At 40.0% G+C, this 144,179-nt stretch overlaps 5 protein-coding genes across 11 annotated transcripts in view; 3 read left to right on the top strand and 2 right to left on the bottom strand.

Annotated features, from left to right (window-relative positions):
• Positions 1-11,193, top strand: part of LOC137260099 (aldo-keto reductase family 1 member B1-like) — a 15,373-nt gene extending 4,180 nt beyond the window's left edge. For both annotated transcript variants that reach the window (XM_067797793.1, XM_067797794.1), the window contains exons 5-11: positions 213-263; positions 666-788; positions 1,028-1,134; positions 2,207-2,288; positions 4,757-4,840; positions 5,036-5,124; positions 9,307-11,193. In XM_067797793.1, coding sequence (XP_067653894.1) covers positions 213-263; positions 666-788; positions 1,028-1,134; positions 2,207-2,288; positions 4,757-4,840; positions 5,036-5,124; positions 9,307-9,343 — 573 coding nt within the window. In that variant the 3' untranslated portion in view covers positions 9,344-11,193. The remainder of the gene's footprint in view (positions 1-212; positions 264-665; positions 789-1,027; positions 1,135-2,206; positions 2,289-4,756; positions 4,841-5,035; positions 5,125-9,306) is intronic.
• Positions 11,194-32,918: 21,725 nt separating this feature from the next.
• LOC137259238 (talin rod domain-containing protein 1-like) lies at positions 32,919-43,252 on the bottom strand. The gene is made up of 2 exons (XM_067796868.1): positions 41,875-43,252; positions 32,919-33,870 (listed from the first exon to the last, which is right to left on the bottom strand). The coding sequence occupies exons 1-2, from the start codon at positions 42,770-42,772 to the stop codon at positions 33,647-33,649; spliced, it is 1,122 nt and encodes a 373-aa protein (XP_067652969.1). The 5' UTR covers positions 42,773-43,252; the 3' UTR covers positions 32,919-33,646.
• Positions 43,253-46,654: 3,402 nt separating this feature from the next.
• LOC137259236 (GA-binding protein subunit beta-1-like) lies at positions 46,655-71,432 on the top strand. Of its 4 annotated transcripts, none has more exons than XM_067796865.1 (12): positions 46,655-46,784; positions 51,771-51,946; positions 52,368-52,565; positions 53,236-53,334; positions 54,124-54,198; positions 54,475-54,568; positions 58,043-58,132; positions 59,714-59,830; positions 62,738-62,859; positions 64,843-64,978; positions 67,614-67,756; positions 68,928-71,432. In XM_067796865.1, the coding sequence occupies exons 2-12, from the start codon at positions 51,839-51,841 to the stop codon at positions 69,096-69,098; spliced, it is 1,353 nt and encodes a 450-aa protein (XP_067652966.1). In that variant the 5' UTR covers positions 46,655-46,784; positions 51,771-51,838; the 3' UTR covers positions 69,099-71,432. The 4 variants fall into 4 exon arrangements, with proteins under 4 accessions (XP_067652966.1, XP_067652964.1, XP_067652967.1 ...); XM_067796863.1 differs by having other exon boundaries at positions 46,658-46,784; positions 54,475-54,628; XM_067796866.1 differs by having other exon boundaries at positions 46,670-46,784; positions 58,046-58,132.
• A 1,188-nt stretch (positions 71,433-72,620) lies between these two features.
• LOC137259921 (uncharacterized) lies at positions 72,621-114,204 on the bottom strand. Of its 3 annotated transcripts, XR_010954718.1 has the most exons (9): positions 114,146-114,204; positions 105,221-105,393; positions 104,406-104,568; positions 103,506-103,594; positions 102,809-103,043; positions 100,497-100,772; positions 87,060-87,155; positions 76,179-82,117; positions 72,621-76,118 (listed from the first exon to the last, which is right to left on the bottom strand). XR_010954718.1 is itself a non-coding variant. In XM_067797565.1 (8 exons), exons 1-8 carry the CDS (start codon positions 114,192-114,194, stop codon positions 81,966-81,968), a joined length of 1,233 nt encoding a protein of 410 aa, XP_067653666.1. In that variant the 5' UTR covers positions 114,195-114,204; the 3' UTR covers positions 72,621-81,965. The 3 variants fall into 3 exon arrangements, 2 of the variants coding, with proteins under 2 accessions (XP_067653666.1, XP_067653667.1); XM_067797565.1 differs by having other exon boundaries at positions 72,621-82,117; XM_067797566.1 differs by lacking the exon at positions 114,146-114,204 and adding an exon at positions 113,700-113,732 and having other exon boundaries at positions 72,621-82,117.
• A 2,391-nt stretch (positions 114,205-116,595) lies between these two features.
• Positions 116,596-141,962, top strand: LOC137259821 (uncharacterized). Its single transcript, XM_067797439.1, has 9 exons — positions 116,596-116,792; positions 120,325-120,427; positions 121,232-121,395; positions 122,273-122,384; positions 127,632-127,750; positions 133,015-133,053; positions 135,567-135,675; positions 136,872-136,990; positions 139,332-141,962. The coding sequence occupies exons 1-9, from the start codon at positions 116,756-116,758 to the stop codon at positions 139,409-139,411; spliced, it is 882 nt and encodes a 293-aa protein (XP_067653540.1). The 5' UTR covers positions 116,596-116,755; the 3' UTR covers positions 139,412-141,962.
• The last annotated feature ends 2,217 nt before the right edge of the window (positions 141,963-144,179 follow it).

The following is a 144,179-nucleotide window of genomic DNA, read 5'->3' as shown; positions in this document are numbered from 1 at the left end:
TAAGAGGAGTTAGTTACTTTGTTTCCTGCATAACGCTGTATCAAAGGCACATACTATATGGTGTTAAGAGTGTGTGTACATTGCCCATATGTCTTAGCAAACTACATCTAGAATGTCTCTAGTCTCTCCCCAAAGAGTATACATTATACTCAATAACTGATATTATTTATTATTTTAAATTACATTATCTGTTCATGTCTGTGTTTCCCCAGGACGTGGAGGTGACAACGCCGAATATGATAGACTATCTAGACACGTGGAGAGTAAGTAGCTTCCAGTATAACTCCCCTATGCATTATCCCATCAGGTGACACGTACATTGATTGCAAAGTTACAGGCTGAGAAAAAAAATGAACATAGTAAATACAATAAATAGAATCAATGAGCGACATTTCATCCAACCGTCACTGATGATGAAAGTATAAGTATAATTTTGGAACCTGTTCTGTAGTTTTAACTATATATTGGCCTTGCAAAGACTTCTTTGATATGATGTAAAAAAGCACAATGAAAAGGAAGAGGTTTCATTGTTGCAGATATTGAGATAATTGCATTGGATGTTGAGCGAGAACGAAACAGCTTTAGAAAAAAATGTCGAGTAAAATAATGAATTCTGTTATGAACATTCATGTTAAAGGATTTCATAACACTCTCCTCCCCAACAGGCCATGGAGAAGCTGGTGGACAAAGGTCTTGTCAGGTCTATCGGCGTCTCCAATTTCAATAAAGAACAGGTGGAGAGGATTCTCAAAATGGACGGCCTCAAGTACAAGCCAGCGAATAACCAAGTAGATATCATTTGTAAAACATGAACACATAGTATATCTTTTCATGCATTTAATATATATGAATATGACCAAATGGAATCTCTTTTAATGTTTTTAATATACCCCGATCTCGTGTGGTTCACCAAAATGCTAATCACCTGAGACGGCATCACATCAGGATTTCACCCAAGGCACATGGTACTATGAGTAGAATGCTGTTTAAAGCATCGTGACAAATCCACTTGACTTGTGTGTTTTAGGTGGAGATGACTCCATATTTGGCCCAGGAAGACCTTCTCCAGTTCTCCCTCAAAACCGGCATTTCAATTACTGGCTACGGATCCTTCGGGGCCCCGTGGCATAACTAGTAAGTTGAGTTAGAGTTACCTGCCTTTGACTAAACAACCACACGAGACCACTAAGACTTGCTGTAGATCTCTCATACTAAAAAAGATATAGTGTTCTATGTCAGTGTCACAAAACCCTTCCGGCGAACGTCGGAAACACATCTGTTACGAGAGTGTATTTTCCATGGTTTGACTTGTTATTAATAATTATTACTGTAGTTGCAATTGGGTCACAATATTAGTGTTCTATTATGGGTCATATTTCCTACGGAAAATTCTTTAAGCGGTACGCCTCTAAGGCAGTACTTTAGAGTTACCTCCCTAAGACTCGTTCTAGATCTCTCTATGGTGTTGGCGATGGCCGTAAGTGCTCGAACTTTCGGGAAATGACTGAAAGTATATATGAATGCTAGTTGTGTTGGAGACAGACACATTCACACATAACTGGGGCATACACAATCATCAATGGCTGCCAACGCTTCAGCTTCCTAGCCTCTGTCAGACTCTTTGCTGTGTTACATTCTGCATAACTGTTTCTCTCTCGCATTATGACTTTGGTGAGTTTACTATATATTTTGTGACCCATTGCCTTAGATTTTGTCCTATTTGTATTGTACTGGAAATCGACATTGTGAAGTTGACTTGTGACTTTGTATGATTTGCCCTCTTGCTTAAGAATACAACATCTGAATGTTTTAGACCTGTCTTTGGTCTGTTTTCATGGTTCACATGGGATTTCTTACACCTTTTGTCACAGCAAATTCGTAACCGTAACACACCAGGGAACACCTTTAGAAAACAGCACCACAACTTCTTGTCAGGACATTAGGGTTACCCTAACCTAACCTAACCTACCCTAAGCTAAGCTAACAAAATTACGTAAAAGAGTATTATGACGTATTTTTATAGTTTGTGGTGTTGTATGATGGGGAGGTCCCATTCATAGGTACAATATATTTTGCCGGGCACATTAATTTGCGAACAGGTAAAGAAATGTGGATTTCAGACGATACCACGATTATATTACGATTATTTGCTACACCTAGCCCTCACGGGAGTCCCATAGATGTGTCTTATGTTTATGTATTTCAGCATACCCAAGGATGCTCCAAAGATCCTAGAAGACCCGACCATTGTGGAAATCGGAAAGAAATACAACAAGTCTTCAGCTCAGGTATACTGTTATATAAACAATGTGTAAAGAGTCACATATTCTTAAATTTTAATTATATCATTGCTTGGAACTAACTGATAACTCTGATAGTCTAACTCAGTGACATGCATGTACACTACACGTAAAAAAAACAAAACAAAAAAACCCCTATAAAACAAAAACAAAACAAAAACAACAACAGAAAAGAAAAAAGAAAACACGTTACCCTCCTTCCGTAATGACGGAGGTACCTATCTTCAGATGGCGCTGTGATGCATGGGTGTCCACTTCTAGAAGTGTCTATGGTGACCCCAGTCTCTCTTAGGCGCTGAGTAAGTCTTGCAACTGTGATGCGGTGGTAACACCATTGTATGCCGACCCTGTCTGTATCCTCCAAATGGCACTTTCTCTCTTTCAGGTGTTAATCGTGGCATATTTCCCGTACTTGTATATCATATCATGTATTCTAGTCTCTCTTTATACCCCATACAATCATTCTATACATGAGATGGGTGCAAATACTGCTTGAATATTGTTGTAAGTTAACCGAAAATGGGAAAAATGTTGCCAAGCAAGCAAAATTGTTAAGGAAAATTCTAATGTTCCTAAACACTATTTCACAATAGGAAAGACACGTTTTACTTCTTTTCATTGATGCAAATCAGCAGAAAATGTTTTTAAAAGATTGAAATCATAGGAATGATTGCTTAACAATTTTACACTCTCGTATTGGGGACTGATATTGCTAAGTGTAAACAACAAAAGGAAAAATGTTTATTTGTAAGCAAAAATGTTAAAAAAAATATAATCTTAGATGTTCCTAAACACTTTTCACAACATCAAAGACACGTTTTAACTGTTTTACCTGTGCAAAGCAACAGAAAATGTTAGAAATGACGGAAATCATGGAATTCTTCAGCAGGTGTCCATTGTAGTTGAGCAATAGTGACTTTAAATGGTTTATCTTTGTCTCAAAGCAGAATTGTATGCCAGCGTTTCTTTTGGACATCTGATTCACTGTTATTGATTCATTCCAGCATGGTCGAAAATAGGACAGTGTAACACTTCTGAAAACGAAGCATTGCACATAAAAAGGAATACAGCTGAGATTGCTCTTCGTGACGTCCATAAAGCTGTGTTCAGCTTTCTTATAAACTAATGCCTTCTGACATATACTAGTATTTGAAAGTTTTTAAGTAATTCATAAAGTTAGGACGGTAACGTTTGTTTTGGGCGTTCGGTATATGTCATGGATTGAAGTATGGCAGACACAAAAGACAGGTGTTTCATGTATGCATGCTTTAAAAGAAAGAATTTGTATCGATTAGCCTGAGACTGCAGGTGATAATAGTACAATGGCATATATATTTAAGAAGTAGAGATCCTATCCCTGTATAGTTTAATAAAGTACTGCTTTGTTCTTACGTATTATGGTTAAAGCCCAAACAATGATATGTTCCTCTAATTGGATATTTTTTAAAGATGTGATACTTGTCCAAACAGATAATATTTAGATTACAATGCAATACTGACCCTAGCTCATATGTTACTGAAGATGTGATGTCTGTCCAAACAGATATGTACCTTTGAAGATCCGGGTTAGAACTGATCTCCAGCAGCCCATGCGTGTCGTAAAAGGCGACTAACGGGATCAAGTGGCCAGGCGCGATAACTTGGCAGATTTATCGATTCCCAGTTGTGGAGATGCCCATGTTGTTGATCACTGGATTGTATGGTCCAGAATCGATTATTTACACACCGCGGCCATAAAGCTGAGTGCGTTGTAAACTAAAGTCACTCAGCCAAACAGATATGCTATTTACGATATGATATCTCTATAAAAGATATGTTGTTTACCATATACGACATATGTTATTGTTCATAATGTCCTCTTGATGCTTATCTTTCTAACTATGTATATAGTGTAATAAAGTACTGTTTAGCCCTTAAATATTATGATATATTTCTTCTAATCGGATATTTTGTAAAGATGCGATAAGGATAACATGTTGATCACAATGTAATATTGGTCGTAGCTTATATGCTATTTTTAATATGATATTTGTCAAACGTTACATGCACCCGTCAAGAGACGGGTTACAACTAGTCTTCTGCAGCCCATGCTTGTCATAACAGGCGACTAACGGGATCAAGTGGCCAGGCTCGATGACTTGGTTGACACGTCATCGGTCCCCACTTGTATGGATTGATGCTAATGCTGTTGATGATTGGATTGTCTGGTCCAGACTCGATTATTTACAGACTGCCGCCATAAAGCAGGAATATTGCTGAGTGCGGCATGAAACGAAACTCACTTGCTCACTTTCTGAAACAGATACGTTTTTTACGATATGATACTGGTCTTTAAAGACATGATGTTTACCATATACGACTGTTCCTTGACATATGGTACTATTCACAATGTACTCTTGATGCTTATCTTATATCATTGTTATTTCCTTTAACGCAAACTTTCTCGTGTGCATCAGGTGATCCTCAGATGGGGCATACAGAGAGGTTTTGCTTTGGTTCCCATGAGTAAGAACCCATCTCATTTGGCCCAGAACATGGATGTGAGTGTTTATTCTTTGTACCTATGTAACAATTCAACGAGGAGCATGTGGTTTTGTGTTCTGTGTCTGAGATTCAAATCAGATTCACTGAAATTCCAGCGAAATATAACAGTGAAGATCCAGGATCCGGAAGTCTCCCTCAAATGAACTCACGCTTTCCACGTTGGTTTAACGTATCAATTGTACTTGTTTCAGATATTTGATTTCAAGCTCAGTGAGGAGGACATGAAGGCAATGCTAGCTCTTGACAGAGGCTACAGAATCAACTCCCTACTCTTGAGCGCGTAAGCACGATTATAAAACTAGATTATGTTCGAATGAGGATTGTCTCGATAGAATCCAACGCGATGCTTCTGTCTGGCGTTACATCATTACCCCAACGAAATCATTCTTTCAGATCTGTTACTGAGCTCTATGCGCGACCACATGGGCCGATACATCCGGTACCCACTGTAAACAGCTGGTTGGAGGCAGGGCAATGTCATTGAAGTGCCTTGCCCAGGGACACAACATAGTATTACACCCAGGCCACAAATTCGTGGTGTGTCCCCCGATATTCGAACACGGGCATTTGACATTAGAGGCCAGTATGCGAACCACTACATCACTTTCCTTTGTGATATTTCTAGAATATCGCTAAATATCAGCATCATTTGGTTTGCTTTGACGCTACTTGAAACAATATGTTACGATGTTTTGGGTTATGGTGCATAAATGTCTTGGTGATGCAACTCTACTCTCAATCACTCGTTACTCGTGAAACTCACCGAATATTGCTAATGATCTGCATGATTTGATTTGGAGTGATGCTACATGAAACAATGTTACCGTGTACCCTCAAAGGAGGTTGAAGTATTGTAAAATTATTGTCCTGAGAGGGTACGCAAGTCCAAAAATATTCACAGTAAATTTAAGTCTACCAGTTTTTTAATCGTAGTATTCTTGTTGTTTTAATTTCGGCTAGCATTTTGTACAATCGCCAGCGGCTGAAGGGATGATGTAAATCCAACTAGGGTCCATGCAAGTAGCAAAAGCACTGTATGTCCCCATTGTCCTTAGTATGGTGATCTACCTTCAGTTGCTGGCGATATAATGTGCCATTAATTAATATGTAGCTTTGAAACTTATCGCTCTCATCACGATATGGCTGAAATATTGCCGATGTGACGTGAATCTCTCCGCTTGCCCATGGGAATATTGCTAAGGATCTGCATGATTTCATTTGGAGTGATGTTACGTGAAACAATGTTGCCGTGTTTCCAAGACATTTTGGAATGGGTCATTGACATATTTGATTTATATTCACAATTTTCTCGACTTAAATCAGAAGTTGCGGGGATAGGAAGTTGCGAAAATAGTAATGATATATTATAAAGTCAGATCACACCTAAACCTGAGTTGGAACCCAGAAAGTTTTAGGATTTGGTGTATAATCTTTTCGGTCCATGTTAACAAAATGATTAAACTGAGAAAGTAAGATTTATGAAATTGAAGAAATAATTAAACGATGGATGAAAAGAACCATACCTCCAATGGGAAAAGTTGCTATTATGAAGCCATTGCTTATTTCCAAACTAAATGTCCTGTTTCTTATTCTGCCCAACCCATCCGACGAGTTTCTTAAAAAGTTTTAATATGGTTTTCTTGGGGATAACAAACCGGATGAAATTAAAAGAACAGTTATTTGAAATGCAGTTGCTGAGGGAGGATTGTGAATATTTGATCAATGTGCCTATGTTGATACATTGAAAGTAACATGAATTAGGAAATAACTTCATTTCGATTATTAAAGAAAGTGCAAAAACCTGTTGATAGACAATATTCCACAATATTTGAACCCCTCATTATTTGGTGGAAAATTACTCTGCAGGCATTTGCCAAATATATGAAAATATACCAAATCGTTTTACAGGAAATATTTAGTGAATGATGACACTTGAACAAAGTTGTCATAAATTTTACAGGATAAAATTTCAAGAGTTTCATGGAATTGTTAAGGCCATTAGTAAATACCTCACATCAGCTGGTATTGAAAATAGCTCAAATGTGATACTTAATAGTTTTACAAACATAATTATACAAAATTTAATTTCATGTAAAAGAAGGATGAACCAACTATTATTTCAAAAATGAAAGAGAAGAAATATTGACAACTATTGAAAAATAGGAAGTGAGACTTTCATAAATATAAACTGGACTAATATCTTCATAAAACCCTTTAAAACCAGTCATGATGCTAAATTAAGATGGGAGCAATTCCCGCAGTCAGTATATACTTGATTAAAATGCATACAGTCGAGAGTTATCTGTGCATATTTTGTGGTTCAAAGCCTGAACCCATACATCTTTTTTGGAATGTAAAAAACATGTCCCGAGGGACTGAGCAAAACTGTTCACAAACCAGTATTATAAACCTTCAGGTTGATGTGATAATTATTGGTTGCCCTCCCACCCTTCGGATGGATGAAACTCTTGATCTAATTCTGCTACTGAAATTATATGACTTGCTTACTTGTAGGCATGTATGCATGGGTATGAAAGTCTGAATGAATGATGTTTATTTATTTTTTCAATGAACTACTTAATTATTTAGGTTATTTTCAATTGTCTGTTTTTTTACTCCTTTTCTATCTTTCTTTTTTCTTTTCGGTTTTTTAAAATTTATTTTTGTTTAATTGTTTCAATTTATTTTAAGTTTTCATCTAATGTAGAATAACTATCCGATGGGAAAAGGAACCCTCCGTATCATGTCTACGGGAATAAAAATAATATGTAACGGTGTATCGGGTTAGGATTAATACACATATTCATGGTGCTAGTCTCAGATGCTCGCTATTTTGGTGAAACCCTACGCATGTCCAAGGGACGCAAATCTGACGGGGCATTTCCGGCACTTCAGAGGACATCTCTAACAGATCCTCTTAAAACAGTTAAATTCACCATACTCATAATATATATATGTATATACAGTATGGTTCAAAATTATTGAGAATAGCTAAAGCATTTCATATTATTAAACGAGAACAAATCAGATAAAATTGAATGTATTGTGAAAGTGAACTGACCTTTTCATGTTGTGTAGGTAACAATTTAATATTTTATCAAGTCTCCTTGAGCTTCACGGCACAGTCTAAGACGGGTAGGCATACTTCCTATCAGAGAGGTTAGTGTCTCGTGAGTTATGCTGTCCAAGTATCGGACCACTTCTCTCTTCATGTCTTCAATTTTTGTCAACCCCTTTTGATTCACACATTCCTTCATCATCCTCCAAATGTTCTCAATGGGATTTAAGTCAGGACTATATGCAGGAAATGGTAATGCAGTCACATTTTTCTCCTGAAACCACTGCTTGGCATGTTTTGCGGTGTGTTTAGGATCATTATCTTGCTGCAAAATCCAGTCATTTCCATAAAACACGTGCACTTGGAAGGAGAAAATTATCTATTATGTTAGTGTAGTGTTGACTTGTCAGATTTCCCTCAAACACACACAGCGGGGTCGTTCCTAATAAGGATATCCCTCCCCATACATGAAACTTTGGGCTGTATTTAGGTCGTCGATACAACGGTGCTGACGCAGACTTTGTCCATATTTTCACATTATTGGGATATACCCATATTGAGCTTTCATCAGTAAAAATCACATTTTCCCAGTCAAAGTTTTCATGTGCCAAACACCACTCAACACGCCTGTCTTTATGTTCTTGTTTCATGAGAGGAGAATGAATTCCAGTCTTTTTCTCCCATCCAAGATCAATCAAATTTCTTCTAACTGTAGATTTTGATACAACTGTTGATCCCCTTTCTATCATTTCATACCTGATGTTGGAGATGCTTGCCCTTTGCTTTTTAGACGCTAAAATTCCCAGCCGGACGCGATCTGAGAAGTCCAATTTTCTGGGTCTCCCTGTTCCTTTCTGATGCCCAAAATCCTTTCCCTCTTTAAAATTCTTCCTAATCCTATACACAGTAGAAAGAGGAGTTCCTGTTCTCTCTGCCAATGTATTTACATCATCAATTCCTTGATTACACAACTCAAAAATCAACCTTCTTTTATCTTCAGCAGACATTGTTGACAGTGCTGAGGAAAATGACGTCTGCTACAAATTCAGGGGAGGTAACTCTAATTGTACTATACTCAGTAGGCCAAGATGAGTTACCTCCCTTATACCATTACTTAGTTTTAAGTATCAGTGAATCAGCTGAGGTGTTAGGATAGCTCAAAGTAAGAAGAAAAATTCTCAATAATTATGAACCAGACTATATATGTGTGTGTGTGTGTGTGTGTGTGTGTGTGTGTGTGTGTGTGTGTGTGTGTGTGTGTGTGTGTGTGTGTGTGTGTGTGTGTGTGTGTGTGAAAGCAATCGTTTGCAAAATGGGTATATCATGGTGGAATCATGACATAATCCGACGTTGAACGTTGCACATACTTCCGTCCAAAGAACCGTCATTGTTCCTATGTTTCAGATTTAAAGATCATCCCTTCTATCCCTTCGAGAAGTGAACTTGAACAGCACTGATCAAACAGCCAGACAATCACAGTATTGCCTGCAACAGTTCTTCCTGATATCCGTGTGATCGTCATCAGTGTAGAATTGACACGTGTTGAGCATAATAATAGTTGTGTCGAACTCGACCATGCCATTATGTTACATAATTAGAACGAATAATGAATGTAAGGCACGAACAGATTTATGTAATAATGTAGCGATTTGTGTGCCCTTTAATGCTTGGATTTGACGTATAAACATTCTAAGATACAATTAGGCAAAATGGTTCCATGTCCTTTCGGGCTCAAATCTATTATCTATCATCACAACTACCTACATTGTAGTCATATTGAACATCAGCCTATAAACTCAAATATCGTTCATTTATGTATTTTACTTGTGCTAAATGTTGTGTATTACTTGCTTGATAACTGTGTTAGTGTTTACAGAGACACATCGCTGCATCTATTGCAAGTATCCATTTCATTTTTTTCGCCCAAGATCCAACCCTGTTATTATTGACAGTGCTTGTGTCATCCACATTCGTCGCGTCCTACTCATCTACATCTGACGCAAGAGAAATTTGTTTTGTGTTGCAGGGTAAGCTGAGGCCCCAAAGCAAATTTTATTTTTATGTTGACTTATGACCATGATAAAGACTTTGATCACTGTGCATTTCAGTTATATTGTGTAGACGTTGATATATTGATTTTAACATATTCAGCACGGATTACTATTTCAAGTTCGTTTGTCGTTCATCGGATATTCTTTCGCTACTGTCCAAAACAGGAAATCAGGCAAACTTATAACACTGGATATTAAAATGTATTTTAAATACAGGAAAAACAGCTTTGGATTATTTCAAAGAATATATTGGGTCGTAACTTCATCACTGCACAGACAACGACATCTTGTTGGGGTTCTAGTATACTCCCTTTGTTGAAAATAAGTTTACAATCAAAGTTCACACAGTGTTAAGTAAAACATGAAGAATTACAGGGTGATTTTGAGCAATATTGCAGCTGTATGACAGGGGTCAGTTATTCATCGCGCTTGACCCAGATGATCCGGTGATCAGCAAAGACCTACACAACTAAATATCTAAATACACGCACCCGCGTATGTATGGATGAATGTAAAAGGCTTGCCTGCTCCAGGGTATCGCGTCTGCCCAGCTGGTTCGTGGCTGGATTTCAGTTTAACCTCAAGGAAATCTGACGAAGTCTTACCGACTTTATCACAGCCATTTCAACTAAAAGAATTTTAACTCTGTCTATAAGTAAAAACAATATTACTGATTAAATAATTGTTTAAGTTTTTCAACGGCAAAAATGAATACTAGTAAATGTTTTATAACTGAAATAATTGCTAACGAAAATCAACTGATTCTGACAGTGAACGTGGGTAAAAAGGTGAGATTAGTATTGCCTGCAACCAAGACATTTAAAACTCACGAAGATATAGATCGTTCAAGAGTTCAACAACCCATACATATTCACTTAAGGCACTAGAAACGTCTCTGTGGCATCATCAGCTCGTCAAGCAAAGTTGCCTGTGACAAACCATCTACAGGAATTTCTACAGAAGACGGAATCCAACAAACGATACTACGTCACTGGCACTTATCTAGGAATCTGTATCAGAGGTGATGATTTCCGGTGTTCGTGAAAAGAAACCACATGCCAAGTCAAGTCTCCATTGCACTCAAAAGAAACACTTCAGAAAAAAATCACATTGCTGACCTACCCAGCTCGCCAAATGAGCGAAACATTATGTGATATTTGTGGTATCGCAATATTTACGACCGCTGTTGTTTGTGAAAAAAAAAGAAGTGAAAATTGTAGAAATAAATCACATTTGTTAATACGTCGGCTTCCGCTTGACAAAATTCATCCACCCTTCAATAAAAAAAGAACTTTGAGGAAGTAATTAACACACGACAGAACGTGAAAAAGTGACATAATCCAGCATGTGTGTGCAGACGCTCGTAGTTCGGACAATCAAACTTCCTTTCCAACTGTCTGTTCTGACAATTTCTGAGTGGTCGGGTAATGCCTATCAATGTAAGAGCTCACAAAATATCATCTATTGCGATCTGGTGTACGTGGTGACTCCGTGTCGGAGAGTGGGATATTTAGTTTGACTGGGTTTGGGACTTATTGGTGTCACATTTAGGTGAATTGCAGATCGGTGTAACTGAGGAAGTAAGGTATAACATGTACAGCCGAGAATTATCTGCAACAGTGGGCACGTCCTGCGATGAGGTGCTATTCCAATGTACAAATTGAATACACTTGACAGCTGACATTTTTTATGGCCATTCAGTATTTAATTCGAACACTTGGCATTATGTGTGAATTAGGAGATAAGCATCATGTGTTGGCCAATTTCCGAGTGTTATTGAGTATTTGAAGCACGGGAATGCATTTGGAACCGACGGCGTTAGCCGGAGGTTTCAAATGAAAAATTGATTTGAATGACGTCACCACTGTTGATGACACAACAAAACAATTGTTTACGTGTCAATACGCAGTGAATAGTCTTGCGGTTTCCTGGAATCTAATACCATTTGATCATGTTTTTCAACCAACCACAGTCACTTTAACAATTTTATGCACTTTAATATCTAAGTTTGATTCTAGCGGACTCGTGCTAGTCTCAAGCACACGCAATCTTTCTTGCATATTTTGTTTCTTGAAGTTTGAGATGAATTTATTGACGATTTGGCATTTGTGTGTGTGTGTGTGTGTGTGTGTGTGGGGGGGGGGGGGGGGGGGGGGTACCAAGACAAAGAGTGAATCTAAATGAGGCTCGCGAAGCTGACATAACAAAACGAATTTGCTAGCTGTTGACAAATAACATGTAGAAAACAAAGAAACAGTTGCACTTGTATTATTTTCGTAACTTTGTATCATCTGTGTACCGGTGTACATCCTTGCATCGTCCCGTTTAGCGATGTTACGTAGGAAGATGTGACAAGTAACCACTGTGGGAAGAGAATGATGATATAAGGGCATTTCATAGAGCAGGGCTCCTTACCTCAAAGCGTAACTAATGTGTAACTAATGCGGTAAGCCTGCAGTGAAGATGGATCTGTCAAACACAAATGTATTGCCTCGTACTATTAAGTCAGCTCAGAACGATAGACACCAGAAATCAAAGTAGTTTTCTCCTCCGCAAGAGTTTAACAGTAACAGTTGTCTTGCTTCTCCCACAATCGTACTTTGAAACGATATCTGAATCTGGTAACATTTCCTTAACAAATGTTCGGCGAGGTCAGCAGCAGCAGTTGACAAAATATGGTCAATTAAATACTGAGGAAACAGTACTTCAGCTTTCGTTACACTGGTTACAAGATCGTTATGGTCAGGTTTGAGAATGTTGATAATGACTTATTTGATTGCAAATATTTAATCCAAATAGTTTCTGATCCACACGTGTCTTCTTACAGTTGTTATGGCCAATGGGTGAAATCGAGAAGTCCGTATGGCAGAGACTACAGAATGCATACATAGTCGATTAAGCATCCAGAGTCGACTCTGTAGTCTTTCTTGAGTTTTTGTGCAACAAGAAGTTTGATCTGATTTACTGCTACTAGTTTCGGTGACATCGGAACGATTTCGTTGTCAGCAAAATGGCGCAACTCCCAGTCCATAACCATGGTTTATGATATTTGCGTAACAACACAATGTAACGAGCCCAGGTGTCAAACCGGTGTCAGACCAAGTAAGGTCACTTTCTATTTCAAGCGAGAAAGCGAACGACCAATCAAATTCTTCCTTTCATCCACTACCTTGTACTTTAACACTATGCCTTTGAATGCACAGTTTTCATTGGATATTTAGATTTAGTAACCCCGTGTAAAGGGAATTCGCCTCCGATGAAATTCAGTTAATTTAGAAAATACAAAAACCATTGCAAAACCGTAATTACCGACTATGTGTGCGTAATAGCGTAATTGTACCTGCAAAATCGTAATAATTACGATAAAATTGAAATGGTTTGCATCTCTCTTGCTGTCACACACCTGCAATATTGCTGAGTTGCGTTAAACAACAAAGATATCTGAAGTGATCAATGACAGGTGACCAGTGACCAGGGCCACTCGCGGGTTAGTTAAAGTGGTGTTAATCAGCACTGATTGTTACGTTGAATCACTTATGTGTTTCGTGATATGTTACTCAGGCAGGCTCTGATCGCTGGCATGCTTGCTACTAGAGGGAGGCTTGCTTATTAATAAAAACGTAATTCTAAGTCGGAATACGGATTCCTCTATAATTAAATATAACAGGACTACGTAGTACTTGAGAAGACTTTGAAAACATGGTTTAGCAACATTTTTGAGAACCTGGTCAGTTTGAACAAAGGGTCCTGTCCGCTCTGGAAACTTTAACATTGGTTTATGATATATATATAAATATTCGGAATGCTCATATACCATGCAGTACAAAGAAATAAGATTTAGTTATGACTGAAGATATCAGGTCATGGTTGTTTACATGACCAGGATAGGCTTGACCGTTGGAGATGTTTCTTGAAGGAACTCTTTTCTCAAGGTTCAACGTTCCTCTATAAGAGTACCAGAGAGCGAGATGAGTCCTCGTCTACCACAGGTGTTTCTAATTTCCTTGCCAGGTTCAAACTTGATTAACTGTTTTAAACCACTGTATTACATACCAGCATATATTGTAAACATATAAATTAGAATATTTGAAATACAGACATTATTAATGACACCTTCGATCTCGTGTGTCCATTTATCTATCTGTCTTTCTATCTATCCATATATCTATCTATATCTCTCTCTCCCCTCTAATTCTCTCTCTCTCTCTTTATATATATATATATATATATATATATATATATATATATATATATATATATATATATATATACACACGAACGCACGCATACACACACACACACACTATTATTCATCTTGGATTTAAGAAAAATATTACTCCCTTCTCTAATGGGAGGATGATCCGTCTGATTACAATACAGCCGGGATTATTGTTGACTTAGCATGCCTGAAAAATTTCTGTGTTATCAAGAATGTCAAGGTCACCGTGATCTTTTGTAAAGGGCGCAAGTTTGTCGTCAGTCACAAATGTGTGAGTTCTGTCCTGGACCTGTCATCGATTGAGTGGACGCCTGACAAACTGGTTGTTGGCTTCGGTAACTATATTTTACGCTGGTCTGTGCAATTGATATTGTTATGTTATGTGAACGGTGGACACACATCTACTGCATGAAGGCCCGGTAGTGTTAGAGGATGATGCGATACACGTGAGCGCCATCTTGGTGTATTTGTACATCAGTGCTATATGTTGTTTGTTACACCTCATCAAGGCACAGGTGACTCCACCCGGGCCGATTATCCACGTGTCAAAAGTACTTGTGTTGTTTGTGTTTCATATTTCATATTGTTTCATATTTCATATTGTTTCATATTTCATATTGTTTCATATTTCATATTGTTTCATATTTTCTCCTCACTTAAGGAACGCCTAAACACCTAGTACGATCACTTCTTCATAGTGATTCATATAAACATGCTCTGCCATCCTATCAAATGGTGACAATCACTGGATTGTCTGGTTCAGATCCATCATTCAGTTTTAATACTGCTGAAATAAATATCTTCTCATGACATAGTCACATGTGTACAGTCGACTCGGCTTTGGCAATGATTTCTTCTGTATGTGGAAAGTGGTTTGTCGATTATATTCTCTTAAATGCAAATGCAAATCCGCACAATTTTCACGTTTAAATTGCAATTAAAACTACTGTTGTCAACAATGAAGATTTTGGCTAGCATTTTGTACACTCGCCAGCAGCTGAAGGGATGGTGTAAATCAAACTAGGGTCCATGCAAGCTACCTAAGGTACTGTAAGTCCTCATGGTCCCTAGTGTGGTGAACTACCTTCAGTTGGTGGCAATCTATAGCCTTTTTATATTGTATTGTCCGAATATTAATATTAGTTTTAACTTTCCAAGCTAGTTTTAATTCAAATTGTGATATTCTAGTTGTGTTACTGTCCTTCGTCGACAGGTTTTTATGGTAAACATATATTTCATTTCAGCATTAAATGTTCTCGTCACGAGATGTGGCTGAGATATTGCCGATGTGACGTTAAATATTAACTCACTCACAGTTATGAGGTCATTTCGGCGTGGTCGAAAATAGGACAATTTAACTCTTCTGAAAACGATGCATTTCACATAAAAATGAATGTAATTGAGATTTGTTTCCGTGACATCCAGAAAGCTGTGTTTTTCAGCTTTCTTGCAAACTGATGCCTCTGAATTGTTTTCTTGAAAAGATGGAGAGTGACGTTTCGTTTAGCGTTCAGTGTATGTCGTGGGTTGTAGTTATTAACGGACATGTGTTTCATATATGAATGCCTTCGGAGGAAGAATCTCAAACCAGTTGGTATCAATTAGCCTGCGACTGCAGGTGATAGTGGAGCAATGATGTATAGATGCAAGAATTAGAGTTCTCTCTACCCCTATGTATAGTGTAATAAAGTACTGTTTAGCCCTTAAATATTATGATATATCTCTTCTAATCGGATATTTTGTAAAGATGCGATAAAGATATCATGTTGATCACAATGTAATATTGGTCGTAGCTTATATGTTATTTACAATATGATATCTGTCAAAAGTTACATGCACCCATAAAGAGACGGGTTACAATATGATATCTGTCAAAAGTTACATGCACCCGTCAAGAGACGGGTTACAATATGACATCTGTCAAACGTTACATGCACCCGTCAAGAGACGGGTCACAATATGATATCTGTCAAAAGTTACATGCACCCGTCCAGAGACGGGTCACAATATGATATCTGTCAAAAGTTTCATGCACCCGTCAAGAGACGGGCAACAATATGATATCTGTCAAAAGTTACATGCACCCGTCAAGAGACGGGTTACAACTAGTCTTCTGCAGCCCATGCTTGTCATAACAGGCGACTAACGGGATCAAGTGGCCAACCAAGTCATCGGTCCCCACTTGTATCGATTGATGCTAATGCTGTTGATGACTGGATTGTCTGGTCCAGACTCGATTATTTACAGACTGCCGCCATAAAGCAGGAATATTGCTGAGTGCGGCATAAAACGAAACTCACTTGCTCACTTTCTGAAACAGATACGTTTTTTTACGATATGATACTGGTCTTTAAAGACATGATGTTTACCATATACGACTGTTCCTTGACATATGGTACTATTCACAATGTACTCTTGATGCTCACAGTTATTTCCTTTAACCCCAAATTTTCACGTGTGCATCAGGTGATCCTCAGATGGGGCATACAGAGAGGGTTGGTTTTGATTCCCAAGAGTACGAATCCTTCTCGTTTGGCCCAAAACGTGGATGTGAGTGTTTGTTCTATGTCACTATGTAACAATTCAACGAGGAGCATGTGGTTTTGTGTTTTATGCCTGTCATGGCCCTGGTGTTTGCACGAAAACACAAGACAGACAACTAAAGTGGTTTCTTTCCGACACTGAAAAATGAGAATTCAGATATTGAAATTCCAGCGAAATGTGATAGTCCCTTCAGCATCCATGCTTGCCACAAAGGGCAACTATGCTTGTCGTAAGAGGCGACTAATGGGATCGGTTGGTCAGGCTCGCTGACTTGGTTGACACATGTCATCGGTTCCCCATTACGCAGATCGATGTTCATGCAGTTGATCACTTTGTCCTAAAACTAAATATACACATTCTAGCGAAATGTGTCCCTCAGTGCATTTGAAATGAACACACTCTTTCCACGTCGGTTTAACGTATCAACCGTACTTGTTTCAGATATTTGATTTCAAGCTCAATGAGGAGGATATGATAGCAATGCTAGCTCTTGACAGAGGCTACAGATGCGACGTTCTACACTTCAACACGTAAGCACGATTAAATATTAACTCACTCACTGTTATGAGGTATTTCGGCATGGTCGAAAATAGGACAATTTAACTCTTCTGAAAACGATGCATTTCACATAAAAATGAATGTATTGGAGAGTTTTTTCCATGATATCCAGAAGCTGTGTTTTTCAGCTTTCTTGCAAACTAATGCCTCTGAAAATTTTTCTTGATAAGATGGAGAGTGACGTTTGGTTTGGCGTTCAGCGTATGCTCGTATGAGGATTTTCTTAATAATAATAGCAATAACAATATTCTGTCCCTTTTGACAGCAAGATTTAGGCACGATTCAGGAAAAGCATGATAAATATGCGGACCTTGCCTTTGAAATGTCTCGCTTGCATCCCAAGTACACAGTCGTCAGGCTCCCCATTGTCCTCGGTGCCCTTGGTTTGGTACCTCCTGATCTCTTGGCGCAGATGAGGAGAGTGCCCAGGTTCTCCATCGGGAGTTCAGCCCTTCTGACAATCTGGGTAATGCAGAAGGCTGCAGTGTTGGGGAGCCTCCATATTCTCCGGAAAGTTCCTGTTTGGTTCGACTTGGCAGTGTTTCCTGGGAGAAGTCCCATTCGCTGTCTGGGCTGCGTGTAGAGGGGGCGAGAGCCCTGAGCTGATTATGAGCTTTACAAGCCAGACTGTGCCAGGATCACCCGAACCCTCTCTGCTGCAATTTAATCTTAATCTGTAAAACATAATTCTCTTTTGACAACAGCGTGGTTAGCAAGTTTCGCCTTTGAAATGTCTCAAGCAATCGTTTCAAAAACGGGCATATGATAGTCGTATCATGATACAATCCGACTTGAACGTTGCACATACTTTCGTCCTAAGAGTCATCATTTTAAACCGACAATAAGCCAATATGAGCTTTTGATAGTTCTATCATAGGTCGCCTTGAACGACGCATTATCAAGTCCATTCATGGCACCATTCCCGTGTTTCAGATGCAAAGACCACCCCTTCTATCCCTTTTAGAAGTGAAACTGCACAGCACAGATCAAACAGCCAGACAGTCGACGATGATCAGAGTATTGCCAGCAACAGTTGTTCCTGATATTTGTGTGATGATCGTTAATGTGGAACAAATATCCTGCATATAATAGTCGAAACCCACCGTGTCATTATGCCATTGCATGATTAAAACGAATAATGGATGCAAGGCACGTACAGACTCGTGTAATAATGTAGGAATTTGTGTATGCTTAAAGGCTTGGTTTTGCAAAAGTAAAACAGTCTAAGATGCAATTGGACAAACTTGGAAAATGGTTCCATGTCGTTCTCGCTTCATACCTGTTGTCTGCCATCACAACGTTAAGCAATGTAATCACGCTTTACATCAACCTCCAAATATCGTTCATTTATGCATTTTCCTTGTGGTTAATGTTGCGTATTGCTTGCTTGATAAATGCGGTAGGGTCAACAGGGAAACATCGTCGCCTATATTACAAGGAGATGTCATTTCATAAAACATCTGGGTTTTTTTGTCCAAAATCTGTTCCTGTTATTATTGACAGTGCTTGTGTCATCCCATATTCGTCGCGTCTTACTCATCTACATCGGACGCTAGAGAAATTTGTTCTGTGATGCATATATTCAAAGCTAATTATATCTTGTAGGCATGTATGCATGGGTATGAAAGTCTGAATGAATGATGTTTATTCATTTTTTCAATGAACTACTTAATTATTTAGGTTATTTTCAATTTTCAAGTTGGTTTTTTCTTTCTCCCTTTCTTTCTTTTTTCGTTTCGTTATTTTTTTTAATTATTTAAATTTATTTTAAGTTTTCATCTCCTGTAGAATGACTATTCAAAGGAACACTCCGTATCATGTCTACGGGAATAAAAATAATATGTAACGGTGTATCGGGTAAGGATTAATACAGATATTCATAGTGCTAGTTTCAGATGCTCGCTATTTTGGTGAAACCCCCCGTTTGCCCAAGGGACGCAAATCTGACGGGGCATTTCCGGCACTTCAGAGGACATCTCTAACAGATCCTCTTAATAAAACAGTTAAATTCACCATACTCATAATATATGTGAAAGCATTCGTTTGAGAATCATATCATGGTGGAATCATGACATAATCCGACTTGAACGTTGCACATACTTTCTTCCAAAGAACCGTCATTGTTCCTATGTTTCAGATTTAAAGATCATCCCTTCTATCCCTTCGAGAAGTGAACTTGAACAGCACTGATCAAACAGCCAGACAATCACAGTATTGCCTGCAACAGTTCTTCCTGATATCCGAGTGATCGTCATCAGTGTAGAATTGACATGTGTTGAGCATAATAGTAGTTGTGTGGAAATCGACCATGCCATTATGTTACACAATCAGAACGAATAATGAATGTAAGGCACGAACAGATTTATGTAATAATGTAGCGATTTGTGTGTCCTTTAATGCTTGGATTTGACGTATAAACATTCTAAGATACAATTAAGCAAAATGGTTCCATGTCCTTTCGGGCTCAAATCTATTATCTATCATCACAACTACCTACATTGTAGTCATATTGAACATCAGCCTATAAACTCTGAACCCTATATCGTTCATTTATGTATTTTACTTGTGCTAAATGTTGTGTATTGCTTGCTTGATAACTGTGTTAGTGTTTACAGAGACACATCGCCGCATCTATTGCAAGTAGCCATTTCATGTTTTTTCGCCTAAGATCCAACCCTGTTGTTATTGACAGAATGCTTGTGTCATCCACATTCGTCGCGTCCTACTCATCTACATCTGAAGCTAGAGAATTTTGTTTTGTGTTGCAGGGTAAGCTGAGGCCCCAAAGCTAATTTTATTTTTATGTTGACTTATGGCCATGATACAGACTTCGATCACTGTGCATTTCAGTTATGTTGTGTAGACGTTGATATATTGATTTTTAACATATTCAACATTACTATTTCAAGTTCGTTTGTTGTTCATCGGATAATGTTTCGCTACTGTCCTAAACAGGAGGCCAGGCAAACTTAAAACATTGGATATTAATATGTATTTTATATATTGGGGAAATAGCTCTGAATTATTTTAAAGAATGTGTTGGGTCATAACGTCTTCAGAAGGACATGTTGGGTCATAACGTCTTAAGAAGGATATGTTCGGTCATAACGTCTTTAGAAGGATATGTTCGGTCATAACGTCTTTAGAAGGATATGTTCGGTCATAACGTCTTTAGAAGGATATGTTCGGTCATAACGTCATCAGAAGGTTATGCAATGCACAACTGACAAGGCAATAGTGAGCTGAGTTTGCGGCCATCAAAAATTAAGGGAGGGGAGGACCAGCTCAAACTCAGGGCGTTTCTTACAATCCTGATCGTGGGCTTCCTTTCACTAGCACTAGCAGTCGAAATACCATACTGCTTGCACACACGCACGGACTCTCTCTCTCTCTCTCTCACACACACACACACACATACACACACACACACACACACACGCCAACACACACACTCACAACACAGGTTAGATCCCATACTGCCTACAGTTCCGAACTGCCACCCAAAGTATAGTAGGCAGAGTGGGAAATGATTTTTATTTGCCCTGTAGAATGATGTAACAGCCTAGTTATCAATGAAGAAGGGGTGCGTCGTGTACGACATGTACGATGATATTGTTTTATTTTGTTTTGGCAAGCAGGTAACACGTTCATGCTGTTATCACCAGAGCAGGATTAGCTCAATTCCATTCAATAATCAAACTGTGTAGAACAACGAGGAGAGTTGTAAATGCCTCTTACGGAAGTTATGTTGTCACATGCTTTGTCTGTCTTTGTCAGATTTTGTCTTAAACATGGTAAGGACTAACGTGTCGAGAAGATCTCACCTTCTCCGTTAATTAAACTCCTAATAAATTACAAAGGGATAAACTGCATCCATCAGAAAATGGCAAATGTCCAGCACTTTGAATTCATCACCTCTCAAGCAGGAGGACAGCAAGTTTTTTATGATGGGTGCCCATATCACCTCAACGTCAGACGACTGACCACAACACATTGGATGTGTGTACATTCTGTATGCCACTGTTCTACAAGTGGAGACTTCGTGAAATCAACAACACCACACAACCATGTTCTAATGGAATCGGAAGATGAGGTTCCACTCCTTATCAGACTCCGCCAGCGCGTACAGGAGTACGTCACATCCATTCGGCAGCTGTACGACGAAGAGTTGTCCAAGGCTGATCATCCAGCATCTGAAGGACCCTTTTCGAATGTAAAGTCCTCCCTCTACCCCCTGCCAAACCTACCTAAGCCTCTGGCTGAAGTTCACTTCGAAGGACCATGGACTCTGATAAATGATAGAGGGTTATTCCTGCGCACCGATGATGGTGACAACAACGAAATACTGACTTTTGCATCAGAGAACATGCTAAGCATGCTCCACCGTGCTGACAAGTCGTATATGGATGGAACTCTCTGTGTTGCACCAGTCGTATGGGACCAGTTGTACGTCATCCACTGTATAGTGAGTGGGGATATGCATCCATGTGTGCATGCACTGTTGCCAAATCGTACGCGGGCTGCCTATGTCAGACTATTCACATTGTTCAATGATGTTGTTATGGACAAAGTAGGGGCACAACTTGTGTAAATCCAGACAGACTTCGACGTGTCAACCATCATGGCAGTATGGAAACATTGGAGTGCGAGCTAATAACCACCTCCAGGGGTGGCACCTGAAGCAGAAAAACCTTACTTCCAAAGTCCACCAAAACATTTACCTCTTTGTCTCCAACATGAAGAAATCAAAGCCATAGACACCCCCGAATCTGTCGACTTCCTGTACATACATACCGCTCACGACGTAGTCTCCAGACTCGATGCCTGCCATCTGCGATTCTAAGGGTAAACCGAGATTCATCGATAAAGAACGACTCGATTCCAGTCTCTCTGGGTCCATCTGAGGTGACGTTGGGCCCACAACAGACGTTGACATTGATGAAAAGGCGTCAGTATTGAAGAGAATGGAGACTGGCAGCCCGCAACTGATTTCGAATGGTCTGTGAGGACAGTCGACCTCTAAACATCTCATCACTGGTTCATGTAGCCGGCAGAAATCGTAGGACGTAGGTGACGTAGGACGATTGACGGTCCTCTGCTCGTGACACACGTGGACGACCCGACCTTTGGCGATCAGAAGTGGTGCCAGTTTGTTGTAGACGACATCGGATGTCATACACAGAACAACGGCTGCGACCCGTGAAGGTCCCGGGGTAGAATAGGCCTTCAGCAACCCATGCTTGCCATAAAAGGTGACTATGCTTGTCGTAAGAGGCGACTAACGGGATCGGGTGGTCAGACTAGCTGACTTGGTTGACACATGTCATCGGTTCCCAATTGCAAAGATCGATGCTCATGTTGTTGATCACTGGATTGTCTGGTCCAGACTCGATTATTTACAGACCGTCGCCATATAGCTGGAATATTGCTAAGTGCGACGTAAAACTAAACTCACTCACTCACTCACTACAACGGCTGCATACCATTGCTCTTGCGACGTTAATAACTGATCTTCCCGCTTGCAACACGCCAACGGCACGTTCATTTTGCACATTTGACCATCGTAGCATTTAAAGTACCGTTAGATCTGTGGTTTATAAGTGTGTTTTTTCTCAGTTCTTGAGGCCAATGCAAACACGTGCAAATGAAGAAAAACTTCGATGCGAAGATCACATGTGCAAACCCTGATTTGTTACTAACGTCATTTCCACGACGAATGGATGGTTTTGAGTGGGTTTTGCTAACGTTTTTCTTTAGTCGAAAGATGGGGATCCCATTTCGGATACATAGATGTATCATCAGAGAAACATTATTAATTATTTTTTAAAATAACATTTTGTGAAGTTTCCTTTTTGACGCAGTATAGTACACGAAACAGACCTCGCAAACACAGGTGTGGAAGCAATTTGACCGCATGGTGAGTCCGGAACTGACAGTAGAGGACATGACAGCGTATATGGCGAATTACATTGGTTAAATTGGGCTCTTGAACCGTATATTACAAAGACCTCACCCGTTGTTACGGCTACGATGAATTAACCAAGCTAACCTATGACGTCATGCATTCAATGAATAGTCGTGAGCTTTAAGCATATTTATGATCACATGACTTGGATTAGCCAATCAGCGTCGGTTCTGGGTGGATCTGTCGAAAGGGGGATTTGTGGACGCCGATAGTACTACTACAGTCATTCCATGAGGAGACAATGAGTTGGGGGCGGTGCTCATAATATGTTTTAAGGCCCGAACGTCAAACAGGTGTGAAGTCTTTAATTTGGCTCACCTTGGAATATGCTTCATTTTGTTGACAGGGGAGGTACTTAATTTGATGATTAATTAGTTCAATAATTACTTTTCAATCCCTCTCACATGATCTCATAGGTGGCTTGCTAGGTGAGTTGATGGAAAAACCCATACTTTTCAGTTCACTACTAAAATATTTGTTTCTGTGAATGTCATGTTATGCTGGAACTGATAAGATAAATCATATGATCGGCCGTATTTTGTCATCAACTAATGAGCTATATCATGTTATGTAAGGTGATCAGAAGTGATGTAGTCTGTTTACAGTAAAACCATACTGAAGAATTTCACTTTAAAAAAAAATCAAAGTGAAATTGAGATTGCAAATCCACATGATTTTACCCTGCCTTCAGGTAGGATAAACTATAGATCAGGTGAGCTAAACCCTGAATCAAGTGAGCTAACTGTAGATCAGGTGAGCTGTATCTTAAATCAGGTGAGCTAACTGTAGATCGGGTGAGCTAAACCTTGAATCAGGTGAGCCAACTATAGACCAGTCGAACATAAAAAGGACATAATTTCTACTGCATTAAAGCTGTTTTATCATGCATTGAGAGCAGGGACAGATCACAAGCAGGCAAAAAATAATTGCACAACAAAATCACTCTAAATAGTTTTAAACAGATACAAGTCAAGAACACCATATGTATACATCATATATATTGCTGTCAATACATCCTGGAAACATATTTTGACATTTTTTTAACTTACAGTGTATCAGTATATCCAAACCATTCACAAATATATAACATCACTAATTCACAAGTACACCTTGTTATACACAATGCATAAAGGTAGAAACAGAAAACAAGGAAAGTTGGTTTCACAGTCAGCTCTCACTTCGGGCGGATTAAAAATATCAAGGGGGTCTGTTTCATGACATTTGAACATGATGCTTTAACAAGTAGACTACCCCTACCCAACCCCCTGCCCAAGTGATCAATAGTATGAGCACATATCTACACGATATAGTGTGTCTACCAAGTCATCGAGTTTCAGTTTTGGACAAACCTGGTGAATCAGTCGTCCATATCAATCCTGAAGGTTTAGTCACGCCAAAGGGACTAAACTTGAACTACACAGTGAACTGAAGAAAACGTGCACCACAATTCATGCAGTTCAAAAGGACTTATAGTATAAGATGATTTTTAGATCAATTCCAGGCAGGTTTAGGTGATGTTAGGGGTGGTTTGAGTAGCCTAATGGTTAAAGCGTCTGCTCATGCCAAAGACCTGGCACACCAAGCCGTGATAGTTCTGTAACTGTGTAAAATAACTTACTCACATCACAGCCACATTAACGTGAGTTTACTTTTACGCCACACTCAGTAATATTCCAGCTATATGGCCGCGGTCTGTAAATAATCGAGTGTGAACCAGACAATCCATTGATCAGCAGCATGAGCATTGATCTACACAAATTGGGAGCCGATGACATGCGTCAACCAAGTCAGCAAGTCTGACCACCCGATCCTGTTAGTCGCCACTTACGACAAGCACAGTCGCCTTTTAAGGCAAGTGTAGGTTGCTGAAGGCCTATTCTACCCCGGGACCTTCACGGGTTGCCATATTAACCTTGTTTTGACAGGCTTAAAATTGTATGGCATACATGTCTCCTTCTGCAGCCTTGTTGGTGAGAACTGACTGTATATAACACATAGGAAAAGAGATTTGGCACCTTGTATGAACAGACTAGAACAGTAAAATGGCAAAGAAATAAGGCAAACAAACAAGGACCAAACCACTAGAAATTACTGGTGACAAAAGCACCCAAACAAGGTTCAGCATTCTTGTCATAGATCACTCAACAATAGTCAGAGCATACTTATTGAAGATCAACTTTGATCCTCTGCAAATGCTGAGTGGTCTATGTAGGCATGAAAAGTGATTCAGAAAGTTCAAGTTGACAAGAATGAGTAAGTGACTATAGAATTGTCTGAAAAGGCGTCCTGCAAAAACGTCAAACTGACATGGGGTCGAGTGTCATCATCATCACAACTGTCTCTCCTTTTAAGAACAAATGTGACTTTCTTTCAAACCCCAAGCATGTTCTGCCCATACCAGCAAAGACTGTAAAGCAAACATGATCTGTTTCCATGGTAACAGTCACCTTTGAAAGCAGATCCTGCAGTATGATTCTATGAAGAGCAGGTGTTTAGCAAGGACTAGATATCATTGATGAACAATTTCTTTACAATTAGGAATGATGATGAGGTCTTGACCACATATTCCGTTCATTCAGATAAATGATCCCTGATATTTAATTTTTATCTTTGGGTTCCCGTAACAGATTTCAAATGAAGTCATGAAACCTGATCATCTGATCCATGGCCTTTTCCAAGGGCATGACCTGCCGGAGACTATTCAAAACTGGAAGGCTGGTTGGTTGTTTGTCTTTATATCAGCAATATTCCAACTATATTCCAGCATTCTCTACATAATGGACATCAATGTACAAATATGGGATACCATGACATGACCATCCGGTGATCAACAGCATGAACATCAATCTGTGCAATTGGGAACCAGTGACATGTGTCAACTATGACAGCGAGTCTGACCACCTGATCCAGTTAGTCGCCTCTCACAAGAAACATGGGTTGCTGAAGACAATTCTAACTCCGATTTTCACCTGTCTCCAAGCAAAAACCAAACTCACTCACTCTAACTTGAAAAGGGAATGACATAAATTAGCCCTATTTTGCAGGGGGACATGACAACAGACACTTCTCGACTAAACAAAACTCAAACAAAATGTCTGGCATGTTTGATAAAGGGATACCACATGTTTTACACTTTACAAGTTCAGCTGAGTATTCATTGCCTAAAAATTTAACATGGAAATGAAAGTATTCGTAACTCTGTAAAAATGACCAGTCACACACGTCATCACTCTAAAACTCCATGACATCAAGTTTCCGTGACAACTTAATGCACCTCAAAAAATGACAATCAAATCATATTTTTTTATGATAAAGTTTGATCACATTTTGCTATTTCGCAAAGAATAATGTGATTTTATGTCTAAAAGTTAGAATTGAGAAAAAATCAGATCCTTATAAACTATACTCCTGTGCAGTGGCAAGCAGGAAACATTCAAATCCCCTTTTACAACATTTTGCTGCCAGTCTGCACCATACCCTTGCATTCAATAACAAAGGGCACACAATATATATCTTGACTATCATTAAGGGAGTCTGAAGGCAATCATGAGTGTATTGCTTTGATGAACCACACCAAAATGTTGGGTAAATAATACTGAGAATATGGTTGACATATACATGTAACACTCTGAGGCTCCACTTGCCAGGCTTGAACGACGCACGATTCCTGTGCATATGACACAACTTTGCAAGAGACTCTGAAGTCTTTATGAATTAAGATATTTCTTCTAATTCATATTATTCACTGTACGTTACAGTGAATAAATCACAAGCATGATTATTTGTTCAAGTATACTTTGTTATGACTGAACTGTTCAGTGAAAAATATACTATTTATTAACTAACATATAAATGACAGTACAACACAAAACAATAAAATCTTTGCTTTTTGATACACACACATTTATAAATATTACACTAAAATTTTCATGACTCCCAAAAATAATACTGTGATTAACCATGACTCTCGTCTCTCAAAGTCTCTGTAAAACCATGAGTTGCTTTTGTGTTCCAAAAAAGATTGTGAGTCATGGCAATAAATTATAAAACAAAACAACCCAAAATGCAACTTTGGGGACTTTGGCATTTCCAGTCTAAGTGAACTTAGTCTCAGTGTTATTCATTACACTCCACCACTGAGTCTAACAAACCCTAGTAGTAGGTCGCGTCAGGTAACCTTTGAGCGACCTATGACCGCTAATGAGACGGTTAAACAGATTTAACCAATCAAACAAGGGCTAGTATTTAGGAATCAGACGGACTTACAAAATATTCAGCATGTGCATCACCCGGAAGCACGTGTATGCTAAATAGCATTCAGAATCGTTCAGGTACCAGTCTTTTCGAGACATAAAGTTCAAAAGGTATCTGCGAATGTCCACTTTCGTGATTTGGTAAGCTGTGGTCAATTGGTCAATCTCAAAAATTACCTGACACGTCCTCTCATAAGGTTTTGTTAGACTCAGTAGTGGGGTGTAACGATAAGTACTGAGGCTAAGTTTACTCAGACTGTTGGCATGTCATACTTCTAGGAATAATGTCATGAAGCACGATCCTGAAAATATAACACATTTACATAATTCTTTCAATTTCAATTCAGTGCAGCCAGGTAGAGTACAAAGTAAATGTTCAGGCACGGGTAAATTGCTCCTGCAAGACCAAATGTACATGATATCACCAACTGGGATGGATAACCAAGTTACCAAGGACGGGTGGGTATTGAGCTGGACCTGGATACCCGTCTCAATACCCAGACCCATTAAGATCATGTGACAAATAGATGTTATTCTCTTGTGGTAAAAGATTGTATTGTCTTTGAAGATTTAGGCAAAAATTTTAAGTCTCTCTTTAATAATATACATGTTTAAGATCTTGAAAAACTCAAAATTTTATCCTATGAGCTAAAGATTATATTGTCGTTTCTTGCAAATTTGATCTCAGGTATTGAAATAATGGGTGTCCAGGTAAGGTTGGGTAATAGGGGTAGGGAACTTGGGTTGAACGTTTGGACCCATCCCAGTCCTAAAGCTATCTTCCTGACAACTTCCTGATGTCTTGGTATGGCAAAGAACAAATATACACTTTTCTTGACAATTATATAACAGCAATCAAGATACCACCAACAATCAAGATAAGAATTCACTGAAGAAACAACATGTATAAACAGAACATGTTAAAATGTAAATAGATCAATATCATAAGAAATACAAGTATAGCAGATACACCTAGTTCTCATTCTTGAGATGCTCTTTTTAACATAAAATCCTATATGTCAGCTTTTTTCGTGAAAGCAACTCTTACTTTAAGAAACATACAAAAACATAGGACAATTCAGAATACCTGATTTCACGGATCTGACTGTTCCCATTCTACAAAGACCAGCAGGGTCCCCTTAAAGCAAGGGAGGTAATAATGCATCAAAGGGAGATAATTCAAGCTTGACTCAAAGGGGAATGGTCAGAGTGACAAAAGGCAAGCTCAACTGATATGAAGACTAAAAACAGAAGTATGGAGTCTATATATTATTCAATTATTGACAAGGATCACTCTACCTTCCTACGATACAAAACACAGATCCTAAATGAAGAATGCATTGATACAAAATCACAAAATTCTCCATTTGAAAAGTTGTAGCCTATTAAACTAAAATGTTGTTACACTGAATAACTGATGATGATGCTTAGAATTAATGAAAGATATTTTAGTCAGTACACTGAATCATCTGAGATTTTCTTTTTCAAACCAAATTCTCCAGACGAATAAGCAAGAATAGATCTTACTTCTCTCACTGAAAACTTGAAACAATTTGTAAGGAGACAGTGAAATTGCAAACCTGCATGAAAACTTTGTAACTTTATATTTGTGATAACAATTTCTCAGTAGAGTACAGATCGTAGTACCCTTGTTGGGTTGAGTGCTTTTCCCTGAGGGTCAGGCACCTACTTGTCAAGACACAAAGTCAGCTTGTCTACCCGACGCAGCCACCACAGCTTTCACTATAATGGAAGTAGGATAACTGGCAGTCTGGACAACGGACTTTCTGTATTCCTCTGATAAGTGTAAAAAGTGTTGAACTGATGTTAGGTGACAATCTGTGAACTTGAAATGATAAATAAAAAGTCTCCTAATTTGTTGAATATATTTCCTGGGTCAGCTCACATGATAAATAACTGTCTGTGGAATACCGACACCTGAAAAAAGCATATCTTATCCAAATCTGGCTCCCACAGTAGATATCACTTGTGTGAGACCAAAATGTATCTACAGGCACTACGTACATTGAACTGTTAATAGCCCCACAATGGGTGCACTGCAAACAACCAATCGCTTGCAAGCGATGTACTGCAATTCTTCTGACAACGGAGTGCTAACTTTCAGCTGTAGGAGGTTACTTCATTCTCAAACCAAAATGGCTGCTTAGGAAAATTTGAATTGGATGTCTGAACAAAAATTGTCAGCTGGGAAATGGTGAAGACAGGTTGCATGCCAGCATCCTCAGTTTGTTCCAGAGGTTCCATGTAGTCATCAACAATCAAATTCATCACTCGCCACCAAGACTCCTTTTTTACCTTTTTCAGTAGGTCAAGGAGAGCAAACAGTAATTATCCCGCCATTCTGACAAAAGCAAGAAATGCTTTGAGCTGTTGCAAGCCCAGGATAAGTGATTCATTTGCTTACTCTAAGCGATTCTTCACTAACAACGCACCCAATGCTGTTACATCCTTATGAATACAGTTGACAATGCTATGATGTCACAAAGCTGATGACATCAAAATATTATGACCTCACTTGGATCACTGCTCAAGAAAGCTAATGTCAGTTTTGTGTAAGAGAAATTCATTCTTTTGCTGATAACTGATGAAGAATGATTTGGGATGATAATTAATCTCAACCTCATGTCTTCTGATATCAAACATATTATCACTCATTGATCACCTTCAAACTATCCTCAGCATGCCTCGGATATCTGTAACTCTAATCAACTCCTGTGGTTATATTTGGTATTATAAGAGCAGAGGTTCGTAGGAAGATATGACAAGTAACCTCTGTGGGAAGAGAATGACTTAGGCAATGAATTACATGTTGATATTTCACTAGATACTCTGATCATCACGAGTGAGAATATCAGAGTCAAAACGGAGCTGTCCATCCCCATGCAAAGAAACAAAGCTGGCTAAATACAATGATTGCTGGAAACATCATCAACGGGGAAAGTTATTGATGATTATCAATATGAAAATTGTGACAGACAACAGGCCATAAAGTGAACCAGATCTGGCATGCTCAACTTGCATCACCCAAGACAAAGTCTGATCACCTGGTATAGTTAATGTCAACTTAAAAGCTCTATTTTCATTTTAAGTCAGGTTCTTCATGATAGGAATTTAATATCACTTCATTAATTGATTACCATGCACTCAACTTCATGCTCAGCTCCCTCGGTGTATACAACCCAATCTGCCTGCAAGGCACCACAAGGTTGACGGGTGGGCGGGGATCCTTACATTGTACTTTCTTCTAAATACAAATTATCAATACTCTTCCCTAGCCATAAATTTTGAAAAAAAGCTGCCAAATTCAAATATTCATTTTGCACCCTCAAAATCATGGCAATGAATGGTATAATTAGCATTTTAAAGTCTTCTCATTGTTAGCATAAGAGATTTGGAAAACACATCTGGTCAGTCATTGAGAACTTTTGAGTATATTTATCGGCATCACGGTGAGGTAACAGCTCACAGATACTGAGCTGTGTATAGACAATGGTATTGTAACAACATTCCAGCATCAGCAACAACACTGCTGCCTAACCAACAACACTCCTTCCAAACAAACCTACCTCAAAAATCAACATTCCTGCCTCACCAACAACATACCTGGGTCAACAACAACACATCTGCCTTAGCATTAAACATCCCTGCCTTAGCAAACAAAGTACATGTCGCAGCAATATGACTACTGCCTCAACTAAAACACACCTGACTTACCAAACTTACCTCATGAACAACACTCACAACAACATCTCTGTCAGAAACAACATCCTTGCTTGGGCAACAACAGTCCTGCCTTAGTAACAACACACCTGCACAATAACCAACAGAAACAAAGACTAGTTTTCAAGCACATACAGGATGTAAAGATGGCAATATTTCATCTCTATCACTGCAATCTTAACATGGACAGGGCAAAATAAATATATTTGCCCAAGACCCAACAATGGATTAGACAAACCTGATGGAAGAAGGTCAGGGGTAATTTCATGGAAAAAGATCATTAATATGTAGCAGAAAAACACAAGATTCTGATGACAGGGAAAGAGATGCAAAGGGAGGTAACTCTTATTGGCAACCTGACAGAGGGACCAACTCTCTTCTGTTTTATGAGCTTGAAGAAAGGTGGTGCCATGTTGTATCAAGATAATCATCCTCTAGCAGACCAAACTGAATGATAGTTTCCAATCTACACTTGCATGGGTGAAATAGTATTGAATCGTTTGAGTGCATTTTCAAGATAAATGTTAAAACCATATGTGTGAACATTAACTTTCACTATTTGGTGAGGTGCATTGTGATTAGTCACTCCAAAAGGTAAGCTGATGCAACATTCTACTGGTGTTTGTTAAGAGTCAGTATAGCTGCATAATGAATAAATGTGAGTCTAAGTATTCTCTGACTAGAACAGAGCCCACTGAACCCATAGATTACAGAGACCCATAATCATTATCTAAATATTGATGGATAATTGATGAGTATTGGAGATACAACTTTGGGCAAATATGACAATATTGTCTGAATAAATTAATATAATTTTACATCACTGGTGTGTGGCAACATGCATGGATTAACAGAAAAAGTCCTAAACATAACTGAGCAGCTGACCATGAATAAAATCCTAAATGTACATATTCCGTGAGAAATTTTCTTTATATTGAAAATATGTGTTTCGAAGACCTGACCACTGTTGGCAGCTCAATTAAGAGTTTTGTTACTTGCACTGGTGCAACCCAATATTACAAAGAGCAACCTAGTTATTAATCTAACTTGCATCATGTGCAAACCAATTTTTGAGTGGGTAAACTTCCAAATAATCATCTAAATAATTGTATCTACAGACAAAATTAATACACAGGTTCGATGTGAACCAGAGGCAGCGCAAACTGGAATTTGGATGGTGCAATTAGGTTCATATCTTTGGTTGCACCTGGTGCAAGTAGGTTAACAATCTCATAAAATGAGCCCTTCTTATTACCATTGTCTCAGTCAATCTTATCTTATTCATTTGGTGCCTCTTTTCACAATGAAAACCACAGTTTTTAAACCCTTGACAGAAAAAATATGTCTTGTCACTTAAGAAAAATCAAACCCTCCTCCCTATTATGAATACTTCATGATGCCCCCAGGGTTCACTTCACTCTTAATCCCAGCCCCATAACAGGTGGTATTCATTAGAGGAGTTCCAAAGAGTAGGGTCATGGCCAACCAACCCTCAATTCAGTGGGTCACTTAGAAAATGAGACCATGATTAGATAGAATCTTAATTGTGAGCTGGTTCATGTCAAATTATGGGTCATGTCAAGTTGCGGTGCCTTGTCAGCCATAATCACTAGTATGAGTTCACTTACTTTTTTATAATGTTCAATCAAATCAGAATTTGTTGTTTCTTGCTTTATTCTATTTGGTTTTGTTTTTCACAAAACCTACTTAGTTTGGAGATTTGCTGGCTTCTGTTTCAGATTTACATTTATGGAACCAGCCCCGACACAGACCGATCTACTTAGTGTGCTAGAACACAAATGACAAAGGGCAGTGCCTAGAATCAATGCCAGCGGTACATGTCTTTGACTAGATGGGACATCTTTGTTCAGCAACCAAGTAACTCCTTTCCCTATTCGCTGTGGCACATTTTCTCGAACATTCCATTCCTGATGTTACAAATTCACAGTTACTGAGTTAAGGTCAAATATTAGAATAATCCTTAAGGGATTGTGCATAACTTATCCCTTAGAGCGTGATGATGATTTTAAGGGAGGTCACCCAGTTTGTTATGGGGAAGTGTGTGAGGGGGTGGGTGCGGGGTGTCACTTGTACACTTGTATTAGGAGGATGGTCATTGATCTTGTACATGTAACACAGTTGGGGGAGAGTCATTTTAGGGGGTCATTTGTATTGTGCTTGCTTCTCCATAATCATCATCATCATCATCATCATCATCATCATCATCATCATCATCATCATCCTGGCCATAACTTATCAACACGTTATCTAATGTAGATTAAATGACTATTGTAGATGCATGACTTCGAGTTACCTCACTGACTTAGATATCAACATTATGCTGTCATTGTCTTTGACTTAGAAGAAGAAACGGAATTGCTTGGAGAATCATCTATTATCCATTATCTATTATCTATCTGGAAGATGTTGATGATACAGTTGACGATGTTGTGTCCGAGGACGAATCGTCGATGCTGTAACTCATGATGATGTCCTGAAGCTGTGATGACGCCCGGTCCATTGACTCCGTACAGAGAGCTATTCTCTCCCGGTGACGAGCATTCATGACATCGTAGGCTAGGTCCCGGACAGACCGACATGTTTGGACGTTCGCAGACACAATGCTCATACAGGCACCTGGAACAGAGGAGTGCAGAATGTACCCATGTAGAGAATTGAACCTGTGTTTTGCGCTTAACCAGCAAATGCTTTAACCACCTGGCCACCCTATAATTACCCACTGCAAGATTCAGATCTTCACTGCAGGACTGAAGAAAAATTCTCAGCTGAGGAAGATAGTTTTCATGGATGTCATCTTCATGACGGGTCGACATCCATAAACACTCTCTCCCTTATGTGTATCACTTCTAAATACCATTTAAAGACCTAAACTCATAAGCTGGATGTGACTTTTCTTCATGGCAAATTTAAAATCAGTTTCAGAAGGAAAAAAGTTTTTATTTTTCAACTTGTGTGTGTAGTAGTTGCTATCTATGCTGTTACAGAACAGTGTTTACAAATCTGCAGTTCTGGCATACACATATACTTGACTTATCTCCCACTTCATAAACACAGATTAGGGGCTTATCAAATCATCCTCCTGCCCCTACCAAGCATTTCTAAGTATTGACAGCTTCAAGAAGTGAGTAATGTATACTGTCTTATCAACAGTCTGGCTGAGCAGTGCCCTCTATGTCAGGGTCAAAGGTCAATAACCTTCTCACAGACACTTCAACACCTCAATGCTGACCAAGCAGTCATGCTGAAAAACTGGACCATTTCTTTGAGGCCAATTTCGAGAACTTGATTCCTCTGTACAAACAGTGGCCTAGCAGGCCTTGTCAACTTAGAATATATAGAGAATCTCTCCCAATTGTCTGCTGATATCAAACATATCCACACCAGTTGATAAAGTAACAAATATTCCAGGCTTGCCAAGGGTATTTTAACCTTATCAGCGAGTGTTGATATAATTGATATCGACAGACATGAGGGTGAGAATCTATTTATCATATTTAACATCCAAAATCATTTTTCATCAGTTTTCAGTGAAACATGTATATCTCTGAACTAAGAACTGCCATTAGATTTTCAGCATAGCGATGTCATAGCATTGTGACGTCATCAACTTTAATGACATCATAGCATTGTCAAGGCATTGTATAAAATCTACTGTCAAAACGATATCTCCTACGAGATAATGTCGGCTCTCATACAAGCGATATCTTCTGTGGAACGCAGTTATGAATGATAAAAGTGGAAAAAGCAAATCTCAAAGGGTTGAGTTCAGACTTGAAACCTAATCATCATTCACTAAGAAGGTTCAGGAGGTGCCATTGCTGGGGTCAGTAGAGGAAGCTTTCATCTTAACTGGTTACTAGCCACAAGAATGAGTAAGTTTAGTTAAAATCACACCCGGCAATATTTCAGCTATATAGCTCTGTAAATAATCCAGGGATGGCAACAACTGATAGTGTTTCAGCTGAAAATCAGCTGAGGATCTGGGTGCAGCAGGATTGATTGACTTGTATTTAAATCTGTGGATTTCCGGGGGATTTACCAGGAGTCTTGCATTTAACAGTCGATGGGACTCATGCTTATAATTTTCAGGGGTCCTGGACTATTAAATGCGGGTGCCAGACACTTAAATATTATTGTTAATACTGTTATTGTATTGCGTTTCATGATCAACATATCAATATTTGTGCCAATGAAATAGCAAATGACACCGTTACCCAGCCTTAAGCAAACTCAGTGATTACTTACTGTGGCTTGATTGGAATTTTCACAAAAGTACTTGGACTTTTCCTGATTCCCTGTGGATGTGCTAATAAATTTCGCTGCATTCACTGTCAATTTTTAATGCATGTAGGACACAGGAATTTGTGTCCTGTAAATACCTGGTTGGCGTGTCAACCAAGTCAGCGAGTCTGACCACCCGATCCTCGTAGTCGCATCTTATGACAAGCACGGGTTGCTGAAGGCTGATTTTTACCTGGATCTTAACCGGTACAATCAGCCTCAAGAAAAACTGGTTGTCAAAATGTTGTAATAAGTTGGATCAAAAATATAGTAAAATCCTCAAAATGTATCCCACTTTTCTGTAAATTGAACATTAGAAGTATATGTGAAGAAACAGCTGAGTACAAAACACAAATGCAATTTTAAATATTTTAAACTAAAAAGTAATTTTCCACCCAAAAAACTAAAATTCTAATGCTTACAATTACAAGAAATTTCTAAGTAAAATATTTTAGCATTCATAAGGAATATTACTGGTGACTGGTGATTCTTCCTCTCCTGTTTTTTTAAGACAAAGTCTGTAAACAAGAAATAAACTTGGTGTGGCCCAGTAATAGTATGGGTGAGTGAGGTGCTTTACACCACTTCTGGCAATATTCCATTTGCACCTGGTGCAACCTTAGGTAAAAACCTCGTTGAACCAGCCTAAAACAGGTTGCTCAGTATACACTATAATGCTTGAGTTTGGGTACTGGTTATTAAAACGACATTATGAAAACTTATTTTGGCTCTGATGAACAGGTTATCTGTAACCTATGGTTGTCAGTAGAGGGGTTAACGGGATCGGGTGGTTAGGTTCACTGACATGGTTGACACGTCATCATGTCCTTGTTCGGTAGATTGATGCTCATGCTGTTGGTGAATGGATTGTCTGGTCCAGAATTGATTATTTACAGGCTTCCTCATCATTCTCACATCATCACAAGGGGGCACATTGGTAGCCCAGTGGTTAAAGTGTTTGTTTGTCAGTTCGAAGACCTGAGTTCAATTCCAAACATGGGTAAGATGTGTGAAGCCCATTTCTGGTGTTCCCTGCCAAGATTTTGTCTCAAGCAGCAACAAACTAATTTCACTCACTCTCACAAGTTTGAGCTCTTGAACAGCAAACTCTTAACATGAAGTGGTATAAAAATATATATTTTGCAGTTTCAGGTTGCACCTGTGCAAATTCAAAATACTTATTCGTGCACTGAAATGCAACATAAAAATATCTCGGAAACTAATGAATTTACTAAAATTTCAATTCTGAACAAGCATTTCTCACAAAGGGCAGCCGGTTTTGACTCCTAGATAACTACCCGGCATTTCAACTAACTGGATCAGGTGGTGAGGCTTGCTGACTTGCTTGACGCAAATCATTGTATCCCTATTGCACAGATCGGTGCTCATGTTGTTGATCACTGGACTGTCTGGTCCAGAATTGATTATTTACACACCACCACCATATTGCTGAAATACTGTTTAAAGCAGCATTACAGAACAAGAACAACCAACTCGGCCCATTGACATTTCCTGTACATTTTCCTCACCTCCAGTTCCCACGCAGCAATCACACACCCAAAAAACACAACCTTCAATGCTTCCTCACCACACCTGAAGGTGTTATCAACACATTGAGCATGCACTAAGGGTGATCATATCTCTGTAATCTTCACTAGGTCACAGTGAAGAGTAGCAAGCGGCCACACCCATGTCCTTGGCTGCATTGTTGATCACTATCTGACAACTACTTCCTCCTGGCTGGGAGAGGTTGTTGATGTCGACACTGCACAAATCAATGTCAACACAACATTTGGAAAGTAAAGGGTCCTTGGAGGCTCGAGATTAGTTACTAATGAATTTGAATTTGATGATATCATAAATTACATATTTTTCTATGGTAAAGTTGTGAAGTATTATACAGTTCTAAAGTAATACACTTGTACAATAATACCGGGTGCAGGGTTTTCAATTTTGGTTGAAATAGAAGGATGGGTACAAAATGATTTTTAAAAGCTAAAAATTGAAAAATAAGTGTTAGTTCATTTCTTGTTTAACGCCAGATCAGCAATATTCCAGCTATATGGCAGAGCAGGGACTGGGAAAGAGAACTTTGTCAATGGGGCATTTTCCAGATTATTATTTCATTTCCTGAATTCTGAATGGGTCACTGCCCTTGTATCAATAGTAAACTTCAAAATTTTAATGGGCCAGTTTTCATTCTAATGTGCAAAATGGCTCATGGCCCCTGCCATTTCCAATCCCTGGCAGAAGTCTGTAAACAATAGAATTTGGGCCAGACGATCCGGTGATCAATAGCATGAGCATCAATATACACAACTGAGATACGATGACATATCAACTACGTCGGAGACCCTGACCACCCAATCAGTTGTCTTCTAATCTGGCATGGGTTGCTGAAGGTCTAAGCCCGATCTTCGTGGTTTGAAGTAGGTTATCACTGAGTTTGCTTAAGGCTGGGTTAAGGTGTCATTTGATACTTCATTGCTGCAACAACTGATGTGTTGATCATGATACAAAATACAATAACAGTATTGACAATAATATTTAAGTGTCTGGCACCCCCGTTTTGTAGTCCAGGACCTCTGAAAATTACAAACATGAGTCCCAGGAATTCTCAAATGCATGACTCAAGGTTAATCGTTGCACTCCCTTCAGTATTTCAGATTTATTAAGTTTCAAACCTGCAATGAAATCCTTCAAAAATGAACAATTACTGAAGAGGGAAGAAAGTGGTTTCTTGAACGATAATTGCACATTCCTTTATTTTTATTCATAAGTATACACATACAGCTGCTGTCAATTATATACAACAGGGGTGGGAATAACCAACTGCCCGATGTCCCAGTCTAGTGTTCTTTTACATTCTTAAACATTCACTGCAAAGGACTCACTTTTGGATGTTAGACATCGGAAAGATCTATTTTTCCATGTGAGCGGGCATGTGGTCGTTAATTACGTGAGGGAAGATGGCCTATATCATAAAATGTAACTATGTTAAAAAAATCTGAATTGCTTGCTTTCATATTTTGTGCTATGACATTTTCTGTTTTTAAAATAATGATGCAATGAACACATATGTTCTAAAATTATTTGTACTTTTTACTTGAAATGTGTATGAATTCACATTTGATCTCACCACTAAATGGCAGAACAATGCCAATGTGACGTAAAGCCCAACTGAACTGTTCCTGTGCCTTTTCCTTTAGCATACAAACTTTATACAATGGAATCTACATTGTCCAAACCTGAGAGAAAGCAGTTCCTTCAACAATAATGGTCCTTGAGAATACAGCTGCCATTGATGAAATCTGAATTGCCCAAACTGGAAAGAAAGGCCTTTCTTCCTAAGTAATTGTCTGTTTCTTTCTTATTTTTGATGAGTATGCAAACTGACATGAATAAGGTTCGAGTTTAACAAGAATGACTGTACAACATGTCACCGGCTGTTATAGTTTGCTGTGAGGTATCAGCTGCACATTACCTCTGAATCACCAGATTTAATGCAGTGCTTGTCAGCTCTCAATGTATCTACCTGCTTGCATTGTCAAAACTGAAAACTTCAGTACAAGTACATTCTGACAATATGTACTGGTGCAGCCTTCAACGTTCACGGTAGGTTTTATAGGTTTTGCAGAAATGAAATAGGAAATATGTAGTCCAAATCTTTTTCAAAAGAAGTAGATCAGATTCGATGTGTCCAAAACATGCACGCAAAATATTTTGTTGGTGTTTTTATTTTCTTTTTTGGCCTAAAAAAACACAGATTTCTGCTTTAACACAAACACTGCCTTACATAAAAATGTTTTCAGGATCTGGTGATGTACAAGTGTTATCTTAATTCTGTGTATTTTAAAAAAATTAAACATTAAAACAAACACAAAAATTAACTCAACTTTCTTTTTTTAAACTGCAAAACAACAAAATTTCTCAATATAAACACGTAGAAATCTTTTCATGATTTGGACTGGTGTAAATTTCATTTTATGATTTGGAAAACATAAGACAACAACCAAACAAAAAGAAAAAAAAAAGGCATCGTAGCATTTCCTTAGAATTTGTTGGCAATAAATGTTACAGAAATGTTTACAGCTTTATGCAAAATTATAACGCTGAGATCTTAATCAGATTTACATTCCACAAATGCTTCCAGTCAAAGAGGATCACCATCACAAAATGTTCACTTGACCAAACCACAATTTAGTAGTTTTGGGCCAACATATTAGCAGATGACGATGAGCCAACACTGCATTTAGCAGTAGATGCTGGGACATAGCGATGAGCCAACATTGCATTTAGCAGTAGATGCTGGGACATAGCGATGAGCCAACATTGCATTTAGCAGTAGATGCTGGGACATAGCGATGAGCCAACATTGCATTTAGCAGTAGATGCTGGGACATAGCGATGAGCCAACATTGCATTTAGCAGTAGATGCTGGGACATAGCGATGAGCCAACATTGCATTTAGCAGTAGATGCTGGGACATAGCTAGGATCTAGTATGAGATGCCTAGCAGGCTGATAAACAGCTTAGTCAGCATTATTTCAGGTGTATCATGACGATCGATGAATATTGATATGTCTTCCTGAAAAATGATGACATTCACCCAGGATTCCAGACAAAGTTCTTTTGGCTATCATATTGGGCAAAATCATGGTTAAAATGTGATCGTGTTTACATTCTTGCTTTCAAAATTTCTGCAGAACTGGGAATGCCTCAGTCAAGGTTTCACATGAAGTACAAATGAAAAGTAACTGGAAATTTTCTATGCAGATTTTACCCAGATACGCAGATTATCTAGGCCTCTGTCCAGACAATATGATGCCTAATCAACCCTTGCCATGTACTTCTGCTGTTGAATGCTGCACTCAGAAACACTGCAGCTTATGAAGCAAATAATCCAATGGTTGATAACATGAGCACTGGGATACAAAGCGCATGTCAGTCTGACCCCTTGATTCTGTTTGTCGCTTCTTATAAGAAGCATTGTTAACAAATGACCATGAAAGCCTCATGTGTACTGGAACAGATGCTGTCTGGAAGACCATTTTCCAACAAGACCTTTATTTGGAGGGCCTGGGGAGTGGAGAAAAACATGGTTTGCTGAAGATCACTTCTTGTCCAGATCTTCTCAAGGAGATCATGTTTTAGACTTAGGACAATGATTTTTTTCAGTTGTGCACTTGTGATGTGAAATTGGGTTGAACGTCATAATTGAGAATATTTCGCTCACATGATTGCTAGCTCACTGAGATACCATACCACAGCATAAGTCTGAATACCCCACTCAGGCACACTGTACTGACACCAAGCCACCCAGTCCTTGCTGTATCTGTTTATGTCGAACAGTATGCAGGCACCAAGAAGCACCATATTTTAACATCCTTAGACATGACACTGCTGGGGACTGACACTCTAAGCACTACACCATGGAGGCTGTGTTGTAACAGATTAAAGAAGATCAATGCACAGGCACTGCAGGTCATACCGTAAATTGGCACCTGTGAATATCCAGGTTAGAATTGATCTTCAACAACCCTCACATGTCAGGAGATGCCAGTAAAGTAAAGGGATTGGGTGTTCAGAGTCACGGACTTGGTGGTAACATCATTAAATCCCGATTTTGAATGATGCTCATGAAGTCAATCACTGGATTGTCTGGTCCACACTTCATTATTTACAGACCATCCCATATAGGTAAAATCTTGCTGAAGGCAACTGTGCAAAGTTAAATGACAAATTTTACCTTGGTCTCATTACTGCAGGCTGAATCAATGCTGACACAATTAAAAATGTTAACTGGGATGTCAGACAGCTCAGTGGTTGAAGTGTTCGCTTGTCACACTGAAGACCTGAGTTCCAATTCACCACATGGGTAAAACATGTGTGATTCCCATTTCTGGTGTCACCCAAAGCAATATTGCTGGAGTCAAGTTGAGTGTACATCCAGCAACCTGTTTTTGTTTAGTGCAACAAGGTGGCTACGTAGGGTTGAACCAGGTGCAAGAAGGTTTCTATGTAAGATTGCATGTGGTTTCTAAATGAGATCCAAATGACAATTCCATGTCACATTTCACACAGTGCAACAATGTTTCTACATGAGATTGCATGTTGTGCAACCATTCCTTGTCAGATTGCACATGGTGCAACTATGTTTCTATGTAAGTTTACATGAGGTGCAAGCAGGTTTCAGTTCCTTAAATTAAGCCCTGTTATTTTAGGTTTGCATTTTGATGAAATAATAAAGAAAAGGCTTTGGTCCTGTAACAAGTGAAAATGAGTTAATGCAAGAATTCATCAAGGTTTAACTCACTCACTCCTTAACTATTAACTCACCTAAAATTGACTTCTGGCTTTCCTTGGCATCCGCTGTGAGATTTGCAGGCTTCCCGATAAACCCGTCTTCGGTAGTGAAAGTCACGAGGGCATTACTGGCAGTCATAACTGGATCACAGAACGCAACAATTCGACCAAGATGACGTTGATTGGGATGAGACTTAAAACATTTGATACTAGCAATCAGACAACTTGTACTTGATGTCACGCTTTTCACACACAGCTTAAACTGTTCTTGATCACTCGAGTCAGAAGCATTCTCTCCAGCTGTACGACAAACATCCGTCATGATTGATAAAGCTTGGGATATATTTGAGCATATATCGACTAGAAACTGTGAATGAAGGTCGTGAAGTCTGGATCTTTTGAGACGAGTGCAGCTTATTTTGATGTCTAGATTTGCTCGACAGATTTTATACCTGTCGATAATTCCTGCTTGTGATGGTGAACAATCGGGGAAGTCGATTGCTGTGAGGTAGGCAAGGTGGCTGCAGCACTCTACAAGTCTTACCACAAAATCACACATGTCTTGAATACAGGCGCTAATATCATGCCAGTGTACTGAAGTCACACTGTTTAACTGAGAAGCAACATCTTTCATCAAGTTACTCAGCCGTCGTAAAATATCCAGGATTTCGTCACGACAGCGAGAATAGGATTTCGTAAAAGGTGAAAGATCTTCACTTGACACAGGCCGAGCGTCGCATGATATTAACAATAGTTCTGCAATGGACTGCATCTTCGAGTGACACCTGTCGCACGTCATGGCGACTCCCCTGGCGTTGTCTGATGGCATCACCATTTGAAGCAAATCATGCAGACTCGCGTTATCTCCCTCAAACACTCGTCCTCCACTAATATCTACCAGAAAATTACTGCATAATGTCCACATTTCCATATGCGGTATCCATCATGCACATATAAACCGTCCGTTATTCAAATATAATTGTATTCCGTAATCGTCTGCACGATTCAAGTGTTGATATGTTTCCATCATTGCAGTTCGAGTTGCTACTATTCCTTTCCCGCCTGAAGTAAATTTGAAATAATAACTGCAATGAAACATTGTTTGTAGTGGAGCGTTATTCCATGCAGTCGACGTGACAAATGTCAAACACTTTACCGTTCATCTTCTACACATCCCTCAACTGTCAAACACTCTCCGGTTACTGTTCCCTGAAAGCACGTGTTATATGCAAATTATCAAAACAATGACACAGCGGTCCGGCTACCATAGCTGTGCCCCTTGAATCAGCTATTTCGTCAAGTTGCAAATAATTTACGCTCGTAATTACAGCCCCACCCAGCTGTTCAACACATAATTCTGTCCTGGCATACAAATTCAGCTGCTTCCCCGGGCTTGTATTTAGACTTTGGGTGTGGTCCACACATGGAAGAGTGCACTTCCGAACGCAATATTTTCCTAACAACATATAACATGTCGCTTTGTAGATAATGGGTGTCTGTTGGACTTTTGACCTACAAACGAATTTGTTGATAGGTCATGGTCATTTGTATGTGGGTTATTGGAGTAAAACTGCTAAGTGTGCATAATCGGTACCAGTCGAACTGCCCCAGCTACAAAATGCCCTAGGGAGTAGTGATTGATAACATGATGTGCCGTTGAGAATGAAATCCCGTGATCGTGGGAAAAATGTACCAACGCCTTGACCATGTTCTAGGTTCTTGGATATTAGCACTATATAACTATCTCATAATAAGAGAATGTCAATTGGTGACCATTAGACAGCCTCATAGCAGCCTTTTTGACAAAAAAGTATTATACCATACTTGCGTATTACTGCGATAATGTTTTAATGCCTTGTACATCTTTACATTATAAATGCATTAATATCATGCATAAATATAATTGTTATTACAGTGTTGTCTGTACAGGACTATTCCTTATATGAGTTTACTAGTGGAACTTTTATCGGAAATATTAATTCTTAATACCTTTAATATAAACAGTCTAAGTAAACTTATCCTCAGTACTTTTCGTTACTCTCCACCACTGAGTGGAGTGTAACGAAATATACTGAGACTAAGATTACTAAGAATGTTAATATGAAGAATGTAATATCAAAGTTGACAAAAACTATGTATTTATGGTATATATGTAATCATAAACATAGAACGTTTTCGCAGAAAGATATAAAGATCGTTTTCAAGAGTGGAACGTCACGATCAAAACTCTGTGGAGCGCAATAGTGCAGTGATTAGGTGTGTGCCTATCACGCCGAAGACCCGGGTTCGATTCCCTCATGGATACAGTGTGTGAAGGTCGGATCCCACGACGTCATATTGCTAAAAGCGGCGTAAAACTAAACTCACTGGGAACGTGACTGTATAACTGATACCGGTAATTTAATTTGTCTTTGCAACCGAAAGTGAAAACTGTTTCATAAATTTCATAAATTAATTTAATTTCACGATGCTTTGGACAGTATTCCTGTCTTGCACTGAGTAAATTGGAAAGACGAAGGTGAAATGGGTCTGTGAGGGTTTCTATGAGCGAGACGCGTGTCATATGCCTAGGAGACAAAGTGTACCAGTGCACCCACGAAGATCCTGTTAGAAACTGATCTTTTAAAGTGTGAGTGATTTTAGTTGTACGCCACATTCAGCAATATTCTAGTATAAACAGACGATCCGGTGATCAACGGCATAAGCATCGATCTACGTAATCTGGATACAAGCATGGGTTTTTGATGGTTAAGAATAACCGCGATCTTCACGGGTCTGACAAACCAGTGCACCTTTGAAGATCCTGTTCAAAATTTATCTTCAGCAACCTATGCTGTTCGTAACAGGGGACTAATGTGATCGATGTGACCGATGTGATCGGTGTGACCGATGTGATCGGTGTGACCGATGTGATCGGTGTGACCGATGTGATCGGTGTAACCGATGTGATCGGTGTGATCCGTGTGATCGATGTGATCGGTGTGATCGATGTGATCGGTGTGACCGATGTGATCGGTGTGATCGGTGTGACCGATGTGATCGGTGTGATCGGTGTGATCGATGTGATCGGTGTGACCCATGTGATCGGTGTGACCGATGTGATCGGTGTGACCGATGTGATCGGTGTGTCCGATGTGATCGGTGTGATCGATGTGATGGATGTGTCTGGCGAAACTCAGTAAAGAGACGTTTCGCTCCGTATTCAGATTATAATAACTTTCACTTCCTGCAATGGAGTCGTCTCAAATTAATGAGCTTATATCTGACTTCAAGTTTCGTAGAAAATGGCCATTACATGCCCGCACATGAATAGGTTAACGAGACTTATGAAATTCCATTTCATATAATATTCAAAAAAGTATCAAAAAAGGGAAAACTGATCACGTGACCAGAATCTCCTCTACCTTAACGAGACAATAAGAATTAACGGTGGATGCAATTACTAGAAAATATCCCCGTACTTCTGCGTGATTAGATTAAAGTATGCCAGTAGTGTACGTTTTTCGGATATTCTCACTTTTGTAAGGGAAGATTGGTGTTCCCGGGTAAGTGACAATACAGTGTGAAATGTGGTTCGAGTGTACAACAGCAATTAGTCCTGTCCAGGTGATCAGTGTTCATGAACTGTAATCTTTCATTTGCTGGGTTTTTTTTAACAACTTATAGTGAACACTTTTTATCATTAACATCTATTGATGTGTATGGTCGGTCATGAGGTCAGTCATAAGAAGTGAATGTCAAGTTCGGACACCAGCTTTTTCATATTTCATCATGTATGGATGGTGTGATGACTGATTTCCTTCGATCCTATTTCTGTGCTTTTTACCTGTCATGAAACATACGATGTCCTTTGACCTAAAATATGAAATGAAACCCCACATGCTTGATTTGTTTTAATGAGCATACTAAATTCAACTAACTTTGCCACTGCTGAAAAAAATCTACAAAATTACTCGGTGATCAGGAAAATACTTTCGTACACAGACAATGCTGCATTTCTCAAGCAACGTGGAAGTTTTGTTCATCATATCCTCAAAAGAGCGCCAACCACTAATTATAATTGTTTAGGCAATTAAAATTACATGCAATACAGCGATTACAACTCAGTTGCTACACCTCGTGTTTAGTGATATAAACCTACACTTGCTTATTTGTCATCATTCACTTGATGGGCAGTTAATAAATTTAAATCCACGAGAAATGAAATTGTGTTTATTTTATAATCTGCATAGTTTTTATTTGTTTATCAAACTATATCTGCAAAGTTACGCTTCTTCGTTTCTGAAAGTTGCGAATAAATATTTCCGGTTTGTTTTCAGGTGATAAAATCGATCGATCAGTAGTTGACCTTTCATGATTTGTGAGTAGGGGTGGGGCTGAGGGTATGGATCAATGATGATTTGTTTGGAGGAGCATTTCAAATGTGAACGACCTCCATAAAATTCATGTACAAAGTAGGTGACACACCCCTGGCCATAAATTATGAACAAGGGTCCCATACACAGCTGCCGAAAAAATCAATGAAACATGACATACATTTCCATTTCAGGTATGTTAACAAAATAAAACTGGTTGTAGGGAATATAGTTTCATGCACTCAAAGTTGGTCAAGCTAATCAAAGCGCGCGCTAGGTCACATTCGGTCACAACAAAAATGAGGGAAGAAATATAGTGCCTGCCATGGATGACATATTATATAAAATAAATGCCCCATTGTATTTGACATAGACATATCAAACGTATTTTAGGTGTAAAATGTCCAATACAATCCCGGACTCGGACATACAGACACGGCTGTTACGCGGACTAATTCACTATTTACGTCAGCAGCTTCCGGTTGTTCGCATCAAGCAAGCTACTTCCGGCAAAATAGCCGTGGAAGAAAATTGCGAAGATTTAAGAGTTGCCCCTCGTTTCTGTTTCGGTAAAATATACATTTAAAGGTAGGATATACGTTGGTCTTATATGTCTGGACTTTTGTCTGTGTGACTGTAGCGGAAGTGAAGTAGATGAACGTCCTTTTCCGTTCTGTCCACATGCAACTTCCGCTCATCTGATTAAAAATGGCGGATGTTGTTTCTCACGGACATTTTGCACGTTCATTTCATATTCTTCTCGTAAAGATCTACCTTGGAATGTGCACATACCCGCAGCCAAATATCACTTGAACAATAAACGCTTATGCAAGGTTTGTATGGCCCTCTAAAGCGCCATCTTAGATATCCGAATATCGAATGATTTGTTTAGGTTTAATTAAAAAAGACGCGTTTCAAAGAAGGATGGTGTCGTGTTCTTTCCGGGAAGTGTTCAGAGTATTATCACTCTCTTCTTTTTATTTTTGTATATACATCGTAGTTTTCTATCCATGTTAGCGTATCGGTTGTCGTTCGCTGACAAAATTGATGAAAGGGAAAAGGCAAGGTTTATTGAAAATTATCCCAGCATTCCTTTCTTTTGGGATTGATTTGTTCAAACATGAAGTAATAATTATAAAAAATAAATTAGTAAGAAATTAAAATCGTGACAAATAATCAAGGGCATCAACCTGTTCTCCCAAAACATTTACATGGTGAAGAACATCCTCATTTTCACACAATTACATGAACTTGTTTCTGTTACCAAACGGGTCTGCAGGACGTAACCTTTTTCAATAGTATCAGCTGACAACCACAAATCTGTGAACCAATTTAATCACAAATATAAGAAAACATGGAATCTCAGTGAGCACTATCACACCTGCTTAGTTAGCTGAGAGCTGTGATGCGGTCCTATACATAACACAGTCAAGACATGACCCAGTATCGCTCTCAGCTACAGCTTAGTCTACGCTATTGCAAGCAGCCACACATAATACGCATGTCGTATGAGTGAAGTAATTAATAGTGCAATATTAAGTCCAATTCCACCTCACCTACATAGCACATGCACTCTCAGGCATGTTTGTGTACAATTTGCTCTGATGAATACACACATTATTCAAATAATGAATCCTTTTGATCAGCGTTCATCTACTATGGCTTAAAGAAATCTTTAACTGATGTCTGCTTGGTATGACAGTGATGTTGCAGGAATTTCAGAACATTGTGGAGATGAGGTTCTTGAGAGGCATTTAGAAGTCGGTATTCTAATATACGACAAAATGATATGGATATCAACTTCTTCTTTATTGTTTTCACAACATTTCTGGGCTATTCCTTTGCCCCTTTGTCAGGTGGAAGGGGCAAGGAATAGCCCAGAAACATTGTGAAAACAATAACGAAGTTGACATCCGTAACATTTTGTTGTATATTTGTGGAAGTTTTGTACATATCCAGTGTCTGTGTTGCATGCAACCTGCATGATTTCAGGATTCCCTTTTTTTTCATGTACATCGTCTGCAAAAAATGAAAATCGATGCAGGGTGTCACACAATATACATGACCATGTACCTATCATATTGTGTCAACTCACGCATCTGCGTAAGGTGTGGAGGTATTTACATATCACATATCAAAAGCAGCCTTGGTAAATATTTAAACAAGACCGTGAATCATATTGATAAACGCTTCCGGATGTTAAACCAAACCAGTTTCATTATTCTCACTCTTTTCATGTCAAATACCCAAACCGGTTTCTTAACCGATATCTTTGTTGTCACAGTATCAGCATTACTGTAAATACATATCCTCAGTCAATATGTGATCACCTGTGCTATTGTCATGACCCTTCTTTACAACAGATACAAAAGACAACGCATGCACGCATGAACACAGACAGACAGACAGACAGACACACCCCCACACACACAGATGCACACACACATGCAAGCATGCATGCACACACCATCAAAAGATGCCATACAGCATTGGCTTTCCAGTACTTTTTATCATGCAGTGCTCAGCTGTGAAAAGGGAAGGTGGTTGTTGTGGCCTTTAAACCAGGATGCAGTGTGTGATCAGGGAAGGATACTGGTTCTAAACTACTTCCCTCAGTTATGTTAGAAATCCTCAAAAAATTTAAAATAATATTATATCAGTGTTACTCACTTAAATACAAATTTCACTTATCTGGCCAAATGAGCACTTCCTCAGATCCTCCAAACGATTCACTAGCTGAGCATTTTGTTGAAACAGACTTTGGCTCATCTGGACTAAGTGTTGTCAAAACACTAACTGTGGGTCTTATAATCCCACTCTGCAATGCTGAAGCCCTTAATAGAGTCTAGATTTGTTAAGTTCTGAACGTCTGTTCTCCCTGGGGCTTTTTCTATTTTATATGGTTTGTTTGTTACTGTCAAATTTATATCTGTTCAGAGACTAAGTGTAAGTCAGTGTTAGAATTGGTCTTCATCAACCCATGCTTTTAGAAAGAGGATAGTAATGGGGAAGTCAGAGTTGCTGACTGTTAATACATATCGTGGCAGGGGCTCAATTTGTTATTTAAAAAGCCACTTGCCACAGGGCTTGTGACTTTAAGAAAGAACTTGTCCTGACTAATTTTCCACTTGCCCTGAATTATATGATATAATCACTGGGATTGGGAAAGAGAACTTTGACAAAGGGCCATTTTCAGAATTATTAACCATTTTCTGAATTTTGAATGGGCCCCTGCCCTTGTATCAAAAGAAAACTTCAAAATTTTAATGGGCCATTTTTTATTCTAATGTGCAAATTGGCCCATGGCCCCTGCCTTTCACAGTACCTGTAATCATGACGATGTAATATTGAAAGAATAAATCAACATGGCACTTATAACTTCTTTTAGAGACATTTTGAAGTTGGGGCAGTAATGAATGATGGCAATGTATGGATGAACAACTTTGTTATTGCTATGAGAGTGACGTTTCAGTGAAGGTTCTGACACTGTTTCTTATATGATAACTTTGATAACTGTGTTAGAACGTACACCAAAACATCATTCTCATAGCAATAAAGAAGTTGTACATCCATATATTGTCATCCTTCCTTACAGTATTTAATCTTAATGTTTAGTGGATTATTCATTGAGAAGTGATAAATAGCAAAAAAGATAACTCTACTTTATTATCATTGTGAAATTTAATAACTACATTTTTAGCAGATATGAAATGAATCCAAGTTTTCCAAGTGAAATCATGAGCAGAAATTATCTAGTAGTGCATGGAGACGCAAGATACTATTAATTGATTGCCCAAAATGAAAACTGAGTAGTCACAGGTGTCAGGCAATTGGATTTTTGAACAGCTGCATGGTATCCCAGTTGAAGAAAACTGAAGAAAATAAACAAACTCCTTAGTATAATAGTGAGTGAGTTTAGTTTTATGCCACTCTCAGAAATATTCCAGCTATATATATTATCTTTTATAATGGGTGCCATCTGTAAATAATCAACTCTGGACCAGACAATCCAGTGATCAGCAGCATGAGCATCGATCTGCACAACTGGAAACCAGTGATGTGGCTACCAAGTCAGTGAGCCTGACTATCCGATCCCTTAAGTCACCTCTTAAAACCAGCATAGTTGCCTTTTGTGGCAAACATGGGTAGCTGACTTATTGTACTCTGGATCTTCATGGGTTCTTTGCACAATAACTGCCTCAAAGTAAACCTGTTTGTCACAAGGTGAAACGAGATAATTACAGTAATGGGAAGAATACCCCGAGCCCTGTTCCTCAGTGTGATTATAAACCCTAACTCCCTTACTTTTACCTATATTTGCCATAATCATAACGCTACAATGGCTTTGAGAATTGAAGCCCTGACTTTTCAAGTAAATTAATTTATAGGGTCTAAAATAATGCTGACTCTTCTTGCTATGGCATGTTCAAATTAAAATGGCAAGTACAAGTAATTTCAATGTTGCCTGGTGGCAGGACTAAGATCCTTTTGAAACATTATGTGTAATAGCTGTCTCACAGCTTAATGTAGTTGTGGCTGTTTTAGTGTTGGGAACTGGTCGAAATCCCACAATTGATGATTGCTTCATCACCAGCAAACAATCATTGAAAAAAAATTGGTTAGCGTCATTTTCCAGATTTTCCTGTACAGGATGGTATTGCAGATATGTATAACATGATGCAGCTTGCTGCTTTGAAGTAATGTCTAATATATCATGAACATAAACTTCCTGGAGTCTTCAAGAAATATTCAGTCATGACTTTTCAGTTAGTGAAGTGAATTTCCTAAGAAATAAACATGTTTTCAGGCCTAGACATCTTTGAAGATATGTTCCATCGTCAAGCGATTCAAACACTAAAACAGTAGTTCCAAAATTGTTTTCGATTATAAGAAAATGTTATCGACAACATGGTCATTTGGTGACTGTGACCAATCTTTTATTATTTCAGTCAGTTGGAAGACCACTAGACCGTTTGTCATTGCATGCAACAGTAGATGCTGTTTTGTGTGATAACACAGTTTGTATACCCGTGAAGGTCCTGGGGTAGGATAGGCCTTCAGCAACCCATGCTTGCCATAAAAGGCGACTATGCTTGTTGTAAGAGGTGACAAACGGGATCGGGTGGTCAGGCTTGCTGACTTGGTTGACACATGTCATCGGTTCCCAATTGCGCAGATCGATGGTCATGTTGTTGATCACTGAATTGTCTGGTCCAGACTTGATTATTTACAGACTGCCACCATATAGCTGGAATATTGCTGAATGTGGCGTAAAACTAAACCCACTCACTCACTCACACGGTTTGTGGGAGAGTGTCTGAGCCCAGGACAACTGAAACAACCATTCTTCAATCCTTGATAGTGTTCAGTAAATCCAGCTCTTACAGTTACAGGTGTGAATGATCTTTACAGTTTTAATGAACAATGAATTGAAATAACGTTAGTGTGTTGTTTTGAAGAGATATGGATGCTCCTATTTTCACAAAGGCACACCCAAGTTTTCTGTGCTTTTTTGGCATTTTCTGAAAAACTGCATTTCTATCCAGCTTTAACATGTGTCTGTTTCATTTGCAGTCAGCACCGTGGCTACCAAAATTGTAAGCGAAGTCCCTGTCCAGATTTTAAGTTCAAGGTCAGGTGGCATGTCGCTCGTTGACCTGGGAAAGAAACTTCTAGAGGCAGCCAAGCGTGGAGACACAGATGCTGTCCGGGCGTTGATGTCCAATGGTGCACCCTTTACAACAGACTGGGTGAGTTACAGATCTATCTCCACCATTTAGTACATCCAGCCTGCCACAAAAGGCGACTATGCTTGTCGTAAGATGTGACTTACATGATCAGGAGATTAACAATAACAACATAATTGAGGCTTCACACTAATCACTGGTTATATCAACAACTCTAGTTATATCCTTTGATGTTTTTTGTCAATCTCCTCAGCTATAGCTCATGTACCTGTATATAAACTGTTACACCTTGTCCTCTCATATGCTTGAAAACGGTATAAGAATCCATACTGAAACGTTGCTATTGTGAAAATAAAGAAGTTGATCATCCATAAAACTTGTTTCTTCTCCTTCGATTTTTGATGAATCAAAGCAAATCATTGCAGACCTAGTTGAGAGTGATACATATATATTTTTATTATTTGTTTTTTGTTAACTGCTTCAGCTGGGAACATCCCCTCTTCACTTTGCCGCCCAGTTTGGCCACCAGCAAACGGCAGAAGTCCTGCTGAGAGCAGGCATTAGTCGTGATGCTCGCACCAAGGTGGACCGCACACCCCTCCATGTTGCCGCTCAGGAAGGCCATGTTGAGATTGTGGAGCTTCTCCTGGACAACTCAGCAGACATTGATGCTAAAGACATGGTCAGTATAGACTGCAGAGCTATTTGTACTCGGATGTTACTGCTTGAAGGTCACATGCAACGTAAAACACAACCTTGCAGATTCTGATACCTTTTGGCATTGGCTTACAGAAACAAATTTTCAAAAATGCAAATTCAACACATAAAGTTGAAAAATATTGCAATGAATTCAAGCCCCTGAATGGCATTTCAAACGCACACTGGAGGAAAAAGGGATTTCACCAGCTCTGCTGGGTCCATAGCACATGCACAGTAATTAGGTTCGCACGGCTTGAACCCCTAAAAACAGGAAGTGATGCATGCAAGGATTATCACTACGGTTGCAGTTGGAGAACAGTCAATTTCTTGTGCTTTCAAGCATCTGGGTTGGCAGTAATAAATATACGCTGTTCTCATATATGCTGTTTTGCAAACCAGGTTTTCAAGAAAGTGTAGCATCAGAAATCAGTAATTTAGTTTTACAGCAATATTCCAGCAATATGGCGGTGGTCTGTCTTGAAATTCCGAAATTGAGAAGGGCAATATGAATCTCGGTGAGAAGACGTCAAAGTTTCTAAATTAGGCAGACATTATCAAACCTGAAGGATGTCCTAAGTTACAATTTCCGGTCAAAGTGGCCTTGAAGCAATATGTAGAATTCAGATGTAACCATTTTGTGTCTGTTGTTTAAGCTGAAGATGACGCCACTTCATTGGGCCACAGAAAAAGGACACATTCCAGTCGTTGAGATTCTCCTGAAACACTCTGCGGACACCAACTTTGAAAACAAGGTGAGATAACTCTGCATTCACTAGTGTCCATGAAGAACCACCTGTGACCTTGATAAGTAAATTCTCATTCCATAAAATTTTGGTCTGTCTGCCTAATGAATTAGGTGTGTTTTCTGTTGTTAAAACCTCATCAATAATCCTTCTGTGTGTGTCAGTTAGTAAATATTAAAACTTGAACAGGACAATCCAGTGATTGGTATCATGAGCATCGATGCACATGGTTTAGGTATGATAATATGCATCATTCTAGTCAGCGAGGCTTTTACTAAAAACACCAAACATATGTTGCTGAAGACAAATTCTTATGCAAATCTTCACATCGATTCTTCTGAAAATTGAGACCCGTGAAGGTCCCGGGGTAGAATAGGCCTTCAGCAACCCATGCTTGCTATGAAAGGCGACTATGCTTGTCTTAAGAGGCGACTAAAGGGATCGGGTGGTCAGGCTCGCTGACTTGGTTGGCACATGTCATTGGTTCCCAGTTGCGCAGATCGATGGTCATGTTGTTGGTCACTGGATTGTCTGGTTGAGACTCGATTATTCACAGACTGCCGCCATATAGCTGGAATATTGCTGAGTGCGGCGTAAAACTAAACTCACTCACTCTGAAAATTGATATTTATAGAAAGCTGTTATTCCAGTTGATTTTAGCTGTAAGGAAATGGTTTGTATCATTTTTGTGTATCACAGTGTATCTCAATGTGTATCAATGCATGAGTAGTTGTTACAGGTCTACTCTATAGACTCGTGGAAAAATCGCATCACTCCTGTCTAATTTTTTCGTTACAGTTTGACCGAACACCACTGGACATTGCCATCGCCAATGGGAGAACTGATATAGCACAACTTTTACAACTAGCACAGGTAGGAATGAAGGTTCACATGGGGAATATTGTTTGGGGAGTATTCCTGGATTTGAATCCTCACATGAGCACAGTGTGCGAAGCCCATTTCTGGTGTCCCCACTATGATTTTGATGGAATGAAAAGTGGCGTAAACTAAAATTAATCACACTGAAGCCCTGAAGCAGTCAGAAGCTCAGGGAACGTGTGTGTTTAGTTGGCTAACATGTCCCTTTCACAGTGCATAAAATATGTTTAAATCAGTCAGAAGCTCACTTGCTCTCGCTGTTCTTTCTAGCACACGGAGATCACCTGTACCGAAGGGGAGACGGTGACGGTGGAGACGACATCGGACATGATCACCAATGTTCTCGGCGCGGGAGACAGGGACGGTGGGGCGGTGTTGCCTGTTGCTATTGTTCCTAACACTGCATCCACCTCCAAATCCAAAAGTGAGAAATTGGTGCCTTACGTAATGTGTAGAGCAAGGAGCTAGGCTTATCTCCCTTACTTAACCGGCACAAAATGCATTTTTGCATCAAACACCGTTTCCATTTTTCTGTGTCAAAGACATTATACCCACAGAATTTGCTCAACAGGATTATTATGAAATGTATACAATATTTTGAGATTTATCATAATTTCTTGCTTGAAAACGTCAGACTAATCTGAGAAAAAACAGTAGTATCAGAACTCTATGTAATTTTCCCAATGTAGCCTTGTCAGTGTCCTTTGAGATACTTTTACTTTGATAATGTAGGTGTCAGATGCATATACTCTGCTATAGAGAATAATGCTTATCTCAGACCTGTGATGATCCAGATTTGAATTGATCTTCAGTAACCCATGCTTGTCATAAGAGGCGACTAGCGGGATTGGTTGCTCAAGTTCATTGACTTGGTTGACACATGTCATTGTGTCCCAGTGCTGTAGATTAATGCTCATGCTGTTGATCATTGTCTAGTCCAGACTGGATTATTTATATGTATGTTGTGTGACTGGAATATTGCTGAAGTCTGGCGTTAAACAATAAACAATAAACCAAACCAACAATGGCACACAAATTCAGCACAAGTGGAGAATAATAATGAAACAGTCAAATCTAAAATCCCCAACACACAGGACCAAGGAAGGGAGATGCATACAGTACACAGAGAAAAAAGTTAATGCCCAAAGAAACTTTATGTTGGTGACAAATCACACCTTCTGACGACCTGTGAATGTCCTGGGGTAGAATAGGTCTTCAGCAACCCATGCTTGCTATGAAAGGCAGCTGTGCTTGTTGTAAGAGGCAACTGATGTGATCAGGTGGTCAGACTCACTGACTTGGTTGACACGTCATTGGTTCCCAATTGCACAGATCGATGCTCATGTCATAGATCAATGGATTGTCTGGTCCAGACTCGATTATTTACAGAACACTGCCATATAGCTGGAATATTGCTGAGTGCGACTTAAAACTAAACTCACACTCTCACTAACACTCACACTCACACAAAACATACATATTGCCCCATTATACTGAAATTGTGATGTTGTTAGACGTATTGCTGGATTGAATATCATGCTGGACTTTGGATTTGTTTTGCACCTTTTAAACAAAAGTATTCACTAAATTAGCACAGCACGTGAGATGGAATTATGAGTTGTTTATTTGCACAAGTTCTTAAGCACTTTTGGTGTTTTGAGGTTTTTGCTCTAAAATTAAGGAAAACTTAATGTTTGTTAATTATTACCATGATAGAAGCATAAACTGATTAAGAAAGAATCATCATGTCCGTCACAGTGTCACATTTTCCAACCTGAGTAAGGGCTGTTCATGAATTTCTGTAATAATTTGTTTTGTGGAATCCATTTCAAAATTTGACACTATTAATTTATAGGAAGGTCAGTCGTTTTTCATGTTTGAGAATGTTTGAAGTAAATGTCAGTGTTTTTTTAATCTGTGTTCATCAGTGATGTGTTAATGTGACAGTGTTAGTTCTCATATCGTTGTAGGGTAGCCTAGTGGTTAGAGCGTTACACATCACACCAAAGACCAAGGTTCGACTCTCCACATGGTTACAATATCTGAGGCTTATTGATGTCCCCTCTGTGATAATGCTAGAATACTGGACTATTGACGATATGCAGATTCATTATTGTCTAGCATGATCGTCTGGGTGGTTGGGAAGCAAAGTGGTCATAGTGTTTGATTGTCTGACGGAAAACCTTGGATCAATTCCTCTCGTGGTTACAACTCTACAGTCCTGTTTTCATGCTCGACATTTTACGGGAAGCTGAGTAGAAATAATGCTCTGAATTCTGCACCACAAAGGAGCACGCTCAAAGCTCCACAATCTTACTATTACCCCGGATAACTTGGGGAGTATCCCTGGATTTGAATCCCCACATGAGCACAGTGTGCGATGCTCATTTCTGGTGTCATGATTTTGATGGAATAAAAAGTGGCGTAAAACCAAACTTAATCACACCCTAAAATTGTTGTGAGGCACTAGAAGGAAACTAGTCTCAACACTTTTTCTAACGGGTACCCATTTTCTGCTGCGTGAACAAGGCAATTTTGATCAAACACTTTTGCTTAAGGTGAGACAACCTGTATCATTAGTGCTTCATCGTGGGGCAAGAGATTCTCAAGAATCAAGCTGCCAAACATGGTCACCCTGCCAAGGATCTCTGTGCTCAGCATTGCTTAACTTCAGCTGTTTTGTGACCAGCACTTATGGTTATCGAAAATTGAAACTGAAGTTTTAGATTCAATTTTCAATGAATCAAACTTAATCGTTGCAGCCCTTCATATCTGACATACCAACACCAGTCTCTGATGTGGTTATCACATTACCTGAGAGTACACCCAGTTGATAGTGACTGGTTACTTTGTTGGTGTAAAATCCATTCACTCTTTCTCCTTGGTATGGAATATGAGTGAGTGAGTGACTATGGTCCAGGGCACCAGATATCAGCTTCACATGTACCCATATGGGGACTCAAACTCAGGCATTTGGTGATGAGCAAACGTTTTAACCACTGCACCACCCCATCACCCATATCTGTAGTATGAAAATTTGGACGTTTCTAGTGATGAAATATTGACCGTTTTGTACTGTTTGAAATTGTATGACACTGTGTGTATTTGTAGGCTGGGTGTGGCTTGTGCAATGATGATGACTCAAATACTGTGTATCTGAAATAGGATTGTTTTATAATTTACTGACTATATACACAAGCGTAGCAATGTTGTGGTGATATATGAAACAAAACGCAATATGCTCCTTTGAATTAGACTCACATGGTTAATATGTGTTCTCAGACTCCGACAACAGTATGCCAGACTCAGTCACATGCTTGGTCACATGGCTAATACTGTGTTCTCCGACTCCGACAACAGTATGCCAGGCTCGGTCACATGGCTAATACTGTGTTCTCCGACTCCGACAACAGTATGCCAGACTCGGTCACTTGGTTAATACTGTGTACTCCGATTCCGACAACAGTATGCCAGGCTTGGTCACTTGGTTAATACTGTGTTCTCAGACTCCGACAACAGTATCAATCAATATATTGTTTGGTCCGATTTGGTCTCTTTAGATGCTACCGTCACCAAGCTGTAATATTGCTGAGGGTTGAATCACATTAAAAAGAAATGATGTTTGACCGAAATGGAAGTATTTGTCTATAACACAGAGTCAGTGCAATTGAGTTTACCAGATGCCCTTGAACGGGATGTATGTGTGGCTGTAATGTGGTTTGGTTTGATAATTGTGAAAAATTGTAAGTCTGTAATTGTTCTGTTTGTGTTAGAGGATGTTTTGGATGGTGCCTAAATCTTGGTATTCAGCAGTGTTTTCATGTGTTGTTGAATCCAGAAGATGGAGAAATCTCGGACCAAAGCAGCACATCCGTCCTGGCCACCCTGGCTGCCCTTGCTGAGGCCACAGCTCCCATCAACACGCAAAGTAAGCCTTGCAGAACACACTATTGCTTACCCAGTGCCCCTTGATTGTCTCCCTGGAGCAAAGTAAGCTTTGAAGAACACACTATTGCTTACCCAGTGCCCCTTGATTGTCTCCCTGGAGCAAAGTAAGCCTTGCAGAACACACTATTGCTTACCCAATGCCCCTTGATTATCTCCTTGGAGGCAAAGTAAGCCTTGCAGAACACACTATTGCTTACCCAGTGCCCCTTGATTGTCTCCCTGGAGCAAAGTAAGCTTTGAAGAACACACTATTGCTTACCCAGTGCCCCTTGATTGTCTCCCTGGAGCAAAGTAAGCCTTGCAGAACACACGAGTGCTTACCCAATGCCCCTTGATTATCTCCTTGGAGCGAAGTAAGCGTTGAAGAACACTCTGGTGCTTACCCAATAACCCTTCATTGTCTCCCTGGAGCAAAGTAAGCCTTATAGAACACACTAGTGCCTTACACAATACCCCTTGATGGTCTGCCTGGAGCAAAGTAAGCCTTGCAGAGCACACTTGTGCCTTACCCAATACCCCTTGATTGTCTGCCTGGAGCTAAGTAAGCCTTGCAGAGCACACTTGTGCTTACCCTTTGATTGTTTCCCCGGAGTCCTAAAGCCCCCTCTGAGTGCTGTCATAAAAGGTTGCTTGTAAACTTGATGACTGCCCAGTACCCTTTGTTTGCTTCCCCAAGGGAATGAGGTAGAATGGGTCCTAACTATCCCTTACTTATCCCCCTCGGGATCAGGGAACATAAACAAACATCGAGGGTACATCAACCCATGCTCCCCTCGTGACCAGTGAACAACTTATAATGTCACCAGCTGATTGAAGCATGCCTGTGCAGTATATCTTTTGACAGATATCTCAAAGAAATACCCTTATTGTGGGCATAACAAGTATGTTGAAAGAATTGTTTGATCATTGGGACCAAACGCTGATGTAAGGAACATGTAATGACAAACTAAGGCATCATTGACAATTTTCACTCTGGTAGCCATGTCAACCAACTTAACAAAGACTGTGTAACCATAACAACAATTTAGTATAATTTGGAAATGATTTCAGAGAGTAGGTAGTTGCTCTAGCCGCTGAACACTCATGACATTGAAGGGTTAGTGGGGTAGCCCAGTGGTTGAAGCGTTCATTCATCACGCTGAAGGCCCATGTGCAGTTCCCCATCTGTAGCCCATTTCTGCCATAATATAGCTGGAATATTGGTAAGAGCGGCATAAAACCAAACTCATTCACTCATGCCACTGCTTAGGTTATGCGAAGTTATGTCCCCTTGTCATGACAGGATCCGTAACTCAAATAGAGTATGCCAGCACTTTACCTGTACTTTCATGTACTTTCAACAAAACGCATCAGTACAGTGTCATCAAAAGCTCAGAAATGAAAAAGCTGAAATGAATTTGGAAAGACCCCTTTCAGATTCTGATAACTTTTTATGCAATTCATCAACAGAGAGTATCCATTCTTTGTTACCTTTCTCATTGCAATCTTTTTCCTTTAAAATGTATGTTTAAGAAGTGAACACAAGTGTAATGATTTGAGCCACTGATGTTATGTTTTTCAGATGTGAGCTCATCGGAGGCGATGAACTGGTTGGAGAGTCAAGGTATCATGATCTCGACAGCAGACGGTGGCATCATCACATCAGCAGTGGAGAGTGGCCAGACCATCTCGCTCACAGGTGGGTAAGGGGTGATTGGGTAGTCAAGTGAATAAGGCTGAACAATGTACTGGTATTTACTGCTTTACTCTTCAGATATTTAGTTGTTACATGTCATGATTAAAAGAAAGCTTAAAGGTCACATGCAACCAAAAAATCAAACATAGTTAAAACACATTTATCACTTATTCATGACATATAATATACATTGCTGCTTTTAAAAAAAACCAAATAAACAAAATTATAAGCGTACAATCGCGATTCAAAAGTGCAATATTTTGTACTTGGGCTTACTTCCCCCGAAACGAAGCCCTCGGGAGACCGAACCAAGTCATAGCGGGTGGATGTGCACTCAAGTGTAACAACAGCTTCCGATTGGCCGTTTCATTTGCTGATATGCTGAGGGTTCATTGTGTGTACAGAAAGATGATCTGTTTGATGGGCATCTTAGAAGTGTAGCCAGGCACAAGAAAGTAAGATTCTTTATGGATAACAACTTCTTTTTGTGTACTTGATGCGTCGCTTCAGTATGGATTCATATAAAGAAGTAATTATCCATGAAGAATGTATATAGAGATGTTGGGTTTGGAAAATACATGTTCTCTGAATTTGCGCTCGATCCAATCAAAAATCATGTCAGTAGAGATGGTAAACGACTGTGTGGCTGGAATCTGTCATTCGTCCAAGTACAAAGCAGGACTTGAAACTGACAAGAGTTTGCACCAGTTTCCGTCAGATCCAGTCATCCGAAAAAAATGAATGTAGTTTGTTTGCAACCCACAGACATAAAAAACATGTGTATGTGTCATGTCATGTGTATCACACGTGCCTAATTACATAATGTGGCAGACACGGGACTCGGGTGCACGAGTCATAAATCAACTTATTTTCTTTGTGTCGTATAGTCTGATAGGTGTTAAGTTCAAATTGCACATGGTCAATGATTGAAGCTGTGTATTGCATGTTGTCTTTAGCAGACTGGCAGACAGACATATAGGTGTCAATAAACCAGACACTGAGATTTCCCTGTGACAGAGACTGCTTACCACAATCAACAAGTTGTTTTACGTAACGAGTAGATTATTTACTTGTTTGTGTACACAACTAAGATTAGACTACTGCTCACAACCTCAGACGCTGGGCATGCATACTGTTTCAAGCTCCGCGAACTTATTCACTGTGCATGCGTTATGGACGCAGCACAGCACAGCTGTTGAAACCAGTTTTCCCCCCAGCGCTGGCTTTCGCTGGCTTTTTTTCATCGCATTTTTTTCAGCTTTATAGGTTGAATTGGCATTTTTTATGATTTGTTTCGGTAAGTGCATACCAGAATCTGCAAAGTTGTGTTTTACATTGCATGTGACCTTTATTACAACACAGTGATTTTATTGTTTTCACTTTATGATTCAAGCATTTACTTGATTATAAGTAGTATTTTGTTAAAAAATGCTTCTTGCAATATCACAATACATGCCTTCACATTGCAATATGTTGCATGAAAATTCTCTTCAGTACTAACACCTGTTATAGAATCACTTGTCACACCAAAGAACCAGATTCGATGTGTCATTGGGTGCAGTGTGTAAAGACCACTTCTAGTGTCCTCTGGCGTTTTACGGCAGAAATGTCGCTAAAAGTGCATGAAACTCTTGGCTGGGTACGGGGAACAAAAGTCCCTCTTTTGATTTGCACTAAATGTTTTGTTCAAGTGACATGATGCTGTAAATTACTAAGCATGGATTTGATGTGGAACCAACATTTGAACCAAGTCAGAAGCCGATCTGAGTAAACATTCTTCAAAGGGATTATACGATTCTCAGATCATGGTGCATTGCATTATAGCGATGGTGACATTGTTTCTCTGAACACAGAATCCATAAGGATAATTAGCCTTAAATTCCAAACAGTAAAGTCAAAAATTATCAAAGGGGTTCATCCTTCTGTGTGCTTCTCAAAAAGGAGCCATTTTCTAAAAAACACATTTTAGTAACAGAAATAAAATTTTGAAGTAGTAATGAGTGAGTTTTGTTTTACGGCGCTTTTAAAAATATTCCAGCAATATCATGACGGCAGACACCAGAATGACGTGATGTTGAAATATTGCTTTGAAGCAATTCTGACTCACGTTGGGAATTGGTTAGAGTCTCAAACCAATGGTCGGGTCATTACAGCTGATCAGTCATCAAAATTATTTAATGGGTATCATATCTCGTAATGCACAAAACATAAAGAAAATACATGTAGTTTTTTCGGGACTTTTTAGCAAATTGCACCAAAAGTGCAAATTTTGCTTCTTGAAAAGATGACTTTTACATTAGGAACATAAATTTCCTGTACTCTTCAAGATAAACTCAGTCGTGACTTTGAACAAGCTAGCAGTGGTTCTGAAATGTAACAGAGAAAATATTGTTAATGCAGACAAGAGTTCCAAACTGGATTGCTTGGCCGTTTGTAATTGCAGCCAATCTTTAATCATTTTAATTTTGATCGTCAATAATGTTTTCTGAAAGTAATGGAAATGAAAGAGGTGAAGACATGTTGAAATACTGCTTTGATGCAATTCTTGCAGATGATATAAACAGCCGACAGGTGTCTATAAATCGCAATGTTTCAGTGCTGTAGATATTCAAACTTTAGAAGAAAATGAGCCAGCATACTTGTACTTACAATGTTAGATGTATTGTTGATTTATTACTCAAAAATAAAGTGCGACTGATAACTAGGTTATACTTTGTCATATTGGTTTGCAGTATGACTAGTAACAAAACACTACATTGAGCCCTGACTGGTGAAATCCCCAGCAGCCAGGCTTAGAGGAGTGGAGGCAAATGTTTAGTGTACAGACTCCTTGATCTCAGTAGACATAGAAGTATTATCAATATGCTGTACACTTCATGTGTGGATTGTATCTTTGTGTTTGTGTTTCAGAGGCTGGCAAGATAGCGCTAAATCTGATCAGGCAGCAAGGACTAGCTCAGACTGTGTCTCAAGAAGGGGAGGTGGAGAGTGCTATAGAGAATGTGGTGGGCGCCGAGGAGGAGGAAGAACAGGTGGGTTCAAGGGGAGGAAGGGTGGAGGAAGAACAAATGAGTACAAGGGGAGGAAGATCAGATGTGTACAATGAAGGGAGGAGGCAGAACAGTTGTGAAAAAGGGAGGAAGAAGGGGTGGAAGAAGGGGTGGTACAAGGGGAGGAAGGAAGAAGGCAAAACATGTGTAAAAAGGAGGAAGGAAAGGTGGGTGCAAGGAGAGGAAGAACGTGTGGACAAGGGGAGGGAAGAAAATTGATGTGTAAAGAGGAGGAAGAACAGATTTGTGCAAGGGGAAGAAGAAGAGGTGGGTACAAGGGAAGGAAGGGTGGACGAAAAACAGATGTGTAAAGAGGATGAAGAAAAGGTGTGTACAAGGGGAGGAAGAACGTGTGGACAAGGAAGGGCAGAGGACTCAGGTTGACAATATAAGGGACAGAAGAAGGTGATCAGGTGATGACAACTCTGACCAGAAGTGTACACCTGATATCTTGCTTCATCAGAAAGCTTGTAGATTCCCTCAACAAAATTAACAGCAGAAACAAAGAAAACATTTTTTCGAAAAAATGATAGATTGACAGAGCAGGTCATGTATAGGGGTACCTGCAGTAAAAACCCAAAGTCACAACTGATCACTGAATGCTCAATAGCTGTTGTGTCAGCCATTGGCGCTGATTACTGCCACACAGTGCTGTCAGATTGAGAAAATCCCCATTTTGATTATTCGCTTGGGTATCTATTGCCATACACGTTGCAGGTTGACCTCCAACTGACAGACATTGACAGCAGGTGGTGCCATCATTAGAAGTCAACCCATTTCATCCCAGATGTGTTCAGTCTGGGTCAAATTGAGTGATAGAGTTGTCCATGGAAGCACATCCACATTGTTTTGTGTCAGAAAGTCCATGATGTGCCTTGGCTGTATGTGCTCGAGCATTATGTTATTGAAGGATTTGCATACATGGATTGGCACTCAGATGCGTAATGTGGTTTTGTAAAGATGTCGTTTGCGTAGGTGATGGCATTAACTCATCCTCAAAACACACGTAGCGGTGTTTTTGAATGAACACTGATGCCGACCCAGACTATCACACTACCCCAACCAAACCATCACGCTGTCCCCACCCAAGTGATCTACCCGTCACACGCAGCAATCCACGTAGCTTTTTCCAAGACATCGCCATGGATGAACTCTTCCATCTGCATGACTGAGCTGAATTCGAGATTCATCAGTACAGTGCATACCTTCCCACTGTGTGCAATGGCTTCTGGCCCAGGCTTAGGGACGTTGTTGGTGTCGAGGTGTCAATATGGGGCCATTGTAGGGACGCCGTGTAGGGAGGCCTTACTCACGTAAACAGTGCTATATGGTTTGGTTGCCAATGATTCCACGCTGCTGCTGTATTTTCAAAACTGTATGTACTGCAGTCTGGGTTTTGTTCAGTAAGTGGGGCTACACAATGTGATGATCTTGTCTGGGCATAGTGACAAGTGGGTGTCAAGGATGTTGATGGTCCCGGGCACTTCCAGTCTGCTGCAAGCCTCAGTGGAGTGACGATTGAGGAATGATAGTAGTTAAGTGTTTAAGTGACTTCCCAAGTCGACCCTCCAGCATTCAAGTAACCCAGTGCTCTTTGTCAATTTTCCAGTGTCGAACATGACATGGTAAACGGTCAATTAAGGTTGAATTTTCACTTAAACTGGTGATTAACAGTTTGGAACTTGTGGTCTTTTATACCCATGTGCATATGTGGTTACTCTGTCAGAATTTTAAAATGACATGCATTTTATGATTTTCGTGATATCGAGCCACAAATGTGGCTGTGTGTTTTGCATTTTGAGATCCCTATCATATTGGGTCATTCATTCATTCCAGCCTATATTTTCATATTTTTGTCAGTAGATCCTTGTGTGGTGTGTTTTTAAAGCTGTTCAGTATATGTATCACCTAGGGTAGGGGAGTTGGGAACATGTATGAACTGAAAGACGTTTGTTTCGTTTTCAGAAAGTCATAACAATAGTGGCCAACCAAGGGGAGGCAGAGATCCCCAGCAACAACGGCGGCACGGTGCTGGTGGCCGTCAACCCTGATGGCACAACCACACAGATCCCCATGGAGGCACAGATGGTGGAAGAGTCAGGTAGACCTGCAGTAATGTTAACTCCTACATAACCATAGCTGGCGAAAATAATTGATAATCAGAAATATTGTCAGTGGGAAAAATTATTGATGGTTTCTGATAAGAAAATTTTGTTATTGATAATGTCTTGCATTAGCTTTTGATACAGAAACAAGAGTCAGTTTTCTGGCACGATATTCAAATTTAGGACTTAATTTTGCTTCTTTCTCTGGTCCAGATTTGAATATTTACTGTACAGTCAGAATGTACACAGAGTTTGTTTATTTGGTTGTTGTTCATGCTGCACTCAATAATATTCCAGCCATATCACAGTAGTCTGTAAATAATCCAGTGTGGATCACATGGTCCATTGAGTTTTGCGTTGCTTTTAGCAATTTTCCGGCAGTATCACAGGGGATACGAGGTATGTGCTTCACACACTGTGCTCATGTAGAGACTTGAAACCAGGTCTTCAGCATGACAAGCGAACACCTTAACCCTACCGCTCCCAGAAAATACAGTGATTGACATTATGAGCATCAATCTACACAATTGTGATGCAGTGACGTGTCAGCTATGTCAGTGATCCTATCCCTCTGATTCCGTTGGTCGGCTCTTATGACAAGCATGAGCTGCTTGAAGTCAAATTCTGACAAGCATCTTCACGGGTGCACGCACATGATGTTAGATTCAGGGGGTCCAGCTTGATGTAGACAGTGCTCTCTCTAATTCATACAAGTTGCAGAGGTTTACATGATGTCAAAGCATCTGAAAACTCGTCACTCCAAAAATGTGTTGTTGGTTTTTTTTATTCATCTTTTACCCTTTCAGCATGTACAGCATGGGATATAGTCAGCTCTTCCTGTAATGTAAAATATTGTTGGCATCTCGTCTTTCCGTCCGAAATTGTTTTTAAATTAAAAATGCTCAATATTTTCAACCAAAATGTTGGTCAGTATATCACACAGAACCCACAGTAGTGCCTGTTGCTATTTAAAGATTTTGATTATTTGTGTTTTTCTCTTTCTCTCGGAAATGTTTCAGACTTAGTTTCGAAAGGGAAGGGTGGGTTTCGTTTATTGAGCACAACTCTAATACCTTTAGATATCTTTCAACAGAACTTGGCAGATATATGAAGCAGATCTCAAACTGGCGTCTTTTGCTGTTTGCAGATTTTGGGCATTTCTATTTTTCCCAGTTGTCATGGAAACAATTTGGACTTAATCTGGAAAAGGAATTGTGGACTTTGTTTCCAGACTACAACCTGAAAACCTTTCAGTATCTTTCTACAACACTTGGAGGACATATCAAACAGATCATGAAGTGGTTCTGTTTAAAGATTTTTTTTGCATTTATATTTTTCATGATTTCCATGGAAACAATTTGGACTTAGCGTAAAAGGAAATCAAGACTTCAAGTAGCTGTCATATGATGGGGCCAGAGGGATTAGGGATTTTCTGGTGACTATTGTTTTAGGTGCAAAATCATGGCAACAAAATATAAAACCATATGTTAATATAAAGATCTTGACTCACGAAACATATTACAGCCTTTTGTGTGACACCCACAATTATCGACGTTCATAACTTGTGCTTTCAATATATACAACCTCTCACTGTATATCACGAAAACTTCAAAGTAGGTTGAAATAATATCAGATAAAGACTTCATACTTGTGCACGTTGGGTCCATATGAGAAATCAAACTTGCGTCATCTACATAATGAACTCTCAAACTTGACTTGTATCAGGATACATTTCTGTTAATTGATACCTGACTGCTTTAAGCGCAGTAAGTATTGTTGAATACTCCATAATTTATGTGTCTATACATTGTCTCATCATGCTGAAAACCAGGCTAGCCATTCTCAAAGAGTTCATAGCCCTGCCTTTTGTACTTCATAAGCTAATTTTCAACACGCTGACTACAATCGAAGTTAGGAATTATTAGGACTGTGAACATTTCAAGAATAAGGACCCAGGGCTTTATTCCTCACGTCCACCCTTGAAATTTTCTGGCTCAGAGGCACGTGAGTAAAGTCTTCACTCATCACACTGTAGGCACTGATTCGATTCCCCATATGAATATGATGTGTGAAGCCCATTTCTGGTGTCTCCACTGAGATATTTCTGGAATATTGCTGAAAGTGGTGTAAACTAAACTCACTCATTCACTCACTCATGTGTCCATGCTGGAGGGTTCGAAAATCCCATTGCCCGACGCCCGTGACAAGTCAATTTTCACTTCGGGCAGTCAAGTAATATTTTTATACTTGTCTGCAGGCTACTAGATAATTTCTGCTTATGGTTGAAAACTTGGATTCATTTCATATCTGCTCAAAATGTAGCTATCAAGTATCACAATGATAATAAAGTATTATTTTTTTTGCAATTTGTCACTTCTCAATAAGTAGTCCACTAAACATCGATATCAAGTATCATGCTTATTTATTCTTTCATGTTTATATTATCATGATTATGTCTTAAGAAACAGGGCAAGTGGAAAATTAGTCAGGACAAGTTACTTTCTTAAAGCATCTTGCCCTGTGGCAAGTGGCTTTTAAAAACATTTTTGAACCACTGATGCTTTCTATGCATACATGACTGTCACATGGGTTGTAGTGACATCTACAGTTACCTTCCTTGTTTCCTTTCAGTTGAGGAGACGGAAATAACAGAGCCACTACTGAAGAAAATCAAAACTGAGGATGGTCAAGGGGAGGTAATCCTGGAGGAGGTAGCTCTTGCAGAAGCCGATGCACTGCCCACAGAGGAAACACCTTTAGTAATGGCCGAAGATGTAAGAATGAGTATAGCAATATAACAAGTTCAACAACCCACAAACCCTTCACCATATTAGATGGTCAGACTTTCCTGAGTTCATTTGTCACCATCTGTCAGTGGAGAGTTTAACAGATCTTTTGCTCACAGATGTTTAATTGGATTTCTAGTTTCCATGTTTATGGGCATGTGCTTCAGCCTTAAAATGTGTATCTTTTCATCAAGGGTTCTCATTGAGACAGCCTAAACATTTTGTGTTTGTGCCTTTTCAAAAGTAGGGGAACTTTTTTATATTTATGATTCACAAATTGGGAGATATATCAGTCAGTCAGTGAGTCAGTCAATGTTGATATGATAACAGTGAATGTCTTGAGAGTGCATCACCACTTGCGCTTCCTTTTGATCTTACTTATTTGTATAGTTATCATACGTGAAATGTGATTGGTGTATGACATGAAATTTGCATGGGTGCGATTTTCAGTTTTTAACAGCAAAAATATTTAGACACAAAAATACTTCTTTGAAAGCACTGCATCCCAAAAGTGCAGCCTAAGTAGCCTACAGGTAAATATATTGCAATAAATATTGTTATTGTTCACCACAATCTCTCAAAAGACTATTCAGTGAACCAGTTCAAATCCACATGCATTTGGTTGTTGTATTAAGTTCAGCAGGAATTGTATTTCTAAAAATCTTTCATTTGGTACCTTTTGGTGTTTGGTTTCCATTCATGATTATGAATAATGATGTCACAGAGCTTATTAAAACAGTTTGTTAATATACAAATTAAGTTGAATACATAAAGGTGACAACTTCAAACATACAAATCTAAAAGGGGCAACCTATATTTCACTAGGTGGGGCATTGGCACACCAAACAATATTCCTAGGTTTATTCCTGCGTGCAAACTCTCCTTTCAGCATCAAAGCTTTTTTGTACCTTGCAACTGATATTATTGTGACAGTTCCAAATGTACATAGCTGATAACTTCAAACACCCAAATTTAAAAGGGGCCCACCTGAATTTAACCAGGTAGGGCATTGGCGCACCAAAAAATATTCCTAGGTTTATCCCTGCATGTGAACTCAAGGCATCAAGACTTTCTCGTACCTTGCAACTGATATTATTGTGACAGTTCCAAATGTACGAAGATGTTGCCATGTTTGATGACATTGTTGCTATGGTTACAGGCTGATGAGACCGATCCTGACCAGGACAGGCTCCGGAAGCAGCTGGAGGAAGTGCAGAAGCAGGCCGATGAGTACAAGCGTCAACTGCAGCAGAAGCAGGAGGAAGCTGAAGGATACAAGAAGAAGCTCAATGAAATAGTTAAAACACCTGAGAAATCCTCGGGGGAATGAACATCGAAGAATCCATCACCCCATCATTGTTTCATCCTCTTTGAGGCTTTACCTGGTGTTACCTATCAACCAGCATCCTCAGTCAAAACATTCTCCTTACAGCTCTCTCAAGCATTTCAGGTTACAGCCACAGAAATTTGGCCGAGGAATACAGTGTTTGAAATTTTGCATGGACATAAGAGTGTTGGGCTAGAAGTCAAAATTTACCTACCGGGTACCCACCCCATCCTACCCCATCCTTCCAGGTACCCACTGAGGTCTCAAGGTTGGGTACAAAATGTCCAGTGAGGACTTATTTTGCTGGAATCATGCAGGTATTTGGATGCACATGTAAACAATCTAATCATTCACATACTGGAACTGAGAGAAGCCATATGGTTAGTTTAGCATATGCAAGTCAGAAAGAATGTGTGCTTAGTCAGTAAGAAATACGAACATTATTGACTCTCAGAGGAACCGTGGCATTGTTTTGTCACTGTGACTAAGTACCGTGAGTAGTCCGGTCCCACCCAGGTTAGTGGTGCCAGCTTGTGCACCCTTCCTTTTGTCCTGAAGGTTTATTAAGTGACACATGAAAATGACCTGTGCATCCCACCTTTCTCAAAATCTGTATTCGCCCCTCATGAGTTACTAAGTGTTAAAGTTTCAAATCCTCTAGATGGCTTTAAGGAATGGGACCTTTTGAATTTATAGTGTCAGTCTCCTCTAACAATGGCATGTCGTAAGTAATTGAACTGGGCACGCCTTTTCATATTTCTTTTAGTGTTGCATAGAGGATGTAATTTCTGTTGATATGCCAAAACTTGACCTGAGGAGTTGATGTAACTAGGTAAGAACTAACGGAGCCACCGTTACACATACATTCATGCTTAAGACCTCGGTTGCGTCAAGATTATCACACCACTGATTAAATTGATGTACATGCACTGAGTGGCCATTGCTCTCTGTCAAGCTTATATTGCTTATAAGTGGGGACACAGCCAATACCATGACTCATCTAACACCCTAAGGCTCATAGAATACCTAAGGCTGAGGCTCATAATGGGCTTCTGAACATTTGGGATGTTAAACTGGTGCCTAACAGTAAGGATCATGAAGAGCTACCTATCACTAAGGGTCATAAAGGGTATCTAACAGTAAGGGTCATGAAGAGGGAACTAAAACAAAAGATCATATTGGGGTATCTAACAGTAAGGATCTTGACGAGCTACCTATCACTAACGGTCACAAAGGGGTATCTAAAACTAAGGATCGTAAAGGGGTATCTAACACTAAGGATCATAAAGGGGTGCTTAACAGTAAGGATCACGAAGGGCTACCTATCATTAAGGGTCATAAAGGGACACCTAACAATAAGGACCTAAAAGGGCAACCTAACTGTGAAGATTGCAAAGTACACCTAAAGTGTAAGGGTCATAAAGGGACACCTAACAATAAGGACCTGAAAGGGCAACCTAACAGTGAGGATTGCAAAGGACACCTAAAGTGTAAGGGTCATAAAGGGCTACCAAACATGACGATCATAAAGGGCAACTGAACAGTAAGGATTGTAAAGGACACCTAAAGTGTAAGGATAATAAAGGGCAACCTAACAGTAAGGATTGTAAAGGACACCTAAAGTGTAAGGATAATAAAGGGCTACTGAACGTGAGGATCATATAGGGCAACCTAACAGTAAGGATTGCAAAGGACACCTGCTACCGAACATGAGGATCATAAAGGGCAACCTAACAGTAAGGATTGTAAAAGACACCTAGGGCAGAGTGAGGATCATAAGGACAAAGAATTGTGAAACGGTGTAGGATCAGAATGAGTACTAAACCTAATGGTGACAAACAGTGCTTTAACAGATTGAGCCTGGGAATATGCTTGGGGCAACTTAAACCTTACACAACTGACCCTTGGAACTGAAGAAACGTGTGATCAGTGGCAAGATTGAGTCTACAACCAGTGAAATCTGCATCCACTAAACTGCAGACTTGCCCATTATTAAACTTTGAATACTAAGTTTTAACCATTATCTCCAGCAAATTATGTGGTCTTACATTTTCTTTGCCATTCACAGGATTATCATGTATCTTGTTAAAAACGTTTCAACATTAACTCCAATTTGTACATGAATCTGGTTTTATTCTCTCTACATCATGGCATCCTATTTATGCAATCTGTTTGTGTAAAGCCTCCAAGATGTTGTAACCATGACAACTGTCTCCAAGAGGGTGTTGTCATGGAAACATTTCATATTATCATCCTGTAATGGTTCATTGTTGAACCTACACCCTGGTGTATATAGTTTTGTATAGGATATGGTAAAATAAATTTTACTATTTTCAAGTCTTGTTTTGTCGTGACAAATAACTGTGTTCGAAATACCTACCTGTCTGACCACCAAGGGTGGGTTATTTTCAACTCGGACTACCACATTCTCAGATTCACTTGCCCAGGTCTGAATGAAATTAAATTCATTATTATTTTACATTTTACTATAATTGTACTAAGTGAGTGGACATGTAAGTTTTGGTCAGGGCTGGCGAGTTTTACTTCTAACCAGCCCTGTTGTCTTCCAGAGATGTTTGGGAGTTTCATACCCTGACAACAGTTTTTATTTATTTCTTATTGCTTACATTTGGGATTTTGTAAATCATTGAGACTGGGGCAGGCAATCCAGTGATCAACAACATGAGCATTGATCTATGCAGTTAGGATAAGATGACGTTTGTCAGCCAAGTCAGCAAACCTTGCCAACTGATCCTGTTAGTAAACTTTTACAACAATCTGGTTTACTGAAAACCAGTCCTACCACGGATCTTCATGAGTTGGTTTTGTTGTGACAAACAACAGTTACTCCTATTGCTAACATCTCAGGTTTTGTTTGTTATTTAATGCCACACTCAGCAAAATTCCAGCTATATGGTGCCAGTCTGTAATAATCAAGATTGGACCAGACAATCCAGTGATTGACATGAGCAGCAATCTGCACAATTGAGATACTTGACATGTCAACCAAGTCAGCAAGCCTGATCACCTGATCCCAGTAGTCAGCTGTTTTGATGACTAAATCTAACCAAGATCTACCAAGGTCTTATATCTAGTAAGTAAACATGGACATGAAATTTGAGTAAGGTACAAAACCATAAACATTTTTTCTACAAGTAAGTTCAAACTTGATGAGACCCGTGAAGGTCCCCGGGTAGAATAGGCCTTCAGCAACCCATGCTTGCCATAAAAGGTGACTCTGCTTGTCGTAAGAGGCGACTAACGGGATCGGGTGGTCAGACTAGCTGACTTGGTTGACACATGTCATCGGTTCCCCATTGCGCAGATCGATGCTCATGTTGTTGATCACTGGATTGTCTGGTCCAGACTCGATTATTTACAGACCGTCGCCATATAGCTGGAATATTGCTAAGTGCGATGTAAAACTAAACTCACTCACTCACTCACTCACTCACTCACTCACTCACTCACTCACTCACTCACTCACTCACTCACTCTTTCTTGATGATAAGGTTGACAACACTATTTTTTTGAGTGGTAAGGCTTTATTTCTATAAAGAATACATGAGTGGTATAATATAAAAGGGAAAAAGACAAATACATGTTGATCAAACAAAACTCAAAATTCTTCAACCCAACATACCCAGGGTGTCTTCATATCAAACAGAAACAATTACAGAAATACCAGCACACAAACAAATCTGTTTGCAATATCAGGAGGGAAATCATGCCAGTATGTTTGATGCTTTGAGCCTTATGTTTTAACACAGACTTTGGATTCAACGGTCAGATTCAAACTCGCACCATATTTCAGCCAAGCGAACATCAGTAAAACTAAGCAAAGACTGTTACATTCACCCTGGGTATCAAGGTATGAATTTATGATGTGATTTTGGTGTCAAATTAACTCGAAACTACAATAAAATAAACTCTCTAAATAATATGCATAGATGAAACTTCAAAGAAAATATCTCTGGATGGATAGATACGAAGAACTGTTTATACATGTAATAAGCAATCTGTACACAACCTTATATAGACATGTTCATTAAAACACCAGTGTAACGAAACACCAAGCCATTTCACAGCATTACAAATGACCAAGCACTGTTAGGGTAGGCCAATTTTATTTCTTGTTTTACAAGAATGAGAAAAGAAAAATAACATGAATTTGTCCCACTCAAAAAATAGAATCCTTATGTTTTCATGGGCCAAATATGTCAGATTGCTTTTTGCCCCATATCCACTTCAAACACTGACAAAAGTTACAAATTTATAGTACAAATTTAAAGAATTATTACCTCTGTGATATATAATTATTTTCTGAGGAAAATATTTCGTAAAACATGAAATGAAACTGGTCTGGCCTTAGCTGAACATCAATGATCCCGAGGGAGAAGCAGCAATACAATTTACTATGATTCTACTTTAAATAGGCATTTATAAAATAACTTACATAAATCTAATACTTTGCAATATGCATGCAATTTGGCTTATTAAGCAGAATAACCAATACAAATCACAGAAAATATCTATCACTGTAAATAAATCACCAAAAGTTGTCAAAGATGGTCTGCTACAATACATGGCAATACTACATTAAAAATTGAAATGAGTAAGAATTTCCCAACATTCTACAAGTAATCTCTCTCCTTTATAGTCCACCAGTGGAATACAAAGCAATCCTGATTTTTAATTGTTTCTAAAAAATGAAAAATCTCTTGAGAACAGTTTCATACTTTCTGTTCAATATTACCATTTCTATCTGAGGAATTTTGTGGGTGGAATCAAACCCGGGCCATTAATGGTAATGGGCGAACATGTAACCACTGGGCTATCCCGCCAGCAATCTAATACTGTGTCAGTAAGTACTTCAGTGTGATTTTTTTTGAGTTGTAAACCTTGTCTAATTGATAACACACTGCATAACACCTCTTAATAATATTTTTTCACACTAAATCTGTTGATAGATTCTGAGTTAACTCAGACCAATTTTATTTTTTTGTTTTACAGATACGCCGGTTGTACTTTTCAAGAACAAGAGAAAAAAAATTATTTTCCCCACTCAGAAAATAAAATCTTAATGTTTACTGGCCAAAAACGTAAACTTGCAAGGAAAGATTAAATTTGTATTTTTGTCCAATGAACTTGATAAATTCCTAAAAGTAAAATACTTTTCGTATTTACAAGGAATATTATTTTGACTGGTGATTTTTTTATATATTTGTTCCCTCCTGCATTTAGTTTTTTTGAGGACAATAAAAAACAACATCCATTGAACAAAAACTAAAATTAGTCTGTTTTTATCATTATTTCAGTTTGAAAGTACGATGAAAAAAAAATACAGGAAATTTGTTTTAAGAGTGATTAAAAAAATGATTTGTCTAAATATTTCCTTAAAATATGAAACATGGAATTTCTCAATTAGCCAAAAAAGAAAAATAATTACAGATCACAGAATAGTTTGTTTGGGGCTAAGTTGATTGTTAGGGCTAGTACAGAGCTTTCAGCAGTGTTTACGTAATATCAAATAAAATAATAAGTTTCCAATATCACAAAGAGTAAGTCAGGTAAGTTACATTATGTGTGTTGGCTAAATGCAATAGGAGAGAATGCAGGTCTTGAACAAGCCTCAGTTTAGGTAACACAAACCTGCTTGCACCCTTAGGTAATGACATTGTTGCACCAGACAAAAGCTGGTTGCTGAGTACAGAATGAGGTTCTGAAAAGGTCTCAGTTAAAGGAAATCAAATTTACTTGCACCTGGTGCAACCTTAGGTAATGACATTGTTGCACCAGGCAGATTGCTCAGCATAGGATTATGTATAATGCTCGAGTTTTGGTATTGACGATTTCAAATCTCATTACAACATCCAAAATAGGCCTCATACATTCTGCCTTTGCAGAAAATCAAACCTAGATCTAGAAAACGCTTCAGCCACTTGGCAGCAGCAGTGCACTGTGATCAGTTGTTGTGTAAGTAGTACATTCTATACATATCAAAGGTGATAATTCACAAAACGTTTTGGTTTAAAAGAAGCAGGTGGTGACGCGTTTTAGCTCAAATCTCAAAATATAAATCAATACAAAGTGAGAGGACAGCTATATAAAGAACCAGATCGACAACCGTCAATGCATAAAAATACAAGCAACCTGCAGCAAAAAGACAACAGTATAAAGAACTTTTTTACACACATGAATAATATGATAAAGAGGTATACACATAAAAATCATGGTGTCAATGTCACACTTGTCATGGTCACACTGTCAACATCTCTCTTAAAAATTAGACAATTTTATGGAAATTGTTAAAAATTGAAAATCATCCCCACCAATCCTACAACCCAATGCTTGTTTTGAAGCATGAAAAATTTCATGCCTTTACTCAAATACAATCTCTAACAATCATTCATCACGTTAAAAAAAAAATTAAAGTCCAAAACTTATAAAATTAAACATTCACCTCATAACAGGGATGTTCATTTTCCAGTGATCCATGGACTTCAGTCAATTTTATTTTAAATTGATCAATTCTGTGAATTGTCTAAATTAAAAGAAAAATCCAGAACTCCATTCCATTACACAATATTAAGGCTTGGGCTGAAAATAGATTTTTCCTGTTGCTGGCCCTGTTATCTCTTTAGTCCTTTTTTTCCCAAAGAGAGAATAAAATTGTCAAGGACATTCTGTTGTGATGTTTTTCAAGTAACCTCCTACAGGAGCAGTGTGGTTAATTTGCTCCTCTGAATATTCAACAAATATCTAATATGATGTTCCATCACTTCATCTTGACAGCAGAGATTGAAGTGATGTTGTCAACATGGAGTATTGAAGTGACAGTACAGCAAAACAGACCAACACAAAACATGTCAAAAGTATGTACAAGAAAACTGAGAATATACCACAACATATATAACGGATGTATTCACAAACAATCCTACAATCATAAGCACTTCTCAACAATCTCAAATCACAATCTGTTATACCTATAATGATACCACTCTGCATGGAGATCAGACAAACCTTGAGTCAGACATCTGAGCTCAGACAAACCCTCCACAGGACGTCTGAGCTCAGACAAACCTTGAGTCAGACGTCTGAGCTCAGACAAACCCTCCACAGGACGTCTGAGATCAAACAATCTACAGGACGTCTGAGCTCAGACAAACCTTCCACAGGATGTCTGAGATCAAACAATCTACAGGACGTCTGACCTCAGACAAACCCTCCACAGGACGTCTGAGATCAAACAATCTACAGGACGTCTGAGCTCAGACAACTCCTCCACAGGACATCTGAGCTCAACATGACATCTTACACAGGATGTCTGAGCTCAGAAAGATTCTTCAAAATATGTCTGAGCTCAGACAGCAACTTGTTAAAAAAAACAACAGACGCATAATATGATTAGCCTAATTTCTTCAGCACCTTAATGAAAAAATAATAATCGTGATTCATCTTAAACAAAGAAAAGAGAATAAATGCAAATATATTTTCAATGATAATCCATTATTGGTTCAGAACACAGATCCCCAGAAACACCAGGATGAATACAATATCCACAACATAATTACGTGACCTTTTATATTTCCATTCCGAACTTCCCATTAATAATAATAACTGAAATTAGATATGCTGCTCTGAAACCTGATACCCAGGTTAGAATTTGTCTTCTGCTGCAAAAATGCAAACTGCAGGAGGCGATGAAAAGGAGGGGGAGGTCAGACTCGCTGACTTGTTGACACGTGCTTGTCGTAGTAGTTTACTCGTGATGAACTAGGTTGGAATTGGTCTGCAGCATGTGCGCAGACTAATGTTGATCACTGGATTGTCTGGTTCAGACTTTATTTACCAACCATCGCCATACACCTAAGGTATTGCTGAATATGGTATTAAACAACAAACCAAACCAAATCAAAAGTAAACTAAAACCTCAGTAAGAAAAATCCATGAATGCAAGAGGACAAGAGAAAAGGACATCCTCATTTAGCTTTAGTTTGTGGATCTTGATGTTGAGTGGTACCAGTGGATCTGATAAAAGTGAGATTGCTAAGCTTGACACTCGTTGTACCTCTGGTAACGGTGGTAACGTGCGTTACCTGCATCCCAACATGGAAGCAGGTAGATCACTTGGCTATTGCTTTCCTTAATTAGCAGTCTCCCAAGAGTATACAATCAAATTTATTCAGCACATTAACAAACCTTGGTTTTGCAAATACACTGAAAACACTGAATTTAATCATTAATGTCTGTGTTTTGAAGAATGAGCATTTTCAAAATCGCAAGAGGATGTCAGTAACTCAACTGACATCCTGACTGTGCGTTACCCACATCCTTGCAAGATTTTAAAAACGCTTATTCTTCAACAGATAGACATTAATGATTTAATTCAGTGTTTTCAGTGTATTTGCACCATCAAGGTCTAATACGTCCACTAATTCGTGGAAATAACCGCCAAGCAATCTACCTGCCACCACGCTTGTTCTTCAACACACAGACATTAATAAGTCTAACAACTCTGCTAATTCAAGAGAAGTAACCTACAGGCTATCTACCTGCCGCCATGTTGTGATGCTGGTAACGCATGGTCCCAGCATTACATAACTTGCAACGACACTGGGCTCTGGACTTTGTCGTCCAATAACCACCATGCTACACCTACTTGCTTCAGCTATCACTACGACTAAATCTCCATCGACATTGCATTAACATTTTTACCAACTACAGCGCATCTTCAGTTTTCATTTATAGGATATAAATTATATTATGCAAAGAAATTAATTTGTTTGTTATTGTACCTGGAAACAGTCTGCCATTTCTAAAATCATCAAAGTGGTCTATGTATGTTGAAAACTTCACATACTGAATTCGAACAGACATCGGAAACAAGCTGCATATGCAATGCTTTCTCCTACATACAAAAAAACATCAACAACAAGACCAATATTCTATAAACAATGGTGATAATACATAATCAACTTAATGCAAAGACATATACTGTTAAATAGTTGACAGGAATACATTAGCCCTTGAAAGGCATTTCAAAGTGGCACATGAATACATGACATGTTTTTATGGATAATATTTTTCATTCTTCACACAATATTCTATTTTGTACACAACATGACAAAGGGGTTACTAGTAGCTCGGAAACATTGTGTTAAGAATAAAATGTTCTCCACAAAAATCTAGCACAATTGACATTTTTGAAGTCCAGACTTAAAACGCACCTATTCTCAGCATTTTACCTATGATTTCAGCTCTAAATACACAAGTGTAAATATTCTGTGGTGCTTTGAGCCATAAGATGTGTATGGATGATACGATAAATGAACTGACTTTGATACAAACATTTAGTCAGTCACAGGAAACTGGCATGAGGATTTGTGTTGAATATCTGTGCCAACTTTGGACACACAAAACAAGATAAAGAAGATAAGATAAATACACTGAGAGAAAAAATAACGGATCACAGGAAAAAACAAGCATTCCTTTACTGCTTTCCAGTTTTCATCACCAGATTGCTATTGAAACATATTAAAGGAACACTTGTATTTTCCTGTGATTCTTTATTTTTTTCTTTCAGCATATATTGGCACTGTTATAAAAAAGGCTTTAGCCGAAATAGAACACTGGCATAAAGATCAAACTGTGCCCAGTTTTTGACTCGACATACTATGATCCCTTTGGCTCAAAAGCGGACCAATGATTGCAGTCTAGCTAGAAATCTAATAAACATAACATACTCAATGAAACACTGATCATAATCAGAACATCATACCAGCTCTCTGAAGTTTTTGCAGAATATTTTTCAGTAAAATAAAGAAGTTCCTTAACAAGCCATCATTTAAAATATCGTCACAGTTCATTTGGTTATGAAGGAGCAGTGCAGATAAAGGGACAGCCAGGTATTCGAGGAAGCATGGAGACAGCACTGCACAGGTTAATGAATATATAACTTTCTCGGCACTTGTGCATGTGCTTCTCAAATGCCTGGCTGTGCCTTTCTCTGCACTCCTCCCTCGTAACAAATGGTGAACTGTGTCAATATTTTTAATGATAGTTTGTTAAGGAACTTTTATACTTTTAAGAAAATATTCTGCAAAAGCCGCACAGAGTTGGTATGATGTTCTGATTATGATGAGCGTTTCATTGAGTATGTTATGTTTATTAGTTTTTGAGTTAAATTGCAATTCATCGGTCCGCTTTTGAGCCCAACAGACAATAGGTACAGAGATTCTTAACAAGGAAAACAGTCATCCTTTCACAGACCAAAGCTTCACTTAGCAGATCAAAAAATCCTGAATAATGATTACAGGTGAAAATTAAAACTATGGACACAATATACAAAGAAACAAGATTTTGAACAGAACACACAGTTACCATGGATACAAGATAAGGTTTCGGCAGATCTTAGAAAACTGATGTAATGGTGACAAGTGAGTGAACGAGTTTACTTTCATGGCGCTTTAACAATATTCCAGCAATATAAAAGTGGGGCACTGAAATATTCGAGCAATATCAAAGTGGGGCACTGAAATGGGCTTCACACATTGTACCCATATAGGGAATCAAGCCTGTGTCTTTGGCGTGACGAGCTAACACTTTCCCATATAGGCTAACCCATGGCCATGAAAACTTGCAATGTGCATATGTCAGCACAGAAGGTCACAAATATGTTCAGTTATAGTACGTGGCATTAAAATTACAGATTTGTGTTCAGGATAGTTCTGGTGTGCTTACTGGTACAATGTGCTTGAGATTGCAAGTCGGCCATGACAGAGAGATCAATCATATAGCCATACAAAAACATTAAACACACTATCTTACACAAAGTAGATCAGAATGAATATATGTACAATAGTTTTGCTGTCTGACAGCAGATTCTTCAGCTGGTTACTAAGGATATGAGAAACCATGGCAATGCATCCAAAAGTTGGTGTAGTTTACCGAAATGCAAACCCTCAAGATGCAGAGGATGGGATCAAAGTTAACTACGGTCAAGTCTTGTTAATCCGACATTTCCCACTGCACACCAAATTGTCGGATTAACGAGGATGTTGGACTATATAAATGAGACTAAATTCTGTTGATTCAAATTGTTACCACCGAAAGCATTGGATAAAGTCGACTGTCGGAAAAACAGTGGTTGGATGTGACTGTAGTCACAAACAGTAGAGAACATCACAGCTTGTCCTGATTAAGTGAATACTAATGCATTGCATGACCGTGCCACAACTGATTTAGCACCTTTGTCAGCCGAATGTCAACATGTCCCAACATACGACATAAGGCCATTTGACATCTTAATGTTGAGAAATCATCAGCAATGTCCTTTAATTTCTAAGAAAGAAGCTAGAAATGGTTCAATGTTTCCAGTGTGTGCATGAACACAACATTCATATATCATTCTCTGCTACACAATTTAATGAAGTTAACTCGACTTGCCGTTTGTGCCATTTGACCTCCCATGTAGAGTAACTCAGGTCAGTAAGCTGTAATACATGAAGTCACATCCCTGTGAAATATTCAAGTGCCAGAGAATTCCGGGTGAGATGCAACAAGTGGACAAGTTACCCTCAACTTCTGACACGTGAAACACAATGTGAAAGTTCTATCGTGATGTGAAACTGATGATTCACATCAGAGATTGACACAGAATTCCACAGCAGGTACAATGCAAAGTCACTGCACAATAAAAGACAGAGTCAAGCAGTGTTTTTAATCTACAGAAACATTATTTAAAAAAACGTGCTTCAGGACATGATTACAATCGAATCATTGCCAGAAATTTGAAGCCAGTGTTAGTAGAAGCCTTCATGCAGCAATAATCTCAAACAATTTTGATTTTGGTAAAATCCATTGCCCGGCATCTCAGTCATGTGAGTTTCTCTGTTAATCAAGCAAATTCATATATCATGCTGTACCGGTGTCTAGTCGACTCTCAAATGTTGACAATGTTGCTCATTTGAAAAGTCAACAAGAAAATCGGCTAGTATAGTGGAACACTTGTCAGGGAAAGTCATTTTATATGTGCCACTGTACCAGCGTACACTAGCAATTTTAAACATAATTCCACCCCTGGCTATCACTGGATATCCAAAATTTTAAAAACAACTGATCTTTATGTTCAGTGATATTTGACAAAGACTTGGAACATCAAAGCAAGTCTAGGACCTTCTAGGAACATCTAGGAACATCCAAGGCCATCTAGAAACATCCAGGAACACCATGGAACAGATCCCTGTCTTTTTGGACACAGGGTTGTACTGAGATGTAAGGCACTCAATCATTTCGGCCAATTCACGGTGAATAGAGACTGTCTACTGATTCCATGAGGAGATTCACAGATTGGCAGTCTATTGTGCATTTTGGAATTGTGACAATTTCTTGTCCTAAAGAACGGCATCAATATAAGTAATGCTTGTTCTTTATGTCAAATTAAGTTGAAATGTCTTGACTAAAAACATTGTATAAGGCAAGGGTAGCTGGCAGTCATAAATGGCAGCCATTTTTAGAAATCGACGGTTTGGTGCTATTTAAATTGATACATTATTCCTGTAACAATTAAAACAGGAAAAGGTACTGTGCGCCGTTTCACCCTTATCAAAGTATGTTTAATACTAACAAATTGCAAAATATCTAAATTCAAGGATGTTGATGTAAACACAGACACTATTTTCCAACACTGACATTTAACTTATATAAAAGATAACATGATTCTTGTCCATGTTGGCATTTCGCAAATATCAACTTGCCACGTAGTTAAGGTTGATATTAACTTAATGTCACCACTGACATTGATATTAACACAGCGACAGCTTGTGTTGTCAATAATCTCAGATCGCTTCCGTTAGAGTTGACGCCTTGTTACATGATGACGTCGGTGTCATCATTAGATAGCAGAATCTCGCGGTCCTGGTAGGGTCGCCGGACACGTTTGATGAGGAAGAAGATGACTAGACAGATGAGGCAGAGGACCACAATGCCGCTGACGACAGAGGCGGCAATGATGGTTGTGCCTGCAACAAAAAGCTGAATAATGAACAGGAGTGAGTGAGTCAGTTAAGTTTTACGCCACACTCAGCAATATTCCAGCCATATGCAGCGGTCTGTAAATAACTGAATCTAGACCAGACAATCCAGTGATCGATATGAGCATCCATCTGCACAACTGGGAACCGATGACACGTGGTCAACCAAGTCAGCGTGTCTGACCACACAATCCCATTAGTTGCCCCTTACGACAAGCTTAGTCGCCTTTTATGGCAAGCATGAAGGCCTATTCTACCCCGGGACCTTAACGGGTCTGAACAGGAATAAGGGGCTAGAACTATGAACAGGAACACTGGCCAGAGATACCGAACAGGAACATGGGACAGAAACGCTGAACAGGAACACTGGACAGAGACAGATGAAAAGTGAAATTTCAATTTCAGCACACATGGATACCGGCAGGTGGTACCCCGTTGTAAAAAATAGCAAAAAGTGACAACAAAATAATGATAATTCGGTTGTTTAAAATTATGATACAGAGTTGGCCTGTCGATTTCTTGAAACTGTAACATTTTGGTTTGTTGCAATTATCCAATTCTGATAATTGCAAGTATATAAAATCCTATCTCACATCATGCAGCTCTCTTCCTATCCTTTGACTATGTGAGGAACATGCTTTAAGTTAAGTGTGAAACACAAGCTGTTGGCTGTTGGCTTATGCACATTACATCAAGCATCGCTTAAAAGAGATCGGACAGTTGTTGATATGCCATTCTACCGAATGGCTACCTCATGTATCGACGAGTGTATAGGAACGGAAGTGACGTGATCTCCCTATCTGCACATGCGCGAACAATCCAAAAACTTCACTTTTACTGAAAAGAAATAAGTCCGAAGAAGTCCAGAGTGGGGAGGAAAAAACATCCAGCGTTGGGTGGGCGTAACCTCCCTATGGTAAGGTAAGTACTTAAATATCTAAAACATTTAGATTTTAATATATTTATAACTTACCTTACCATAGGGCTTATGCATACGAATTCGACAGACAGGATGGTGGTGTTGGGCTTCGGAGGACCAACCAAAGAGGAACCAAACGTGTCTGAATAAAATCGGGACCGAGGAAACTAGCTGGTAACTGGAACAAGAGACAGATAGTAATCCTCAGTGAAGTCAAACTCCGAAAGAAATCAGCAAATAAACAAAGTTCACCAGAATCATACACTTCCTTAAAACCCCGAGGTAATAAGCCATAATTACCTAGTGGGTGGAAGGTCGGGTGAGTCAGGTGACAAGGCAGTTGTCAGCTTGTATGTGAGGAAGGAGAAAACGCTGCAATGGTCAAAGCATCAGACGACCTTTTAGGTCCTGAGTAGGATGTGAATAGGTCTGTGATCGGCGAAATCAGGTATCTTGAGCCAGTGGTATTCTGACAAGGTTGGAGTGTGTCAGGAACAGGCCTCCGATGAAAGTCAACTCCTGAGATGGTTCCAGATGGGACTTCTTGCTGTTGACAATCCACCCCATTTGCTCGAGGAGACGAGTGGCAAACGCCAACTGTTTGCGTAGCCACTGAAGATCGGGATGATTGAGGAGACAGTCGTCTATGTATGGGTCGAAATCCACATTCAGGAGACGGAGAAACCAGGTGATGGGCGTTGTGATACGGGTGAACAGCCACTGGGCCATAGAAATGCCAAACGGGAGTACCATCCATTGGTAGAGACGGTTGTTGAATACAAAGCGCAGGAACTTCCTGTGCGGCCAGTAAATTGGGACATGTAGACAGTGGGGTCCTATAGGTCTACACTGACTAGCCAAGACCTGGGGCCGAGCTTGGCACGAAGTTGTCCCAAGGAGACCATGCGTGAGTGCGGTGGGTCCTGAAGGTACAGCCCGTTGAATGTTGCCATATTGTGAATCATTTGCATTTTCCTAGAATCCTTCTTGGGTACGAGGAACATGGGTGTGTAGAACCCCGGGTTTCTAGAGCATTTTTGTCTAATAGGGTCTGAATGCTGTCAGCTAAGAGCACACTTTGGGCTGGAGAGTATACGCGTGACTGGGGTGTCGTCAGAGGCGGTGACACGGTAATGGAGAGCTTGTAACCGGTCTGAAGCAAGTTGGTGACAAATGGATCTCCTAGAAATATCCAGTTTCTCCAGGAGATCCCTAGTCTCCCACCTACAGGAGTGGGTTGGATCAGGACGACTGGAGGCGGGAGTTCCAATCGCACAGGACCAAATTTTCAATGAACTGATTAGGGGGGCTTGCCTCTGCCCTACTAGGCATGGCAGGAGGCTCCTGGGTGTGCTCAGGTGCACGACGCTGTCCATCATTGTCGGCCCTACCACAGCCACGTCCTCTGCCGAACGCTGAACGTACTGAATCGCGTCTTGGGATGTAACACTGCTTCCCTCTTCCTCTGGATGCTGAATGGCAACAAAAAGCAGATCCTAGAGCTTGAAAGATTGAAAGTGACACTTCCGTGTTAGTCAACTCTGCGTGCTGTTTGTAGACCTCCGTGATCATATGATCGAAGAGATAACTTGACGAAAACAGCTTGCGTTTAAATTCCTCCTGCCAAGTACAGGGGTCGAGGAGGCCGAACTGCTGCCGAACTGCCGAAGTCATAGCTAGCGCTGCTCCCAGATGTGCCACCAAATCGTACAATACTTTCCCTTCCCTGAAACAGTGACGAGAGATTATCCACCCTAGAGGCGCTGTCTTCAGTGAGGTCTCAGGCGGCTGCTGAAGTAGCTGAAGCTAAAGCTGAGATGGGTTTAAGCATACGCTTTAACTCCGAATCAATAGCCAGCATACTGGAGTCCTGGACTCTGTATGAACTCTGTGAAGAACTAGCCAGACTTTTAAGTGATTTGTCATGAGCTGCCCCGTTATCGGAAAAATCCAAACTGTGGATCTTGTAGCTTGGCAGAGAAGAGAAGCAATTGCGTCCGCCACCATCGGATGCAGAGGAATCAGTAATTCTGGTGAAAAGCGAATACCTTTCTGATCATCCAAGTCAGAAGGAGAGGGACAATCCAGGAGCCTGTCATACACCACAGACGGAGGTAGGTAGGTGCCCCGTCATCCGAGTTAGGTACATCCTCGTTGTAATCAGGTGAGAACTGATTGACTGAATGACTCCGACGTCGATGGCCAGCTGCAGAAGTTGACATTTGAGGCTCCACACCAGAACAAAGATGAGCGTCACGGGAACGCGATCTGAGACGCCACGGCAAACGGCGAGATGGCGGAGTCCGGGAGCAAGAACAGCGTGCGTGCTTGGAGTATGCCGGCGATCTGGAACACCTATCCTTGTCCGATGAACAACAAGGAGAGAATGATCTGGATTGTGAACGACGACAACGATAGCGAGGAGGGCTCCTGGAGCGTCGACGTGAGTAGTGGAGCAAGACCGTCTATCACGCCGGGAGCGTTCCACTTCTAAACGTCTAGCACGCTCTTCTATAAGTTGCTGAAGTACCATCTCTTCCCTAGAGAGTGTAGCTGTAGGCGTATGCTTGGGAATTCTGTAAGACCCCAGGTGCCGGTATAGGTGTAGGCACTGACAATGGAACGATGGATGGAGGTGACGATGGCGTTGGTGTCGGAACAGGCATAAGCGTTGCTGCTGTAGACAATATAGCATCCAAGGGCACAGCCACAGGCATTGTCATCGGAGTCAGAAGAGTAGATGCCAGAGTAGAGAGCAATGCTGGCGATGGTGCTGGATCAGCGCTCGGTTGCAAAAGAGTTCTCAAAAGCTTCTACCCCTTTGGGTGAGAGAGGGCATCCGGGTGGGAGAGATCGATGAAAGAATCCGAGGAGCGCTGGGTGCGTCGGGTGCGTAGGAGGTAGAGGACGCGTCAGCAGAGGCGCCGGAGTCCTCGATGGTGATGGGTGGTTCTCCTGCGTCCGAGCAAGCAATGACCGTGATCCCAGGGATGAAGCATGGGAAGACATTTCCCTTTTCCTCTGAGTGAAACGTTTCCTTTTTGCCGACAGATAGGCCTTGAATTCCTGAATATGGAGAGATGAGCAATGATGGCATCGATCATCAAAAGTACAATTAACAACTGCACAGTCCGGACACCAGGGGTGGGGATCCTTACAGAAAGTGCAAAACTGCTGACTCATAACAAAGTTGCAACATGCAGAGAAACAAACAAAGAACTTAAATGATAAACACGCCATAAGGGAATTGGTTTAAATTAAAAAAAAACCTACAGCAGAAATGGAGTAACACCCCTGTAGAAAAAAGAGCACGCCCTAGTGACAAGACAGCAGAGAGTACACAACCAAAATGGCTGCCCCACTGAATCACGCGCAGCGTAAAACATTTGTGACAAAATGGATATTTAAGCAGTGTTATGTGCACAACAACACATACTGGTAAAGGAGACGGTCAGGAGTCCAACATTTACCAACATGTGCAAGGAAAAATGGACAAGCAACATGGAAACTAGGACATAATGCCGCGAGTTGAAAAACACGAGGTAGCCAGGTAAGTGAGGATAAATTACTGTAAACTTCACCACCAATAAGGGCAAAAAGGTAGACAAACCATACCTACCTGTGCCAAAAACAACTTTAATTCACAGCAAGTAGCAAAATAGCATAACCAAAAAAAAAATCACATCAGACAGGTAAGACACTTGAAGTAATAGTGAAATTTTTAGATTGTTTGCGCATGCATGGATAGGGAGATCGCGTCACTTCTGTTCCTACAGTCTGGTCGATACATGAGGTAGCCATTCAGTAGAATGGCATATCAACGACTATCTGATCTTTTTTAAGCGATGCCTGAGGTAATATGCATAAGCCCTATGGGAAGGTTAGTTAAAAAATTAAAAATTTTGTGTGAGTGAGCACTTAATCAGTCTAGAATGAAATCAGACATACTATAACAACCTCAGTTTGTGCTTAGGAGTTCACAAGATGGCAGTACAGTTAATCTCTACTCACTGTTGCTTGATGGGTGTGGAGTAGTCTGGGGGTTTTGCTTGTTGGGAAGAGTGACCACATGAGGTCCCTGGGTGACCGGTGGACTGGGTGTTGAAGCTGGAACAACCAAGGGTGAGGTGAGTGAGTTGAATCACATCAAGATTTTTAACTTGACAATTAATATATTAATATTCTAATAATATAATATGACTGAGTGAGTTTAGATTTACGCCGCACTCAACAATATTCCAGCTAAATGGCAGCGGTCTGTGAATAATCGAGTCTGGACCAGACAATCCAGTGATCAACAACATGAGCATCGATCTTTGCAATTGGGAACCGATGACATGTGTCAACCAAGTCAGAGAGCCTGACCACCCGATCCCGTTAGTCGCCTCTTACGACAAGCATAGTCGCCTTTTATGGCAAGCATGGGTTGCTGAAGGCCTATTCTACCCCAGGAATGGGTATAAAATGACTGAGTGATGTCACTTCACTTAGTGCTTACTGCACACACTTAGTGCCACACTTCACAAAAATAGGATGGTAGGGTAGCCTAGAGGTTAAAATGTTTGTTGGTCATGTCGGAGACCAAGGTTCAAATTCTCACATGGGTACATTGTGTGAAGCCCATTTCTGGTGTCCCCTGCCGTGATATTGCTGGAATATTGCTAAAAGCGACATAAAATCCTTTGCAATAACGTGCTTCGCAATACCATAGATTCGGTTAAACCTCAGGGTAATCCATGGCTCCCATAAAACAAGAGGCATCAGAAGATGACATATCCCCCAGGCCCCAACATGTTTGAAAGGACAAATCATCTGACAGTTACTTGATGTTGTCTTATATTAAGCTTGAATCGTTTCCATGGAAGTCATAAAAAATATAAATGCCATATATCTGTAAACAGCAAAAAGTCCAAAACATTTCCATGGAAACCGAGGAAGTAAGAAATCATGAAACCTGTAAATACCAAAAGGCACCACTTCAGGTTCTGATTGATATATATACCAAGTTTTGCAGAAGAATATTGAATGGTTTTTGAGTTTTGCACCAGAAATGAAGCCCATCCCTCCATTTTGAGACTAAGTCCGAAACGTTTCCATGGAAACCGAGAAAACAAGAAATCACAAAAACATGTACATAGCAAAAGACCACTTTATGTTCTGACTCATATATCTAACATTTTTTCAGAAAAATATTGAATGGTTTTTGAGTTCTGCACCGGAAACGAAGCTCGTCTCTCGTCTCATCTCTCCATTTTGAGACTATGTCCAAAACATTTCCATGGAAACCGAGAAAATAATAAATCACAAAATCCTGTACATAGCAAAAGGCGCCATTTTAGGTTCTGACTGATATATCTACCAAGTTTTGCAAAAAATTATTGAACATGTTTTTAGTTCTGCTCCGGAAATGAAACTCACCCCACCATGGAAAAAACAAAAAAAATAAAAATGCCAAAAATCTGTAAATAGCAAAAGGCACAACCTTAGGTTCTGATTATTATATCTATCCATTTTGGCCTAAAAATATTGAGTTATGCTCCGGAAACCAAACGATTACAGACGGACGAATTGCGATCACACCCCTTCACGAAACTGAAAATAGTTCATCAACAAATCCGCTGATAAATTACGTAAACTAGTGAAATTCAGTGAGGATGGCAACTGTCAGTGCTTATCGTACATATCCATTGTGTTTCTGCTGCTCAAAGCATGCAGGGTTTTCTCAATAATAATCATACCAACATCATAGTAGGAACTTTTGAAATTGAAAGAGTTACAACCAGCACTTACAATTTTGCTCTGATGCAAAAACACAGCCATCCAAGGACATATGGTGTCATAAACCACATTTTATTTGATTAAATTCAATCCCAATTTTATTCATTAAGACTGTTGACAGAAACAACAAAGACACCATGAGTGAATGGCGTTACCTCATTTCATGCGCATACAACTTCCGCTTACTATATTCGTATGGGTCTGTTTTTCAAGCCAACAGCGACAGCACTAAGTTCACATTATTCTTAGCAATCACAAACAAATTACAATCTCGTAATCCATGGACTCCAAGACCCGCATTATTGACTCAATGAAGTCATTTTTAAATGGCCAACATTTTGCTTTTTACAATCACCAGTCCGAGACGTAACGTGTACACGAGACGGCCTATCGTCTCTTGTCCGCGAAACGGTGCGCTCCACGGTACTAACTGAAGCGCTTCCCCCTAATTAATTCAATCACCGTGGAACCACCTCGATTGGGTGCGAACACGATGCAGGGTAATTAAAGCGTCCCGTAAAATCCCCAAGGGTGGTGGGGTACTTGACAGTCGTGAATGAACAGGTTTTTCGATCTCAGATGCCACGCTTTCGTCATTTGCACTTAGCAGATTACAACTTGCAAAATACAAGTTGTTTGTCCGACAAAATATTTACAATCATCCTAGGTTGATGCATACTGGGCCTCTCTATTTTTCAATTTTTTCGGCACGTGAAAACATCGGGAAAGCAGAATACCATGCCCAAGGTCGGCTGTTTACATATGCCAATTACACAAAAATCAATTCATCGCTCATGAAAAGGTGATTTATTTCATTTGAATGTATCACTGGTGGAAATGTCAACGTATTCATCTTGCAGAAAGTTACAGACTATTTTGAAAGTAATACGACCCCTACCGCATCTTGCATGAATCAAAACTTTGCCAACTTCGTCAAAAGTAATCCTGCGAAAACTACTAAATCATTTGCATATTTTTCGGAAGTGACGTACGTCCATTGTATTACTCCACACAGCACACTCAAAAAAGGGACTCGCGGTGCCAGCCATAGCTGACATCTCGTACTGATCAAAATTAGTGTTATACTAGAATACCTGCTTCGATATTTCATTACAGCTCATGGTGTTGACATGTCGATATCGTATCTTCCAGAGTACATATCAGGTTATGCCCGCATTAGCCGTGCATGCTGTTTTACAGAACATACAGTCCCTGTAAACGTGCGCGACTGTTTCACCCAATCAAATGAACCGTGGACCCCTCGTATATGAGGTGTTATCCGAAGGAAGTGAGCATGCAGTTTCATCAGTATACACACTATTTTGTAAACACATCTGAAAAAATGTTATTGATGTATGAAAATTAGGCTATGATGCATATCTCTCTGAATATCTCCACGGGTATGAATCTGCAATACTTCATTGCCAATACGATTATAGCAAACAGATTTGTAGTCCTAGCTAGTGTTCACCATTGGAACCGAACCAAATGCAAACGTTTCTGAACCTCTTGAAAGAGAAATGATGTTTCTTTTAAGACCACCGTAAATAGATGTGCATTGTGTAAAATGACAGAAGTTGGGAAGAAAACAAACTAATTAGACGCAAACTGTTATAAGGTTTCTGGTGATCTCGTGTTTGCTTATTGCAAGTTGAGGATGGTGTTCCTCTGTACAGTCCAGCTGAAGTCGGGGTTGGTTTGTCACCAAGCTACTTCGTACCTAGAATTGGGGAATTAGCCGGGGGGATCTCCACACCTTGATACAAACAGAAGGGTTCCAGGGTCAGACTCTTTATTCAGTACATGGATTCAATGTCATACAAAATCATTCAACCACAATGATATAAAATGTCATCGATGCACTTGAGAAGAATAGAATAAACATCTAAACCTTTCTTTATATAATAAATCATTATAAATTTAAGTTAAATTCAATACAATGTCCATTACCGTTACGACGGCGTAATACAAACAAATTTAAAGTTATAATTAACAACTGCCTGTCTGTACTGGCAATATCTGATATAACATAATCTGTAATCATTTATCATGTACATTTTACTCATAAACATTGTGCCATTCTTGAACAGCGACCATTTTTCAATACAGGGGCATCCTTTCCCTTAAATACGGTACGCCCGTACAGTGTTGAACGTGCACTGTTATAATCTGCTGTACGGTAAATTTAACGTAATAATTATAGATGAGCCGTGATATATTTGACAAATAAATATCTCTGGACCAGTTCAGAATATTGACTGACACACAGCTATATAAATGAAGGCCTATGTGACTGATAATTAGAGAGCACTGAGACTGACTACGGTACGGTACGTCACAAGTAAACAATCTATCCGCGTAGTAGCTGTGCAGACCAGTGTGGCGGCATGCTAATGAACCGTGACAGTTGCGTTGCTGCACAGATTCTACAGCGTTAGCCTTTATTCATTAAATCCACTGATGTGCTTTAAACTGACAAAGTAAACAACTCACTAAAAATATTATACGACTAAACTGTTAGCAGGATAAATATAGAAAGTTATGAAGAATATATCTGTAAGTTTGGAAATCTGAAAAACCCTGGTTCTTTACGAACTGATCTACAATACACATAGACTAAATTTCGTAGCTTCCAAATGATTGCTATTTACCGGAGATGTTCCGAGTTAATAACTCACGATAGTGAAGGACAATAGCGTATATCAAATGGAAAATATATATTCACTTAGGCTTTGCTAATGCTGTACGCATTTGGTCAGAATAATTTAACGTTCAAGTATTTCTTCTGAACATATATGCAGTCACAATGTTAACTCAGTTACCTAAAATTACAATATCTACGAAAGCAACTAGTCACAATCTAAAACATATACTTGCGCTGACTTGGTTTTTGGTTTCGACAATATGCGATGGTAAAACATCTCAACTGAAGTGAACTAATAACTCTGTCTGTCAGGCAGGAATTGTACATGAAACTGAACAGTGAACTGACGCCGGAAAGTATGGGTAGAACTAGCGCTTCATGTTATTCAACATTTTCCATTATATTTGAAAAGACGAATTCTACACATATGAAGATTACAATCAGTGCCAGAGTGGCGACTTAAAACACATTCTCACAGCGTGCAACCTGCACATATTCTAAATTACAGAACGCATGTATATACATTGTTAACGAAAAAACTTCCAGGACACATATTGCGATAGTTTTAAAAAATAATAGAAGCCTAACTTGTAAACCATATCTGTCATACAGCCGAATTGTGTGTTTAAGTTATAACTATGTTAGTCTTACAAAGTGACAGCATACAGATCTTACAAAGTGTCGGAATACAGAACTACAAAGTGACGGCATACAGAACTACCGTAGTAATGATACCAAATTACATTAATCATAACCACGCGGCCAAGGTACAAGATTAGAACATGACTTTGATAAAGTGCAGAACTAGGTTCATTATTCAAGTAAGGCGCATTTTAAGCAAAAATATGAAAAGAGCAAAGTATAAAGTAACTATGGCTTACCTTGATACAAACAGAAGGGTTCCAGGGTCAGACTGATGTATGTTTCAGACCCTGGTGCTTATATAGCTGAACCCTCTGCTTGTACGGTATAACCAGTTTCCCTAAAATGGAGACGACGCTTTGTCTATCTTTTGAAAAGTTATGGCACCGAGATATTACTCAATTTTGGCAGATAGCTTTCGAGATTCTAATTGCTTTGGCCGTGTGTTGTCGGAAAAGTTGAGTAATAACCAGTAATGTACGTGGTTAAGCCTCCACATCTACATCTGTCTAATTTGACAGCGTGTACAGGCGTGAATATTTGACCATTAAGTTGTGGTCGGAGCGGTCAGTACAAACACTGGAGTGTATACTCCATCAGGCTTTTAGCGGCATGGGGTGATGCCAGTAGCATAGACAGCTGTCAGTTACGCAAGTTACCGACAACAAGCCTGCTACAATGTGAATACTTTAACAAAATGTATGAAATATAACATTGACTTTGGTGAGAAATATCTGAATAATTTTAGGTAAGAATATGCACATTTTTGCAACTGTTATACAGCTTGCGAATGATGACTTGTTGATCATGAAAATGCATATAAGTAACTTGAACCTAATTTATGCCTTCGGAAATTGACATGATTTGATAAAGGCATTTAAAAACAGAAATCACACTTTGTGACATAATTTCGAAAAGAAAAAAGTACGAAAATACACATTTAAATACGCAAACTTAACGCCGCCTGCAGGTTGTAATATCTTTCGCCCCCTCTTTCGATCAAACTCCACATGACCTGGCGGATACATTACGCATTCGGTAAGCTCATGTTAACTCTACAAATCATCATTTTCTGAAGAATTGTGCATCATGTCGGCGATTTGCGTAACATCCCTCATCCTGGAAGACATCATTCCTCCATCCCCTTCAGTGTGCACAGTATATTAAGGTAAGAATGTGTTGTTTCACTTACCCTGTACACATACAGGTAATTTCAATTAGATCGAATACATACGTATTTGCACACATACCTTTTCTACAACAAAACTAACAACACACTTTACCAGATCCACTTCATGTAAAAACTGGGACTTTCTTGTTTACACATATTCTTTGTATATGCTTGAAACAGAAAAGGTTTTCGTTCCTGGAAGACAGCATGGCCAGTGGAAGACAACCAGCCCCGTGTACAATCCTGCATGCTGCGTTGGACTGGGAACGGCAGAATGAGGGGACACGCACATTCCAGGGAACATCGCATTATTTGTTATAAAAACGAAAATGTATGAAGCTTTCACTGAATGTTTGAGATGTATGTAGTACAACTATGGTTATGAAACACAGGTACATATTTGAAATACATCAGTGCGGCGAATTGTGCTTGTCTTGGTTCATCTTTTTGGCCGAATGCAACACAATTAACTTTCATTTGGATTACGCAACTTATTGTATCACACACGGGACACTGGAGTGAAGACTAGGCCGAACGCGGCCAGACATAGTTAATTACTGTAGTTGGGTATCATTGAATATACAGGTGGAGACCGGCAACAGGTGTGATGCAGTACAGCACGTTACTTCAGAGTTTGCAGACAGTTTACATGGCTATCTGGTGGACACGGGGGGGCGATTGTGTAATTTCCTGTTTACGGTGCCTTTGTCGTCCGAGGTATATTTTATGATAGCTTGAAAACACGTAATTAAATGCTAATTACATGCATTCCGTTTCCTGTTTGTGTTTGATAATCTGTGAAAGGCCATAGAAATGTTTATTTTGTGGTGACAAATATTCAAGTCGCATGGAGGTGGGCAAAATAGCGTTTTCTTACTTCATTCCGATTGAACTGATCACGTGATAACGATCGCTCACGTGATAATGAGATGACATATTCATGATGAAGAAAGGAGTAAAACTGTTCCACATGATTACAAACTCAAAATATTGTCCATAGCATTACTGATCGACGACTTATGAACAGATTTTTATTGCCTAATGAAATAGTGTTTTTCAAAGTGTTCTGTTTTGGTATGAAGGAGTTATTCTTGTACTGATTATCTTAGAAGAGTACTTGAAAGTGCTGTGCGTCGTTGTCAAAGCTATCATCGGCTTTCCTCTCTTTTATTTTGGTAGATGGCTTAAATAGTATGCATAGATAAAAACAATACATTCAAAGGACAACACAGAAATATATATTCTATGAATATGCGTGAAATAGGAAGGGTTTCCTTCCTGGACGACAGCATGGACAGGGGAAGACAACCAGACCCAGGTACAGTCCAGCATGTTGGTTTAGACAGCCTTTTCAGCCATCATCTGCAGAATGAAGAAATATGTGTATACCAGGGAGTTTTGCATTATTTGTCATAATTACGTAACCTTTCACTGAATGTTTTATATGTATTTAGTATAACTATGGAAATAGTTATATATTCTCGGACACAGGTGCATGTTCAAAATTCTTCAGTACGGCGAATTGTATTTGTCCCCTGACAGAATGAAACACAAATATATTTCACACAGATTATGCAATATCACACACGACACTGTTTTCCAGCAATGATTAAGCCGGAATGAAGAGGATGCAGTCAGGCATAGTTTATGACTGCAGTTGATTAGCCCTGAATACACAGGTAGGAGACTGGATACCCATTTATTGGGTTTGGAGACAGCATATTTGCAGACAGATGACACGGCTGTCTTGTGGACACGGCCAGTCACGGTGCAGTTTCCTGCTTACGATGCCTTTATCGTCCGTGGTAAACTTAAAAACGCACAATTAAATGCTAACTATTTTGTTTGGTGTTGTTAAGCTGGTAAAAGACAGAATCATGTTTATTCAGTTGTGACAAAAATTCAGTTGATATGTAGGTGAGCAAAATCTGCTCAGGGAAGTGGCATCTTCCGTGTGTAACAGGGATGACTCGACTGATTTATTGCTGTAATAATACAGCTTTGAAACAATGTCAGTCTAAGTAAACTCAGTCTCAATGTTATTCCTTACACTCCACCACTGAGTTTAACAAACCCTAGCAGAAGGTCGCATCAGGCAACCTTTGAGCGACCTATGACCGTCCAATCAATAGCGAGACGGTTATATAGATTTAACCAATCAGACAACGGCTACTACTTAGGGGCACAGATCTCTCCACAAACAACAATCCGCAGAAAATACAGATATTTGACCTGCGGTATATACGCTTTGGGGTTTCTGTTGACATGGTTACCATTGGCTAATATTTCCGCAAGATGAGATCCCTTGAATATTGCCAAAACACTGTTTTCGGAGACAGTTTACTCTGTTGTCATGGTTGTAATGTGCGCCGTGTGAATCACCCAGAAGCGATCATACGCTAAATAACATTCGGAATCGTTCGGGTACGAACCTTTTCGAGATAAAAAGTTCAAAAGGTGTGTGCGAATGTCCACTTTCGCGATTTGGAAAGCTGGGTTCTGATTGGTAAGTCCCAAAGGTTACCTGACGCGACCTCCCATAAGGTTTTGTTAGACTCAGTAGTGGAGCCTAAGGAAAAGTACTGAGGCTAAGTTTACTTAGACTGGAAACAATATATATGAATACATAAATCTCCGTCTAAATAACACTTTTTTTATCACATTCATGTCATCTGTTTAAAAGTCGAGAAATCGTATTTCTATAATATTACGTGTTGATGACAATGACATAAAACTTAAGGAAATGAGTGGTAATTCCTGCATGCAGTGTGTTCAAGAATACATTTTGTTTAAACTATTAAAGGTCATGCAGTCCTCCGAATTTACGTACCACTTGATGCGAGTGAACATATTGAGCACCGGGTCTGCTCCCGTGGCCAAAGGCGTCTCTCGTAGCCGTAACGAGATTGTGACTAAGGTTTGAGTGTCTGACGAGCAGTGGGAGGAAAGTAGATGTGTTTCAACGCGATGCCACACCTATGCGCGTTCGTGTACATGAACGAGTACTTGTATGGTGTAAATCTGCATTGAATATGCTTTCAGAACATGTTAAGTTAATGTTTCTATGAAACTGGCACACATGTGAAAATCGTCGTCAAAACCGACTACTTTTGCCTCTCGAACGTCTGTTGATGTTGTGAGGTCGGTGTGTGTGTCTGTGGCCAATAGCAGGAAAGTAGATGTGTTTCATCGCGATTGTACACCTATGTGCATTCGTGTACACGAACAAGTACTTATACGAGGTAAATCTGCATGGAACAAGCTTTCAGAAAATACAAAGATCATGTTTGTGTGAAATGTGCACATAGGTGAAAATTGCCGTCAAAAACTGACTACTTTTGTTCGTGCTTCTGGGTAGCGTCTCTCGTACGCGTAACGAAATTGTGAGGCCGTTTGTGTGTCTGTGCCGAGCGGTGGGTGGAAAGTAGATGTGTTTCATCGCGATTGTACACCTATGTGCATTCGTGTACACGAACAAGTACTTATACGAGGTAAATCTGCATGGAACAAGCTTTCAGAAAATATAAAGATCATGTTTGTGTGAAATGTGCACATAGGTGAAAATTGCCGTCAAAAACTGACTACTTTTGTTCGTGCTTCTGGGTAGCGTCTCTCGTACACGTAACGAAATTGTGAGGCCGTTTGTGTGACTGTTCCGAGCGGTGGGTGGAAAGTAGATGTGTTTCATCGCGATTGTACACCTATGTGCATTCGTGTACACGAACAAGTACTTATACAAGGTAAATCTGCATGGAACAAGCTTTCAGAAAATACAAAGATCATGTTTGTGTGAAATGTGCACATAGGTGAAAATTGCTGTCAAAAACTGACTACTTTTGTTCGTGCTTCTGGGTAGCGTCTCTCGTACGCGTAGCGAAATTGTGAGGCCGTTTGTGTGTCTGTGCCGAGCGGTGGGTGGAAAGTAGATGTGTTTCATCGCGATTGTACACCTATGTGCATTCGTGTACACGAACAAGTACTTATACGAGGTAAATCTGCATGGAACAAGCTTTCAGAAAATACAAAGATCATGTTTGTGTGAAATGTGCACATAGGTGAAAATTGCCGTCAAAAACTGACTACTTTTGTTCGTGCTTCTGGGTAACGTCTCTCGTACGCGTAACGAAATTGTGAGGCCGTTTGTGTGTCTGTGCCGAGCGGTGGGTGGAAAGTAGATGTGTTTCATCGCGATTGTACACCTATGTGCATTCGTGTACACGAACAAGTACTTATACGAGGTAAATCTGCATGGAACAAGCTTTCAGAAAATACAAAGATCATGTTTGTGTGAAATGTGCACATAGGTGAAAATTGCCGTCAAAAACTGACTACTTTTGTTCGTGCTTCTGGGTAGCGTCTCTCGTATGCGTAGCGAAATTGTAAGGCCGTTTGTGTGTCTGTGCCGAGCGGTGGGTGGAAAGTAGATGTGTTTCATCGCGATTGTACACCTATGTGCATTCGTGTACACGAACAAGTACTTATACGAGGTAAATCTGCATGGAACAAGCTTTCAGAAAATACAAAGATCATGTTTGTGTGAAATGTGCACATAGGTGAAAGTTGCCGTCAAAAACTGACTACTTTTGTTCGTGCTTCTGGGTAACGTCTCTCGTACGCGTAACGAAATTGTGAGGCCGTTTGTGTGTCTGTGCCGAGCGGTGGGTGGAAAGTAGATGTGTTTCATCGCGATTGTACACCTATGTGCATTCGTGTACACGAACAAGTACTTATACGAGGTAAATCTGCATGGAACAAGCTTTCAGAAAATACAAAGATCATGTTTGTGTGAAATGTGCACATAGGTGAAAATTGCCGTCAAAAACTGACTACTTTTGTTCGTGCTTCTGGGTAGCGTCTCTCGTACGCGTAATGAAATTGTGAGGCCATTTGTGTGTCTGTGCCGAGCGGTGGGTGGAAAGTAGATGTGTTTCATCGCGATTGTACACCTATGTGCATTCGTGTACACGAACAAGTACTTACACGAGGTAAATCTGCATGGAACAAGCTTTCAGAAAATACAAAGATCATGTTTGTGTGAAATTTGCACATAGGTGAAAATTGCCGTCAGAAACTGACTACTTTTGTTCGTGCTTCTGGGAAGCGTCTCTCGTACGCGTAATGAAATTGTGAGGCCGTTTGTGTGTCTGTGCCGAGCGGTGGGTGGAAAGTAGATGTGTTTCATCGCGATTGTACACCTATGTGCATTCGTGTACACGAACAAGTACTTATACGAGGTAAATCTGCATGGAACAAGCTTTCAGAAAATATAAAGATCATGTTTGTGTGAAATGTGCACACAGGTGAAAATTGTCGTCAAAAGTCTAAAATCTACTGCTATAGCAGCAAACATAAAACGTAAAACTGTTTTTACATCGGTAGAAGTGGTCGTGTTTTCCAATGATTATACTTCCAACAAAGAGAGTATTCCGCATGAAAAAATGTTATTCGTGATTTTGTTATAATTTATTATATCCTCATTGTTGTAACGCAAGAAAAATATCGCCATTTAAATTACGTATGCTTCGGACAGTCCAAGACGCAAGACGGATGTTTTGACTGAGCAATTTAGTCAGGCATCAGTTACCTCCCATTAATGACACGGTAACCCAGTCACTTCTACGCGAGACGGTTCGCGCAGTTTCGAAGAAAGTAAACATGTTTCAACACAATAACAAACAGGTGTGCGTTGGTGTGCATCGGAAGCTGCATATATATTATGAATCTACGATGAATGAGCTTTCAGAAAATACTAAATTTAAGTTTCTGAAAAATATGTACATAGGTGAAATTCTCTGTTAAATATCATCAATTTTTGCTCAAATTTTGCACTTTTTTGTCATTTTTTGACAATTTAATTTCCTCTTTTTATGCTTTCATTCACGTCATCCAATAACGTGACCATCAGTCAACAACCATAGCAAATTTTCTTTAATTATTTTCATAAATAACACTTTTAGATGCGTTTTTGTGTGACATGCAGAATTTCCCTGTCTGTGATCAGGCAGTCACGCGTATGAGTGACCCCCTCTCATGTAGTCACTTGTACACGTAATGGGAGACCGTCTCGCGTACACGTTACGTCCTCTACTGATCACAGTTGCAATCCACCCTGAAAGTCAGCAGTGACTTGTCAGACTGCCTTCTACATAAAATGTATCCAGACAGGTAACGGCCTGTGTTCATTGTTATGCTAAGTATGTTTGCAGAAAACATGCATATACTAATCCGATAGCAATATATACTATATCTGTTACAATAACTACTAAATATATAAAATATTCTGATAATGGATTAGAGGTTCTTTGATGTAATATTAATGGATCGTTTTTACCTGAATCACCAGTATATTGGACCCAAACATCTGTGCACAGCTGATCGCTATTTCCAGCTTAGTTGAGTAATAGGTAGCATAACAGGAACAACAATTTAGTTAACATGTCTAGTGATTGTTGATTGCAAGTTTCCCGTACATATATATATATAAAATATATGTCATGTTCAAAGTTTGTTTATTTTCACCTTCAATGATACAACATACGCAGTGATTGAAATAACGGCCTGCCCGACTGCTTGTGGCCGATAAATTTTGAGTGGGGCTGCCTGGAAATTCTCTCCACCAGCCCGATTGTATGGTTGAAATTTTTAAGGTTGACCTACTTTCACTTCGCTATCAGGACGATCATGCCATTTTAATTGTCATGTTATATTTTGATTTAAGAAAGATCAATGAAAGCTACGAGCATATTCCATAATTATACATGGATAACTCTTCAGCCAGTGACGATAGCAACAGGACACTAAAACTGGTTGGCTTAGTAAGCTACGCTATGATTGGATTGTAGTCACATGGTTCAATAAGAACCAATCAAAGAGAGGGTTACTTACTCGTTTGTACTTGTTACAAAATGGCGCCTTTTTTGTAAGTTATTGCAAAAAAGTAAGTTAAAAAGGTGGGCAGGCAACTTTCAAGATGGGCAGGCAACATTTATGGGCCACCTGCCTGGCTGTCAGGTTCAGTTGAAAAATTATTTCAATCACGGAATATACGAAATAGCAGTTTTGTTATGTCTGTGGAAAATACGATTTTACTTGGCCTTTGTTCCACATTATGTAATAGGTACTATAAGCGGATGTCTAATAATGTGGGGGTCATCTGTGGACCCCAAGACCCACGTTAAGACGAGGGATGACTGTAAAAAGCAAAACAACTCACCCTCAGGAACTTTCGGGTAGCAGACTTCTTGAAAGACTGAGAAAGAGTAGCCGATTTTGCAGTTACATCTGCCCTTAATACAGTCCTCATTAGGGCCACACTGGGTGGGGAAGGAACACCTCATGCCGATACGGTTCTTGGACACACATCTTCTTTTCTTGGCGTCATAAAGGAAGTTGGACCGACAGATACATTTTTGTGTTGCGAGGTTGCATGCTTCTTCGGGACTGCAGTGAAACGTGTTCTCGTGACAGGTGTGGTTGTAGGTGACTGATGCTGGAAGACAGAATCTGCATTTTATAAGATGGAAAAGGAAATTTGCTCAGGGCTTATGAAGATTGTTTAGGCACAGAGAACTGGAGCTTCCGAAACATGCACAGAACAGAACACTGTACAAGATTAGCGTGAAGGAACATTGAACACGAACTTTTAAATTTAACAAGGAACAAGAACATTGTACTGGAAATAAAAACACTGGCCAAATGACCCCAATTTGCATATATGGGAACGCCCTCCGGAACATTTAATTTGAAACAGGAGGGAAACAGGTAGTCGTCTAAATATTGAAAACTTCAATTTCCTCATGCGAATTGTGTTATATCATACTATTGGACACGTACTAACAGAAGCAGTACTGAGTTCACACCACGGTCAGTGTGTATTGCACATGTTTAATCCCTGATCTACCTCATGTACCTGTACCAACCAATTGTATTCATCTACATTCCCTGCCCCGCCTACTTGTCACAAATGTGTTTACTGCACAGGCTCAACTAATGTTTCAAGAACATACACAGGAACTTCTGGACACTGAACAGAACATAAGAACATTGTACAAGAACATGGGCAGGAACTTCTGAGCACTAAACAGAACGTAAGACCGTTGTACAAGAACATGGGCAGGAACTTCTGAGCACTGAACAGAACGTAAGACCGTTGTACAAGAACATGGGCAGGAACTTCTGAGCACTAAACAGAACATAAGAACATTGTACAAGAACATGGGCAGGAACTTCTGAGCACGGAACAGAACGTAAGACCGTTGTACAAGAACATGGGCAGGAACTTCTGAGCACTAAACAGAACGTAAGACCGTTGTACAAGAACATGGGCAGGAACTTCTGAGCACTGAACAGAAGGTAAGACCGTTGTACAAGAACATGGGCAGGAACTTCTGAGCACTGAACAGAACATAAGACCGTTGTACAAGATTTGGGTACATTACAGAAACTGTTGAACACTGTACATGAAATAAGAGCATTGTATATGACATAAGAGCATTGTATATGAAATAAGAACATTGCACAGGGATGTGTGACAGGAACTTCTGAATATTGAATACAACATAGGGACATAGAAGAACACATAGACGAATAGTGTACAGAAAAAATAAAAACTGTCCTGGAACAAGGAACCGGAATGTTTGAACACTTCAAAGGAACATAAGACAGGAATAGGAAGTTCAGAACTTGTTAAGATCAGAGTGACATTTTGTCTTCAATATCCAATCTGTTGAAATCTGTTGGTCATTCTGGCTGACTTGGTTCACAGGCAATCTTGTCATAATAGAGTAGATTGATGCTCACTGTGTTGATTAATGCTTTATCTGGCCCAAACTCCATTACTTACTCGTCATTGTCCCATAGCTTTAGTACAGTGTTAAAGTTAAACAATGAACATACACAAACTTGAGAACACATCTGAGGACAGAAGAATGCTGTACAGGAACATCAGGAAAGGAACGTCCAAACAGAATTGGTACAGTGGTCAGTAACATGAGACAGAAAAAGAAATTTGAATAAATTGAGTTGGACTTTACATCACATCGGTATTATTCCTGCAAAATAGTGACATGATCAAGTTTGCATTTATTACCGTTTTAAGGCCATGGTCCCAAAACATTTTGTTTCGAAAACATGGCAAAAACATACAAATTAAAGAAAGTAAATAAAAACAGATAATGTCAAGTGTGATGAACATGGACGTCAGATGAAACAGGAAGTTGGTTTGTTGTTGACCTTGCACTCAGTAATATTCCAGATACATGGCAGCAGTCAGTACATACATGAATCTGAACCAGAGAATCCTGGTATCAACATAATGAGCATTGATCTACATAATTAGGATATGATGACATATTGCATAGATTGGGAGTCTGAACACCCAATCACATTCATCAACTTATATATTCATGTGTTTAACTGGACACACTACCATATCAAAATCAGACGCAACGAAAGATTGCTTCAATTATCATACAAAGTAGAGATTACAAGAAAGCTTGACCTTCACCACAAAAAAAAACAACGTACCATTCTTTCTGACATGTGGAGTGTAGGGAGTTGAGGACACTCCTGGGGCATATGTTGGAGCGATCCATCTCGGGGGATGACAGCTTCCCATTGGCAGTGCAGTGGCAGGGGATGGGGTGGTACCATTCATACAGGGGGGCACAGGGATTCTCTCCATGGGGACAATCTCCTTCTGCAGTGATGGCGGCCACATGATTGTATGCATGAAAGATGTTATCCTAAATTTAGCTGTAATCTGAAACACAGAATGGCCATGAGGGAGGTCAATGTGTTGTCTCAGACAGGGTGATTGTCAGCTCTAATGATTGGGTGGTTTGTTCTTTAACACCACATTCAGCGATATTCCAGCTATATGGTGGCGGTCTGTAAATTATTAAGCCTGGACCAGAAAATCCAGTGATCAACAGCATGAGCATCGATCCATGCATCGGATATGGTGACAATACCGTTAGTTGCGTCTTACAACAAACATGAACTGCGGCTATTTTCACCATTGTGAGTGAGTGAGTTTGGTTTTATGCCGCTTTTTTTTTTCTTTTTATTCCAGCAGGGGACACACGGCAGGGGACACCAGAAAATGGGGCTCACATCACCATTGTGAGGGCGGTGTGATGGCTGAAGATCTGGGTTCCATTCCCCACATAGATACAATGTGAGTGAGTGAGTGAGTGAGTGAGTGATACAATGTGTTACGTACCGACATGTTGATGTTGGAGGCGTTCCTCAACATGTAGAAGTACAGGAACACATCCACAGTTCCTAGACTCTTCAGGTGGAATGACAATCCTGAAACACAATACTGACAATCACATCTTGAATTCCAATCATCTTTGCAGTTACGGTGAGAGAGTGAGTTAGTTTAGTTTTGAGCAGCACTCGGCAAAATTCCAGGTATATGCTGGCTGTCTGTAAATAAACGAGCCTGGACCAGGCAATCCAGTGATCAACAGCAGAAGCATTGACCTGCGCATTGGAAACAGATGACATGTGTCAACTAAGCAAGCAAGCCATCTATGGTATGTCACTTGAAATGACTTGACATTAAAATCAGCTATGGTATGTCACTTGAAAGGACTTGACATTAAAATCAGCTCTGGTGTATTACATGAAATGATTTGACATTAAAATCAGCTCTGGTAGTGGTATGTCATATAAAATGACTTGACATTAAAATCAGCTCTGGTATGTTACATGAAATGACTTGACATTAAACCCAGCCCTGGTATGTCACATGAAAAAAACTTCACATTAAACCAGCTCTGGTAGGTCACGTGAAAATGACTTGACTTTAAAATCAGCTATGGTATGTCACTTGAAAGGACTTGACATTAAAATCAGCTCTGGTGTATTACATGAAATGATTTGACATTAAAATCAGCTCTGGTAGTGGTATGTCATATAAAATGACTTGACATTAAAATCAGCTCTGGTATGTTACATGAAAGGACTTGACATTAAACCCAGCCCTGGTATGTCACATGAAAAAAACTTCACATTAAACCAGCTCTGGTAGGTCACGTGAAAATGACTTGACTTTAAACCAGCTCTTGTAGGTCATGTTGAAATGTCTTGACATTAATACAATGTGTTGTCTCACCAGGCATCTGGATCTGCGTGTTGTGGGAAATCCTCTTGTTGTAGCTCATGTTCCTGTTGGGCACCACCAGGTAGATGTCCATGGAGACAGGGTTGTCACAGTGATTCAGCCTCATCCCAAAGCAGTAGTCCACCTCGATGTTTGCAGAGTCCGGCATGAAGGACTACAACATACACAGACATGATTACAACAGACATAGGAACAGCCACCACAGATACTTAAGTGGATACAACACAGTGACACGATTACAACAGACATAGGAACAGTCACCACAGATACCTCAGTGGTTACAACACACACAGACAAGACTATAACAGACATAGGAACAGCCACCATAGATACTTCAGTGGGTACAACACATAGACACGATTACAACAGACATAGGAACAGGCGCCATAGATACTTCAGTGGGTACAACACATAGACACGATTACAACAGACATAGGAACAGCCACCACAGATACTTCAGTGGGTACGACACATAGACACGATTACAACAGACATAGGAACAGCCACCATAGATACTTCAGTGGGTACAACACATAGACATGATCACAACAGACATAGGAACAGCCACCATAGATACTTCAGTGGGTACAACACACACAGCCATGACTATAACAGACATAGAACAGCACCATAGATACTTCAGTGACAAACATGTCAACGTCTACTACAGACACATCGAAAAGAGTCATAGTGACTTTCAGTGTCGTGGTAACCTACAGTGTCATGGTAACCTACATCGTCCTCGTATCCTACAGTGTCGTGGTATCCTACAGTGTCAAATAAGCAAAAGTGTTATGGTAACTTACAGTGTACTTGTATGTCCCAGAACATCGCAGACTGGTGCAAGGGTGCGTGTCGTTGGCAAAACAAGACATCTGTTTCCCGGGTTCGTTAGACAGCTGCTGTGCCATCCTCTTCCACAGCTGACATGTAGGATGTTGTTCTCCCAGACAGCCAGTCACCAGCATCACCAGCACCACTGCAACATCAAACACTTGCTACACACTCAACAAACACCTTCAGGACATTAGAGTTCAGACTAGAAGTACACTAATGGTTGAAGTGTTTGGCCGTCACACCGAAGACCCGCATACGATTACCCACATGGGTATAATGATTGAAGAGACATTTTTGGTACCCCGCTATTATCACGTTTATATTGCTGAAAATGGCATAAAACTAAAACTCACTCACTCAATGCCCAAGTGAGTTAATATTTATTGTTAAGTTGGCAACATTTCAACCATATCATGACTAAAATCAAGTTATTATTTCATTAAATATCATGGTAAATTATAAAAACATGTCGGCAAAGAATTCAAAATAACCAATATCCAGCTGGGAAATAAAGCATTTCTATCCCTGCAAATATTCATAAACAAATGTGCATGTCATGAGTGAGTGAGTTTAGTTTTATGCTGCACTCAGCAATATTCCAGCTATATGGCGGCAGTCTGTAAATAATCAAGACTGGACCAGACAATACAGTGATCAACAACATGAGCATCGATCTGCGCAATTGGGAACCGATGACATGTGTCAACCAAGTCAGCGAGTTTGACCACTCGATCCCGTTAGTCGCCTCTTACGACAAAGACAGTCACCTTTTATGGCAAGCATGGGTTGCTGAAGCCTATTCTACCCTGGACCTTCATGTCCTCAATAATCGTGCATGTCATGAAGCTATGTGCATTGTAACATTCTAACCACTTTTATTGTTTATTGTTTGGAGTCTTTCTTTCATGCGTACATTTCACTGCACCACAGTATTAATTATAAAAACATTACTTAGGAAAAAAACTGGTGAGAGTACCCTTAAAATTAATATTTGCTTTAAGTTTTCATATATTTTAATTATAATCAATAATTGTTCAAAACAAGTCCTCCGATAATCGATGTTAGATGTGGTTTCTGATCTCAAACACTAACTCTCGGTCCCAAATCTTTTAAACTGGCTGATGCTCACTTAGGACAGTGGACCACAACCAGAGATAGCAGGTTTCTTCTCTGTGAAGATGGCGAGGAGGACTAGATCATCGTCTTTTCAACTGATGAGCAGCTGAGATGCCTGGCTGAAGGTGACACAATCTACATGGACGGTACATTTTCCTACTGTCCTCATCTCTGGAATCAACTCTACACCATACATGCCCGCATTGGATACACTTGTCTTTGCCCTTCACCCAAGGACATCTCTTGAAACGTGGCTAAAACTACTGAACTGTGATGGTGATTGTGACTGATATGTAAACAGTGCATGTAAAGTGAATAGTGCTATAATTATTGGATAAAATACTCCGTTACTGACTGACATACATGTAAATAGTAAATAGAGCTATACTTTTGTTAAATAATAAAGTTGGTACTTACATTTCTCAACAAGATATGTAATTAACATTTAAAGTTGGTGCTTACATTACCCATAAAGACGTAAAATCATCAAATCACCATATTTTACATTTGATCATTTGATATGTAAATAATAAAAGAGCAAAGTTTATTAAAACTTTCCTGGGACTTCCTAAGTTTTTTTTGTTGTGGTCTGTTCCATTTTACTGAAAGGTAAACAGGTAAATAATGCTTGATTAACCAACCATGACTAATCTGGTAATTACTCGTCTGACAGTCGGAAGATTTGGGAAGATACCACACTGCTTGTTGGCTATGGACAAACTTGGCAACATTCCAACTATACAAAAGCTATGAGAGTTATGTTACACTGTTGGCTACTGATAAACTCGGCAACATTCTAACTACACGACAGCTGTGAAACTGAGAGCTGATACACTGTTGGTTATTGTCACACTTGGCAACATTTAAACAATACGACATCTATGAGTGTTGATACAATATTGGTCACTGTCGCACTTGACAGTGACAGCGATGTGATTTTTATAAGTTGTTACGGGCAACGCTCCTGTAAACGACAGAGATGAGTCTTGTAACATTGCTTGTTAGTTGTTGTCACAAAAGGCTATGTTCCACATATGTTATAGTGTAATTCAGGTCAGCCATCACCCAAATGTTTCTAAAATCCCTAAACTATTCAACCAAGCCATATGAGACTTATTTGTTATTATTTAATCTGCATTCTTAATTTTTATCACTACCACAGTGTACAGTGTTTTGTCAGCTACCTTGTTCCTCTTTGTCACTTCCATTAATTACTCTGTATGACATTTATGGTCTTTATTGGTCAACCCCCCTGGCTGTGTCTGTCATCACATGAACTGCAGAAGGAAGTACTACTGTTTCTCTATCTGTCCATTGTTGTTAAAAACTATATATATGTGTGTGTGTGTGCTCACATCTATATAGTGTGGAGTCTGGTATTTTGACTGTCTGTGTAGGGACGGTTGCTCGCAGGAAAGGCCCTCAGAGACCCAGGGGTTGAGCTGGAATTCTGCTCACCTCATTCATGTATACTTGTTTGTCATGTCTTGTGAAATTCTGATTGGCTTAGGCTAGGATTTATCTGGAACATCTGTGAAATTGTGTAGTTATAACTTATACCTTTTGCAATAGTATTTTTCTAGTGTGACTACTTTTAAATGGAGATTTTCTCTAAGCTATTACTGACACATGATGAAATTAATATTCTATATATATTTTCCTAATATCTGAATGCTAATGTATTGCTTGTACTGGTTATAATTAATAATGAATTTTGGTAGAATTATTATTTCATATATGACAGCGATGAAGTTTGGCCCACTAGTCCATGGTTAGTAAAAATCTAATGGGGCAAGTAAATCTCCACCATCACGGGCCCAACTAGCTAGTGAATTTTCATGGGGTCATTTTGTAAATTCAGTGTTGGCTCAAGAGAGGGTTTTGGAGTGTTTTGACTCATCAAATTCAGAGAGGACCCCCTCTATTTTACATCTGCCCATCTGTTTAACACTGAAGGGGGTCCAGAAACATTATTTTCATCAATTTGGACCCACTCAAAATTTCACCCAAATTTAACACTGTAAATATATCACTTTCTCTGACTTAATAAGGTATAATACACTTTCAGCTCTTGCAAGATTATGGACTGACAAAACTGTTCATCATATTATACGATGATTGATTTTATCAGTCCATAATCTTGCAAGAGCTGAAGGTGTATTATAACGTAATGATGGAACCTGTGTCTACATTCAGGTTTTGGACTAGGAAGTTTCAGACATAGCTAGCACCACTGGGTAGCAAAATCTGAAAACTATTTCTCACACTGGCTACACTGGTGACTATTGCCACACGTGACAACAACATTGTTGTTGTCAGAGGCCAACATGGGTGACAGGAACCGTTAAAAATTGTACCGGATACAATGAACCCCACCATCACAATGAGCCCAATCAAGGAGCTGAAGTGGCACTTAACCTCCAGGAAGTAAACCTACACAGTAATGGTGACGTACTTCAGTACGAAAGCTAAGGTTCGGTCCATTTCGGTAAATGAGATAAGATCATAATATAGAAAATTTGTTATTCTAAATAATACTTGAACTTTCAAAGCATCAGGTACATTTCCTATGAAAACTGGCCTTTGAGGACACATATAATTATTTATGATTTTTTATCCAATCACATGTCCACACTGGGAAATTGAACATACCAATCACAATACAATTTTGTTTCTTAAATTATACTCTTCAAAAAAAGTAGGGGAACCTGATATTTCAATTTGGATAGGAAGTGTAAACGTTGACAAACGTTTCAAGTACAGACATCTTATGAACGCACCACCAGTTCCCTCTATTACCACCCCTAAACACAATGCATGATATGCACGTGCACAATGCAGTATCCCATACATGTGCATGGGGTCCCATTCTTGATTCTGACGATTTTTCAAAAAGGTCGAGAAATCACTTAGAACATTAATTTTCATACTCATCTGCATCACACATTTGTTAGTTTATTTATTAGTTAGTTATTTGTTTGTTTCCAGCCATTTGTTTTAAAATGAAAATCATACACATGCAAATTACATGCCATACACCAGTCATTTTTCAAAAGTGACTACATTCCAAATAGCTATGGTTGTGAGGAAGTCCAAATGGTGATGCACTCTCAAAACAATCAATATTATCATATCAACATTGATTGACTCCGATAAATCTCCTAAATACTTTCAATCGAAAATAAAAAAACCCTGTTTTTGAAGAGTACACATAACCAATTAAACCCTACATAGAGGTACTCTGAAAGAGGTAGGAGTTCTTGCATAGATTTTTTTAAAGTTTCAGACTTGTCAAAAAATCCAATTCACACTGCAAACAGACCTTCAAAATTCAGACCACTATCTTTGTTGACAGTGGCTGGTTTCATTGTAATGGTGTCATAGCTGACTGGCTATTGTGAGAATGTGGAGCCAGCAAAGGGCTGTATATGCATCCAGGGTATAGTGAAAACTTATCACAACATAGAAATTACTCTGGAGATTATTGAGGATGGGAAGAGGGGGAATCAATGAATACCTTTTACATCTCAGTGTTTCACTTTCAGTAACATGCCTAGTTTAAGTATATATACATACCGCAATCATCATCATAATCATCATCACAATCAGACCCATGAAGGTCCCTGGGTAGGATAGGCCTTCAGCAACCCATGCTTGCCATAAAAGGCGACTATGCTTGTAAGAGGCAACTAACGGGATCGGGTGGTCAGGCTCGCTGACTTGGTTGACACATGTCATCGGTTCCCAGTTGCGCAGATCGCTACTCATGTTGTTGATCACTGGATTGTCGGGTCCAGTCTCGATTATTTACAGACCGCCGTCATATAGCTGGAATATTGCTGAGTGCGGCGTAAAACTAAACTCACTCACTCACTCATCACAATCACATAGAGTCCAGTGTTGTGATAGCAGGATAGAGGGGGAATCAACGAATGAGTTTTAGACTTACAGACAGACAGACAGACATTTTTAATTCAGAAACAGGTCATCGACCCTGAATACAATCATGGTAATGTGTCACACATCAGCACATTTCACAGTATGTACGGTTTGTGTCTCTTGTTTACATGATGTAAGAATAAACATGCATTTCTTATCATATCCATATTTTCACTTTGTAGAAAAGATATAAAATACATAATTGTGGGGAAGTTACTAAAATATTTCTTAATATATTTATTCCTGATACTAGAGTATTCATCTTCAGTTAATAAAATACTGTTAGATTTACAAAATAGACAGTATCTTTCAATGTAGTTAATATCACTATCAGGATATCTGCCCCTTTCCACAGCTAGTTAAAAATTACAACAACTGAATCTAGCAAATCTTTCTTGATATCTCCAGGGTATACGTTCTGATAAGTCTCCACTATACCCTGGACACATCTATGACTCTGCCCAATAAGTTTATTACCTCCCTTTGCTGGCTCTGTCTTCTCACAGTAGCCAATCAGCTAGGCCCCTTTATAACCGAGCTTGCCAGTGTCAAAGGTAGCGGTTGCAACTGCGAAGGTTTGCTCAATCTGACAGGTCCGAAACTTTAAAACAACATATGCAAGATCTCCTTTACCCCTTCCAGAGAACCTTTGCATGGTTTCTGTTGCCAAGTTAGATAATTTTAAAAAACGAAAGCGAGTTGTGATTGGTTCGCTCAACTTCCCACCGTAAACACCTGATTGGATAAAAAGACAGCCAAGGGAGGTAATAAATTTATTGGGCAGAGCCGTAGATGCGTCCAGGGTATAGTGGAGACTTATCGGAACGTATACCCTGGAGATATCGAGGATGCTAGCAAATATAGTTTTTAAATACTGAGGAAGCTCATTACATAATAAGTATTTCTCTACCGTTAACAGATATTTAAAATGTTTATAACAAGTACGCTTACTCAGTTGTCTTGTAAAGATGATTGCCATGACTGGAGATAATCTTTGTTTAAGATTTGTTCACAGTATTTCAGTAACATGACCAAAAATACACACTGTAATCATCATCATCATCATCATCATCATCATCATCATCATCATCATCACCACCACCACCGTCATCATCATCGTCATCATCATCATCATCATCATCACCACCACCGTCATCATCATCATCATCGCCATCACCACCGCCATCATCATCATCACCACCACCCGTCATCATCACCATCATCATCATCATCATCATCATCATCATCATCACCACCACCACCGTCATCATCATCGCCATCATCATTATCGTATCATCATCATCATCATCATCATCATCATCACCATCATCACACTGAGTCCAGTAATGTCTAGTAATAGTGACAGAAGGTAAGAGGGGAATCAGAGAACCTGTCTTCCATGACAATAGCTCAGTAACATGACTAAAAATACACTGTTACCATGGTAGCAAGGGCTAGGAACATGTGGGGCATTGCACTTTCCTGTCAAACAATGGATCAGTCAATCATGAGTAGTTCCTGGGACACCACTGAATGACACAACACTGAATGACACACCACTGAATGACACAACACTGCATACAGTGATAAGTAGTGTTGGAAACTGGTTGAAATCTCACAACTGATGACTGATTCAGTACCAACGAGCAATCATCGACAAAAAAATTGGTTAGGGTACACATATGCACAGTGAACACTTACTATGATCTGCACTGAAACTGGCTAGTTTACAGCACAATAAGTCTGAGCACGACAGGAAAATTGTTAATCGGCCATTTCATCCCATTTCTCATGATGTGAAGATGTGTGATCGCTGGGGAACATTTTCACAGGAGCCACAGATTATAATGGAACTCACTAGTATTATCGCAGCCCGTAAAATACATTCATAGCTCTTGAAAATTTATTTCATTGAAATGTCATGTCTTATCACAGAAATATTAAAGTATTCATCTTTTCAGTAAATTCTCGAACATATTAAAACTAGTATGACCCCTACAGTGTTCACGAATGGTGTTTCAAAGTAACAGGACAATGGGTCCTGTAAGTTTCAGATATCTCTCTGACCCACTGAAAATTCACAGGACCCACTGAATAAAATTAAACACACATTTCAGATTTAACATTTCTCATAATTAGCATTGAAATTAACATTATATAATGACAAACATTTTAAACATAAATTTATAAACAGTGCACAAGTGTCACATGCCACAAATAACAAAGCTTCAGACAAAGTTATTGTGATGTATTCAGTCAAACACTGGCACCAGCAGGTTAGGGACTTCTGTCTGACCGTTGGCAAATCTGCCGGATTTAATGTCAGAGGGTCAGACACTATTCGTGAACACTGCCCCTACTGCCATTGCATCTACCACAAATCAAGCCATACATCATCAACTAAGGTCATTTGCATGGTTTTCCAACCTAAAAATACCACAGAAAATGAATATAATGATGAATTATGCAACTTCACACTACATACAGCAGAAAATTATGTGGTATACTTTGAGGCAACAAAACATTATTGTGTTTCATTATTGCTACCTTGTATCAAAATAAATAGAATTTTCAGGTTGTTTTTGTTAAAAACCTGATGATATTACTAAGATTTGAATGCAATCCCTAAATAATTAATAATAAAACTATTTAGATTTGTAAGTTGTCATATGACCATCGCTTGTACCGTGCACCGTATTGAGAAAAAAGCAATAGCATGATAATTGAGAGTTGCTTCAATTTCCAGATCAAACGAGACATTTGGGATTTCTGCGATCACACTGAATGAGTTGTGAACATGTGCCACAATGTTTGCAACAGAAATGAAGATTAAACATAAGTCAGCTGAAAATATATATAAAATGCCAAATGCCGGCAGTCATTTACAATCCTGATAGTGACAATAGTTATATGGACTCTGTCTAAAACTAAACCTAAGCTCACACTCCTAACAGCAGGTATACTTGCAACATGGATGTGGGTTAAAAAAAGACGTTCAGCAAATCACGTTTAAAAGATGTTCAGCAAATCGTGATGGATCAGTGTATTAGATACATCTGAATGGAACTGAGTAGTCAGTTTGTGGAGTTGGTTCACGATTCATATTATCCCAGTGCTCATGATATTGATCTTTGAATTGTATGTTCCAGACTTGATTATCATTTAAGAACACAATATTCCTATACTGAAATATTGCTTAAATATAGCTTAAAACTAACCTAACCTAACCCTTACATAACCCTGAGAACCTACAATTACGTAAAACTACAAAAAGAGTATTATGGCATGTTTTTAAAGTTTGAGGTACTGTATTCTCAAGGAAGACCTTGATTTAAAGTATTTTTTAAAACGCATTTTACAAAACATAAATATACAGACATTCTGAAAACAAACCTGGGTGTAAAATTCCTTTCCACATAATGCTGATTCAAGTCTCTCTGCAGCGGCCACAATGAGATAAGCAACGGTGTGATAAGACGAATGGTTGTTCGTTATCTGCGCACTTATGTAACAGGCCTGTGATCACTGTAAATCTCGTTTTTCCAAAAATACCTCCCTTCCCTCTCACATGGGATTCTATCGGATCATCTGATACTCAAGTAACAATAGCAGACTTTGTTTCGGGATCTGATTGATGCGTGTGAAACTTTTAACATTTTACGCATTCATAAACTGATAAAGTTAATAACATCCGTCATCACTTCCTGTATTGTATCAGGCGAACACACCGTCCTTACCAAGTTAAAAACTGAAAATTTCGGTCCAACACAAAACCGGTCTGGTAACCATTGCGACAATTTTACATATTTACAGACAATAGATCTCAGAGTTTGTCCTACCTGACTGCAGAAGTCTTTTTGTTGACATTCTTATTTCCTGAATCGCCATTTTCCTTTGTTTACATGGCCCGCAGAAAACGGTGGACTTCAATCTGATCAAAACAAAATATATATGCAAACCAGTTTATGATTCTGCAATTTATCGTAACTTTTATATTTGGTAATCTATGTAAGGTACATTTTTAGTAATTGATAGATGTGTGATATATGTTCGATGGTCGAGATCTGAGGAGTTACGTCCCTTGAGGTTTGCTGCGGCTACATGTTTTCGCGGGAAATTTGATCTTTCTTGTCAAATTTATGACACAGTGTAAGCAGTGAGTGAGTTTTGTATTACGCCGCACCCAATGACATTCCAGCTAAATGGGCTGTAAGTAATCAAGTCTGGGCTAGAATTCAGTTTTCCGGGCGCAGCACCCTTTGAGATCCTTAGGTTTAGGGTTAGGCACCCTTTACTAACCTTAGGGTTAGAGTTTGGGGTTAGGGTTAGGCACCCTTTACGATCAATAGGTTTGGGGTTAGGGTTGGGCTCATTTTACGATCCTTACGGTTAGGGTTAGGCACCCTTTACGATCCTTATGCTTTAGGGTTAGGGTTAGGGCGCTATAATTAATCTGAAAAAGTGCACCCGGTAAAGTGCAGTACTCCCCAAGTCTGGACCAGACAGTCCAGTGATCAACAGTATGAGCATCGATCTGCGCAATCTGTAACCGATTGTGACAGGATGAAATATTTGTAAATATTCTGCGTTTTTATTCTTTAGTTTTAACTGAATTAGATATTCAGTTTAGCATATTTTTAAACACTATATACTTCACTCTCCAGTTTCTCTAACCCCTTTCTCTCAGCTTACAATTACCCTGAGCACTGCCACACAATAGCCAACCCAAGCGCGCCACTTAGCGTCCCTTTGTCATAAACTTTGTCAGCTTACTAGCTGTCCCCTGTTTAAAGTTTGTTGTCTATTAGCAGTTGAGTTTTAACATTTCTACTGGTCACAAAGCACATTTGGATGATTTGATTTGGACATTTAGTTTATTGGAGCTGTCGGGATCATTTCCAGAGGTTAGTCTCTTTCAATACTTTTTATGGTTGTACATATTCATGTCATGCGTACAGTGTATATATGCTTTGATAATTTGGCTGCTTTGTCATATTGTAGGTATTGAGTAGTTTGTGATAATTAGTTGTTTTGCAGATTGCAATAAACCATGAGTTTAATTATTTACAAATGGTAAATAATTCGGTAAGTGATATACATGTACGATGTGTAAATGCGTGATGAGTGAATGTGTACGTTATGTGTAAATGTACGAATGTTTAATGTGTAAATGAACGAATGCATGTAAGAATGAAGCAGGGTTTTACCAATAAATATATTATAAGTGTTTCCCATTGATCAACAATTCCTAAACGTACTTGTTTGCATTGTTGTTGCTGCCATTCGATTAGTCTGCACAGTGTGTATATATGTTTCATTTATTTGTGCAGATGTAGCTGTATTGCTCGTGCAGCTGTAGTGTCTTTCAGTCAGCAGACCCAGGTCCACATACTTGGTGGGTTCAGTGTATTTAACGCATTATGTAATGATTACTTGATATATTCAATGTACGATATTAGTTTGTTTCTCCATGTGATATGATGTGTGCATAGATATTTGTGTTCTATGTATGAATTAAAGTATACTAGTATATGGAATCTGCTATCAATTAAGTATTGAGGCAATGTGTATGAAATGGCTCAGCAATGATGATATTCTGTAAATGGTTATATATATACACAGATTGTATTAATGACTGATATTATCTATCAGCATATACTTACGTTGTACTTAAAGGATGTTTTATTTGTTTCAGGGTTTTTTCTACATGAGTATAAATAAAGGCCATATTGCGAACACCACCGTGTCTGTTCATATATTGAGACAGTTCCGGTTTCACGATGATATGTGTCAACCAAGTCAGCGAGCCTGACCACTCGATCCCTTTAGTCGCCTCTAGCGACAAGCAGCGTCGCCTTTTATGGTAAGCGTTGGTTGCTGAAGGTCTATTCTACCCGGGACCTTCACAGGTCCTGAGTTTTCTTGTATTATCAACAGTGGTGACATCATTCAAATCATATTGTGAAGTAAAGTAAGAATGACGTCAAAAATGAGCAATTCCAGATGCTACCATGGGAACCAGCTGGAACGGCCAGCTGAGGACTCTTCACTCTTGAGCCCATACTCGATGTAAACGAGTGCAGACAGTAAAACCCTTTGATGTACTTTTGTGTTTACAACGTCGATAAACATCACGCCGTCGGTTCCAAATGCATTCCCGTGCTTCAAATACTCAATAACACCCGGAAACTGGCCAACACATGATGTTTATCTCCTAAAAGGATAGCGCAAATACGCACACGCAAACGCACAATTATTTGACTTCACCCAGCACCGGAAAGTTCAATGCAACACGTGTCACGCCAGTCGAGCTGTCAAGCTCGGTGAGACATGCAATGTACATCTCACGGACGGTTCGTGAAACGCGTGCTGAGGCGAATCGTTGAAGAGTCGACTGCACATCTTCACCAGACGACATTCTAACGCAACTGGATAACCCACATAACACGATGCGAAAACGCCTCTTGACATTTATTGTATTTTCAGGTAAGCTTTGACCGCTGAATGTATAAGAATGTGTGGCGAATTTTTGTGAAGCTTTTCTTGATAATCCATATCTTAATTCTTTTTCGTAAAAGGACAGATGAGGCATGTTCAATGTTTACGTGCCGTCTCGATTGCACTTAGACATTGTGGATCGGTTGTCAGGTTCGGCGATTTTGTTTGTGTAGATTGTTGCTGGAAATCTCAATCACTGGATTGTCCGAATATTTACAGTCTTTCGTCATATAGCTGGTATATTGCTGAATTCACCTTTAAACAACAATAACAGATCTGTGATAGTCATACTATTTCCCCAGACACTTAATTTATACAGACACGTCATGTTGGCTTGTCTGACACTGGGTTTCTAGTTTCTAGTTCACAGTCCTTGAACCACATTATTTTCCCTACAGCCTATCCCTCCCTGCTACCCGTGAAGGTCCGGGGATAGAATAGGCCTTCAGCAACCCATGCTTGCCATAAAAGGCGACTATGCTTGTCGGAAGAGGCGACTAACGGGATCGGGTGGTTAGGTTCGCTGACTTGGTTGACACTTGTCATTGGTTCCCAATAGCGCAGATCGATGCTCCGGTTGTTGATCACTGGATTGTCTGGCTCAGACGCGATTATTTACAGACCACCCCCATATAGCTGGAATATTGTTGAGTGCGGCGTAAAACTAAACTCACTCGCTCACACATCCTGTAATGTAGACTGTGTCACAGTCCCTGAACCACATCATTTTCCCTACGGCCTGACCTTCCGTGCCTGCACAAATAAACCCTAAATGAAGCAAGTCTAGATTTCCGCAGGTTCAAGTGCCGAATGTCTCGTCTCATGGCGATTTCCTTCCAATCTGAGTGGATTTATTTGTAACTAGCAAAACTATAAATGTTTAAAGACAAAGCGTTAGTCCAGTTTGTCAAGAATTTACAGTCTGTCGTTCAGTGTGCGAAATAGTTTCCGAACTTTGCTTGCCAGCAGGGATAGCTATGCCCACAGGGGCTTAAGTTATATATATAGGTGTATGTTTCTGACACCGTTTCTATGCGATACAAGCCCTTGTGGCTATGCTTGAAAGTTAGTAGCCCACAAAATAATTCACTGGCCAGACATTTGAATGCAGACTCGAGTTTCCTCTTTAATTTGTTACATAGATGAACACTTTTTTCATCAGGTCTTAACCTTGCATGACTTACAAGTGTATTCTTTTAGCTTAACAAGTCGGAGAGATCGGTGAGGTACCGGACATACTTTGTCCTGAGACACAATACTGATCATACTGTAAACTTAGAACCAATACTGACACAGACACACGTTCAGTTGATCAGACACTGCTTTAACTCATGCACACCGTGTATTCGTTGAGTCGTAAAACAGCCACTAACTACATTCCATTTATTTGCAAAATGTGTAGGTTGGTTGTATAACGCCGCACTCAGCACTATGTGGCGGAGGTTTGTAAATATCCGAGTCAGGACCAGACAATCCAGTGATCAACAGCATGAGCATCGACCTACACAATTTGGATACGTTGATGTATCTCAACCAAGTCACCAAGCCCCCTTACCCTATACCGTTACGAGACCCGTGAAGGTCCCGGGGTAGAATAGGCCTTCAGCAACCCATGCTTGCCATAAAAGGTGACTATGCTTGTCGTAAGAGGCGACTAACGGGATCGGGTGGTCAGACTAGCTGACTTGGTTGACACATGTCATCGGTTCCCAATTGCACAGATCGATGCTCATGTTGTTGATCACTGGATTGTCTGGTCCAGGCTCGATTATTTACAGACCGTCGCCATATAGCTGGAATATTGCTAAGTGCGACGTAAAACTAAACTCACTCACTCACTATACCGTTACGACAAGTATGGGTCACGGGAGATCATTTCTTACTCGGATCTTCACTACTGGTGTTCCGATTAATTGAAATAATCGAAGATTGGTCGCAGTGACCAAGCGACCAAGCAATCGATCACTTTTTCTCATAATCGAACACAAACGTTTTTGGAACTTCTGTTTTAGTGTTTGAAACACATGGTGGAACATATCCTCGAAGTTGTCAGGGCCTGAAAACGTGATTATTTCTTAGAAAGCTCACCTCACTGACTGGAAAGTCAAAACTGAATGTTTCTTGGAGTTTCCAGGAAGTTTATATTCATGATATATTAGACATTACTTCGAAATTGCATCATGTTATACACATCTGCAATAACAATCTGGATAGGAAAATCTGAGAAATGACGCTAACCAATTTTTTTTCAATGATTGTTCGTTGGTAATGAAGCAATCATCAATTGTGGGATTTCAACCGATTCCCAAAACTAATCGTCACTGGTTTCAAGAACCGGAAGGTAATTATAAAGGATAAGGACACTTTCAATTTATGGACTAACAACATATGACTATCTATCTTATTTCGAACGAGTCTACTACTCCCAGTCGCTGCTCGTCATCCATTCAATTTTTTTAGTTTCGAAAATGTTACATACAGAATCTACATTTCACATATAACGGAATTTGAGATTATCATATGATAAGACGTATAGTTGTATCAAAAACAAACAATAGCACACACCCCCTCCCCAATAAATAAATAAATAAATAAATAAATGTGAACAAAAAAAAAAAAAAAAAAAAAAGGAAAAGAAAAGAAAACCAAAATGACTTTATTTCCAAAACTCACTTCTGAACACAAGTTTCGATGACGCCTATACATATGTGATGATGTGTTCCAAAATAATAAAATATAATACTAAAATCCTATAACAAAACAGAAAAATATCGTATGTGCCGTCGGTTTTCAGTTGCATTTCTTTATTTGATCATGTTTGTTACGTCAATGTGTGTAAATGTTCTCTCCTTCACTGGGGGTATGTAGAGTACTTGATATAGAATTAATGTTTATTAACTTGAACCTAAATCTCTTGGTCATAGTGTTTGTAGAGTGAAAAACGTTATGGTTTAAATTTGCTGCAGGAGTGTGTTAATGTATGTTATCGTATCCCAGTTTTGTAGATAGATGCTTATGAAAACCCGGGCTCGATTCCCGACTTGGACACAATGGGTGAAACTCATCGCTACTGTCCCAGCCGTGATGCTGCTGGAATATCGCTAAAATCGGGGTAAAACCAAACTCACTGACTGAAAATCGTCCAACCCTGATACATTGTTGTGGCCTCGTACCAACCCCATTTTCGAATATCGAATACCATCCGATATTTCTCTCTTCGAGTGTATTTGCCACATCCCCGTAGGCCAACAGGGCATATAAAAATTCACTCCCCAAAAGCAGATTAAAAAGTAAGGTCATGCTTTCCTAGGTCAAACGCGGTCACCATTTGAAATAGAATGAAAAACAAAATACAAGCGATGTTGATGTTTAGTTGTACACATGAATGTTGAATCCAAATACGATTTTATCACTGTCTTGCCTACCGAAGGACCGGGTACCTAGTACTCTCAAACCTTCCCCTTACCAGATGGGTGTTGCTACTAAATTGATGGTCTCATTTAGGATTGTTTTCTTACAGTTTTGATTGACGTGACATGGGGTGAATGTCCGATGTTGACGCCATGTTCTCAAACACACGCAACGGCTCTCTCTTCGTTGACCACAGGACCACCTGACTGCAGGTACGTTTCGGTCAGGTTAGGTCTCACTCCAGGTACGTCATGCCAGGTCTCTCACAGGTACGTCATCTAAAGACCACATGACTCCAGGTACACCATGTCAGATCTCCCTCCAGCCTTGTCATGTGAGATCTCTCTCCAGGTACGTCATGGGATATCTCTCTCCAGGTACATCATGTCAGGTCTACCATGGTCACAGGTATGTCATGTCAGATATCACTCCGGGTAGGTCATGACAGGTCTCTCTCGACGACATGTATATGGTATCACATATTTTGCGACTATAGACATGCCATGCGGATCCTCAACTGCAATTACATTTTTTCACGACAGATGGAGGGGGAATTGGCGCCCATTGATGATGTTGGATATGTGTTTCCATCGTTACACCTTCGACTGGAATTAAAAGCTAATTATAGTCACGACATTTGTGTATCCGCTTGAGTGCGGATGGCTTTACGCTGTTTTAGAAATATTCCAGCAATATCACGGCAGAAAATGGTCTTCACAGATTGTACGGAATCAAACTCAGTTTGGGGGCGTGGCGAGCAAAAACTTTAACCAGCAGGCTTCCCCATTCAACACACGTTTGTACCACACGCCTTTGGGGAAGGATATCGCTGACGTTTGTTGTCATGTGTAGAATGGAGGCGTTCGTGTAGCGAAACGGTTAATGTGTTCGCTCGTCACGCCGAGAGCCCAGGTGTAATTCCCTACGTGGGTACATGATGAGAAGCCCGCTTCTGGTGAATTCACGCGCGCACACACGCACTCACACTTGTGGAAATATTATCATTTACCTTTCAGTGCATTACAGAATTTCATCCATTGCGTCCGTTCCTGCCTCTCGTCTGACAAGAGTGTCCTGAAGTTGTCCATCTGGATAAACCACGTGTGTGCCAGACAGCTGCCACAACGTAGTCCAGCCATTGCGCAGAGCCTCCAACACATTATCAGTTGGTTCGCCAATGGTAAGTCAGCGCCATTGCGTATTCAGATGTTTCGTTCGGGCAAGACCAACCTCACATTTACTCCACCTTACACCCAGTGTGTGTTGATATTTGCTGTTCAGTTCTTCCTTGCTTAGTACCTGGGACAGGAATTCCAACTGCACAAGTGTCGCGTTCTGTGCACAACTGTATAACCTCAATTTCCCTCAGGTCGAGCCAGGTTATGCATACAGATGCACACACCACATAGACATGATATAGATTTAAAACGTAACAAGACTGTTCCCCACATATGAACATCATATTACAATATTACTGAAACCAAACAGACACGTGGATGTGTTCACGGTCCCACTTTCATTACTAATTTTAAATACCCAAGATCTTCAAGACTGCATCCATTTAAGTCACTCTATCCATTTCATATTGTATTTTACCTTAGTGCCACAGTTACAATTTATAGCTTGTTTATGCGTGTGGTTGAAAGCCACCTTTAGCAGTATACGTGGAGGTTGATACCTTTTGGTAACTTGCCTGGTGGTGGGAATCAAGGGGATAACCAAACACTTCCGGGCTGAGTGCACTGTATTTCAGTTGGGTATCCAGACTGAACTGTGATATAGTGTCGTAGTGGTCAGGCACCATGAGACACACGTCGAAGCAGACATATGCACACACTTACGAACGTCCGCACATCTTCGTCCAAGACCCTAAACGTAAGAGATATAATGTTTGTATTTGTGGTTGCAGCTGTTACAGCCATGCTGTTTGTTCTAGTGTGTATTTGTTTTTGTGTTGCATATAAAATCTCCACATTTCGGAAGCCGGAGATTCAAAACTTGACACCCAGGAGTTTCAATAATATATTTAATATTATCATATTGGTGTTATTCATCAGGAACATCACTGCGCCTGAACGCAGAAGATTTACGGTTACTGCTCAACTGCTCGGCCGTTTCAACTTGCGTGCCGCAAAACATATCCTCACTCAGCGGAGAAAACACGTGCAAGTAGGTCATTCTTTGTTGTTTGCTTGTTTATTATTACAGCTTGTTCAGCTTGACCTGATCAAGTGAATACTAATGCATTGCGTGACCGCGTCACAACTGATTGGGTGTATTATTGTGAAGGGGTGCGTCTTTGTCAGGTGATTGTCAAAGTGTCGGAACAGCCGAGACATGGTCGCCGTTTGACATCTCACTGTCGAGAAATCGTCAGCAATGTCGTAACATTCTTTGACCAATTAGTTACAGATGGTTTAATGTTTCCTATTCGGACTTTCAGCGAGCAGCAACAGTGAACCGGACTCTGAATGTAACTTACTGACCACTGTAAAGTTCGTAAACCAAACTATGTAGCTTATGGCTGATAAAAACAAATCAATTAAAACATGGTCAGTGAATAATAGAGTCGGAACTAGATTAGACCGTGGGACTAGACGGTGTTTAACATAGGCATCGATCCAAGCAACTGGGATACGATGACATGTGTCAACGAAGTCAGCGATCCTGACCACCCGATCCTGTTAGTCGCCTCTTACGACAAGAATAGTCGCCTTTTATTCCAAGCATGGGTTGCTGGTGGCCTATTCTACCTCGTACCTCCACAACCAGTGACTATAAACATTGCTTGTTGAGCGTTTCTTTGAAATGGATGGGTAACAAAGTAGCCACAATTTACTGACGACTTTTGGATTGCTCGCTCACTCGTCCCGCTGAATGTAAGTAGTATAGGGAATGGGGAGAAAAACCGGTAGCGGGTACACTTTGCTCAGAAGCTTCTGAGTATAGCTAATTCTGCTACCAGCATATATATTCAACAAGACCCATTCGATAAGACCACTTTTCGGCTGCTCCCAATTACTCCCAATTATAGTGTATTCCCAATTAGAGCTATGCGGGTACATAGACATAGAAATATGCCAGGAACCAAGCTCTCGCGAGAAGCATATACCGAGATCCGATCGGGTCGTTTGTCCATTCGGGAAGCGAAGAGGAAGTATCACATATCGCAAGCTCGATACACACGAATCCGAGGTGGTATAGACAAGCCCACAACTCCCGATATATCCGAAGACTTGGAGGCCCTGCTGCAGAAGTGTCGCCCCATGTTGCTTTCCGACCGAGAGAAACAAATCCTGGAGCAATCGGGACACACCTTCTACGAGCACTACCAGATCCCCAAACAGTTTCTCGAACTCTACTTGCTGTGCTTTCGTCCACTAGTAGAAGCCACTCTATCGGAACTGCCTGCTCTCTTCGGACCCGACAACTCTACGTGCAAGTGTGGTGCCACCGACCACTGCGTCGACAGCAAGAAATGCATTCTCTGGGAACAGAAAGCGATAGACTACACACCCCAGGAGCGACTTCCACTCGAGGTTCCAGAAGAGATCGAGGTTGGCAGCTGTTGTGTGAATATAGAGAACCTATACGACAACGCCTGCCTTTTCTGGAGTATACAATACGCACTCCTCATCAACAAATTGATGGACCGTTGTACGTGTAAGGAGAAAGAGTCTTGTATCTTCTGGCTGTTATCGGAGAAAGCAGAGGTACCACAGGGGCGGGGTAATATTTGGCATACCCCATTACCCGACTATGGTGGACCCAAGCATATGGAAGTAGCACCCCCTCCATGCAGCGAACACAAAAAAGCTGCGAACGTCCCAGAAGGAGTCTACTTATGCAAAAAGTTTGCTGTAGCGGGACACGAAGGGAAGAACCGGCTGTTATTGCTACTCGATCCCCCGACTGGGGAAACGATTCCAGTCTATGGCTACAAGATACGAGAAACGATTCGGGCTGCCGGGGGAATAGAACGCCTACGGTTAGTGCGGGAACCGTTTCTATGCAAGCTCGGTAAAATCTGCTACTCACCTATATCAGAAAAGAAAGACGATAGAGAAATCGAATTACTGCTTCCAGACATTGGACGAGAATAGGTCCGGCAGCTCACCTAGTATTTTGGTAGATGCAGTCGTGGGCTTACAAAGGACGAATACTTATCTAGGCTAGTTTTTCGTATTCCAACTGCTTTTCGTGGTACCCTACTACTTTTTTCCCCTCAAAAAACAACACTCTACTGCATAATGAAGGGATCCCCACGTTTCGTCTTGGGTGTTTCTACCTTCTCGGTCGGTGTGTGCACTGATTTGCTGTGCTTCCAGGTCTTGTAGACGACCTTCCAGAGAAAAACAGCGGCTAGCGAAAGGTAGGTCCACCTTTGGGCTGTTTCTAGTATCTGCCGCACCTTCTGGATATCCAGATGGGTCTCTTCTTGTTCCTCCTCAACGTTTTCTATTTCCTCTTCCTCATTGTCCTTATCCAGCATCGACAAGATGTCGACCAACAAATTCGTGGTTTGCTCCATATGAGCCGGCAACGTATTCGTGGTTTGTTCCAAACGAGCCGACATCGCTGCAGTTTGCTTCACACTAGCCTCTAGCCTCCCCAAGCGGTTGTAGAAGTCCTGGATGGTGGACACAGTCGGCTCTGCAGCATATGAGCATTTGCTAAGCATTACTAAGCATTGCTAAGCATTATTAGAAGTTTCCTGGGAGAGGATTGGTTCCTATATAGACAAGTAGGAAGTATGGTATATATATATTCCCAGGAAAAACACCCCATGCCACCAAGAAGAGATTTGTCTTCGGAAAAGGTCCAAGAAATACGCTCCCTTCGAGGGGTGCTCCCAGCAAGCGAGGTCAAAAAGCGCTTCGGTATTGGATCCACAAGACTCTACGACATATGGCGAGAGCCTGCTGTAGAACCTCCGACCAGCACAGACGCATTGCCTGCTCCCGCTAGTGAGACGTCTGCCGGCAGCGTATTGCCTGCGGCCATCTTACCCCCTAGCGAGAGCGTATTGCCTGCTGCAGAGCCGACTGTGTCCACCATCCAGGACTTCTACAACCGCTTGGGGAGGCTAGAGGCTAGTGTGAAGCAAACTGCAGCGATGTCGGCTCGTTTGGAACAAACCACGAATACGTTGCCGGCTCATATGGAGCAAACCACGAATTTGTTGGTCGACATCTTGTCGATGCTGGATAAGGACAATGAGGAAGAGGAAATAGAAAACGTTGAGGAGGAACAAGAAGAGACCCATCTGGATATCCAGAAGGTGCGGCAGATACTAGAAACAGCCCAAAGGTGGACCTACCTTTCGCTAGCCGCTGTTTTTCTCTGGAAGGTCGTCTACAAGACCTGGAAGCACAGCAAATCAGTGCACACACCGACCGAGAAGGTAGAAACACCCAAGACGAAACGTGGGGATCCCTTCATTATGCAGTAGAGTGTTGTTTTTTGAGGGGAAAAAAGTAGTAGGGTACCACGAAAAGCAGTTGGAATACGAAAAACTAGCCTAGATAAGTATTCGTCCTTTGTAAGCCCACGACTGCATCTACCAAAATACTAGGTGAGCTGCCGGACCTATTCTCGTCCAATGTCTGGAAGCAGTAATTCGATTTCTCTATCGTCTTTCTTTTCTGATATAGGTGAGTAGCAGATTTTACCGAGCTTGCATAGAAACGGTTCCCGCACTAACCGTAGGCGTTCTATTCCCCCGGCAGCCCGAATCGTTTCTCGTATCTTGTAGCCATAGACTGGAATCGTTTCCCCAGTCGGGGGATCGAGTAGCAATAACAGCCGGTTCTTCCCTTCGTGTCCCGCTACAGCAAACTTTTTGCATAAGTAGACTCCTTCTGGGACGTTCGCAGCTTTTTTGTGTTCGCTGCATGGAGGGGGTGCTACTTCCATATGCTTGGGTCCACCATAGTCGGGTAATGGGGTATGCCAAATATTACCCCGCCCCTGTGGTACCTCTGCTTTCTCCGATAACAGCCAGAAGATACAAGACTCTTTCTCCTTACACGTACAACGGTCCATCAATTTGTTGATGAGGAGTGCGTATTGTATACTCCAGAAAAGGCAGGCGTTGTCGTATAGGTTCTCTATATTCACACAACAGCTGCCAACCTCGATCTCTTCTGGAACCTCGAGTGGAAGTCGCTCCTGGGGTGTGTAGTCTATCGCTTTCTGTTCCCAGAGAATGCATTTCTTGCTGTCGACGCAGTGGTCGGTGGCACCACACTTGCACGTAGAGTTGTCGGGTCCGAAGAGAGCAGGCAGTTCCGATAGAGTGGCTAGGCAGTCGGTGCATCGGTTGTGTCTGTCCTTGGGGCCCGGATAGCAGTTATCAGCGAGAATGATTCGGAGTTTGCCCGCCGAGGGTCGAAATTGGTTGGGTGGGTAGATGTAGACGAAATCAACTATTTTGCCGGCTTCTACTAGTGGACGAAAGCACAGCAAGTAGAGTTCGAGAAACTGTTTGGGGATCTGGTAGTGCTCGTAGAAGGTGTGTCCCGATTGCTCCAGGATTTGTTTCTCTCGGTCGGAAAGCAACATGGGGCGACACTTCTGCAGCAGGGCCTCCAAGTCTTCGGATATATCGGGAGTTGTGGGCTTGTCTATACCACCTCGGATTCGTGTGTATCGAGCTTGCGATATGTGATACTTCCTCTTCGCTTCCCGAATGGACAAACGACCCGATCGGATCTCGGTATATGCTTCTCGCGAGAGCTTGGTTCCTGGCATATTTCTATGTCTATGTACCCGCATAGCTCTAATTGGGAATACACTATAATTGGGAGTAATTGGGAGCAGCCGAAAAGTGGTCTTATCGAATGGGTCTTGTTGAATATATATGCTGGTAGCAGAATTAGCTATACTCAGAAGCTTCTGAGCAAAGTGTACCCGCTACCGGTTTTTCTCCCCATTCCCTATACTACTATGTATAACGCCGATCTTCCATAGTTTTCCTGGAATATTGCAAAAAACGGCGTAACGACATTTTTACTCACTCTCTCACCCACCCACTCTCTCATCCACTCACTCTCTCACTCTCTCATCCACTCACTCTCTCACCCACTCATTCTCTCACTCACTCACTCTCTCATCCACTCACTCTCACCCACTCATTTATCTCACCCACTCACTCTCATCCACTCACTCTCACCCACTCACTCTCTCATCCACTCACTCTCTCACCCACCCACTCACTCTCTCACCCACTCATTCTCTCACCCACTCACTCTCACTCATCACCCACTCACCAAAGGCCTTTGAAATCACAACCCAATTACTCTCTTGTTTGTTAATAAAAAAGACCCCACAAGCAACCCTCCTGGAGGGTATAGACATTAAGAAAACACTGCATGTAATGCATCAAGAACATTAACAAGATGCTGTATGGTGTAGTGTTGCAGGGTCTCTGTACAAGTGTGTTGACGCCGCGTTAACGCTGTGCACCGCCCCTGACGCAGTTCGAACTTTCTTGGCGTCTCAAAAACAAGAAATCGACCAATTCTGTAATTCCGGTGAGGTCTTCGATAACCACTGTGCATGTCATGTTTTACAGATATCCGTATGTATGTATGTGTGTGTGCGTGCGTGGGTGTGTGTGAGAGAGACTGCGTGCACGCCTGCGTGTACGTGTGTGTTAGACAGTTAAAGCGTTTGCTAGTCACGCCGAAGGCCCGGGTTCGATTCTCCACATGGGTACTACGTGTGAAGCCCATTTCTTGTGTCCTGCCCTGTGAAATTGCTGGAACATTGCTAAAAGTGGCGTAAAACCATTCTCAGTCAGTTAAAGAGATTCTTTGATGTGTGACTTTGACCTATAAAGACCGCCAGATCTTAAATTAAGCTACGACCTGTTATTAGAGACTGGTATTGCTAAACATTCAATTCCACATCTGTCCATTGTAGTCTCCCAAAATGTGTTATAGAAATAAATACTACTTTGCAGATGAGTCAGATTATTGTGTAAATAATATTTTCCCCAAAGTGGAGAAAATATTTTGATAGGTGAAAGGTTCCGAAATATAGCAATAATGGTAAAATTGTACGGTCTTCCCATCTGTACACATTAAGATCTTAGGTATCTACGAAAGCTTAATGCTGCCACTTTTGTAACATAAGATATTTTTTTTCAAAGACAATTCTCGTTACTTCAATTTTGTACTCGTTGCTTCGAGTATTTTCTCGTTATTTCAATGATTTTCTCGTAACTTCGAGTATTTTCTCGTTATTTCAAATATTTTTTCGTTGCTTTGATTAATTTCTCGTTACTTCGAGAATTTTCTCGTTACTTCAAGTTTCAGTCTAAAACTTGAAATTTCGAGTATTTTCTCGTTGCTTCAAGTTTCTTTCAAAAACTTGAAATTTCGAGTATTTTCTCGTTATTTCAAAAAAAATTTTCGTTGCTTCGATTAATTTCTCGTTACTTCGAGAATTTTCTCGTTACTTCAAGTTTCAGTCAAAAACTTGATATTTCGAGTATTTTCTCGTTGCTTCAAGTTTCTTTCAAAAACTTGAAATTTCGAATATTTTCTCGTTGCTTCAAGTTTCTTTCAAAAACTTGAAATTTCGAATATTTTTTCGTTACTTCAAGTTTCTTTCAAAAACTTGAAATTTCGAGTATTTTCTCGTTGCTTCAAGTTTCTTTCAAAAACTTGAAATTTCGAGTATTTTCTCGTTGCTTCAAGTTTCTTTCAAAAACTTGAATTTTCTCGTTGCTTCGATTCCTTTTTCTTAATTTCTAAGCTTAATGGAGGTAGCATGTATATTTTAGGAGATCTGCTCCGAGCAAGATGACATCCTCATAGTCACAGCCTAAGTCACATGTCCATGGATACAGCAAAAAAATTCATATCTGAGTATAACCATCAAATGGCACATCTATGGATCATGCTTGGTACGTGTGCCAAATTTCATGAAGCTAGCATGTATAGTTTAAGGAAATCTTCTCCGAACAACATGACACCCTCATATCCACAGCATAAGTCACATTTGGAAGGAAACCGCAAAAGGTTCATATCTGGGTTTAAACCCCAAATGGCAAACCTATCTAACATGCTTGATACGTGTTCCTAGTCTGATGAAGTTATCATGAATAGTTTAGGAAATATGCTTAGGAAATACCACTTAAAACAACACATTTTATGGTTGGTTGCACAAGGCTTAATTAAGCTGTGTCGTTGAAAATTGTGGTATGTATCCTGATGAAAAAGACAACATTAGGTTTAGAAATGGTTATACGACCTCTGGCCATATGAAACTTTAAGTGTTATTGAAATTGTTCATTTAATATTTTCAAGAAAACTGCTTCGCCACATGTTGTATGTGGAGACTGAAAGCAAACCAATTCGTACTGATATTCATACCAAAATGGTATGCTTTTTGAGCAAATTGACTTCAGTCAAATCCTCAAAGTTATCGAATATATGGTATCATTTCACAGTTAAGTATTATTTGCGGTTCACTCCAAAATGACAGACCTCCTGTAAGATAAATTCAGTTAGTACACCAGTTAGCTCAGCCATGCTCTCCACCCCTATTCCATGAATGAGTTCACTTGGAGTCAGTACATAGTATACAGTCTGTTCAATCTTGGAATTCAAGCAATACTCAATCATCAAAAGGATTTCATTTCACAATGTATGAAATTGAAGTTATTCCAGAACCTTATCTTAAATTAACCTTACAAAGTAGAATTTCACTGAGAGGACAACAAATCATAGGTTACCAATGGAAACAGGGCGCTGTCTGAATGGTTTGAAAGAAAGCAAACTTTGTAATCTTTGTAAACAAGCCATATGTAACAAATTCCATGTTTTACTAATATGCCCACCACTTGTCGAACAACAACGAATATCATTTTCAACAAAATATTTCAGTGTGAATCCCTCTACCCGCACATGTATTTTTCTCATGAAATGTGATTATCAACCACTCACTCTCAAATTATCCAAATATATGACACACTGTGCCTTTTCAAATGATATCAAATTGTTTGTTCTTCTACCAGTCACTACAGAGTATAGTAACAACACATTTCCATCTTTCTTAGTTTACTTGCAATTAGAGTGAAAAGTAGTCGAGAACTGAGTTGCTTGAGAAGCTGAGAATGTTCTCAAGCACTTTTAATATAAAAAGTCTTAATATAAAAATCATAATTCATTACATGAATTAAAACAAAGTATAGTTTCCATATCTGGGCACATGTTATTATTATCAGCTTAATTAAGCCTTATGCAAACAACCCTAAAGTGTGTTGTTTTAAGCGGTCTGTCTTTTGTGAGGTCTGCTTTGTGGGAAGATACCGCGGTTACAAGGGTGCGCATCCTCCCTATTGAACTGAAAGTTTGTTTTATGACCACTGAAACTCGGGTGGTGTAGGGTGTAGGGTGTAGCTTGTAGGGTGTGTGTGACTATGAGGATGCCATCTTGATCGGGGCAGATCTCCTAAAATATACATGCTAGCTTCATCACACTTAGAAATTAAGGAAAATAAAATCGAAGCAACGAGAAAATATTCGAAATTTCAAGTTTTTGACTGAAACTTGAAGCAACGAGTAAATATTCGAAATTTCAAGTTTTTGACTGAAAATTCTCGAAGTAACGAGAAATTAATCGAAGCAATGAAAAAATATTTGAAATAACGAGAAAATACTCGAAGTTACGAGAAAATTATTGAAATAACGAAAAAATACTCGAAGCAACGAGTAAATATTTGAAGAAACGAGAACTGTCTTTGAAAAAAAATATTTTGTGCTACAAAAGTGGCAGCATTAGGCTTTCGTAGGTATCATATACTACCGACAGAAAATAAGGGAACCAAGAAATTGAATGTAGATGACTTTGACTGTGACAGGGTCCGTTATCGTGACGTATCTCCCAAACGCAACATCCAATGACAATGGAATTTCGCATAATGCATGCCCAGCACGTGCTACACGTGCATACAGAAGTTAACTCCTGTAAATGTACTGGAGAAGTCGCAATCACTAATTCAATAGAGATTGACACTTACTGACAGAAATGCCTCCGAGGCAGTATCTCGGTGAAGCAACAAAATGGATAATTGTGGGGATGGGGGGGGGGGGGGGGGGGAGACCTGGGCGTGGTAGACCAAAATGAACGTCACCACGACAGGATGGTCTCATTACGTTAATTGCTCTACGCGATACGCGATAGGTTTAAATCGGCCCCTGCCATCAATAGAGAATTCCGCACACTCACTGGAAGACGCATTTCAACCTCAACCGTTAAAAACCGACTCTATCAAGCTCATCTGAAAGCAAGACGGCCTTTTAAGGGTGTCACCCTTTCAGCTCACCATTAGCGCCAAAGACTGGCATGGGCTAGGCAGCATCAGGGACGGGCTATGCGACACTGGCGTTACACCATATTCTCTGATGAGTCAAGGTTTTGCCTACGATTCACAGATGGCAGAAAACGTTGTTGGCGTCGGAGCGGGGAGCGATATGCCAGAGCAGCAATTCTTGACCATGATCGATATGGAGGTGGTAGTGTCATGGTTTGGGGTGGGATTACACATGACAGACGTTTAGATTTGCTCATAATTAAGGGAGCCATGACTGGTCAGCGATACGTTGACCAAATATTGCGTCCTGTTGTGGCTCCATTGGCTAGAGTTATCGGCCGAAATTTTGTATTCCAAGATGATAATGCCAGACCACATCGGGCCCGAATTGTCTCCGCTTATCTCCGACAAGAAGGTATCCAGACATTGGACTGGCCCTCTAAGTCTCCAGACCTGTCCCCAATTGAACATCTCTGGGACGTTCTTGGTCGAAGGGTGTACGCCAGGGACCCAGGACCCGCCAACCTGGCCCACCTTGGTGCAGCTCTCCAAGAGGAATGGCGGGCAATACCACGGGCAACCATCCGGAAATTGATTAACAGCATGCCATCAAGGTGCCGTGAATGTGTTTCCCAACATGGTGGAAACACCAGATATTGAACTTGACGCCTAAAATTGATTTAGTGGATATTTAAAGCAGTTTCAAATTCGCTATTATTTCATTAGTTCCCTTATTTCTTGTCGGTAGTATATATCCCATCTACATCTTTGTCATGTCTCCGTGCACAGATAATAACCAGTTCATGCAGAAAATGACATATTTTATAATCAGTCGATTAATTAATCAATTTTTATCAATTAGCAGAAAATGGCAAGCTTCTACAGAAAGCGGCTGTATACACCATGTTATGTCTAAGCACCATAAACTCATATGATCGTCTGACTGGTACAACGGCCCTTGGACCTACGGTTGAGAAATAGGGACCTAATTTGGAACAATTCATCATTCAGAGTTGCGCCCCTTACCCATGCCAGAATCCGATGATCATGACTTGGTATCCTAAATTGTCAGACATGCATTTTACTTTCCCTTCCTTAGATGTTTTAGATAGAAAAATACGAAAGGCATAAATAAATGTTCAGACAGGTGTACAAGACAGGGAGTTTCAAGTTCATGTGATGTTTGACAATGGTGTTTGATGCCGTTTCTTGTTTAGACCCAATGTTCTCATGTTATAGGTGAATAATGGAGTTGCCTGTGCATGTGTGTCAAGCTTTATGGTGATATATAAACCAAAACGTGACAAAGTCTTGACATAATCGGTCTCATAAAAAGGATTCTGCCTTTAGTTAATATTCCACCTGGTCAGTTTATCATGTTCATCGAACCGGAACAGTTTGTCATGATTTTATGTTGTTCAGTTTCGGCTTTCGTGATCTTGATTTGGCTTGTGGTGCCCTTCATTATTTCAGGTTATAAAACTGTGCTGCCATCTTTGTTTTCAAGTCTGGGTAAGTAAAGTTTGTTGGTGGTGCCTACACGTGTCCTTTTATATTCAAGTATGTGTTCCACTGGAGATATTGCTTATATGGCAGTAGATGTTTAACATCAATTACATGACTCACAGTGCTATTACGTCATAAATTTGATGACGTCACAACGCTGTCATCGCTGCACTGCAAGCCTCATGGCAGTGCCGTGTTCAGAGATCTACAATTGTCATTGAAAAGGAATAAAGAGTGAATTTTGGTGATAAATAAAATCTCACGCTTGTGTTCTCTGATATCAAATATATCAAGCTTAGATATTTCTCACTTCATCTACTCTGATTGATATAAATGATGCCAGTAGATACTTAGGTAAGATTTTCTGTATATGTATCGCAATGAATATCGTTTTAATCGTATGGGTATCACCACTGATAATGTCACGTTATTGTGTTTCGTGGTGATTGTGTTGATTGTGTTTCGTGGTGATTGTGTTGATTGTGTTTCGTGGTCATTGTGTTTCGTGGTGTAGACTATGCTGAAAAAGCTAATTAGGCACTACCTTCTTGAACTCTTAATCTAAATTACCCGTACAGATCCGGGTTAGAACTGATCTTCAGTAAAACTTGATCGTCTTGAGAGGTGACTACCTGACTTGATTGACACATTTCATCGTATGCCAGTTAGATCGATCGATGTTCATGTTGTTGATCACTGGATTGCTTGGTCCAAACTTGATCCATTAGAGACTGCCACCATATAGCTGGAATGTTGCTGAGTGCAGAGTAATGCTAAACTTACTCATTTACTCACGTAATCTAACTATAGCACAAGCCTAATTAAAGTTCACCGGTACAGTAAGGGTAACGCTGTTTTTCAGGGCAGTAACAGCTCGATGAAGGAGTGTTAGTTGAAAAGACCAAGTCGTCTGCAAATGATAATGCCTTGAGAAATATCTCCACAACATGTGCGTGGTACCATAAGCAGACTTGGTACTCATGTCAAGTATGATCCCTAGATGTGCCTTAGTCACAGCTGTGAATTTTTGCGATATAAATAGTTTTTGCGATTTCCATGGAAATGTGACTTAAGCTGTGACTAAGAGCATTCCATCTTGTCCGGAGCAGATCTCCTAAACTATCCACGCTAGCCTCATCCAACTAATTACGCATATCAAGAATGATAACTAAATGTGCGTTTGCGGAATTAAGTTCTATTTTTAACGGTTCGACGGAAATATGACTTGGCTGTGGCTATGACTGATGATGAGAATGTCGTCATGTCCTTGGCAGGTCTTCCAGACTATACATGCTAGCCTCATCAAACTTGGTACACAAGTCAAGCATGATCCCTTTGAGGATTAGGCCCAGAAGTTTATTTTTTCCATGGAAACATGACTTAGGCTATGGCTATGACATGATGAGAATGTCATCTTGTCATTGGCAGGTCTTTACAAGGACCATACATGCTATCCCATATTTTAGTTTTATCAAACTTGGTACACATGTTCGCTATGTTCGCAAAATCCCTGGGTGTGACTTTTGAGGGTTACACCAGAGTGTGAATTATAGTTTTTGCGTTTCCATGGCAACATGTTTGACCTCTACTGAATTTGGTGGTGGTGTTCTTTTCCGGAGCAGAACTGTATTGATGACATTGTCTTCTTGTCATAGCTAAAATGGATTGGATTTCTAACGAAATAAAAACAAACAACGGTTTCGGTGTTGAAACATTTACTGCTAACTACAAACGACGGAGGTCACTGAGCCTATTTTTATAAATATAGAAACGTCATAGAACAAAGCACTTGATGACATCAGTATTGACGACCTTGACCTTTGATCGTGCTGTCAGTAGCCATTTGTTCGACTTCGTTGGCATTGAAGTCGATGTTTTCATTACTGCATGTTGTAATACTATTACATTGTTACCCATATTGCACTTTTAAAAGGACCACGATACTAAAACCACCGAGACAGGACTTGTGACCTCAAACAGCTGATTTGTATTCATGCGCGTATAAAACCTTCTCCAGCCGTGATGATATAACTTCGCTATGGAAACGAGTAAGTCGTAAAATCGCTTTAAGGTACAATGAAAAATATTGTATGGAATAACTGTGCTAAAACGTTATTTGTTTAAGTGAGCGCGCCATCCAGTAAACAGTATCTTAACGAACTATCATTAGTGAGTGAGTTTAGTTTTACGCCGCGCTCAGCAATATTCCAGCTATATGGCGGCGGTTTGTAAATAATCGAGTCTGGACCAGACAATCCGGTGATCAACAACATGACCATCGATCTGCGCCATTGGAAACCGATGACATGTCAACCAAGTAAACCGTATTTCCTCTAATAAGCACCGGGAATAGAGCAATTCGCGAAAAATTATGGTAATCTGACCAAGTGAGTGCAATAAAGGCCGGAGCTCTAATAGGTTCCGGGTCTGTTACTCCGTTGAAAATATAAACGCCCGGGCTCTTATTAGTGGGAATACGACATGTGTTTTTTCTAAATTTGCTTTTCTCTCAATTCAAGACGATGGATTGTCGGCGTTGTCGTCCCCTGGGTGCGTGGAGCTGATGAGGTGTACAGGGGAGGGCCAGTCACTGGGTCTCCCTCCTGAGGACAAGGAGGCATTCTGCACGTATGTACGTCGGCCATGGCGCAGTGGGGGCGTGGCTGGGTGTCGTTGTACAATGCGATCTTAGGGCTAAAGTGATTGTAACTCCCATACTTTACTCATGCCATAGATGCATGGCCGTGGCCTGGTTCCGTTGCACACAGTGATCGTAACGATAAGGTGACCGTAATTTCCATATTTTAACATGGACTTACGAAAGTCGTAACACTCAGGTTGTTTGGTACAGCATGCTGCAGATATGTAGGCGTGACTGAGCGCCATCTTACACAGCGATGAAGATGTTTTGTACAACACACGCAGTAGGTGTGTGGGCGTTGCCGAGTGCCATTGTATAAAGCGATCTTAGCGGTAAAGTGATCGCATCTCCCAAACATTAGACGCTCATCTGATATATGAGCGTCACTGGATGTATCTTTAAGTTTGATATATTGGAACAGGTGGGTAAATATGTTCGCCCGTCAGACTGAGAAACCGGGTTGATTTCCCAACTTGAGTGCAGTGTGTAACCTGTTTCTAGTGTTCCACGCCTTGATATTGCTAGAATGTTGCATAAACCATACTCACTTTTAAGCTGTAATTGTTCCCTGCTGGAGAACGATTCAAGGAAGACTTCACGTGAATATGTTGATTCTGGATTTTAACTTTAACAATGTTATGATTAAATCACATGTACATGTGTTGCAGTGTCACACGTAATTGTGTAGCAGTGTCACACGTAATTGTACAGTGTCACACGTAATTGTGTAGCAGGGTCACACGTAATTGTGCAGTGTCACACGCAATTACGCAGAAGTGTCAGATGTAATTGTGTAGCAGTGTCACACGTAATTGTGCAGTGTATCAGTGTCACACGTAATTGTGTAGCAGGGTCACACGTAATTGTGCAGTGTCACACGCAATTACGCAGAAGCGTCAGATGTAATTGTGTAGTAGTGTCACACGTAATTGTGCAGTGTAGCAGTGTCACACGTAATTGTGCAGTGTAGCAGTGTCACACGTAATTGTGCAGTGTCACATGTAATTACGTATCAGTGTCACACGTAATTGTGAAGCAGTGCCACACGTAATTACACCGCAGTATCACACGTGATTGCGTAAATGTGTCCCATATCACAGTGTGTAGATGATTCGCCTGCCGTATGTCCACAGGTCAGCATACTAACTTGCGAACATTAGCGTTTGTAACATGTATTTTTCAGTAATATTAAACTTGTGAACACATGCATCGACGAAAGCAAGGAGGAATGCGCCGTGTCTAGCCAGTTCCGTTCATTCATCAACCGCTACAAAGACGAGGAGATGGAGCATTGTGATTCAGGTACAGTTGTCCATAAGTTGCACCCTATGTCACAAGCACTGTCGCAGCCATGTCAGCGTGGAAAGTAGCCAGTAATGTCATGCATACTGTCGGTCAGCGTGCTCCAAAGTCGATCGTTCTCTCGCTCCCAACCCTCACTCACTCACTCACTCACCTGCCCAACTACAGTGTTCCCAGAAATTATTGAGAAAATCTTTGGGTTTTTTTTCTAATGATGCTAAGATTGGAAAAAGGGCTTTCACTATGCACTAAGCATACTAAATAAGGGAGACAACTCTTGAAGGCTTAGAAGGCAGCTCATTACGTCAAGAGTTATCTCCCTTGTCTGAGCAGACGGCTTCCTGTGTTGACATGGCAGAATTTACAGCAAGAGAGAAAAGAAAGCTCATTCTAGATGATTTTGAAAGGGGTGAGGCTGATGCTAAAGTGTTAGCTTGTAGACATGGTATTCCTCTGTCTACAGTTTACAGAAGTTTGAAGAATATTCAAACAGGAACCGGGATAGAGCACAAAGCAGGGGCAGGTCGGCCTAGGAAATTCAGTGTTGTGGATCGCCGAAGACTTGGGCAGATTGTGAGTAGGGGCAAATTGAAAAGTGTTGAGAACATCAGAAATGAAATGATTAGCAGAGGAAGTCCTCAGGTATGCAATGAAACAGTTAGGCAGGAATTACAGAGACTTAATTGGGTGAAAAAACGTGAAATTCCCTCGCCGTTGATGAAAGATGCACAAAAGGAAAAACTGGTGTCGGGCTCATGAAAATCAAGATTGGGATAATGTTTTCTTTTCGGATGAAAGTTCTGTTTGGCTTTTCCCTAACTGTGTGAAAATTTGGACCAAAGATACTGTCAAACCTATCTACCAGCGACCAAAACATAGCCCGAAGTTTCACATGTGGGGTGGCATATCGGCTCGCGGAGTGACGCCATTGTGTGTTTTCACGGGAAACTTGACAAAAGAAAGATACGTTGACATCCTAAATGGTCACCTTCTTCCGACAGCACAAACATTGTATGAAGATGATTGGATTTTCCAACATGATAATGACCCAAAACACTGCGCGCTACACAAAACAGTGGTTGTCGGGCGAAAATGTTCAAGTTTTAGACTGGCCCAGTTACAGCCCAGACCTAAACCCAATTGAGAATGTGTGGGGAGTCATGAAGGACAGAATAAACCAAAAGGGACTGAGAAATATTGAAGATATGAAGGCCGAGGTGGTCCAATATTGGGATACCCTGTCAGACGATTACCTACAAACTTTGATGGGTAGTGTGCCTAGGCGTATTCAGGCATGCATTGCTGAGCGAGGAGGTCTAACAAAGTACTAAAACAAGACTGAGACTGTAAAAGGATGATGTTTTAACATGTTTATGTAAGTAAAACGCCAGAAGTTAATAAACGTAATGAGTTACATGACGCAACATGATTCTCAATAATTTCTGGGAATACTATATCTCTTAACAAACCAGGCTGCATACAACACTCAATAATATTGTTTCATTCAGTCCTTGTACATTGTAAATTAATACAACTAGAAAGAAAGAATCTCTGCCTGTCAAACCCAATTTTGAGATAACTGTTGCAGGAACCAAAACATATACTTTTTTACCCAACTGTGCACAAAATCGGATCTGCACTTGCTTTTTGCGGTCATTCACTGTCAAATACTTAATGTTGCGATACGTATCGCAGTAAAGAAATGTACATGCAACATATAGTAATTCAATGCCATTGTCAATACACAGAGATGTTTTTTTTTTCTCTAAATCAAGGACATATCAATGCTGCTTGATAATTTATCTTACCTCACACATAAATGGGTTTTTTTCTGATTGGCTGATCCAATCAATGTACCCCGCTTACAGTCAAATAACATTTTCTGTGTTACCCGCAAGAAATGTTGAACAGTTTGGACCCGTTTGGTACATTATGTTAGTACTGATTAGACTAATGCCTAACTCTTGTACTCCTTATAATGATCCAACACCCGTGCTTGAAACAGTTCAAAATTAACATTGAGGTGCTATAGAAACATTGTTCACAGGTCCCTCAAGGCTTATCTCTTCGTAAAAAAACATAAAGGGTTCATCATCCTATGTCCCCCTCGTGACCACTGAACAACTTATATTATCAATATTCTACAAGGAGTTGGTGGTATCATGTCAAAATTGATTTGAAGAGATGTACTTCCAGTTATCCAAGGTTCGGCTCAAAATGCTGACTACATACCGTATACACAGAGAAGAAAGCTGCACTTGGAGACAGCAGAGAGTTCCATACAATTGTGTATATGACTCTGCTGTTTTATGTTTTATTATGTATTCTTTTCTGTTTGCAGGTGTCGGGCTACAGTCGATAGATCTCTCGCTATTACTTCTCACTGCATCGGTTACCATGGCCATCAGACGTTTGTTGTGAATAGTCACTTGATCGAATTACAGGTGCTGTTTTGGGGGTTCAATCCCAGATTCTCCCTCAAACAATAATGTATTGTTAGAAATTAAAATCGAATGCTAGCAGAATCTGTGGCAGACCACCTAACGCTCTTGTCAGTACACATATCTCGAAAAATTTTAGTTAAAGTTATACCTTCTCCCAGCATTTGAAAGTGAAACTATACCTTGCATCGGTTTCAGTCGTAGATCAAGTCCAGTATTCACAAGTTCATTTCACACAATATCGCACATTTTCACAACGTTTTGGCCTGTATTCTATATATTGGGGCGTATGCACTCATATGTACAATATCTTTTAGTGATTGCACATTCACAACGTAGAAAATATTACAGCTTCACAGCCCATGCAACCACAATATAAACCGCCCTTGACAGTATCAATAACCACCCTTAATATACGCAATGTAGATTTCAAGACTAACTCTTATGCCTCTAGGCTGTTAAGAATTGGTCTTAAAAAGATCAATATACAACAATGCGACGTCCTCCTCTCATGGTTTCCCACACACATTGGGATTTGTGGTAACACAATGGCAAGATCTGTGATATCAGTTCTCATCCCATTGTCTCATTACAAACTCTGGTTAGATCTTACATTCGCGATCTAGTAGTATGACAGCGAGTTTGAATCAGTAAATTACACGTCATAAAAAAGACATAGGTTACACCTACCCTGACTGTCAGTACTTATTTGAAAAGGTCATCATGGAATGATACTGCCTTAGCTATAAAAGAAATTCTTATTCCTAATTTTAAAAGTTGAACTTCCCTTTTCTGTATTCGAATTGAAATTCCAGTAACATATGCTGTCAGGTTCATTCCAAACAGAATTTCCTACAACCTTGTCAGTGTAGTGTCCTCTGAAGACAGGAATCTGTACTATCTAAATATATATGTATATATCTCATAGTGGATGAAATGCTGCCATGTTTTGTTACATTTCAACTAAATCATTCACCCAGTCACTCTGAGAGTTTGGAAGTATTTCATACATGGTGAACCACCACCCACCATGCACCCACCGACTGACTCCATGAGTTTCCGGAAGTATCTGATACGCAGTGACATGAACAACTAAATGCGGGCACATATCAAAAGCCAAGCATGCGTCAAACAAAAACTTGTTATTTGTCTTATCAACCTACTTTATTTTTGTAAAGGCAATCATCTGAAACCAGATGTTCTAAAAGAGATTTTTCAGGAGTTAATTTTAATAAAAACCTTTTAGTTCAGTGAAGTATCTACTTTGTCATGGTTAGATTCGTTGTTCTCATATCGTCTCTGTCATCCGTCCGTGGGAACCAAACAGGCAGAAGGATCACAACGCAGAGCAACGCACACGTATGTATGCTCTTTACACATTGTGCCCACTGAAGGTATGAATGTCGCAGATATTTTGTTTTGAAATGACAACGAATGGAATAATTATACGACATACATTTTGTTTTGTTCAATCAGAGATTGCTATTTCAGCTATTTCAATGAAGCACGTTCGGCCACCGATCTAACACTACCTTCTGGCACGTACGACGGTGGAATATTTTAATAATCCATTATTAGGAGTAATTTATAAGCGTCGCGATTGTTACCAGGAAGTCTACAGTGGCTGCGTTTCACCTCTGTGTCTCAGCTATTTCAATAAGCTGTATTACATATACGTTTACATACACGCTAAAAGGAGACCGAGACCGAGACCGAGACCGAGATTCGGAAGTAGAGAGACAAGGCAGTGAATTTCCAACGTCGAGCTCAATCTTTTTGTGATTTATCCACACAGTTATAATAGGATCGTTAACTGATTGAGGATAGCAATTTGGAAAGGGGGAAGTTAGTATTGTAATTGAATATGGAGATGTGATTTCGCAGGTAAAATGAAATCTTTAAAGAAATAGATGACCGTGCCATAGACTGGTTGGAATTTTGGTAAATAACAGCATCTTTAAATCACCTCGGGGAAATCTATCCAGTTATCAACTTTATTATATTTGAACATTTTCCGGACTTTGCTAAATATGTTAAGAAACTATCATCTTTCAAAACCTAAAAGTTGTTATCCGTCAAGAAAAGGTACCATTGTGAAAACCTACGTTTGCTCGAGCTTCACTAACGCAGTTACTTAAAGCTGGATATCCTTCTCGGAATCATGTCTTCTTTCCGCCTGGGGACCGAAGGCATGTTACTCGGGGAGGTTACAGGAAGACCAAACACTGAACACATTCAAGACTGGGAAACGTATTAATTACAGTTTGCACAATGATCTAATCAGTTAAATAAATAAACTACATGCACTTTATGGAGGTAGATCCGTGGATGCGTTAATTGTTACTCTGTGACGGAATCGAGAGCAGTGTCTTCACGTTTACAAGATAACATAATGTTTTTACAGCAAAACAACCAAATATGAACAATATATAGTAATTTTGGACTCACTTTCGTTGTCGCATTTGTATAAGAACTGCTCTTGTTAACATCAACAACAATAATAATCATAAAATAATCATGCTCCTGATCAATACAATATCTTGTGGTTTTTCAAACACCTTGGGATTTCAGGTAACACCGAGGCCTGTTTTCTGACACCACTTCTCATCCTATGTTTTAATTCAAAACCGTGATTTCATCTTACTGATAGAATCTAGAAGGTATAACACCCAATTATACATAAGTAAATTACATAAAATGCAACAAGCCTTGACTATACAATGTATGCCTGTGGACATGTACTTAAAGGTTGGGGTCGAATCAGTCACTGATTCTTGCAGGATATGAGTGAATGAGTTAGTTTTACGCCGCAATATGGCGGCGGTCTGTAACTAATCGAGTCTGGACCCGACATTCCAGTGCTCAACAACACGAGCATCGATCTTACGACAAACACAGTCGCCTTTTATGGCAAGCATGGGTTTGCTGAAGGCCGATTCTACCCAATGGGTCACACTACCGAAGATATACATTGAATTGAATTGCATGAAATTGGTGCCTTCAATTCGATTGATTCTTCTTCTTCATCTTGACTGGAACTTTCTCATGCTCGATGTAAAATCAGTTGGTATTGATACAGTCTTACTAACAGGTAAAACATGACGTCGGGTACATATAGTATAGCTTCAGAATCCATGGTCAATGTCAAGTTGTCAAATTACCAAAGAGGAAGCCACCGGCAAAGGTCACATTTGACGTCATGTCACGTGATACCACCTCTGCCCATTAACTGTCGGGTGTTCCGTAACAAGCTGAAATCCGAGGTCGTCTTGCACGTTTTTGTTGCGATTTTACAAACTTTATGAGAAATTTTGATACGGAAAGTGATCTTTAGAATGCGTTTTTTTCAATAAATCAAAAATAGTTTTACGTTAGTATTCTCCTTTAAGCCAAGAGTTCGTCAAGCATAAGTTTGTCAGTTGTCTTACATGTCTTGGCTTTCACGTCATGTGCGACACATGCGGCTGCAGTCATGTTTTTCCACCCTTAAAGCCACCCAAAGCTAAGCCCCGTGCGTGTGACGGGAGCCAAAACAGCTCAGATTTGATATCACAAGGGTTTGATCTATGCGTCCTGCGTTCACTAACTGTCTCCCCCCGGGAGAAAGAGACATACTGCACACATACATGAAGTACCTGGGGTTATCACGGGGTCGACATGGGGCGCCTGGTTGGGCGTCCACGCCCATTTATCCATCGGCGTCGCAACATCTTCAAGCGCCGGTTCGCATCCTCCACCTTCCGCTTGTAGGCAGAGACCGTTATGTTCCTTGGTTTTACCCTCGGAGACTCCCTATCACCGCCCTGGAGCCAGGCCGTTTCCACCGAAGGTAGTCCAGAAGATCCAGCAGGTCTTCGACCAGGTCCCGAGGATCAGTAGAGGCCGACACGTCGTTCTCTCCCACTTGAAAGAACACAATGCCCTGAAAAGCTGCATCAAGGGCCTCCACCTCTGCTTTCATCCGAGCGACGGTCGCCCCTCGGATCCCACGCACGGTAGTGAGGATGCCATATGGAGGGGGACAGACTTGAACAAGTCGCCGCACGAAACTATGCCCCAGGATGGCAAAGTGCAGTGGCTTTGAAACAGGAGCTTCAAAAAGTGCGCAGGCCATGTCTTGAATGAAGTTAGTCTTCAAGGAGGATTTCTGACAATGAGTTGTGTCAAATAATATCAGCACAAGTGCTGTGATGCTCGTATCTGACTGCTAAGTATATATAGCCTGGGTCATTGATAAGTGTTTGTACTGAGCTCTGCATTGAACTCACAGGATCAATCGTTCATGGATTAAGACCTATTGTTAGCTTAAGCCTGACACGACTCGCTCATCTCGTTCAGTTATGGAATAAAACAACGAATCAATGATTGGTGCTTTCAGTCGTAATTGCCACCACTTTGGTTGGCTTCCATGTCTCACTCAGAAACTCACGGATTATGCATTACTATCAAAACATCAGAGCCAAGCTTGTGTGTCCCACCCCTACAAGTGCTTCTGCAAACATGACACCAATCACCAAATTATAAGGAGGTATTGGCGGGGTCGACATGAGTCGGCGGCGGAAGTCAAGCGGGATGGAAAAGCGGCACTATATGCAGACGTTTGCAGCTGTGCACAGCATTGCAGAGGTGCATGTTATGCACAGCCAGAAACCCCATGGAAAGACCTTTCAAATGAATTATAGATATTAAAAATCCAAAGAGGGACAACGAAATTAGAACGAAAGTCTACTTCCGGTACCGGCGCCGTT

This window comes from Haliotis asinina, chromosome 13 (assembly GCF_037392515.1).
Source record: "Haliotis asinina isolate JCU_RB_2024 chromosome 13, JCU_Hal_asi_v2, whole genome shotgun sequence".
NCBI classification, from domain to species: Eukaryota; Metazoa; Mollusca; class Gastropoda; order Lepetellida; family Haliotidae; genus Haliotis; species Haliotis asinina.
The sequence above is the reverse complement of the archived record's forward strand: the minus strand, read 5'-3'. Positions and strand labels throughout refer to the sequence as shown.

Excerpts from the sequence above, each read along its gene's own strand:
- LOC137259238 (XM_067796868.1), bottom strand. The coding sequence starts at position 42,772 with ATGGAAATGTGGACATTATGCAGTAATTTTCTGGTAGATATTAGTGGA. Across the intron at positions 33,871-41,874 it reads AAGCCAGAAGTCAATTTTAG|GTGCCTGTATGAGCATTGTG; the intron begins GTGAGTTAATAG and ends CCTCTGTTCCAG.
- LOC137259236 (XM_067796863.1), top strand. The coding sequence starts at position 51,839 with ATGTCGCTCGTTGACCTGGGAAAGAAACTTCTAGAGGCAGCCAAGCGT. Across the intron at positions 52,566-53,235 it reads ACATTGATGCTAAAGACATG|CTGAAGATGACGCCACTTCA; the intron begins GTCAGTATAGAC and ends CTGTTGTTTAAG. Across the intron at positions 54,629-58,042 it reads ATCCACCTCCAAATCCAAAA|AAGATGGAGAAATCTCGGAC; the intron begins GTGAGAAATTGG and ends TGTTGAATCCAG.
- LOC137259921 (XM_067797565.1), bottom strand. The coding sequence starts at position 114,194 with ATGGCGATTCAGGAAATAAGAATGTCAACAAAAAGACTTCTGCAGTCA. Across the intron at positions 105,394-114,145 it reads AAAAAGACTTCTGCAGTCAG|TGGTGCTGGTGATGCTGGTG; the intron begins GTAGGACAAACT and ends TTGATGTTGCAG. Across the intron at positions 100,773-102,808 it reads TCCACATGTCAGAAAGAATG|CATCAGTCACCTACAACCAC; the intron begins GTACGTTGTTTT and ends TCTGTCTTCCAG.
- LOC137259821 (XM_067797439.1), top strand. The coding sequence starts at position 116,756 with ATGCGAAAACGCCTCTTGACATTTATTGTATTTTCAG. Across the intron at positions 120,428-121,231 it reads ACAGGACCACCTGACTGCAG|TGCATTACAGAATTTCATCC; the intron begins GTACGTTTCGGT and ends TTTACCTTTCAG. Across the intron at positions 135,676-136,871 it reads GACAAGGAGGCATTCTGCAC|TAATATTAAACTTGTGAACA; the intron begins GTATGTACGTCG and ends TGTATTTTTCAG.